This window comes from Muntiacus reevesi, chromosome 2 (genome assembly GCF_963930625.1).
Source record: "Muntiacus reevesi chromosome 2, mMunRee1.1, whole genome shotgun sequence".
Taxonomy (NCBI): domain Eukaryota; kingdom Metazoa; phylum Chordata; class Mammalia; order Artiodactyla; family Cervidae; genus Muntiacus; species Muntiacus reevesi.
This window is the reverse complement of record NC_089250.1, coordinates 280,005,976-280,135,636: the sequence shown is the minus strand read 5'-3', so window position 1 is coordinate 280,135,636 and position 129,661 is coordinate 280,005,976. Positions and strand designations below refer to the sequence as shown.

The following is a 129,661-nucleotide window of genomic DNA, read 5'->3' as shown; positions in this document are numbered from 1 at the left end:
CGCTCACGAAGGCGCAGGGTGTCCTCTCGAGGAGGTCTTGAAAGCCTGGGCAGGAACGTGAGCTTGGCAGGCTTCCATGCTCTGAAGAGGTGGAGAACGAGAAGGAACCTCAGCCTCCCGGGTTTCGGCACCAAAAATGTAGGGTAAGGGAGTTAAAGAGCACGAGGTTCAGAAGAAGAACGAGACCAGCACTTTACAGGAACAGATCACCTTTAATGAGGTGAGAAGGGGTGGCAGTCAGATCAGTGAGCTGCCACACTAACCCTAGAAAAGAGTGAGTATATGTAGGCAGATATGTGGAAAGCTACTGTCTTAAGGGGGCCTGTCCTTCTCTGAGGTTGTTCGGAGTAGTTATCTCTTAAACAGCTGGGTCAAGGAATTCTGGAGATCAGCCAGAGGCTGGGACTGCCTGGGAGCTGGGCATAATCAACCTTAGTGTCCATTTTTTTCTTCCGGTGAGAGAGTTGTTTGTTTTGCATAGAATGGTGAGGACTCGGATGGGAGTTTTAACTCCAGGCTATTTTGAGCCATGTAATTTTCCTTCAGTATAGGGTTGCCAAATCTATTTTCAAAAAAGGGGGGATGTACATCTTGGAGTGTTTTTTAAAAGCTTTATTTAGGTATAATTTACATGTAGTAAATTGTACATCTTTAAAGTGAAATATTGAGACTTTCCTGGTGGTACAGTGGATAAGAACCCACCTGCCAATTCAGGGGACACAGGTTCGATCCCTGGTCCAACAAGATTTCACAAGCCTTGAGGCAACTGAGCCTGTACACCACAACTACTATTTACTTGCCTTTATAATAGATGCCTTTACATTTTCTATAATTTATATGATGGAATCCTTAAGTGTTGCTTTTTATTCTGTAATTATTTTATGTGATGTTTTATTTGTAATATAGATGTTATATGAGTGGTTCATCACCCTCCTTTTTCTTGGTTCAATCCTCATTAGATATACTGCTATTTAACCATTCACTTGTTCATGACAAACCTAGACAGCATATTAAAAAGCAGAGACATTACTTTGCCAACAAAGGTCTGTTTAGTCAAAGCTATGGTTGTTTTTCCAGTAGTCATGTATGGATGTGAGAGTTGGACTATAAAGAAAGCTGAGTGCTGAAGAACTGATGCTTTTGAACTGTGGTGTTGGAGAAGACTCTTGAGAGTCCTTGGACTGCAAGGATATCAAACCAGTCCATCTTAAAGGAAATCAACCCTGAATATTCATTGGAAGGACTGATACCAAAACTCCAGTACTTCAGTCACCTGATGCGAAGAACTGACTCACTGGAAAAGACCCTGATGCTGGGAAAGATTGAAGGCAGGAGTAGAAGGGGACGACGGGAGATGAGATGGTTGGATGGCATCACTGACTCAATGGACATGAGTTTGAGCAGGCTCCGGACATTGGTGATGGACAGGGAAGCTTGGCATACTGCAGTCCATGGGGTCGCAAAGAGTCAGACACGACTGAGTGGTTGTAATGAACTGAGACATTCACTTGTTTTTGCACATTTTGGATATTTCCAGATTTTGACTGTAGAAAATAAATTGGTGCAAACATTTGTATACAGTTTTTATTAGGATATTTATTTCATTTATTTTTTGGCCAAAGAATATTGCTGTGTCTGAATCATGAGGCACGTGACTATTTAGCTTTTGAAGAAGCTAACAATTTGTGACCTAATAATTGTGTTTTTTTAACATTCTTTCCAGCACTGTATGAGGGTTCCAGCTTCTCCACATCCTAGTGAATACTTAATTTGGTCAGTTATTAATTTTAGCCCTTTTAGTAAGTTTATCATGCTGTCTCACTGTTTTGTTTTTCTGTAAGAATTCACGATTAGCATTTTCCCCCAGATGTTTGGTCTCTTTTTTCATTTGGTCTATCTTGTGAAATACCCACTTTTATCTTCTGCCTACTTTATGAACTTTGGCATTTTCATGTGTGTTTTTTTTTAACAAGTAGGACAAAGATGTACATCCAAAGAGTCATCCATTTTCACTTGTTGAATAATGTGATTGTTAAGATTTGCTTTCAGTGCTGGAAGAATGCGTCCTGAGTTTTTTCAGTTTTTATTATGCACAGTGTAATAGACACATGTACCATACATTTTTAAGATTAATATACCCTGGGAATTTCCTGACGGTATAGCAGTTAGGACTTTGCTCTTTCACTGTCTGAGGCTCAGGTTCAGACCCTAGTTGGGGAACTAAGATCTCACAAGCCTCATGCCACACTGCCCAAGCGGGGGAAAATAAAGATTAATCGGCTCCTAATATGTCGTTCATCAATTTCTGAAGTCCAGACTGAATAATAAACCCTTGCTTTGTAGTGTTTGCCCATTTTCCTGCTCCATTATGGGGGATGGTGGGTTGGAGCAGGACTGTTAGATGGATTAAGTGCCATCAGGCTGGAGAGTACATCTCAAAAGCCCAGTGTGGAGGGAAATAGGAGGGCAGGGGTCAGTCTCTCCAAGCCTGGGTCAGGCAGCCTGGGTTTGCAGCCTAGTTGTTGGGTTCACATCCTGGATCCCTTTGCCTTGACTCACAGAGAAATGACAGCCACCCACCCGCTACCCTCCCTGACCTCCTGGAAGCAGGGATAAGGAGATCCCGTCGCCTGGTCTGTAGAGGAGCTGAGGAGCCAGGCGCCCGTTCCCCGTTAGGAGGGTGCGGCAGTGCTGACACGTTGAGCCCAGCCACCCTGCGCTCCTCCCCACGCTCCCAGTCCAAGCTGATGCCGTGGAACCGCCTCAGGGCGGCCAGGGCTACAGGACACTGCGGTGTCCACGTGGGTTTTCCACCTGAGAATCTGCAGGTGGCTTATTGGAGCGCCTTCAGGCTCAGTTCCTGACTGGGATTTGCGGGCAAGTCTTCGTGAGAATCAATAAAGAGAGACCGGGACTTGACCATGCAGGGTCCACAGGTTCCATCCCTGGTAGAGGATCTGAGATCTCACGTGCTGCCGGGCAAGCCCACGCATTGCAACTGAAGGGCCCACGTGCTGCAACTAAGATCAGACACAGTCAAATACATGAAGCACCCCTGACTCAGAGACCCCGCGGGAGTGGATGGGAGTCTTGTCCCCGCTCCCTCGCTGGGTGCCCGCAGTAAATTCTGTACTTTCTCTCATCGCCACCAGGTGGCGCTAGGTCGGCTTTGTGGAGCCAGTGGACTAATTTAGCAGCACAAACACTTGGGTCATCCATTGCAGACGGATCCCACAGATTCTAGTGTGGCTCCTTTATGAAGAAGAACAGCCGCGTCTCCGTCCTTAGAGCTGGAATCGTCGTTTGCCAGCGACGCTCCCTGTGGAGCCTGGCCTTTTCTCTTGCTCCTGAAAGCCTCCTAGGGAGAGCGCTTGCCCGAGACTTGGCGCGTGCCCGAACCACATTACCCAGGATGCTCAGAGTGAAGGGCAGGACGGGTAGCGAATGAGAGATCCGGAAACGGGCCGCTTCCGCTGACGGGACACGCCGTTGGGGCGGGGCTTCTGGCCTCTTCCCTCAGGCGGCCGTTTCAACTGCTCTAGGCCTGTTCAGGTCCGGGGGCCTGTTAGCACCGGGCGATGGGACCGAGAACGTTCAATGGGAGGGGCGGTCGTCGCTGCACAGAGACGGGTCTGAGCTTCGGCGACGCCGCCCGGGGACCACCACCTCGCCCTCGTCTCCCCGCGGTTCCTGGCCCCGCTCCGCCCAGAGTCGCCGGCGGCGGCGGCGCTGAGGGAACAGCCTCAGGTAAACGTCGTCCTCCGGGCTCGCACCGCCCTCACCCCACCGGACGCGAAAGCCCCGAGTGCGAGGCTCCTGCTCACGCGCCCGCAGCCCAGGCCGCGGGCTCCAGGACGCTGAGGCGGTCGTGGGTGGAGCCCTGTGTGTGATGGACTGTGTGATGGCGCGTGGGACAGGGGGATGGGCGGAGGGACCCGCAGTTGCAGAGGCTTGCAGGCCGGACTGTGGCTGGAGGATTCAGGAAACCTGGATCCATCTGATGTCTCCAGGACCCAGACAATGAGAAGCGGAGTCATGCCCGGACTGTCAGGCTGAGGGTTGTATCTTTATTGTCGGGACCTAAGAAGGTGTGGGGAGAAGGACATGGCAACCCACTCCAGTATTCTTGCCTAGAGAATCCCATGGACAGAGGAGCCTGGTGGGCTGCTGTCCATGGGGTCGCACAGAGTCGGACACGACTGAAGCGACTTAACATGCATGCATGCATTGGAGAAGGAAATGGCAACCCACTCCAGTATTCTTCCCTGGAGAATCCCAGGGATGGAGGAGCCTGGTGGGCTGCCGTCGCACAGAGCCTGTGGGGTCGCACAGAGTCGACACGGCTGAAGCGACTTAGCAGCACCAGCAGGAAGGTGTGGAGAGTTTTGGACAAAAAGGGGAACAGGATTTACATTTGCTTTTAAACTGTTTCCCAAGGCTATTCAAAGGAAAAACAGATTTGAGGGGAGTGATGAGAACGCTGAGGCACTAGGAGGTTGAATCTTCGTTCACGGTCACACTGCTGGTAAGGAGTGACAAAGTGCACGGAGGCACAGAGGTCAGACGACCAAACTGAGGTCAGCTGGCTCGGGCTAGGCAAGGATGCGTGTGGGGTGGCATGAGCCTCAACCTTTCTGTCCCCACTGTTACATTTTTCTAAGGCCTGTCTCTTTCCACAGAGTCCCAAGGCTGCAGAAGTACTTATAGAACAAAACGGTTATGTAGAGGGTGTCTTAGCTCCTTTCTGGCTCTAACCCTCATTCAGATATTTTCAGTTTGTGGTGTCCGGGGACTGTTAGGTGCCGTTTTCCCAATCCTTGGCTCTGGGCACCCTTGAGAAACGCCATGCCCAGAGTCTTAAGTCCGTATTAGAGATTATATGGAGGTATTTCCATTTCTGGAAACCATCATAAAGTAGTGTGGAAAGTTAACCCAGGAGCTGGTACCGCCATGTGCAAATACTTAGTATTAAAATTAAGGTGAGAGTGTTGAGGAAGCACAGGTCTCCTTACCTGGTATGAACACAAGAAGAAATAGAGGATGAATACCTGAGAAATTGAGCATCTATTCTGGAGGTATTGGGTGGTTTCCATCAGAGGAGGGAGGTTATATTATCACGGTCTTAAAAAGTTATCTCTGACTGTATGTAGAGTGGAGAACAGACCGTGGGAGTGAGAGGAGTGAGGCAAATCCCGGTAGAGGGTACTGACATAGCCTAGGTGAGAGTTAAGGGGCCAGAGTTGTGGTTTAGTACATGAGGTTGATGGAGAAGGCAATGGCAACCCACTCCAGTACTCTTGCCTGAAAAAATCCCATAGACTGAGGAGCCTGGTGGGCTGCAGTCCATGGGGTCGCTAAGAGTCGGACACGACTGAGTGACTTCACTTTCACTTTCATGCACTGGAGAAGGAAATGGCAACCCACTCCAGTGTTCTTGCCTGGAGAATCCCAGGGACGGGGGAGCCTGGTGGGCTGCCGTCTATGGGGTGGCACAGGGTCAAACACGACTGAAGCGACTTGGCAGCGCAGAGCAGATGAGGTTGAAGTCTGGATGCATGTTCTGAAAGGGGCAACTAGGTTCTCTAGTTTGGATGGTGAGACGTGAAACAGAGAGATCAGAGATTACCCCAGGGTGTTTGGTCTTAGATCTGTAGGGATGGAAGCTGATAGTGTGAGTAATAATCACTGGGTTTATCAGAAGCTTTATTTTGACCATATTAAGAGTCTGAGGTATTTCAGGGACCAGTAAGTGGAGGCATCAAATTGGCAGCTGGACTCACAAACTGGGAAGTCGAAAGAGGGGTTCAAGTGGAGATATCCAAAATGTGGTAGCTACTATGTGGACCCAAGTGAGTGAGCTGTGGTCACATCTCGGAGGTATAATCTTCATGTTACAGTCCTAACGCTGTTCAGGGAGCAGGAAGTGGAGGATAGAGGCTGAGCACTGGGGCTCTTGCTTGAGTACCTGAGTGATGGTATTGGGTTTCTTGGTGGCTCAGATGGTAAAGAATCTGCAGTGCAGGAGACCTGGGTTTGACCCCTGGGTCAGGAAGATCCCCTGGAGAAGGGAATGGCAACCCACTCCAGTATCCTTGCCTGGAGAATTCCATGGACAGGAGCCTGGCAGGCTACAGTACATAGGGTTGCAGAGTCAGACACAACTGAATGACTATCGCTTTCACTTTTCAAATGCAGTTGAGAGAGGTATATGGCCATAAAGGTAGGGAGTGTCAGACATGAGAGCCTGCTAAGTGGCCAAGGCTTCCAAGAGAAAAGTAGAGATGAGTTGGATGCCAAGGCATAGCACTGATTGAGGCAGGATGACATGCAGACCAGAGTTGTTGCTTCTTCACTTCACTAGGGACTCAACAAGATTTTGTGAGGATTTTAATGGGGTCTGGAGTGATTCATTCGGCCTGGTGGATATGGACAGAGGCAAATACTGTCATTTGTGGTAATTAGTGGAATTGGGATGACTTGAATGAGGGTTAGCTGGACAGAGAAGGCTGTCATTGCTGAAGGACAGCGAGAGCTGCACAGAAATGGAAGAGGGCCATGGGCATCCAAGATTGACTGGTGGGTTTGTGTGGCTTAGTCTTAGGCAAGGAGCAGCCATGCAGGAAGAGAGGCCATAGAAGGCTTAGATGTTTCCACCCTCAATGGGCGCTGTGGGAGGTCTAAGCTAGTATTGAATCCTGTCTGAATTTGCTGAGCAAACCTGGGTGCTTTCTGCAAGGTTGTATTTTAAGACCTTAAATTGAGGACTTCCCTGGTGATCCAGTGGTTAAGAATCCACCTGCCAATGCAGGGGACACAGGTTCGACCCCTGGTCTGGGAAGATCTCACGTGCCACAAGGCACTAAGTGGGGCACCACAACTACTGAGCGCATGTTCCAGAGCCATGAGCTGCAGCTGCTGATCCCTTGTTCAGTTATACTTCTCCTGAGAGGAGGGGGCTCACCTCGATGAAGTTCAGGGACGCTTGTACCTTGATGCTGGGGAACCCTGAACTTAAAACCTCCCTGGGTGAGGTCCTCACACCTACCTCTGTGTCCAGAGGTATTCCCTACTCTCTTTTTTCACCCGAGAGCCTGGTCTGCCCTTCCTACATCAGAACCACGGACAAGGTGTCCTTCCCCAAGTCCCTAAGTAGGTGCTGGGGTTGGTTGGATAAGGTGTGTGCACCGCCCTCTTCTCTCCTTGAAAGCCCCAACTTCTGCTTCCATGAAGCCTCACAAAGAATGATTCAGGGTTAGCCATCTACTGGCCACTCTAATGGATTCTATTTTGCTTGCCCTCTGCCTGCCCTGGTGACTTTGTCCAGATCTAAAGCACTCTAGTACCCTAGATCCTAGTTCTCTCTCGTAGCTGACATTTCCTCACGCTTGCCCATGCCAGGATATGCCATCATTGACATGTTTACTAATTACGAGGACCATCGTCTTTTCTTGCAAGGCTCTCTGAAGTTTTCTGTAATGGTTTTCTTTCCTGTGTACTACTGTGCGCTGAGTTATTCTGGCCTAGTACTGGCTGCACTTTGTAACGCCTTTCTCTACGTAATTGCATCCCATGGTTGCCATGTGTATTTGCTCATCTCGGGAGTAGGATGGAGTGCATTCAGTGGTTCACAAATGACTGTTAATCCGGTCACAGCAAGATGCATCAGGAGGCTCCTGGTCTTAAATGGCATCTCGGGGAGGGCATGACATCCAGGCTGTGTTCAAATTATAGGAGAAGCGTACTGTGTTTGTTTAGTATTTTGTGCCAGTTCTAGCAGCCACACCTCATTCCTGGTGTTGCTTCCCCGTTCTTGACATTTTGATGGCTTGTCCACTCTGTCCTACTCTTACCTCCCCACCTCTCTGGACTCTCACCTGCTTTTCTCACTGCTCCTTCTGCAGTGCTCTCCAACGTTGACTTTTGCATATTGTGTCATGGGGTGTGCACCTATCTGAATAGTCCTTGAGCGCAGACTGTTCTCTTGCACTTGGACATTCTTGGTCCTGGACTTACCCTTCTCCTCTAGTGGTCATGCGTCACCAGCAAACAGGAGCCCTCTGGAAATTACTTGCAGATAAACTGGTTGTAGGCCCTGTTCTCCTCCAGATAGCCCATCCCATAGCTGTGTCCTTCACCTTGCGAGGCCTTCCCTGTTCTGTGCTCTTTATTTCCTAGTACAGCAAAGCGACCTGATCCTTAGCCTGCATCACCTCCCTGGTCCTGTAGACAAGCCCATGGACTTGAGTTTGTGTTCAGGTGGCCCTCTCCAACCATGTACTGTGTTATCTAGCATCATCATCAAGAGTGCATGATAGAAATGTACATGACTCTGCAATGTGAAGAGGCAACAGAAGTTTTCAGAAGGCAGATGGAAGAGCACAAAGCAGAAATACAATGGCACTATAAATTTTAAGTTTCATTACGTGTCTAAACACACATCCATTCTTCTGGATTCCACTAAATAGTATGAAGAACAGAGAGAGAGAGAATGTCTGACATCTAGGACCTGTCTTGATTTCAGCTCAGTAACATTTCCTCATTTTGCCAGGAGCAAATCCATATGGAGAAGATTCCAAGTCTGGGAAGCCACTCTAGATGGCTCATCATTTTCCTGCGTTCCCTTTTTATGGAGCCTGAATACAAGGTCACTGCATACATTTAGTAAATTATCTCTGACCAGGTGTGATCTTGGATCAGAGATAGAGAACAAACACATGGGGTAAAACAAAGGAAAGAGAAGAGGGACAGAGAGGGAAAATGAGAGAGATGAATTATGGTAGAAATGACACATAAATATCAGGAAGTGGCACAGTTCTGAAAACGAGAGACTGTTAGAGTTATATAGTTTGTGAACATGGGAAACACTATAATATTTTAGGTCAATTAATTCTTTAAGGTATAGAGAATGAGAAGCAGTTCATTAGAAAAAATAAGAAGCAAGCTATAAAGAGTGAAACTATGATCTAGACTTATGAAAATCCAGATTCTTAAATGGGAAGGTATGATAAATCTTCAACAATGAAAATTTTAAATGGACATAACTGAAAGTAAGTAACTGAGGGAAAATACATTTTCTAACACAATTGAAGTGAGATAGTTTTCAAAGGAGAATAATCAAAATAATCAAAATAGAAAATAATAAAGGTTTATTTTGCTAAGTCAACAAACTGTCTGCCCTGCTGTCAAGAGAATTGATAGAAGCAGTGTTTGCAAGTAGAGTGGATTCATAAAGAGAGGAAAGTTTCTTCAAAAACAGCAGCAACAGGAGCAGCCTGACACTGTTGTGTTCCATGTTGGGGTGTTACTATGACTCTATGAATCCCAGTCCATGTGGGCTGTAAAACTGGCACTCCCCCTCCATCAGGATATCTGAGGTTCTGTTACTGTACAGAAGAGAAGGCAGGGCTGTGCCCTGTGGATCTGAATGTGACTAGAACTCTCTCACACCTTCCTTCTAGAATTATGACCTTATATTCTAAAACTCTTCTTAGATTCATCGTCCACTTGGATGATAATATTGCACCTTCCTTTCCATGAATATGAGATGTCTCTTCCATTTATTTAGTTTTTCTTTGATATCTTTTATCAGAATTTGGTAGTTTTCTCCATATAGCTCTTGTATATGTTTTGTTAGATTTGTACCTGAGTATTTAAGTTTGGGCGATGCTAATGTAAGTGGTAATATATTTTAAATTTTAAATTCCATTCATTCACTGCTGGCATATAGCAACAACCTTGCTATAATTTCTTACTGGATCGAGGATTTTTGTTGTTGTTGATTCTTGCAAGTATTATACATAGAGACATTCTTATCACTTGTTTACAGAGACAGTTTTATTTCTTTCTTCCCAATCTATACCTTTTCGTTTTATTTTCTTGTCTTATTGAATTAGCTAGGACTTCCAGGACAATGCTGAAAAGCAATGAGTAGCAGGACATACTTGCCTTGTTCCTGATGTTCATGGAAAAGCTTTGAAATTCTCACAAGCAAGATTAAGCAGCACTTTGCTTCTAAGTATATCTGATCATCTCTGCTTTTGTTTATTTGAAATTAAATGCATCATTTTGAGTAAGGTCTTTATTTCACAACCTGATACTTATTATGCTATGTTTATTATGTCTATATATTATATTTTTGTAGATTTTCTTCAAATGTTGGGATTTTCTCAAATGTTTTTGCTGCATCTATGGTATGGTCATGTGATTTTTCTTCTTTTAGCCTGTTAATGTGATTGTTGTTGTTCAGTCGCTCAGTTGTGTCTGACTCTTTGCGGCCCCATGGACTGCAGCACGCCAGGCTGTCCATCACCATCTCCCAGAGCTTGCTCAAACTCATGTCCATCACATCGGTGATGCCATCCAATCATCCTGCCCTCTGTCGTCCCCTTCACCTACCTTCAGTCTTTCCCAGCATCAGGGTCTTTTCTAATGAGTCAGCTCTTTGCATCAGGTGGCCAAAGTTAATTTGTATTTGGATATTAAACTAGCCTTGCATACCTAGGATAATTCCACTTGGTTGTGGTGTATAATTCTTTTTACGCATTGTTGAATTTGCTTCTGTGCCCATGAGAGATATTGGTCCGTAGTTTCCTTGTAATGTCATTGTCTGGTTTTGGTATTAGAGTGATGTGGGCCTCATAGAATGAGTTAGGGAGTATTTCCTCTGTGGTTTTCATCTGGAAGAGATTGTAGGTAACTGGTATAATAACTTCCTTAAATATTTGGTAAAATTCACCAGTGAATCTCTCTGGGCCTGGTGCTTTCTGCTTTGGAAGGTTAGTAATTATTGATGCAGTTCTTCACTAGAAAGTAAGAATAGACAAGCTGAATAGGCCTGTGTCATTTAAAGAAACCAATTAATGCTGTAAAAGCATTTGAGAAAATCTAACACCCGTGATCTCCTGTGTTCCATTTCATTGGTTTCTATTCTAATTTTTATTTCTTTTTCTGTTTTAGATTTAATTTGCATTTATTTTTAGAGTTTTCTAGGATGGAAGTTCAGACTAATGATTTTGTATCTTTCTTCTTTTTATGCTGTAAATTTTCCTCTAGGCACTGCTTTCTCTGCAACCCACAAGTTTTGGTAAATTGTTTTCATTTAATTTCGAGCAGTTTGAAATTTGACTTGTGATTTCTCCTGACTCATAAGTATCCTTGAATTATTTAAAACTGTGTTTTTTCAGCTCCATATATTTTGGGATTTTCCAGCTATCTTTATCTTTTTTATTTCTACTTGAATTCCACTGTGGTCTGAGAGCAGACATTGTGTGATTTCTATTCCTTTAAGTTTGTTAAGGTATATTTTATAGCCCAGAAAATGTGGTAGTGAATGTTCCATGTGAGCTTGAGAAGAATATGCAATCTGCTCTTTTTGGATGAAGTAGTCTTGTAGATATTACTTATATTAAATTGATTGAAGGTGCTTTGAGTTTAAATATGTCCTTAACTGATTATCTGCCTGCTGGAGCTGTCCACTTCTGGTAGAGGGATGTTGAAGTCTCCCAAATATAATAATGGATTCATTTATTTCTGTTCATCTGGAGCTCTAGGTCCACTTTCACACTCACAAAGCACAGTTAATTTCCTTCTCATAGTTTCCCTCTGAATTCCTCTATATTCAAGCCACAACAGGAGATTGTCAAGTAGAGAATTTCTTCTCCCACTTCAGATCTGCCTGACTTCCACTTCTGTTTCAGCCAGAACAAGTCCTCTACTTTAAGAACTCATGTGATTACATTAGGCTAACCTGAATAATCTCTATTTCAAGTCAAACAATTAGCTACTTTCATTACATCTGCAAAGTTCTTTTATCCTGTAACATAACACACTCAGGGGAGTAGCTCCAGGGGTCAGAGCCACCGCCATCAAAACTCTGCAGCCATAGTCTCTCTTCCTAATTCACCTCTAGTATTTTATAGCACATCTCATATTTTTATCTCCTCAACCGTAAGTCTGAAGTTATTTTTATTTATATAAATCTACTCACAATTTATCCACAGTCTCAGCCATGGGATAGACATCCATGTATAATTGCAACTACCACTGTTTGGCACAAATTGACTTAAATTCCAGGTTTTCCGTGGTCAATACAGTGCTTAGATTAAGCAGTAGTTTGCTTCTAAGTACGTCTGATTATCTCTACGTTTGTCTATTTGAAATTAAGTGCATCATTTTGAGTAAAGTCTTTGTTTTGCTTATTTACTTTGATTTCATGGACTAATCTTTTGCTCTTCTTCTCATGATATTAACTTGGGGCTTACTCTCTGAGTCTGTGAAGAATTGATACTGATGCTGCCTTTGTGTATAGGTGTTACTTCTGCCCTCCTGACAGGGACCTCATTTGGACAGGCCTATCACAAAGCCTAATATCTACCCGGTATTCTACATGATGAATACTTGGGCAGTGATGCTTTAGATTTTCACACAAAGGCACACACATCCACAACAGCCAAGTTTATAACTGTACAGCATGGTTATTTACTCTTCAGTGTTCTGGTGTTCTGAGGTAGGAACTGTTGTGGAAACATAACTTTAAATAAAATGTCCTGCTAACCCAGAAAACTTCTTCACATAAAAGGAAGAGAAAGAAAACATTTTTCTTTATGTTGAAGAAGCGTTGAGGCAGAACGTGATACGCATTACAGGCGATCTAGTGAGGAGATTGTGAGGTCAGTAAGCAACCTCACCCTTGCAGTACCATGGGTTACATACACGTCCTTGAGATAAATGAGAACTAGTCTCCAGTAAGAGGATTTGACAGTACCAGTTCTCATATCATTCATGCTAAATTTACCTTGTAATCGGAGTGACCGTTGGTATTTGCTAAGTGTCTTTATCTAAAGGAAAAATACATTTCTTATACCTTTATGACAGGAGGTAGTTTTATAAATTAGAGCCAGGCACCTGCTGAAGTTAGGCTCCTGCTCTTCTACAGAAACTGGAAGATAAGGGCACTCTCTTACATAATGATTGAATTTAAAAGAGCAATCAATCTCTCAGGTCCCGGAGCAAAAGTTTTCCAGAATGCAAACCTGGCAAAAGGCTTATATAGCTTTTAAAATATATCGTAATGGGCAAAGGAAGAAAAGACAAGTTTTCTTAAGTAAATGCCTGAAGAAAAAGTGGGTGTGGTGATGAACCTCTCCTTTTTTGCCTCAGAGAATTTATTTATCTTTTTTTAAAATCTGTGTTTGCTGTTACAAAACTCACTGTTAATTTGAACTTTTAAGTTGATCTCCAAAAAATTTATTTGCATTGTCTGAGCATACTGGCTGGTTGAAGTTGCTTTCAAATGGAGAGGAAAACGTCCTAAAAGTTTACTGACTTCTGGAAGCTTTTGAAGACTGGAAGAACTGAAGGGATATCCAGCATTCTGTGTGGGTGTAAGTAAGATACAGCCAGGAAAGCATGTGACAACCTCTGACAGGTTTTGATGGAAACACCAAAGGAGAGAGATTTTCCAGAAGAGACATGATGTGTCACTGAGTGCTTATTCACGTAGGAGAAACGACGAGATTCCTTTAAAAATGCAATTAAAACAAATTGATTTTGTTAAAAATTATTTTTTAACCCTTTTAGTTTTAAGTATTAAATAAGTATTTTTAATATAAGTAATGTTTAGCAAAATTTGACAGCCATTAGCACCTAAAAGCAACATTCCAAGACCTACCTTTTCATGTAGTCTTTATTGTCCATATTTGATAATAACTTGCCATTTATTATAAGTAACATGGTGCAGTGGTAAAGAATCCACCTGCCAATGCAGGCGACACGGGTTCGATCCCTGGGTCAGGAAGATCCCCTGGATGCGGAAAGGGCAACCCACTCCAGTATTCTTGCCTGGGAAATCCCACGGACAGAGGAGCCTGGAGGGCTACAATCCATGGGGTTGCAAAGAGTCAGACACGACTGAGTGACTGAGCACACACAATTAACTTATAAACAATACCTGGTCATTGAAAAATAGTCTTACCTGTGGCAAAATGTATAATTCTTCAGCTCTGTGATGTCTGCTTCACTTAAAAGTGATTGAAAAAATTGTTTTGGTCTTTTTGTATTTAATCATGTAAAATGCTTTTTAATGTGTGCAGGTATGAAGCACATAACTTAATTATTTAAATATCATTTCAATCCAGAATATTTAGGTAATATGGTTGTCATTAGTGATAAATCTTGCTGAAATAAGTTACATTTATTGCCACTAATAAAACGTCATAGCAGCAATACCTCCCAGAATGAGTTTTTCTTTTCAACATTCTTTTATATTCCTATTGTAAATTAATACTGGATGGATTTCTTTTCCAAGATTTTAATTTGACGGCTCCCTATTATTTACAGACTCAAAGTTTTTAGTACTTGTTCAATGACTTTGAGATCTGTCCTGATTTCAGATCCTCAGGATTATCTCTTGTTCACTTATCACATTTTTCAAAAGCACAAATACTGTGTGAATTTTTTTATGCTTATGACAGTGCGGTGGTCTGGTGAGAAACCTCATCCTCTCCTGTTTGCACAATTCTACACGGTATTTATAGTGAGAAACTTGTGCTCACTTAACTATATGCAAATTAACAAATCAATCTCAAAACTCATTATTGCAGAGACTGAATATGATCTTTGGTATGATTCATTTTTAAAAATTGTTTTATTGATTCTATATCTTAATAGATGTAAAAGACATCAGAAAAAAATTAAGAAATTTCCTTCAGTTCTTGGATCTGACCATTCTCAATACACTTTGACCTCAGCCTCAATACTTCATCATAGGGATGAGCGCAGCTCATAGTGCTTCTGTCTATTCTCTATTCTTTGCACTCTGCCTACTCTCGGTGCCCCCTTTATCTTTTCCTCAATGCTGATATTGCATAATGACTTAAAGCATAAAGAAGAATCACATTTTGAAGACAATGTCTTAAGGATAATTATTCTGGTCACATGCTCAGCTTAATTGTATCTCTTCTCAGACATCACTGCTAAAACTTCTCTAAGATTTTCACAGTTTTAACCATCTACTGATACTTTTGCTGCGACATTTCAGACACAATCTCTGAATCACTACATAGTCATTAATAGCTTTCTGTAATTTGAATTTTATAACTTTTTCTCAGGTAGTAGCAGTTTGTCATGCAGAGCAGTCTCTGTAATCCGGGGGAAATGATAACAACTTCCAGTGATGAGATCATAGTTTCAGTTACTCCGTGCAGTTTGGGGTTCAGAACACCTTTTTCATACATGCTCCATCTGTGAACACCACACCTGTTAATCTGTATGAAATCTGCATGTCTTTCATTGTTCTGTTTTTTAGAAATAACTATCAGGCTATCCAAAAAGAAACTTAATGATAAAAATATTATATGCTTGCTAAATTAGACACAAAAACTTACTATGCTGTTAGAAGTATTTTCCGAAGTGACTGCAGAGATCCACCTTTGTACTCCTGCTGACCCATCTGGAGTGTTTTTTCTCTTCTTCCTGACCAAACATACAGAGACTGATCAAACTGATTCTAATACTTCATAGTGCATAGATTTAATTGCAACATGGGTAATGATTATTTTTCATTATTAGTTTATTTTTATTGAAGTATAGTTGTTTTACACCTGGAACTAATCCAGGTATATAACATAGTGATTCAATATTTTTATAGATTATACTCCATTTAAATTTATTAAAAACAAGGCTTCCCTGGTGGTCTAGTGATTAAGAATCCTGCCTGCCAATGCAGGGGACACGAGTTCGATCCCTGCTCTGGGAAGACCCCACATGCCACAGGGCAGCCAAGCCCTGTGCCATAGAACCTGTGCTCCACAACAAAAGAAGCCAGAGCAATGAGAAGCTCGAGCTCCACAACAAAGGGCAGCCCCTTCTCGCCTCAACTAGAGAAAGCCCACGCACAGCAGCAAAGACCCAACATGACCAAAAGTAAATAAATCTTTAAAAAGTTATTAAAATCAAAAGCTCTATTTTCCTGTGCTGTACAACATATCCTTGTTCTTATCCTTTTATACATAGTGGAACTGAGCAGGACCCTGTGGGACCTTCCTGGGAGAGACATCCCCAACCCTCATAGCCCCTGACTCCCCCCGCCCCACTGGGTGTGCTTGTGGGATCTCAGTTCCCTGAGCAGGGGTCGAACCCAGGCCCTGAGCCATGAGAGCATGGAGTCCCAACCCTTTGACTGCCAGGGAATCCCTGTCCTGACGCTTGTTTATGGAAAATTTTATCCTCCTCGGCTTACCCAGAATTCCACAAAGCAAAATGAGAGAAGTGCAAAGATGCAGAAACAAAGGAAGGCAGTCGAGTGTGACAGAATAATACTTTAGCCATAAAACAAAGTGAAGGACCTTTATAGTTCCTCCTCAGGGGCCATGGATAATATCCTGAGCTATATCCTTGAGCTATTTTGCAGTTACTAAAACCCCCACTAGGTGGAAGAAGGTAACTGCATGCTGACAACCAGCAGGTAACCTCCCAGACCAACTGGAGTTAGGAAACTGATAATTAAGATTCTGAAAATATCATCAACCAGAGAATTGTGCTCAGGCTGATCACACTTCCTGCCACCCTCTTCCTCATACTGTCATGAAAGTCACTGGGGACTTCAGGTCTTTTGAGCATGAGCTGCCTGTTCTTGCTAGTTCCTACAGTAAACCCTGTACTTACCTTTCACCACAAGGGAGTATCAGTGGCTTGGCTTTTCTGTGCATCAGGTGGCTGGCCCAAGTTTGGTTTGGTAACAGTGGTTTGTGTCTCTTAGGCCCGTAGCCCTATAGCAAAATATTGCCTCTCTCCCATGAAATGTTTATTAGCTTCTGCTACCAGCGGACACATTTTGTATCTGAAGGACTAGGAATGATATGTGTATTTGGCTGTGTATCCTCTGAGAACTTCAGAAATGATACATGTGTCCTCAGGCAGCATGATGAAGTTCACAGAAACTGAACTAACACATCTCCAATCTTGGGTGAATGTCTTCAGGCAACACAACACCCCCGAGAAGTCCTGGGATCTGCCCCTTTAAGAACGAACAAGAGGCTTCTAAATCCTTGGACGGGTGGACTCCATTTCCCAGCGCCCCTCGGGTCTAAACTTGTCAGGGTGCAAAGGGGTTGCGTGCGTTTCCCCAAGCGTGAGAACTACATTACCCAGAATGCTCTGCTGAGCAGCCTTGCTGAGCCAATGAAGGCTCAGAACCGAGGCGTTTCCGTGCGTGTCTCCTAGCGAGGGGCGGGACTTCTGGCGTCCTCCTCCGGGCGGTCATTTTGGCTGTTCGGGTGTGTTCATCCGGACAGAAGTTCTGGACCCGTGAGCCGGGGCCGACGGGACAGGACCGAGAAAGCGTCAAGAGGAGTGCCGCTGCACAGAAGCGAGTCTGAGGTTCGGCCGCAGCACCGCCCGAGATGATTCGCACCAGGGCCGGTTTAACACCCGCCGGCCCGCTCCCGGACCCACTCCGCCCAAAGGCCTGGATGGCTGCGGCCGCTCGGAGGGACCCGCCTCAGGTAAGCGCTTGTCCTCGGGCCCTTCCCGCCCTCACCCCACCAGACGCTAACGCCCGGAGTGCCCTCGTCCCCGCAGCCCAGTCCCCGTTGTCCGGGACGGTGAGGCGTTAGTGCACGTGCTCTTGTTTCTGACAGTGTTTGTGAATAAACTTAACATTTCAGTTTTCCGGTTTGGTCTTACTATCTGGGGTGTGATTAGATGAGCGAGAGGGATACAGGCCGAGGAACCGGCATGTACAAAGGCCTGGAGCTGCGACTGAGCTCTGGGGATTCGGGGGCGAGGAACAAAGTTTGGGGCGGAGTTACTCCTGGATTAGCGGGCTGAGGGCTCTGCGTATAGTCTCAGGATTCTAAGAGCTGTGGGAAATTTTAAACCAAACTACGTTAGGTTTTCAAAAGTCTTCCAAAAGCTGTTTAACAGCCTTTGAAGGAGCAGACCGAAGGAGGAGGATGAAGACGTTGGGGCATCAGGAGGTTGAATCTTTGTTCAAGCACGCAGAGCTAGTAAGGTGAGACACTGAGGCACAGAAGTTAGGCATTCAGCCCAAGGGCCAGGCGTGCGCTCATAGCGGCCCGTACCCCGTGAAACCTGACATTAATTATATTCATTCGTCTGTAGTCTGTCTCTTAAAAGATGACTGCAGAAACGTTTATGGAACCTGTGTAGTATGTGTAGTCTGTCCCAGACTGTTACTGTTCCCTTCCCCAACCCATATATTCTCTGTGTTGTGGTGCCTCGGGATTCTTTTTAATGCATTTATTTAGTTATTTATTTATGGCTGTGCTGGGTCTTCCTTGCTGCGCAGGCATTTCTCTAGCTGCCGTGAGTGGGGGCTACTCTTTGCTGAGGTGTATGGGCTTTTTCATTGTGGTGATTTCTCTTGTGGAGCATGAGTTCAGCAGCTGTGGCGCATTGTCTTAGTTACTCTCACAGCTTGTGAGTCTTCCCAGACCGGGGATCGAACCTGTGTCCACTGCTTTGGCAGGCAGATTCTTATACACTGCACCACCAGGTAATTTCCTGTCCTGGGATTCTTTAAGGACCTAAGCCCAGGTCCTGAGTCTACCAAGGGTTATATAGAGGTGTTTCCATTTCTGGCACCTAATGTAAATGGATGTGGAAATGTTATCCCAGTACCAGGATGTGAAGGTGCTTAGAGGTAGAGCTGAGGTGGGCTCATTAAGATCTCCTTTCCAGTAGGTGGGGAGTAGGAAGAAGAGGACAGAATTCAGGACTGGAACTGGTGCCTAAGCAATTGGGTGTCTGTTCTGGAGGTGATAGGAAGTTTGGATCAGAAGAGGGGAATAACCTTGCCTAGCTCCATTCATTTATTCATTCATTCACTTATTTTTGGGGGGATGCCTCTCATTGCAGTGGCTTCTTGTGGCAGAGCGTGGGCTCTGGGGCACGTGGGCGTCAGTACTTGGGGTACACGGGTTCGATAGTTGTGCCTCTGGGCCTAGCTGCTCCGCAGCATGTGGAATCCTCCTGAATCAGGGATTGAACCTGTGACTCCCGCATTGGCAGGCAGGTTCTTTAACACAACCACCAGGGAAGCCCTTACCTAGCCCTTAAAATCTCCACATGCCTGCACAGTGGAGAACAGATTGTGCGACTGCGGGAAGAGAAAGGAAAGCTAGTGTGGAGGCTCCTACAGTAGTCCACTTGAGGGCTTATGGAACGGAGTGGTAGCTTAGAAGTGGCTGGATTCTGGATATGTTTTTATTATGAGTTAACTGAATTTTCCAATGGGGAAGGAAAGTATCTTTTTCTGCATGGGTGGTTATAACAAAATACCGTAAACTAGATGACTTATAAACACCAAGAGTTTATTTCTAGAGGCTGGAAGTCCAAGATCAGGGTGCCTGCATGATCAGGTTCTGTGTCTGGTGAGGGCCTGCTTCCTGCTTCCTAGAAGCCATGTTCTGTGTCCTTAGGTGGTGATGAACAGAGAGGAGTAAGCCTTCCTGACTTTTATAAGGGTGTCAATGGCTTCTTTGTGGGCCCTACCTTCATGGCCTCATCTGATTTCCTCCCAAAGGTTCTTGCTCCTAATACCATAAAATTGGGAGGTTCTGTGTCAACTGTGAATTCTGGGGGGGCATAAACATTCACTCTCTAACAGTGAGAGAGTGAAACAGAGGATCAGAGATGAACCTAGGTTTTTTTTTTCTTTTTTTCACATGTTTATATGATTGACTTATATTAGTTTCAATTGTACAATATAATGATTAGATATTTTTATACAGTACAAAATGATGACGGGAAAATTCCGTTACTGTGTGTTACCGTACAGAGTTGCTACAATATTACTGACTATATTCCCTATGCTGTACTCAGGGGTCCCCAACCTATGGGCTGTGGACTGCTACCTCTTGTCAGATCTTCAGCATCATTAGATTAGAAATAAAGTGCACAATAAATGTAATGTGCATGAATCAGCCTGAAACCACACTGCTTACATCCTTTATAACTGGAAGTTTGTTTTGCAGTTACCATGAGGCTTCGTTTGTTTGTTTGCGTGTGATCTTTGCTGTGTGATGCGGGCTCATTGGATGTGGTGCAAAGAGTCTAGTTGTGGCGCTCGGGCTCCTGCGGAGCATGCAGGCTTCAAAAGTTGCTGCTCGCAGGCTTAGTTGCTCTGCAGCATGTGGGATCCTAGTTTCCCACCAAGGGGTCGAACCCGAGTGCCTTGCACTGCCAGGCAGGTTCTTTTTTTTTTTTTTTTTTAGTTGGAGGCTAATTACTTTACAATATTGTAGTGGTTTTTGTCATACACTGACATGAATCAGCCATGGATTTACATGTATTCCCCATCCTGATCCCCCCTCCTACCTCCCTCTCCATCCGATTCCTCTGGGTCTTCCCAGTGCACCAGGCCCGAGCACTTGTCTCATGCATCCAGCCTGGGCTGGTGATCTGTTTCACTCTAGATAATATACATGTTTTGATGCTGTTCTCTCAAAACATCCCACCCTCGCCTTCTCCCACAGAGTCCAAAAGTCTGTTCTGTACTTCTGTGTCTCTTTTTCTGTTTTGCATATAGGGTTATCTTTACCATCTTTCTAAATTCCATATATATGCGTTAGTATACTGTATTGGTCTTTATCTTTCTGGCTTACTTCACTCTGTATAATGGGCTCCAGTTTCATCCATCTCATTAGAACTGATTCAAATGATTTCTTTTTAATGGCTGAGTAATATTCCATGGTGTATATGTACCAGAGCTTCCTTATCCATTCGTCTGCTGATGGGCATCTAGGTTGCTTCCATGTCCTTGCCAGGCAGATTCTTAATCTTGGGCTGCCAGGGAAGTCGCTACCATGAGGTTTTTATGCATATATATATATATATATATACACATACATATAACATTAAAATATATGTTTTATATATATATATATTATTTTAAGTTGCTGGTTTCTTCAAGTCAAATGCGTTTCCAATACTCTTCATTTGTACTCTCCACTTCTCATAATTGCTGGTTTTGATACCGTATTTGTGTGCGGGTGATTTCCTACCTTGACTGTATGTTTGCCTTTACCAGTGAGCTTTCCCATTTGTAATTTTCTTGTTTCTAGCTGTGGCCTTTTCCTTCTAGAGGACTTCTTTTGGCATATGTGCTAAAGCTGATTTGGTGGTGCTGAGTTCTCTTAGCTTTTGCTTGTCTGTAAAGCTTCTGACTCTTGGTCGAAGCTAAACGAGAACCTTGCTAGGTAGAGTATTCTTGGTTGGAGGTTTTTAGCTTTTCTGCCTTGCAGAGTTTCTGCCGGAAAATCAGCTGACAACCTTATGAGAATTCCCTTGCATATACTTACTGATTTTCCCTTGTTGCTTTTTTTTCTTCTGGGCACACCGAGCAGCTCTTGGGTCTTAGTTTCCTGACTACAGATTAAACTTGGGCCACAGCGGAGAAAGATATGAGTCCTAACCACTGGACTGCCAGGGAATTCCCAAGTTCTGTATATTTTAGTGATGTATGTATGATTATATGTGCTGTCAAAAAATGCAGACTTGTACATTAGAGTACATTTTACAGTGTATACTATAGAAAATTAAGACAAATGCCAGAGACTTTTATTATTTTAAATAGGGTTGTCATGAAAGGACTCTAATAAAAAGACATTAGAACTGGTGGTCTAGTGGTTAAGAATCCATCTTCCAATGCAGGGGATGCAGCTTTAATCCCTGGTCAGGGAACCAAGATACCACATGCCCCGGGACAAGTATGCCCACGTGCCACAACCAGAGAGGCCTGCGTGCTGCAATGAATAGCGCACATACCTCGACTAAGACCTGATGCAGCCAAATAAAAAATATTGAAAAGAAAAAAAAGACATTAGACCAAGTGGTCAAGTGGCTAAGCTTCCGAGCTCTCAGTGCCAGGGGCCTCGTCAGGGAACTGTCAGGCAGATTACCTCACTAGTGCCGACCAGGAGATACCAGGTTGACTGATTTAAGGTTTGGTTTCTTTAGATTTGTATTTTAGATCAAAGCATAATTGATTAAAAACGTCGTGTTACTGTCAGGTGCACAGCAGAGCAGCTCCGTTATACGTGTGCATGCATCCACCGTTTTCAGATTCTACCCCATACATGTCATTACAGAATACTGAGGAGAGCTCCTGTGCTAGACAGTAGCTCCTTGTTGATCATCTGTTTTATTTATAGTGTGTGTGTGTGTGTGTGTGTGTCTGTGTGTGTGTCTGTGTGTCTGACTCTTTGTGACCCTGTGACTGTAGCCCACCAGGCTCCTCTGTCCATGGAATTTTCCAGGCAAGAATACCGGAGTGGGTTGCCATTCTGTTCTCCATTTATTTATAGTAGTGGATATGTTAATCCCAAACTCCGGATTTCTCTACCCCCCACCTCTCCCCTTTGATAACCATAATCCTTTTCAAAGTCTGAATCTGTTTCTATTTTGTAAATAAGTTTCTTTGTAACGATTTGTATCATCTTTTTAAGATTCTGTATATAAGTGATATCATATGACATTTGTCTTCACTTAGTATGATAATGTCTATTATTTCATTCTCTTTTATGGTTGAGTAATATTCTGTTATATATATGTCTGTGTCTGTGTGTGTGCGTGGTGTGTATCTGTGTGTATGCGCCACGTTTTCTTTATCCATTCCTCTGTCGATGGATATGTAAGTTGCTTCTATGCTTGGCTGTTGTAAATAGTGCTGCAGTGAACATTGGGGTGCATGGGTGCATGTATTTTTCTTGCTCGCTTTCTCTTCCTTCCTCCTTCCCATCCTCCCTTCCTCTCTCCATGGCTTGTAGGATTTCAGTTCCCTCCAGAATTGAAACAGGCCCAGAGCAGTAAAGCCCAGAATCCTCACCACCAGGCCACCTAAGGAACTTTCTTAAGTGGCATGTATCTTTTCAAATTACAGTTTTCTCCTGTTAATATGTCCAGGAGTGGGTTTTTTAAACAACTTTAAGGAGAATACATTTTGTGAAACAGAAGTAGTTTTCCCAAATTTACAGTCTTTAGATTTGACATCCACAATGTTAAGGCTGTTGGAGATATTTCATTTTTCCTGAACACAAACTACAGTTCAATTTTAGATGGATGCACTATCATCTCCTTGGTGTATCATAGCAGTTTGCAGCAGATGTTGTAATTCTTATTTGTAACTGAATCCTTATACCACAACCACCAATTAGGTGAGTGGAATTGGGTCCTACCGCAGTGACTGTAGGCACAGTTTCATGCGCTCGTCGTTGACTCCCTGGAGCATATGCTGGTTTAGAGAGAAAATTTTCAGAATCACTGGCTAGGGTCTCAGATAGGTTCTCTGCTCTTCAGAGATGTGAAGTCCTGGGTGGATCATCACTGCTCTAAGATGTCACCATTTCTCATTGACCAAAAAGATTCCACATGGAGATTTCCTTTTTAGCCTTACCACCTTCACTTAGTTGAGGAACGTTCAGAAAATCTAGGACATCTTCCCCTGAACTGCCTTAGTAATTGTAAATATTTCAGTACTTTGAGGTAAGAGAGCTCAGATCTGTCATTTAAAACTTCCAAAACCCTGATCAGCTGAACTCCTGTGCACGTGTTGTCCCTGGGCCAGCAGCCTTTTCCATTTCCTGTTATTTTCCTCTCCAGATTGCAGTTCTTGGCTCAGTCTCTTTATTAAACTTTCAGCAGGGCCAGCAAATCTTAATTGTTACTTCATTAAGTTCCCTGGTGTGATTTCCTCCTCTGTTGATATTCAGCTCCTGCCACCCACAGAAAGAGCAGAGCTCACCATGTGAAAACAGTCTGCTTCCTAACCTAAACAAATCAATTTAACTCGAATGCCAGCTAAGGGCCATGCCCCCATGCCTTAATTTGTCTGCGGACTGGTTCTTGATCAAATCTCATGACTGGTGACCTATTACTGCCCTCTCTTTCAGTCTCTTTTTAAACTAACATTATAAACACTTATTCCTTCTAAAAATAGTTTTTCCCTCTGTTAGTGATCCAGTGCATTTCTTGTTCTACTGTCTCTATCATCTTTTACAACTGAACTTTTATTTATTTTTAATATTTATTTTTCTGTGTCTGGTCTTAGTTTTGGCATGAAAACTCTCAGTTCCAGCATGTGGGATTCCGTTTCTGGATCAGGATTGAACCTGGACTCCCTGCATTGGGAACGTGTAGTCTTAACCACTGGACCGCCAGGACCCTAGAACTGAACTCTTAGAGCATTGTTTTTTTTCTCTCTCCTGATTACGTCGACTATATAGCTCTACTTTTTGAAGTTTTGTGTATTAGTCTCACAGCTTCATTGTCACTAACAAAGTCCTAAATTCAATGGTAACTTTTAAGATTTTGTTTAAATTTCCTCTCAGAAGATTTTGCCACAGTTGACATTTTTATTCTTTTTTTTATTTTTGAACTTTTTATTTTTGACTATGCTCGATCTTCATTGCTGCGGGCCTTCTCTAGTTGCGGTTCATGGACTTCTTGTTGCAGTGGCTTCTCTTGTTGTGGTGCACAGGCTTACACAGCCTGCCCAGCTGCAGTCCACGGGGTCGCAAAGAGTCGGACGTGACTGAAGGAGTTAACTGAGCACAGTATGATGATATCAGGAGAATCCTGTGTGCTGGTATCTGAACGTGACAGGTTTTGAGATATGATACACTTCAGAATAAAAGGGTAGCATATAGTAAATGGAAAACAAGCTCAACATGTTTCATTACTAATATAAAAATTTTGTAAGTAATATTACAGAATCTTAAAAAATCCTGGAAAAGTGGACACGGTAATAGGAAAAAAGAAAAAACCCACAAGAAGTCATCATGTAGCTACAAGTGAACTGACTCACAGCCAAAATCATTTTGTTTATAATCCTGCTCTATTTCCCTCAGCAATTGCTTATCTTAAGGCAAACTCCAAAAGCCTCTAAGTTTAAATAAGGGAATTCCCTGGTGGGCCAGTGGTTAGGACTCCATGATTTCACTGCTGAGGGTGTGGGTTCAGTCCCTGGTCAGGGAGCTATCCTGTAAGCCATGAGGTATGGCCAAAAAGAGAAAAAAAAAAATTAAGTGTCTGTTATAGGCTAGGACTTTTTTTGTTTGTTTAATTGTAGTATCTTTATCATATGTAACTATAAACAGTTTCTCCATATTATGCAGTACCAAACAGTCTTCCAATTTACCAGGGTATTTTATTTTATTTTCAGTATTTATGTTATTTCTCTATTTAGTTTTGGCTGTGACAGGCCTTAGTTGCAGCGTGTAGGCTGTTCATCACAGACTTTTCTTTAGATGTGGTGCAAGGGCTCAGTAGATGCGGCGCTTGGGCTTACTTCCCCTGTGGCATACAGGTTCTTAGTTTCCTCAAACCTAGGTTCCCTGTTTGGGGAGGCAGTCTTTTTCCTTTTTTTAAAGAAGGCATATTTTTAACTATTGGACCGCCAGGGAAGTCTCTAGATTTTTTTTTTTTTTTTTTTTTTTGCTTCACTGGGACTTGTGGCATGTGGAATCTAGTTCCTTGACTAGGGATCAAACCTGAGGCTCAAGCACAGAGTCTTGGCCACTGAACCACCAGGGAAGTCCTGCCAATGATGATTTTTGCCTGTACCATTAATGTAGGTGATGGTTCTACCCTCCGTTTTCCTTTTTTAGGTGGAATGTGTTTTTTACAAACAAGAAAGTTATTGGAGAAGAAGTTCAGATAGAAAAAGATGCAAAAATATCTTGTTTTTTATTTCTCCTTTCCCATGTGATGGTCCTTTGCCTTTCTCCAAAATGAGGTTTTGGGGGTTTTTTTCATAGTAGTAGTAACAGTCAATGTAAAGGAGTTTTACAGATTTACACTTTGTATATACAGTTGACCCTTAAACTGCAGGGGTTATGGGTGCCAACCCCCTACAGAATCACAAATTTACATATAACTTTTGATTCCCCCAAACATAATTACTAATAATCTACTGTTGACCAGCATATATATTCTATTTTATATGTATTTTATACTTATAGGTAGAAAAAAGAAAATGCTCTTGAGAAAATCAGAAGGAAATGAAAATACATTTACAGTATTGTACCATACTTATGCATGGCCACCAGGCATGTGAAAAGAGGCTCAACATTGTTAATCTTTCAGTTCAGTTCAGTTCAGTTGCTCACTCGTGTCCGACTCTTTGCGACCCCATGAATCGCAGCACGTCAGGCCTTCCTGTCCATCACCAACTCCCGGAGTTTACTCAAACTCATGCCCATCAAGTCGGTGATGCCATCCAGCCATCTCATCCTCTCTCATCCCCTTCTTCTGCCCCCAATCCCTCCCAGCATCAGGGTCTTTTCCAATGAGTCAACTCTTCACATGAGGTGGCCAAAGTATTGGAGTTTCAGCTTCAGCATCCGTCCTTCCAGTGAACACCCAGGACTGATCTCCTTTAGGATGGACTGGTTGGATCTCCTTGCAGTCCAAGGAACTCTCAAGAGTCTTCACCACAGTTCAAAAGCATCAATTTTTCGGTGCTCAGCTTTCTTCACAGTCCAACTCTCACATCCATTACATTACCACTGGAAAAACCATAGCCTTGACCAGACGGACCTTTATTGGCAAAGTTAATGTCTCTGCTTTTTAATATGCTATATAGGTTGGTCATAACTTTCCTTCCAAGGAGTAAGTGTCTTTTAATTTCATGGCTACAATCACCATCTACAGTGATTTTGGAGCCCCCAAAATAAAGACAAATGCAAATCAAAACCTCAGTGATATCACTTCACAGCTGTCAGATGGTTGTCATCAAAAATACCACAAATAACAAGGATGTGAAAAAAGAGAGAAAGCCCTCCTACACTATTAGCGGGAATGTAAATTGCTGCAGCCACTGTGAATAGGAATATGGAGGTTCCTTAAAAGAACTAAAACTAGAACTACCATAGGATTCAGCATTTCCAGCCCTGGGTATTTATTTAAAAAAAAAAAAAAAAACCACTGATTTGAAAAGATACATGCACCTCAATGTTCATAGCAGCATTATTTACAATAGCCAAGAAAAATATGGGAGGAACCTATGATGATCAACAGATGGATGAATAAAGATGTGGGATATCTATCTATAAATACATATATCTTCTATATATGTATTATATATACTGTGTGCATATATTTAATGGAATAGAATACTATGCAGCCATCAAAAGTATGAAAATTTTCCATATGCAACATGGGTGGACTTGGAGGATATTATGCTTAGGGAAACAATTCAAAGAGAAAGACAAACACTGTATGATATCACTTTTATGTGGAATCTAAACAAAGGAAACAAATTGGTGAAGATAAGAAAAAGAAATAGATTCACAATATAGAGAACAAACTAGTGGTTACTAGCGAGGAGAAGGGGTATGATAGAAGTAGCATACTTAGAGGTACAAACTACTAGGTGTAAAATAAGCTACAAGCGTATATTGTACACAGAGAGTATAGTCAGTATGTTATAACTGTAAATCAAGTGTAAACTTTAAAAAGTGTCAGTCTCTATGTTGTACACCTGAAACTTATATAATGTTGTAAATCAACTCTACCTTAATTTTAAAATAAGATGTGAAAAAATTCATATTTACAGGTATAATGATTCATGTGTTAATAATGAAGCAGCAATATGATTGGTCCATGGTAGCCTGGCTTATGCACTAATGAATGGTTGGTTATAAGAGTTTTTCCTGATTTTCATGTTTTATTCATGGTTATCCTTAAATTAAGGGTGAGCATGTACAAATTAAAGCATAGGAGTAAAAAATGGTAATAGATTCCTGGTCTAATTAATAAGATTTGCTGCAATGGATTTGAGAGTTTTTGTCGAAATATGTTAAAATGAATTAAGCTTAGTAAGAACTTTTTAGTTTGATATTGTTTTATTGTCATGACCAGTTTTGCCTCATTTACATTTTTATTTATGGATGCATTGGCTAATAGAGATGTATTCCTTCATGTGATCATTTATTTAGAAAACATTTTATCATGATATCCTTTTTAAGTGGTTATTTTGCTTATGTTGTGGTTGCTAGTTTTTGTCACAGACTATTCCGGTTCAAGAATGGGAACTATTTATAAAGATATGGCAATTCCTAACATTGAAAATGTCTGAATTGCCTTTTTTTGCAGCGGGTATTAAGACTAAAGGGATTATTCTGTTTTCTTCATTTCATTTTCTTTTTTAAATTTATTTGTAATTGGAGGATAATTGCTTTACAATATTGTGTTTGTTAGCAGCTTTGTAGTCAGGGGAGTCCTGATTATCAACCAGACTGCATTTGCACAACATGGTCAGAGGCTTTGGCGTAGTCAATAAAGCAGAGGTAGATGTTTTTCGGAACTCTTGTTTTTTCTATGATTCAACAGATGTTGGCAATTTGATCTCTGGTTCCTCTACCTTTTCTAAATCCATCTTGAACATCTGGAAGTTCTCATTCCACATACCGTTGAAGCCTGACTTGGAGAATTTTGAGCATTACTTTGTATTGTGTGAGCTGAGTGCAATTGTTCAGTAGTTTGAACATTCTTTGGCATTAACTTTCTTTGGGATTGGAATGAAAACTGACCTTTTCCAGTCTTGTGGCCACTGCTGAATTTTCTAAATTTGCTGGCATATTGAGTTCGACACTTTCACAGTATGATCTTTTAGGATTTGAAATAGCTCAACTGGAATTCCATCACTTCCACTAGCTTTGTTCGTACTGATGCTGCCTAAGACCCACTTGACTTCGAATTCCAGGACGTCTGGCTCTAGGTTGGTGATCACACCTTTGTGATTATCTCGGTCATGAAGATCTTTTTTGTATAGTTCTTCCGTATATTCTTGCCACCTCTTCTTAATATCTTCTGCTTCTGTTAGGTCCATACCATTTTTGTCCTTTATTGTGCCCATCTTTGCATGACATGTTCCCTTGGTATCTCTGGTTTTATTGGGGAGATCTCTAGTCTTTCCCATTCTGTTGTTTTCCTCTGTTGCTTTGCATTGATCGCTGAGGAAGGCTTTCTTATCTCTCCTTGCTATTCTTCGGAACTCTGCATTCAGTTGGAGTATCTTTCCTTTCCTCCTTTGCCTTTTGCTTCTTTTCTTTTCCCAGGTGTTTGTAAGGCCTCGTCAGACAACCGTTTTGCCTTTTTGCACTTCTTTTTCTTGAAGATGGTCTTGATCACTGCCTCTTGTACAGGGTCACGAACCTCCGTCCATAGTTCTTCAGACAGTCCGTCTACCAGATTTAATCCCTTGAATCTATTTGTCCCTTCCACTGTATAATCACAAGGGATTTGATTTAGGTCATACCTGAATGGTCTAGTGGTTTTCCCTACTTTCTTCAATTTAAATCTGAATTTGGCAATAAGGAGTTTATGATCTGAGCCACAGTCAGCTCCCGGTCTTGTTTTTGCTGACTGTATAGAGCTTCTCCATCTTCACCTGCAAAGAATATCATCAGTATGATTTTGGTATTGACCATCTGGTGATGTCCATGTGTAGAATCTTCTCTTGTGTTGTTGAAGAGAGTGTTTGCAATGACCAGTGCATTCTCTTGGCAAAACTCGGTTGGCCTTTGCCCTGCTTCATTTTGTACTCCAAGGCCAGCCTTGCCTGTTACTCCATGTATCTCTTGACTTCCTACTTTTGCATTCCAGTCCCCTATGGTGAAAAGGACATCTTTTTTTATTTTATTTTTTTTTTTAGTTTAACTTTTTTTTTTCATTTATTTTTATTCATTGGAGGCTAATTACTTTACAGTATTGTAGTGGTTTTTGCCGTATATTGACATGAATCAGCCATGGATTTACATGTGTTCCCCATCCCTATCCCCCCTCCCGCCTCCCTCTCCATCCCATCCCTCTGGGTCTTCCCAGTGCACCAGCCCTGAGCACCTGTCTCATGCATCCAGCCTGGGCTGGTGATCTGTTTCACCCTTCATAGTATACTTGTTTCAATGCTGTTCTCTCTGAACATCCCACCCTCGCCTTCTCCCACAGAGTCTAAAAGTCTGTTCTGTACATCTGTGTCTCTTTTTCTGTTTTGCATATAGGGTTATCGTTACCCTCTTTTTAAATTCCATATATATGCGTTAGAATGCTGTATTAGTCTTTATCTTTCTGACTTACTTCACTCTGTATAATGGGCTCCAGTTTCATCCAGCTTATTAGAACTGATTCAAAAAAATATGGAACGCTTCACGAATTTGCGTGTCATCCTTGCGCAGGGGCCATGCTAATCTTCTCTGTATCGTTCCAATTTTAGTATATGTGCTGCCGAAGCGAGCACTGATATTCTTAAATATATAGTAAGAATGTACGTATTCTTACTGTTGATATTCTGAATATGATATTCTTACTTGTAAGATTAGGTAAGAATATGTATTAGATATCCTTATTAAGATATCTATCTTAAGATATTCTGAGTATGGCATTCTTACTTTTTCTGGAATGTAAGATTATGACCTGAAGGCTCAGCAGGAGAGAAAATTTATTGATCATGCCCACAACCACAGGATGCAGCATGATTTATTTAGTCTCTCGGTGATAGATGCCAGGTTGATTATTGTTTGTTACTGTAAAACAGTCTATACCAAATAGCTTTGTTATTACAAAAGATTGCTCTTATTATTAAATTAAAGTGATTTGTTATGTGACCAAGTTATTTTTCTGGTATTAGAATTACCCACTCTCTTTCTTTGTCACCGGATTCCTCTGATTCAAATAAAATCAGTCTCTAACATACTTTCTAAATTGATGGAGTAGTTTCTACTAACTTTAATTTGGCTATTATCTTCACTCAGACTGAGTTGGGATCCTTGGAAATTCCTCACTCTTTTTAACTTTGTAATTCCAATTTGGGCGTGAGATGAGACGTCTTTGGATCACTTGGTCTTTGCTAACAAGTTGGTCTTTTCTCTAAAGGGATCATCTGGTTGCAGCTTTTGGATTGAATGAAACTGGATGTAAACACGGAAAGAATACGGGACTTTCTCCCAGCATGACTTGCCTCCTGAGTAGTCTTTAGGCCATTAAGCTTTGTCTGCATACCTCTTTGGGATCAAAGTCTTAGCTCCATCCACTGAGTACTCTGACTTCTGCTGTTTCCTAGATTGGATCCTGAAACTCCTGGTGTAGATTGATGTTCCTGTTAGCGTGGTGAGGAGCAGAAACAGAAATTTGGGGTGTGGGTATGTATGCATATCTTCCTGGGACTTTCCAGATAGACTGAGAGGAAGTATTGTCAGTGTCTGTGATATTGATGTAGTGTGTTTGGACCTTGTCATCTGGCCTAATGCCTCCATTGTCTTTGTTCTTTACAGGTACAAGCAGTAAGTCCAGTACGTTCTCAGCAGTAGACTTTCTTCTGGACCTGCCTATGAAGGCAGAGCCACATATACCATCCTGATCCTGGTAAGCTTGTTTGGCGTTTTTTTACTTACTCACTTCTGTCTTTGTCCTTTGGATGACTCTGATTGTAAACCCAAGCCACTGGCCGATGAAAACCTTTCTTGTGTCTTTATGTTTCTCAGTGTTTTCTCACTGTGTGCTGGTTATCAGTGACAGCTGTGTCTCTGTGTTCTGATTTGTCTGCTGGGTAGGGAGAACCTCTTTTTCCAAATATGGCATCTGGGCTCAGAAAGTTCCCTCTAGGATATTCAGTCATGTATTTAATAAACTTTCCTTTTATGTTTGTAATCTTGTGAACTATGCCAGTTAATCTGTTGGGAATTTTACATTCACTATTGAAAAACAGTTGAAGTGACTCAGTAGTTGTAGGCTACAAAAGAATCTGTTTCAGGAAGGGAGACCCCTTCCATGGCCTAAGAGTGGGCTCTTGTCTAACACTCAGAAATGAACTGTGTGAGGAGACACATGTGCGGGAGACTTCATTGGCAAGGGGCGCCCTGGCCGAGAGCAGGAGGGCAAGGGAACCCGGGGGGACTGCTCTGCCACATGGCTCACAGTCTCAGATGTTATGGTGATGGCATTAGCGTCTGGTGTGGCCCTGGCCAGTCATCTCGCCTGGCCCATTGCCTGACTCAGGGGTCTTCCTGGTGGCACGAGCATCTCTCAGCTGAGGTGGGTTCCAGTGAGAAGGTCTTTGAAGGGTTGGTCATCTCCTCCCTCTTTTGTCCTTCCCTAATTCTCCTGGTTAGTTTTCGGGTTAGTTTTGTCACGTTCCTTTTCAAGACTTCCTCTTGTGAGACAACTCAGGCAAGCAGGCCTGGCCAAGGCAGGTGGTTTTGGTCAGCAGTTCCCTAGCAAAAACTGTTGTGTAAATTATTCCTCCTAAAGGAGATCAGTCCTGGGTGTTCATTGGAAGGACTGATGTTGAAACTGAAACTCCAATACTTTGGCCACTTGATGCAAAGAGCTGACTCAATGAAAAGACCCTGATGCTGGGAAAGATTGAAGGCAGGAGGAGAAGGGGATGACAGAGGATGAGATGGTTGGATGGCATCACCGACTCAATGGACATGGGTTTGGGTGAACTCCGGGAGTTGGTGATGGACAGGAAGGCCTGACATGCTGCAGTTCATGGGGTCGCAAAGAGTCAGACACGACTGAGTGACTGAACTGAACTGAACTGAAATAGTTATTCAGAGATGTTGCTCTGAAGTTAAATAGCGTACAACTTTTTCAGATTTGGGGAGTTTGATGGTTGAAATCCCATGCTGCTTTGAATTTTTTTTAATGCCCCAGTTTTCTAATCATTAAGGAAAGAGGCCTGAATCTACTACATCATCTTTTTTTTTGGTAATTGGAGGGTGATCGCTGTACAGTGTCGTGATGGTTTCTGCTGTATAAGAAAGTGAATCAGCCATACGAATACATACATCCTCCCCACCCCCCCAGGTCATCATGGAGCACGGAGCTGAGCTCTCTGTGGCGTGCCGCAGGTTCCCACTAGCTCTCTGTTTTACACATGTAGTGTATTTATGTCAAATGTAATCTCCCAATTATCCTGTCTCTCCCCTTCCCCTCCGCTCATGTCCGTTCGTCCATTCTGTGACGGCATCTCTGTCTGTGCCCTGGCAGTAGGTTCACCTGTACCGTTTTTCCAGATTCCACATACTTAGGATAGTTGTCTTTCTGACTTCACTCAGTGTGACAGACTGTAGGTCCATCTACCTCTCTACAGGTGGTCCAGTCTTGTTCCTTTTTATGGCTAAGTAAATACTCCATTGTGTGCGTAAACACAACACCTTTATCCAGTTCATCTGTCGATGGACATCTACAGGTTGTTTCCATGTCCGGGATATTGTATATGTATGTATATATATGTTATGTATATATATATGTATATGTATGTATGTATCTTTTTGAATTAACATTTTTTTCAGCATATATGCCCAGGATTGCTGGGTCATAGTGGTAGTTCTATTTTTAGTTTTTCAAGGAACCTCCATGCTGTTCTCCATAGTGACTATATCAATTTACACTCCCACTAACAGTGCAAGAGGGTTCCCTTTTCTTCACATTCTCTCCAGCACTTACTGTTTGAGGATTTCTTGATGATGACCATTGTGATTGATGTGAGGTGATACCTCATTGTAGTTTTGATTTTCATTTCACTAATAATTAGTGATTTGGAGTATTTTTTCATGTGCCTCTTAGCCATCTGTATGTCTTCTTTCAAGAAATGTCTATTTAGTTCTTCTGCCCATTTGTTTGACTTTTAATATTGAGCTGCATGAGCTGTTTATATATTTTGGTTTGTTTTGTTTCTTCATGTTGGGTCATAGTTGCAGCACATGGGATCTTCATTGCATCATGCTGGATCTTTTGATGTGGCACACATGTCTAGTTGTGGCACGTGAGCTTAGTGGTTGTGGTACTGACTGGGCTTAGTTGCTCTGCAGCATGTGGGGTCTTAGTTCCCCAACTGAGGATTGAACCCACGTCCCCTCCATTGCAAGGCAGATTCTTAACCACTGAACCATCAGGGAAGTCCCTATTTGTGTATTTTGCAGACTAGTCCTTTGCTGCTTTGTTTGCAAGTATTTTCTCCCATTCTGAGGGATATCTTTTCTTGTTTGTGGCTTCCTTTACTGTGCAAAAGCTTGTAAATTTAATTTGGTCCCATTTATTTATTTTTTGTTTTTATTTTCATTACTGTGTGTGAGGTGCTTCAAAGAAGGTCTTGCTGTGATTTATGTCAAAGAGTGTTTTCCCTCAGTTTTCCTCTAAGAGTCTTTTAGAAGCTGGTATTACATTTTAGGTCTTTAATCCATTTTAAGTTTATTTTTTAATATTGTGTTAAGTGGTGTGTTCCTTGTCTTTTTTTAAGGTAGTGTTTTAATTTCATTCTGTCCAGTTTTCCCAGTCCTACTTATAGAAGAGACTTCTCTTTTCTCCAGTATATGTTCTTGCCTCCCTTGTCATAGACTAAGTGACCCATAGATGTGTGGATTTATCACTGGGCTTTCTTTCCTGTACCATTGATCTGTATTTCTGTTTTTGTTCCAGTGCCATACTGTGTTGGTTACTATAGCTTTGTAGTATAGTCTGAGGGTGGGGAGCCTGATGCTTAGAGCTCCATTTTTCTTTCTAGTTTGCATTAACTCTTGGGAGTCTTTTTGCTTCCCATACAAACTGTAAAATTTTTTATTCTAATTTTGTGGAAAATGCTGATTGCATTGAGTCTGTGGATTGCTTTGTGTACTTTAGTCATTTTCACAATATTGACTCTTCCCATCCAAGAACTTGATGTATCTCTCCATCTCTTTGTGTCATCTTTGATTTCTTTCATCAGTATTTTATAGATTTCTGAGTACAGGTCTTTTACCTCCTTAGGTGTGTTTATTCCTAGGTATTTTATTCTTTTTCTTCCTATTTTAAATGAGATTATTTCCTTAATTTCTCTTTCTGCTCTTTTGTTGTTAGTGCATAGGAATGCAAGAGCTTTCCATGCATTAATTTTGTATCCTGCAACTTTAAGATTCATTGATTAGCTCTAGTAGTTTTCTGGTTTCATCTGTAGGATTTTCTTTGTCTAGTACCTCATTTACAAATAGTGACACTTTTACTTCCTCTTTTCCAATTAGTATTTCTTTTATTTTTCTTTTTTGAGTGCTGTATCTAGGACTTGCAAATCTATGCTGAATAGCAGTGGTGAGAGTGGACATCATTACCTTGTTCCTTTTCTTAGCAGAACTACTTTCAGCTTTTCACCATTGAAAATGATGTTTGCTGTGGGTTTGCTTTATACAGCCTTTATTATGTTGAGGTAGATTCCTTCTGTGCCCATTTTCTGGAAAGGTTGTTGTTCTTTTTTTTTTCAATCATGACTGGGTGTTGAATTTTGTTAGAATATTTTTCTGCATCTACTGAGATGATCATCTGATTTTTAATTTATTAATATAGTGTATACATTGATTGATTTGTGTATCTTCTTTAGTTGCATCCCAGTTTTTCCTTGCATCCCTGGGATAAATCCCACTCAGTCAAGGTATATGATCCTTTAATGTCTTGTTGGATTCTGTTTGCTAGTATTTTGTTGAAGATTTTTGCATTTATGTTCATCAGTGATATTGTCTATAATTTTTTATATGTGGTATTCTTGTCTGGTTTTGGTATCAGGGTGATTACTTTCATAGGACAAGTTTGGGCGTATTCCCCTCTCTGCAATTTTTGTTTAGTTTGATAGAATTTACCTGTGAAGCCACCTAATCCTGGACTTTGTTGGAAGATTTTTAATTATACCTTCTATTTAATTACATGCAATTTGATATGTTTATATTCTCTAATTCTTCCTGGTTCAGTCTTGGAAAGTTATACCTTTCCAAGAATTTGTTCATTTCTTCATGCAGTGTCCGTTTTAATTTCTCTTTTTTCATGTCAAATTTTATTGATTTGAGTCCTCTCCTTCCCCCCCCCCCCCCGCCCCTTTTCTTTTTTGGTAAATCTGGCTAAAGGTTTATTGATTTTGTTTATCTTTTCAGACAGTCAGCCTTTAGTTTTATTAATCTTTGCAATTGTTTTCTTCACATATATGCTGTTGCTATTTCACATATTTCTGCCTTGGTCTTTATGATTTCTTTCTTTTTTTTTTTTTTTAAACTTTTGGCTGTAGTGGGTCTTCTTTACTGCACGAACTTTTTCTCTAGTTGTGGCAAGCAGGGGCTACTCTCTAGTTGCAGTGCATGAGCTTCTCATTGCTGTGGTTTCTTCTGTTGTGGACTGTGAGGCATGCAGGCTTCAGTAGTTGTGGCTTGCAGGCTCCTGACCATACAGGCTCAGCAGTTGTGGAACACAGCAGCATTGGGGGGGGGCGTCTTCCCATGTCTCTCGAATTGGCAGGCAGATTCTTTACCACTGAGCCACCTGGGAAGCCCCTATGATTTCTTTTTTTATACTGACTTGAGGGGGGTTGTTCTTTCTCTAGTTGCTTTAGGTGTGAAGTTCGACTGTTTTGAGGTATTTCTTCTTGTTTCTTGAATGAAGTTGAATCACTGAGACAGCATTGCCACTTATTAAAAAGGCAGACAGGACTTCCCTGGTGGCACAGTGGGTAAGAACCCACCTGCCAGTGCACGGGATGTGAGTTCCGTCTCTGCTACAGGAAAATCCCACACGCTGTTGGAGCCACTAAGCCCATGTACAGCAACAAGAGACGCCACTGCAATGAGAAACCCATGCAGAGCAACTAGAGAGTAGTCCCCGCTCTCTGCAACCAGGGAAAGCCCACACACAGCAGCAAAGACCTAACACAAGCAAGAATAAAAATTTAATTAAAAAAAATTCAGTAAGTAGCTAAAATACTGTTGTTGTTTACTCACTAAGTTGTGTCTGACTTGTTTGTGACCTCATAGACTGTAGCCCACCCAAGCTCCTCTCTCTCTGGGATTTCCCAGGCAAGAAAGCCATTTCCTTCTCCAGGGGATCTTCCCAACGTGGGGATCGAGCTCACATCTTCTGTATCTCCTGCACTACAGGCAGAGTCTGTACATACAGGTGGAGGAGTTTTAATTCACTGCTTTAATTCACTGTTTTATTTACTATTTAATTCAGTGTTTTATTCACTGCTGTGAGAACCACAGTGCCCAGAGGACTTTGAGCCAGCAAAGGCACATCAGCGTGGAACCAATGAAGGTCCAGGAGAGGGGCATTTCTGTGTGTGCCATCGTGTTGGGACAGGACTTCCAGCATCCTCCTAGTGGCGATCTGTTTCCTATTCAGAGGTTCCAGAACACTGGGTCAGTTCCAAGGTGACCCAGACTGAGAAGGAGACGTGAGCAAGAAAAATCATTGCACCTGCTTCACAGAGACAGATCTGAAGCACTAGGCTGCTCCACCCTCAGAGTCCGATGGCGGCGGCAGACCTGAGGGACCCGCATCAGGTAACCCTCACCCCACCAGACACTAAAGCCCAGAGTGTGGGGCACCTGCTCACATGCCTGCAGCCCTGGGATCCAGGATGGTGAGGCAGTCATAGGTGGGGCCCTGTATCTGACAGATAGTGATGGTGTGTGGGAGAGGGTGATGGGCAGAGGGAGCCTCAAGTATAGCGGCTTAGAGGTTGGACTGAGCTGGGAGCATTCAGGAAACCTGTTTCTTTAGGGAATAGTGAATTAATGAAATGGCACCTGGATTGGCAGGCTCAGGGGTTATTTCTTCATTCTGAAAACCCTGGGAACCATTGGAGAATTTCAACGAAGGAGAAACAGAAGTTTCCCAGGAGGTTCTTTAGATGAAAAACGAGCTTCAGAGGGTTGAAGCACAGGGAGACTGAGTCCTATGGCTGAGGACTGAATCTCACAGGGTTTAGGCAGCCGGAGGGCTCTCTGCTCCAGGGTGAGCAGAGCCGAACACATTAAGCTCCACCCTGGTTGCCTGTCTCCACTTCCTTACCTTGTCGTTCCCATGACAGCTGAAGCACTTTTGGAATCCTCACAGTAAGGGTAGGGTTCCCGGGGCTCACTGATTGTGCCCCTATCCATGTGGTGTCAGGGCCCTGGAGAAGCATCAGGGTGAGGCCGGAGGTTACTATGTAGAAGTGTTCCCAGTCCCAGAGATCATAAACTGAAGTGGTCACGGGCACACCTACCAGCATGTCCAGGACGCTTGAAGGGGAGGCCAGCCTGGCAATATTCAGGGAAATGTCAGTCTCCTTCTGATGAGAACAGAGCAGGGAGGTAGGACTCAGACCTGGAATATGGGTGTTGATTTTGGAGGTGGTAGGAACACGGGGAGGTTTGGATCATAAGATGGAGGTGACCTTACGTTACCCTGCCCAGCATGTTCCATCTTAGGTGGGAGGGTGAGAGGAGGCTGCCACACTAGTTCAGGTGAGATGTGTGTAAGACACAATTGTGGAGGTGAAGTTGTAGGATCTTTGTTCACTTGCTGAATCATATCCGACTCTTTGCAGCCCTGTGACTGCAGCATACCAAGCTTCCCTGTCCTTCACTGTCTCCTGGAGCTTGCTCAAACTCATGTCCATGGAGTCGGTGGTGCTGTCCAGCCATCTCACCTCTTTCACCCCCTTCTCCTGTTGCCTTTCCCAGCCTCAGGGTCTTTTCTAATGAGTTGACTTTTCACTGAAAAGGCCAAAGTGTTGGAGCTTCAGCATCAGTCCTTCCATTGAATATTCGGGACTGATTTCCTTTAGGATGGGCTGGTTTGATCTCCTTGCAGTCCAAGGGACTCTCAAGTCTTCAACACCAAAGTTTGAAAGCATCAATTCTCTGGCACTCAGCCTTCTTTATGGTCCAATTCTCAAATGACTACTGGAAAAACCACAGCTTTAGCTCTGTCTGTTGGCAAAGTGATGTCTCTCCTTTTGCGTACACTGCCCAGGTTTGTCATAGCTTTTCTTCCAAGGAGCAAGCAAGCATCTTTTGATTTCATGCCTGCAGTCTCTGTCTGCATTGATTTTGAAGTCCAAGAAAACAAAATCTGTTTCCATTGTTTCTCGATCTATTCGCCATAAAGTGATAGGACCAGATGCTATGATCTTTGTTTCTTGAATGTTGAGTTTTAAGCCACCTTTTTCACTCTCCTGTTTCACTTTCATCAAGAGGCTCTTCAGTTTCTCTTTGCTTTCTGCCATAAGGGTGGTATCATCTGCATATCTGAGGTTATTGATATTTCTCCCAGCAAGCTTGATTCCAGGTTGTGCGTCATCCAGCCCAGCATTTCGCATGATGTACTCTGCACATAAGTTAAATAAGCAGAGTGACAATATACAGCCTTGACTCCTTTCCCAGTTTTGTTCGTTTGTTTTTTTTAAAGTTTATTTGGCTGCATCTGGTCTTAGTTGGGGCACATGGGATCTTCGCTGTTGTAGTGCATGGGCTCCGGAGCACATGGGCTCAGGCTTAGTTGCTCCAAGGCATGTCGGCATATGGGATCTTAGTTCCCTGACCAGGGGTCAAACCTGCATCCTTTGCATTGAAAGGCAGATTCTTAACCTCTGGACTACCAGAGAAGTCCCCCTTTCCCAGTTTTGAACCAGTCCATTTTTCCATGTCCGGTTCTAACTGTTGCTGCTTAATCTGCATACAGATTTCTCAGGAGGCAGGTAAGGTGGTCTGGTATTCCCATCTCTTGAAGAATTTTCCAGTTTGTTGTGATCCACACAAAGGCATTAGCATAGTCCATGAAGCAGAAGTAGATTTTTTTTTTTTAATTCCCTTGTTTTTTTTCATGATTCAACGAATGTTGGCAATTTGATCTCTGGTTCCCCTGCCTTTTCTAAACCCAACTTGTACATCTGGAAGTTCTCAGTTCACATACAATCGTACAGTATCTGAATGTTCTTTGGCAGTACCTTTCTTTGGTATTGGAATGAAAACTGACCTTTTCCAGTCCTGTGGCCACTGCTGAGTTTTCCAAACAAATTTGCTGACATACTGAGTACAGCACTTTCACAGCATCGTCTTTAGGATTTGAAACAGCCCAGCTGGAATTTCATCACCTCCACTAGCTTTGTTCATAGTGATGCTTCCCTCAATGCTTCCACTTGACTTCACATTCCGGGATGTCTGGTTCTAGGTGAGTGATCACACCATCGTGGTTATCTGGGTCATTAAGATCTTTCTTGTATAGTTCTTCTGTGTATTCTTGCCACCTCTTCTTAATCTCTTCTGCTTCTGTTTGATCCATACTGTTTCTGTCCTTTATTGAGCCCATTTTTGCATGAAATGTTCCCTTGGTATCTCTAATTTTCTTGAAGAGATCTCTCTAGTCTTCCCCATTCTATTGTTTTCCTCTGTTTCTTTGAAGGTTTTCTTATCTCTCCTTGCTGTTTCTCTGGAGTTCTGCGTTCAGTAGGGTAAAATCTTTCCTTTCTCCTTTGCCTTTTGCTTCTTTTCTCAGCTATTTATTTGTAAGGCCTCCTCACAGATGACTTGTAAGGTTTTTGTCTTTACAGCTGAACATGGGGGTCTCCATTCACAGGACTGGAGCAGTCAGTGGAGGGAGTGGGAACAATTTCCAGTGAGGAGACCAGGAGTTTTGTTTTGGGCCATGTTTAAGAGCCTGACATGTTTCAGAAAATACAGAATGGAGGTTTCTATGTTTCAGAAAATATAGAAATCTGACACAGTTCAGCATTAGACCCACATAAGTGGTAACCACTGGGTGGAAGGAGCTCAGTGTCACATTTAGGAAAGGGAATTCTTGTCCTTGGTAATGTTACTCTCAGGTCAGAAAGAACAAGGTGAGTGTTAATTCTGTATCTCTTTCTGGGGCACATGGTTGGAGGAGGTGGCATTTGTGGGAGGAGGGGACAGTCTAACAAATGGCCAAGACTCCCAAGGGAATAGTGGACTGTGGTGAATGCAGAGGTCCAGGAGTAATTGGGGCAAAGGGACCCTGAGATTGGAGCTGCTCTTGTTCAACATTTTCTTGACTCACAAGAACTTTGTGGTGACCTTTCATGGAGCCTGGTGTATTTCACTCACTGCTACATGAGTTTAGAGGTGAATGGGGACATTCGTGCCCATGTAATGGGCAGAATTACATCCCCTGAAGTTTTTAAGTTGAAGTGTTAACTCCCAGGACCTCAGAATGGGACTGTATTTGGAGGTCGGATTTTTAAAGAGGTAGTTAAGTTAAAGTGAGATTACTAGCACAAACTACTAGCGTCTTTGTAATAAGAGGAAGTTAGGACTCAGGCAGAGGAAAGACCATGGAAACTCACATGGATAGTGCCAGTGAGTTTTAATCCTTAATAAGCCAAAGATTGAGACTGCAAGTGTTTGAATAAGGGCAGTAGGAAAGAGAAGGGCTCTGATAGTAGGGGACATCAGTGCATGCATGCTCAGTTGTGTCTGACTCACTGCGACCCCATCCACTGTAGACCACAAGGCTACTATGTCCTTGGGATTTCCCAGGCAATATTCCAGTCGGTAGCCATTCCCTTCTCTGGGGGATCTTACCAGACCAGGGGTCAAACCCATGTCTCCTGCACTGGCAGGCAGGTTCTTTACCATTGAGCCACCAGGGAACCCCAAAGGGACATAAAGTGCAAACAGATTGAGAAGAGGGCCATGGGGTATCTTAAGATCCACACATGGTTCTGGCGCCTGAGACCGAAGCACAGATCAGAGGCAGACAAGGGGGCCTGGATGTTAGGCTGCCTCAGGGGGCTGGGTCTTGCACAGGGCTGTAGCAGTAGGGGGTTCTCTTTATCAAGGCCTTTTAAGCTGTGTGGTGAGTCGCAGAGATGATTGGGACACCTGTGCCTGCAGATGAGATGTGCACGTGGAGAGGTAGTGGGAGCTGATGATTCCACATCCTCAGCATTGGACTGACAAGTACAGGTTGAGCCCATGTGATTGTACCTGGGAGGTACCCTCCGGGTTCCCTAGGGATGGGGCCCGACTGGCAGGGCTTAGGCACCCCCAGCGAGGCCTTGCACTTAGGTGATAACTATTGGCCCACTTGCCTTTTACAGCTGAGGATTGGATACAGTGATTCATGGGACCTGAAGAGAGAGTGATACTAGTGTCACCAGGTCCTGGGCAAATGTGGTCATTTGTGAGAGTCAGAAGGCCTGGGGTGGTCCACTACATGGGGCTGAGCTTTGAATGTGGCTTGGGTGAACAGAATAAAGTTGTGATGGCTGAGAGTGAAGCCCAGGAGTGGAGAGGGCCACGTGTGTCTGAGAGCAGACATGTTCTGAATGCAAAGTCTGAGGCAAGGACCTGCATCTAAGTAATGAGGCCTCCAGAGAAAGATCTGGGGCTGCTGCCGCTCAGGAAGTCATGAGAAGTCCCTGGGAGTATTTGAATCCTGTTTGAATTGGCAGAGTATACTGTGGATGTTTTTTGCCAGGTTGTGGTGTAAGCCTAAAATTAAAACCAGTGTTACTTACGTGCTGTGTTGTGAAACCATGAGGACTTCAGATGGCCTGAGTGCTGGTTCTTCTCACTCTGCTCCTACACATAAGGTCTCCTAAGCCCACCAGTATTCTTTCTCACAGGGATTAAGTGGACTTTCTGCTCATTCCTTCTCAGGTGGTTTCAGTTCCCTACCTGCCCCTGGAGGGTCGTTGTTCACTCTTTTCATTCATGTAGCCCGACTCTGGCTCTGTGTGTGTGGTTTCCTCCTCTCCCAGACTGAGTAGATGATTAGTAAATTGCTGTTGATCTCATCTGACCAACATTAGGTCTCCTCTGTTTGGTCATCTCTATAACCATAGGATGTGATGCCATCCTCCCCACTGGGATAAAGTAGGAGATGATTGAACTACCATAATTTATAGGGACGCCAGAGAGGCATTTACGCTGTGGGGTGGTCAGATGGTGCCCTGGGACCTGTGTGGCTGTGGTGTCTAGAGATGTGAGGGATGTACCATATTAAGAAGGATGTGCATTTGCAGAAGGAGTAAGTCTCAGGGCCCCAGTGTGAGACATACATGATTTATCCACAAGTTAGGGACAGTGCCTGACAGCTGTGCCATATCTTCTTGTCTATGTGCCTCCTCTTGATGACTTCTGGCCCCAGTGATCAGTGGGCCCTTTGGCAGACAGTGGTCTGGTTTCGTCTCCCCTGATTTGGAGAGAAGGTGGGCATGGGTAGATGTGTCGGTGAAGGGTTGTGGTCTTTGGGAGAGTTTGATTTCATCTTTCCCTCATCATGGCAGGGAAGTGTGACCTTTGAAGATGTGGTTGTGTACTTCTCCTGGGAGGAATGGGGTCTCCTGGATGAGAATCAGAGATGCCTGTACCACGATGTGATGCTGGAGAACTTTGCACTTGTGACCTCACTGGGTAAGGCCCTCACACCCACCCCAGTACCTTGTGCTCAACTCTGCTCACTTTAGACACAGATTCTGCCTCCTTTCCCTAAACGCCTGGCTAATCGGCACTAGGGTCAACAGGGCTGGACTAAGCTACCCCTTCATGAGCCTGCCACCTCTAACTGCTGCCAAAAAGTCCATCACTGTCACAGGCCGCTGTTCATAAGACTCACACATAGCACTGAAATGTCACTCAGCCAAGGCTCTCATGAAGGGTGTTGGCAGAGAACTTGAACTGGATGTTTGTTTCTATTCTGCACCCCTCCCCCTTACATCCTTTATCTTTATGAGGCCTTCCTAATTCTTAAGACTTTCAGAGCCCCAGTACTGCACATCAGCCTCATACTGAGAGCAATCCAATGGGCTGTCCTGAGTCTCACACAGAATTGTGTAGAGGCTGCCCCCTCCACCACAGACGACATGCATCTCACCCGCACGTCTGTGCTTTCAGGTTGTTGGTATGGAATGGAGGAGGCAGTGGCATTTTCTGTGGAGAGTGTTCCTGTAGAACAAACATCACGGGGCAAGACTGTAACTCCAGACCCATCCATTGAGAAGACTCAACCCTGTGAGGGGTGTGTCAGGGCCAGGAGAGACGGTCTACAGCTGCCTGAGCACCAAGGCCTGCATCCTGAGCAAAACTCACACCCCTGTGAGGAGTGTGAGAAGCAACCAGGGTTCAGCCCTGACCTCTACCCAGAGCCCAGCAATGAGAAGCCGTCCAGAAGGGACACAGACAAGGCATGTGTGAGAAGTTACAGATTCCACGTATCAGCAAAGCCCTTCACTTGTGAGGAAGTGAGCAAGGATTTCCTGGCTATGCTGAATCTCCTCCAGCATCAGGCCACACTCAAAGGGACAAAGCCACAGAGCAGCTTTCAGTGTGCAGAGCCCTTTCTTCATGGAGAAAGTCAGTACAAGTGCAGCGAGTATGAGAAACTGTTTAGCTGTGAATACACACTTTTTCAGGATCAGCAGATTCTCACTAGAAAAAACTACCAGGACTGTGATGACTGTGAGAAACCTTTTAACCAAAGTTCCCTCCTTATCGATTGCCAGAGACCTGATAACGCAGGAGCAAGGCCTTACGAGTGCAGCGAATGTGGGAAGTCCTTTAGCCAAAGCTACAGACTCATCCAGCACCACAGAAGTCACACTGCAGCTCGGCCTTATAAGTGCAACGAGTGTGGGAAAGCCTTCAGCTACAAATTAAGACTTGTGCAGCACCTACAGGTTCACAGTAAAGTGAGGCCTTACGAGTGTGGCGAGTGTGGGAAATCCTTCAGCTACAGCTCTACTCTCATTAAACACCAGAGAGTTCACACTGGAGCCAGGCCTTATAAGTGTGGTGAGTGTGGGAATTCCTTTAGCCAAAGCTCCAATCTCATTCAACACCAGAAGATCCACAGTGGGGCAAGGCCTTATAAATGCACTGAATGTGGAAAATCCTTCAGCTACAAATGCAAACTTGTGCAGCACCTGCGCATTCACACTGGAGAGAGGCCTTATGAGTGTGGGGAATGTGGGAAATCCTTTAGCCACAGCTCCACCCTCAATCAACACCAGAGAATTCACACTGGAGCCAGACCTTACAAGTGTGATGAGTGTGAGAAATCCTTCAGCCAAAAGTCCAATCTAATTCAGCACCGGAGAGTTCACACAGGAGAAAAGCCTTATGAATGTGGGGAATGTGGGAAATCCTTTAGTCAGAGCTCCCACATCATTCAACACAGAAAACTGCATACCAGATAACCTCACGAATGACTCAATGACTGTGAGAAAACCAGTCACAGCCAGTGTCTGTATTCAACAAGAAAATTATGCAGCAGATTTGGGAAAACCATCTTAAAGGTCTAAGCCCAACAGGGAACATGGGTTTCTTTGTCAAGGGCCATCTCCTAGAAGTTGAGCATTATACAGCTGAACATACACAGCAGAAACATTCCCTTTGAGTTTGTAGGTGGGTGGGAAGCTTTTAGGAGCCTTTCTGCATATTTCACTGCTGGCTCTGTTTCCTCAGTTATATCCCTTCTGGTTTCTGTGGCAGAAGCCTCTGCCCTACCAGCCAGTAGTTTCCAGGTTTCAACACTTTGTATCAGTCCTGGCAGTTTGATCAGGGGAGGGAGATGTCTCATCTCTGTCCCATTCTCTACAAAACAGTATGAATAATTTTCAGGTGTACCTCATATTCCTTCCCCTCTGACAAATTAGGGCTCAATCCAATTTTAGCAAAGTGTGGGTAACATTGACAGCAGTAGGTTTACCACCTTCCACTAGAGGCCCAGCTTGCATAGCTGCCAAAAGTCTCCTAGGAAAGAGAAAGAGCTTTTAGTAAAGGGCCCTAGTTTATGGCCTGGATGCAAAGAATTTGGTGGACCCAGAGGTCACCTGGTGCTTGTATGAGAAGCATAGAAATCAGTTCCCTTTTCCCCAGTATTGCACATAACGCTGAGCACTGTCGTGGAGAAGCTCCAGGTACTGCAAAAATCATGTGCCTTCAGCTCTCGAACTGGGTTTTCTGGTGTTACTTACTGAACGATTTCAAGGGTGAAGCCAGAATCTTACTTCACACAGAAATGCTGGATGTGGTTATATGCACTGGAGGAGGCTGTGGCAAGGAAAGGATGTGCCTGTTCTAAAGGCACCTCCACAAATGTCCCAGTGACTGTGGTGTGTTAGATGAGTGTGTTCACTCCCATTATGTGTTCTTCCTTTGAGGTCATTGTCAGAGCAAATAAAGCTTTGTTTATTCTCGTAGCCTCTGGACTTTTCACCCTAAGCATCATGCTGCACAGACAATAAGAGTAGACAAGGGGATGAATGGAGATGCTGGAGCCCAGGGATATAGCTTTTGTGACCAGCTTCCTGCTGACTCAAAAACAGTCTTTACCAGTATATTTTTTCCCTGATGGAGGGCCTGCCAGGGAAAGGCAGGTTTCCAAAGCTCTGGTTATGAAAAAAAGGAAAATTTCTACATAAAACAAATTTCTACAAAGTTTTATTGAAATATAATTGATTAAAATTGTACAATATGGTAGTTTACTTGTACACCCATAAAACTATTAAAAAACATATCTACAACAAATAGTTTACTTGTTCCCTTTCATTTTTTTTTAGCCACACTGCATAGCTTCTGGGATCTCTCAACTCAACCAGAGGTTGATCTGGGGCTGTGGCAGTGAAACACAGGATTCTAGCCTCTAGGCTACCAAGAAACTCATTTGTACTCTTTCCCTTCTGCCCTCACAGCTGCTGTTGATTTTACTCTTTCACAGTAAATTAGCTTGTTTTATAAAACTTTATGATTGGAATCATTAAACTGTTTACTTTTTCAAAGAGATTGTGCTTTCTTCCCCATGCATTTCACAACGTTGCTTGTGTAAGTAACTTCATTTCACAGCTGAGTATTCCTCTATAGACGTACCCCAGTTTGTTTACCCACCTAATTGCACATTGGCTTGTTCCCAGTTTTGGTTGTTACAAATAAAGCCTTATGTTAATACCGCTGGAAAAGAATGAGTGACGGGAGCTTCAGCTTACGGGCATTCTGCTTTCATCTAGCTCCACTAGGCCCACTATAATAGTGGACTGTAACACCTAACATCTCAGGACTAAGATAAAGAACCTTCATTGTTCCAAGTAACTTTCACACAAAATACAGTGCTGAGGTATCCCAAGCTGCTTGTAAAATACATCTTTAAAGCCTCTATGTTTCATAAGTTTCTTCCATCATTCCAATAGAATTTACCACATTCTAGATGTGGTTCATTTGGTCGCTCTGAAGCTGTTTAAACATACTGACTGCACCCAGTCCCCATGCTGGTAAGCTCGGTGTTTTGGAAGTTGCTGTTGACTCATCTGGTTTACTACCCCCCACTCAGCATAGCATAGAAAGCATTCACGTATTTGTATGTGCCCCAGAGTGAGAAGCCCTCCCTTCCAGTCTTCTGCACCCTAATACACCCTTGAGCTCTCTAAACCTACTCAGAACAAGTGAAAACCATGAAACCCTGGAGACCACCACCCTTGGAAACTAATAAAGGCAGAGCTTCAAGTCTGTGCTTCCTTCCTTTCCCTTCACACCTCACCGTGGCATGCCCCCAGGACACCCTCAACAGGCTCTCAGCAATGTCTTGCTCCCCAAGTTTCGGATCAGATTTTGTTGACGCGCTTCCTACAGTCCTAGCAAGAACCACAATACTGCGCCAGTGTTGGCCCTGGTGCAGGGGGATGGCAGCGGGACTCAGTGAAGTTAGAAGGTCTTTCAGTGAGTGCCTGGGGCGTCCCAGCTGAGAGCATCCATCACTGCTGCCAGTGGCTTGGACCTACAGCACATGGTGAGTGGGCCAAAAGGTTCACTCAGGTTTCTGCATAACATCTTCATAGCAAAACCTAAAGAATTTTTGTGCCAATTCAGTATTAGTAGCTCTTCAAAGGAGTAGGGGGAGAAAAAACCTGGTGTCATTTTCGTGTGGTATTAAAATGTACCTATGAGTTACTTCTCTACAATCACTGTAATTACAGTGTGCATGATGACTTGGATGATGTCCCTGCACAACATAATCACAGAAAAAGGCAAAACTTGTAATTTTTTGCCAGACAGTAAGTGCAACACCAAGGGAAAGAGAGTTGAGTGCTGATTTTGGCAAGACCTTTGAGGTCACTGTAGTAATAAGGTGGACTTCTTTATAATGAGAGTCCCGCCTAAGAATGGAAAAACTGCTTATGGACTCTATTGAAGTAATTTACTTGTTTGGGAAGTTGGACAACAAAATTAAGAAATAGTCCCTGGCACATCACAACAATTTGGGAAGGATACAGAAATAAGACAGAGCTTAACTCCAGCAAAGTACTTAAATGGGGAGGAAGGGGATTCAGGAAGAGGTAACTAAGCTTTTAAGTGGCCTGGGGACTGGCTTTCTTTAGCTGCACCAGGTGTCAGAGGCAGCACAGGGGCGATCTTTGCTGTGGCATGCAGCATGTGGGATCTTAGTTCCCTGACCAGATGTCAAACCTCTGCATTGGGAGCATGACATCTTAGCCAATGGACCACCGGGAAATCCCCCCTCAAAACTTAACTAACTTCCACAAGAGAAAAAAAAAAGCCAACTTAAAACCACCCAAAGCGGCAGTTTGAACATTAGAGCGTGCATTTGTTGGTTTTGAACACACCTGTTACAATCACCAGGCTTCCCAGGTTGCACTAGAGGTAAAGCACCCACCTGACAACAAAGGAGACGAGGGAGACGCAGGTTCAACCCCTGGGTCACGAAGGTCCCCTGTCGGCGGGCAGGGCAACCCACTGCAGGATCCCTGCCTGGAGAACCCCATGCACAGAGCAGACTGGTGTGCGGCACAGTCCATGAAGCTGCAAAGAATCAGACACAACTGAAGTGACTTAGCGCACGCGCACACACCAGTCACCACTGCGCCACACAGTCCAAGTGTGGTGCGCAGGAGACAGAAAAACAAGGAGGCCTTTGTGGTTAACAAGGGAGGGAGGATTCCGAGCTCATGACCTTGGGCGCCAGCTGCCTGCGTCCTACAGTCCGCTCCATGCGACTGTCCCTGCTGCTGCCGGCGGGCCTGGGAGGCCGGGCTGGCAGCTCCCAGCGCCGCCTGCCCAGGTCCGTTCCACGCTTCCAGGGAGCTGCTCCAGCCCATGGGACGTCCTCCCTGGACTCATTTGGCTTCTTGCACTTCCTCCTGCCACGAGGCTGGGTCCCTTCACACCTGGAGAGCCACAAGAAGCGGGAGGGATGGGTACTGGCCCCCTTCACCCTGTGACCTGGCCACCTTGGCCTTTCCTCACCGGATCTGCTGCGTTCCCGGCTGGCTGGCCTCCCCTGGGTCATGTCCTTCGGTGACCTCCTCTGTCATCATGACCTTGGTTTTTCTTCACAGTGACATCTTTGGATCACATGCATTGGCCCTGCTCTGTAGGGCCTCCTTTGTGACAATAAAGTCTGTGCAAACCCTGAGGTGGGGGGAAAAGGGTCAGGAAGACAAGGAATGAAGAAAAGAAACTAATAGGATGAAAATTTCCAAGGAGAAAGGGTAGTTTAGTGTAATAAATAGTGCAGGGGGTTGGGTTATAAGTTATATAAACTAAAAACAGGTAAAAACATACTCCAGTCTAGATGTGATGGAAGGGCAGGCATGAGATTTAGGGGATGAAAGGAGAGGAAACACCACTGTAACGTGTCTGAGGCCAGAGTACACTTGGGAAAGTCTCAGGGCAGTGCAGAGGTGTCGCCAGGCCGCAGATAAGACCCGGCCCCTTGTAAGGACCCAGGTGGGCGGGGGCACATCGCCAGGGTGGGGGGCACACCCCGTGCCCACGCGGTGAGTTGCTCTCCTCGTCAATGCACCAGCAGTCCCCTCGCCAAAAATCAAGACAAGTTTTGTCGGCGGAGGACCCCCTCACCGGCACATCCCCAGCGGATGCCGAGACAGATGCAAAGGGGCCCAGCTCTGAGCGGTCACCGGGTTTGAAAGCCGCGCACGTAGCACCGTCTCAGGAGCGAACCAAACAGCCCACTGGGTCCCGGGGGTCCCTGCCTCCCCCGAGACGCGGGGCCCAGGAGGCCCAGCGCTCGGAGTCGTGGCTGCGGGGGCGGAGTCCACAGACCGGGACCAGGAGTCTGCAGCCTCGCGCGCCCGGCTCGCCCCCGGCCTCCCAGCCAGGCCTGGCCCGGGTCCCACCTCCGGTCCCGGGAGGCCCTCTCCCGCTCCCTGCGGCGGCCGGAGCGGCTCCGGTGGAGGCTGGGCGATCGGCGGGGCAGCACCACACCCGGGCCGGGACCGAGGGGCAGGTGCCGGCCTCCGCCCCGAGAACCTGCCGGCACTACCTCCGGAGAGAGGAGGCCCACCGCCCAGCAACACCCGGCCGACCCCGCCTGCCCCGCGGGCAGAGACAGGACGGCCGCCGCGGTGAGCGCGCCGGACACTGCCTGGCCCACCAGCGGCCTGCGACAGGGGTGCTAACCCTTCCGCCTTGCAGGAAAGAAGGCCTGCAGAGACGGACGAGTATTTACAGGAGGAGAGAGCGCAGCGCGCCTGGATAAACGCCCCGCTCGACAGAGGGAGACGGAGTCTGAGCCGAACCCTCGCGGCAGTGGGCTTGCTTAATTGGGGCAGTTCTTCCGGGCTTCCTGCGGCGGATCGTTCTCATTTGCCTGGTTCACAGGTCGTCTTTAGTGCATCTCAGAATCCTGGGTGTGCGCGCTCCTCTTAGCCAAGATGGGCTGCAGCGAAGAGGCCGGTGCATAGCCTGGCATTAGTTAGCCTCACTCCCCTTTGACCTCGGAGGAGACTTTCTGGGCACATGCGGTCAGACAGGTCTCCCGAGCAGTGTGTGGTCTGGGCAGGGCCCAACCTCCTCCCTAAACTGTCCTGCTGTTCTCATCTGGCAGTTTCAGTCCACAGGGAATGCATCTCCAGTGCTTACCTGGGACCCATCTACCCCTGCCTCATGACCGCCGAACCACCCCCATCCCTTCCTGGTCCGTGGAAAAATTCTCTTCCATAGACCCGGTCCCTGCTGCCGCAGAGGCTGGGGACCACTACTGTAGAGGGAAGGGACGATGGAAAAGAGGCTGTCAGGTGCACCCGACAACCGGCACGGACGTCAACGGGAGGGACCCAGGCCCCGGGGTGGCAGGGGCACATCGCGGGCCCCCGGGACCCCTGGCCGCCCCCGGGCCCACCTCTGAGGGAGCCCTGGACCCTCAGGCGGGCTGCCCACAGTGGGGCCAGAGAGTTCCCAGGCTCCCGGAAGGGTTTAAATAAACCCCGCAGCAGGCAGCGTGCAGCCAGACGCTTCCAAGGGGGCTTCTCTGGTGGTCTAGTGGTGGAGTCTGCCTGCCAGTGCAGAGGACACACTTGGACTCCTTGTCCAGGAAGATTCCAAACACCACAGGGCAGCTACGCACAGTGAGGCACCAGCTACTGACCAGATGTGCTGCAGCTCCTAAAGCCCCCTTGCCTAGAGCTGGTGCTCTGCAACAAGAGAAGCCACCACAATGAGAAGCCCGCACTCTGGCATGAAGGGCAACGAAGGTCTATCATAGCCAAAAAGTAAAATAAAAATAAATAAATAGAGCCTTATTTAAAAAAAATATATATATAAGGATTCATAAAAAACAGTGAATTAATGGTTTCATTTGTGGGAAGGTGACGTTTGTTTACTTTGGCAGAGCCACATGGCTTGCAGGATCTTAGTTTCCCAACCAGAAATTGAATCCAGGTCTTCAGCAGTAAAAGCACCGCATCCTAACCACTGAACCACCAGGGATTTCCTGGATGAATGTTTGAATTCTATCATTTTGAGCAGAGGTCTTTTTTTTATGTTGTGCTGGTTTTCCTTGCTGCACACAAGTTTTCTCTAGTTGTAGTTTTCCACTTTAGAGGAAAAAAAATCCCAAGAGAAAAATGGGGGATCTAGGGTCAGGTGTGCATGCATGCTAAGTCACTAAGTCATGTCCAACTCTTTGCAACCTTACAGAATGTAACCCACCAGGCTCCTCTGTCCATGGGATTCTCCAGGCAAGAATACTGGAGTGGGTTGCCATGTCCTCCTTCAGGGGATCTTCCCAACCCAGGGATCGAACCTGTGTCTCCTGTGACTCCTGCATCACAGGCGGATTCTTTACCACTGAGCCACCAGAGAAGCCCAGGGTCAGGCACAGTGATTTTAAAATTTGACACCAGAAGTGTGACCCATAAAAAGAAATGCAGACACTGAAAGTTGTCAAAATTTAAAACCTAGGCTCTGAAACACCTTGTAAAGAGGATGAAAGGACCAAGGACAAAGGCCAGGAGAGAAAACATGTGCAAACCACATGTCAGATATGAATATGAAAAATTCCCAAAACATCATAGTATTATCTTAAAAAAAACCCAAATACAAAATAGATAAAACACACATAATGTATTTTACCCAAGAGAAGGAGATACAATTAAATGTCAAATAAGCATATGGAAAGCTATGAGGCATTTCCTGGGAATGCAAATGAAAATCATAGGGCTATATCTAGGCAGATCCCTCAGAACGCCTGAAACAAAATACAGAACAGTAGCAAAATGCTGAGGGGGTCAAGGGAAGATCCAATCATTCATCTTAGTGGTGATGTCAAGTGGTACAGCCACTGTGGAAAACAGTGGTGGTTACAAACACAAACAACAAAAAACCTTCCAAGTACCATACAATCCAGAAACTCAATCCCAGTCAAATTAAAATAGTGTAGCAGATGACTGACTCAGCAGGTCTACAATGTTCAAAACCTGCACATTCCAAAGAAAAGTCTGGCCTTGCTTGGCTCTCAGGAAGCCCTTGGAATACCTGATGAGTGTTCTTGTTTAGCGGAGGCTAATAACTTGCAGGGCCTTGGGCCGTGGACCATGGGATAGCAGTTTCGCCTGCAGGACGGAAGTCCATTGTGGGATCATGTGAGTTCTTCTAGGAAGTGAGGCATCAAATAGGAGGGTGGTCTGGAGGAGCTCCCCCAATCCCCCCCTGACGAATAGCGTTTATCATCCCAAAATATCTTGAACTTGCATGGCCTTAGCACCTCTTGTTCATCAGAGCGCCAAACTGGAAACATGGATTCCTTCAAGGAGTGAGTGGTTAAATAAATTAGTTGGTGGCAGGGTAGCTGTGAAGTCTAGTGGGCCTTAGGAAGCATTTCTAGGAACAAAGCTAGTGGAGGTGACGGAATCCCAGGTGAGCTATTGAAAATCCTGAAAGATGCTGCTGTTAAGTGCTATACTCAATAATGTCAGCCAAGAGCTGGACACAAGTTAGTGACTGAACAACAGCAACAAGGGGGTAGTTGAGGAACTAGAAGTGTTTGGAGATACAAATGGAGGGAAGAATGGACAGGACTGGGCAATGGCTTGTCTATGTCATGTGGAAATACAGGATAAGGGCACACTTCCAGAGTCTAGAACAGAGTCACTAGGTGACGAGTGGTGGAATCCATTCAGACACGGCACAGTCTGTGGCCCACCCAGGGTAAGAAAGAACAGGATTTTCGTGCTGGACCACTTTTAATGTCGTTTCTATGAAGCATCCAAGTCAGAAAACCAACCAGATGGTTGTATAGCTCATTCTGGAAGGAGATAAAATCTGGGGGTCATAATGCCTTAAAACAAACTAGATCACTAAGGTTTTTTTAAAATCATTTCAGTTATGGACTTTAAGGCCCAGGGTGGAGCACTTCAAGTTTTAACACTGAGGCGGTGGAGATGATGCTGGCAAGCAGTGCTATGGAGGAGCATCAAGAAAGGCAACAATGAAAGAAGTATCTAGCATCAGGAACCCAAGAAACCAAGGCTAGCAAGCCCCTCACCCCTACTGCTCTGAAGGAAACCAGGACATTTCACCCCTAAGTGTCCCCCACACTTTGGTACATCAAATTTTTTTGCTTGTTAGTTTTTAAAGATTATTTATATTTAAGGCTGTGCTGGGTCTTCGTTGCTGTGCGTGGGCTTTCTCCCATTGCAGTGAGCGTGGGCTGCTCTTCACTGGGGTCCTAGGCTTCTCACTGCGGCAGCTTATCTTGTTTGAGTGTGGGCTCTGGGCTCACCGGCTCTAGAGCACAGGCTCAGTGGCTGCAGCACATGGGCTGCGCGGCTCCGTGGCAAGTGGATCTTCCCACCAGGGGCCCCCCCACCTCCCCTGCATTGGCAGGCGGACTCGCTAACCGCTGGACCACCGGGGAAGCCCTGGCACAGCAATTATTTTGAATCCCAGGCAGCTGTGACGCAGCAGGTGCGAGGAGGACGCTCTCTCCTCTGTCTTCCTGAGGGCAGGAGATAAAGCTCCCATGTGCAACGCACCCTCCCTTTCCCCGGAGGAAGGCATTTTTAAACACCAGAGGCAGGAAACAGGGTTGTGAAACGGAGAACTGGGGGCTGAGCAGTCTGTGCTCAGTTTAACAAACCTTGTTAATCTCATCCCTATCTTCTGTTTCTTCACCAGGAAATACCCACAGCCCAAACCCCCTTTCCTTCTCAATTCTTCAAAAATTGATCCTTTGGCTAAGAGGTGTAGAAGCTTGCTGTTCTTGGCATATTTGGGTCTTTATTCTTTCATGAATGCTCCCATGGACACATAAACATTTAATAAAATATGTATGCCCTACTCCTGTTAATCTGCCTTTTGTCAGTTTCAACTTTGGGCCCAGCCACAGACACTAAGAGGGGAGGGAATTTTTCCTTCCGTACAGCTGTTAGGAAGTCCAGTTCAATGGCAGACGGCAAGTGAGCATTGTGATGTTCACCAAATAAGTCACTGGTGTCAATGGCAAGAGAGAACGGTGTTGGGAGCGATTTGGGGATGTTAGGTGAAGATACTGAAAGCGTGTACGTTGAAAGAAGTGTAAACAAAAGTTCAGCTCTGTATTGCGTTTTTTAAAGAGGAGTTTAGGTTCACAGTAAACTTTAGAATAGAGTCCAGAATGCCCCCTCCTCTGCCACTGCTGGTCCCTGCCTAACCCCACTCCCCACAAACAAGAGCCAGAGAGAGAGAAACAGAGCCTTCTCCTTTGCCGCTCTCCCACCAACATTCCACACCACTGAGTTGTCTGTAAGCATCAGAATTCACTTTTTAAAAATAGAAGCCTTCTCTCCTTTTTTTTTAAAAATTTATTCACTTGGCTGTGTTGGGTCTTACTTTTGGCATGTGGGATCTAGTTCCCCAACAAGGGATTAAACCTGGAACCTGGGGCTCCTGCATTGGGAGCATGGGATCTTAGTCACTGGACCATCAAGCAAAAATAGGGAAAGAGAAGGTTAGAAAAACATGGAGATTAGTTATAGATACTGGGACTCCAGCACATGGGTCAGACTCTAAGGGACTCTGAAAGATTTCTGAATGTGTATGGCTGACTTGATATGCAGGTCGTTTTGAATTTGCACTACCATCTAGCCACTTCTGGATGTCACACTCTCCCTCCTCCCCACTGAAGAGAGAAAGGAAGATGGATGAACATGACTGAACCCCACAAACGGCACCTCTGAATGAAGGTGGGTGCTCTCTTTGTGCCAAGTGTGACTCTGAGTTGTGATACCAGGGCGTTTTATGTTTTATTTTTTATTTTTATGCCGAGCTACACAGCTTGTGGGATCTCGTTCCTGAACAGGGATTGAACCTGGGCCCTGGTGGGGGAAATGTTGAAACCTAACCACTGAACCACCAAGGAATTCCCACTAGGGCTGTTTTAAAGATTGATTTAATAGTTTTAACACAAGGAGAATGTAAATGTACTTACTGCCACTTCTAAATAGCAAAATAATGTTATGTGATACATATTTTTAACAATTCAAAACAGCACCATCTCCCTGACTTGGACTAAGGGAGTTTCTGGGTCTGCTGGAGAGGGTCATAGGCAGTGTGGAAAACCAGGGGTCAGCAATTCAAAATATGTTCTTCTTCGTACGGTGAATAAAAATTATAAATGACAGTAGTTGTAGGTGCTACAATTTCAGAAGGAGAAGGCAGGGACTCGTTTGCGCATTTAAGAGCACAACAGGTTACGTGGCTTCCTGTAGAGAATCCTCCTGCCAGTACAGGAGCCACAGGACACTCGGGTTTGATCCCTGGGCCAGGAAGATTCCCTGGAGACGGAAACGGCAACTCACTCTAGTATTCTTGCCTGGGAAATTCCATGGACAGGAGTCTGTGGGGTCACAAAGAGCCTGACTCGACTGCGCATGCATGCACTGTAAAAGAACGGCCTGTTTTATAATTGGTGGCATCTTAGCTTTGGTTTAAAAAACAAAAAGACAGTTGAGCCAGTGCACAGTCTTACCAATTATTACATAACCTAAATTACTGCAAATGCTGGAGGGTCACGTTTCGGTGATTATGACAAAATACAATTAGTGGACTTGACCTAGTCTGAAGGCTCAAGAAAAGATACCTTGAGAAAAACTTACTATATATTGAGTGTTAGGCAGCGTATTCCAGTGAGAGAGAAAAGCTGGTATTGGGAAGTGAGTGAACATTCAGGAAAGATAGAGGGGCTGAGATAGAATGAAGAATGCTTCATGTTCAGACACTGAACTATGGAAATAGGATAATTTGTGGAAATAACTTAGTTGACCCATAAATTCAATGCATGTAATTTATAAATCTGAAATCATTAGAAACTAAATCTTAAGTCTTACTAAACTACAATACTGTGATTACACATTTTTAAACATGGTGATAAAATCAGCAAAAGGTAATTCCATTTGTCAAATAAAATTTTTAAATCAATTTAATTTGTTCAGAAAGTCAATATGACGAGCAACTTTAAAAATACATAATTTGTAAACATCTACATACATAAACAAATGTTTGAAGACTCTTGAAAGCAAATTCTCTTGAGTTTCCTGCTTCTTCTTATCTGGTAACCTGAAAGTCAAGGCCATTATTCAAAATCACATTTTAGTAATTTTTCCTTCAAAAATATCTTTCACTAAGAATTTATGTAGTAATATAAACAGACTGCCCAAAAAACACTGTAAACTGTAATTCAATAAAGGATAAATAAAGAGCCTAATCTTTGTAAAGCATTAGATTAATGGCAAAAATAAACAAAAATTAAAAAAAAAAAGATTAATGGTTATCTTTCTTTCATCCTAAGTTAGGACAATTTTTTTTTTCCAGATATCATCAACACGTCCTTTTCAAAAGTTTTCTTTTCCTTTCAACTGAGTTTTGTTAACCGACAAATATATTTCAAGTGAGGTCTAGCAGACTTTTTCAAATCATAGTTTGCAGCTCTTGGGTCAGTTAAAAGATGGGAGTGTCTGTATGTGCAGAGGGGAAGAATGATCTAGCAAACTTTTATTTTCCCACCTGGAATCTGAGAAGTCTGACAATGCCAGAGATTTGAACAACCAGACTGAACATCCATTCTCTAAGAATGTCTCCTCCACAAGAAACTGCAAATTCAAGACACACTGAAGCACTTCAGCCAACTCAGAACACTGTAGAGGAAAGCGAAAGAGTGGACGAGAGGGATACAAACAGGACAAAGAGGGACCGGGCTTAGATAGACTTCCTAGTGAGGACCCACACAGTCAAAGGCTTTGGCATATAGTCAATAAAGCAGAAACAGACATTCTTCTGGAACTCTCTTGCTTTTTCAATGATCCAGTGGATGTTGGCAATTTGGTCTCTGGTTCCTCTGCCTTTTCTAAAACCAGCTTGAACATCTGGAAGTTCACGGTTCACGTACTGCTGAAGCCTGGCTTGGAGAATTTTGAGCATTACTTTCCTACCGTGAGATGCGTGCAATTGTGCGGTAGTTTGAGCTTCAGAGAAACAAAAGCTCAGGGGAACCAATCATGGGGGAAAAACCCACACCTCTATTGACATTTTTATCTCCAAGAGTGATCTCAGCCAGGAGAAAGGAAAAGGAACCATATTCAACTAGTTCAAAGCATTTTGTTTTTTACACAAAGTGTGCTGAAAGAGAAACTTTTAAAGCAGAGCCTTAGGTTTTATCAGAGCCCAAGTGACCTGGGAGAAGGAAAATGCACAACTCCAGCCACCTTGTTCCACCTAATGCAGAGGAGAGGCTGAAAAGGCAAATATACTGAGATCTATGTTATGTGTCAATTTAAATTATTTTTTTAACTTAAAACTTTAAACCACAAACAAAACTTCCTATGTTTGGGAACTTTTAAGAAATCGTTCCTAAAAAAAAAAATAGAAATCATTCTTAAGGATCCCATAGGTTAATGAGGAAGTTATAATGCAAAAAGAAAAAGAAATATTGATAACTAATCATAGGACTATAGAACACTTCCCCTCTCCCCAGACCTTAAAATCACCTGTTGATTGTAGTTCCATTTACTGAGTACATGATACTTAGCTATTTAAGAAAAAAGTATAAGGCATAATGAAATTTTTTTTCAAAGTTTGAAGAGAAAAACAACAAAAAAAGTCTGGACAGAGCAAGTATCAGAATCAGACTCAAGACAAGTCAGACATATGGAATTATGAGACCAGGAATTTAAAACAATTTATATGTTTAGTGCTCTTCTGGATAAAGTAGATGAACAGACATGCAATATTAACTGCAATGGAAATTCTACCATAGAGCCAAGAAGAAACGATACAGATAAACAATTCTGTAACAAAAGTAAAGAATGCTTTCAATAAGCTTATTTGTAGACTGGATATAGTGAAGAAAAGATTCTGACTTGAGGGTATCTCAATAGAAACCACCAAAACTGGGGGTGGGACAAAAAAGAATACTCAACTGTAGGACAACTGCAAAAGCTGTAAATTATGAGTAATAGGAATAGAAAAAGATAAAGCAACAGAGAAAACTGAATCAGTAATTAATAACTTCCTAAAACAGAATACAACATACTATAATGGGTTCACTGGTGTATTCCAGTAAATGTTTAAGGAAGAAATTATGCAAATTCTTTCAGACGACAGAAACAAAAGGAATAATTTCTAACTCATTCTCAGAGACTAGCATTGCCATAACACCCAAACAAAAGATACCAGGAAATTTCAGACCATGAGCACTGATGCAAAAATTCTTCACAATGAGTACCATTGCACATCTATTAAAATCCAAACTATATATACACTGAAACACCAAATGCTGGTGAGGATGTGGAACAACAGGAATTCATTCATTCACTGCTGGTAAGAACAGTATGGCCACCTTGGAAGAAACATTGGCAGCTTCTTAGGAAACTAACATACTCTTACCAGCTATAGGACACCTCGGTATCTACCCAAAGGACTCTAAAACTTAGGTTCACACAAAAACCTGTACATAATTGTTTATAGTAGCTTTATTCATAATCGCCAAAATCTGGAAGCAACCAAGATGCCTCCATCAATAGGTGAATGGATAAATGGTGGTATATCCAGACAATGGAACATCATTCAGTTTTAAAAAGAAACACACTATCAAGCCACGATGGAGGAAACTTTTTGATTTGTTTTACGGAGGAAACTTAAATTGCATGTTAGTAAGTAAAAACAGCCATCTGAAAAAGCCATATACTGTATGATTCCAACTATATGGCATTCTGGGAAAGGCTAAACTATGGAGACGTAATAAAAGATCACTGGTTCCCAGGCAAAGTGGGGAGGGATGAATACACAGAATAGAGGAATTTTAGGGTAGTGAAACTACTCTATGTGATCCTATAGTGATGCACTGGTTATTGTTTAGAAACTAAGTTGTGTCCAATGCTTTGAAACCCCACGCCCTACCAGGCGCCTCTGTCCATAAAATTTCCCAGGCAAGAATACTGAGAGTGGGTTGCCATTTCCTCCTCTAGGGGATCTTCCCAACCCATGGATTGAACCCGTGTCTCCCATATTGGCAGGCGGATTCTTTACTACTAAGCCACCAATTATAAATTTGTTCAAATATATTCAAACTCAGAATATACATCACCCACAGTAAACCCTCATATGAACTATATAAACACTGGGTGATGAAAATGAATCAGCGTAGGTTCCTCAATTATAGCAAGACCACTCTGGTGGGGGATGTTGGTAATGGAGGTGATGCATATGCAGCAGCAGGACCCTTTCCTCTTAATTTTGTTATGAACCTAAACTGCTCTAAAAAATAAAAACTTTAAATAAAAAAGTCAAAACTGTGAATATGAAAAAACACAAAACACTGGACCAAGGGGTTACTAAGCCTGGGTTTAATTCCAAGCTCTAACGAGCTCTCCAAGTCACTCACTTCTCCTTTCTGGGCCCTAATTTACTTATCTGCTTAAGAAGGAAAGTGAGAATCATGATATCTATGGCTTTTTCCTGTTCTCATTTTTTATGTTAATGCTATTTTTTCTACTTTAAAGTTACAAATGACCTTGAAATCTATGTAGGATTTTGTGTATCAGATAAAATAAAATGGAATAATATGGCCACATAAACATGAAAAATGATAGCTATTAAAATAAAAACAATATCAGGAAGTGACAAGTTTGCTTATGTTTAAAATAACCATTTTGACATTTACATTCAGAGTTTCAAAACTCAGTTTCCTCCTGGCCTTTAAATTTATCCTTCTCACCACACAAAATTAACAGCACATACTCTACCCTTTGTAATGGCTGCTTTCACATATATCCAAAAATAGAAGACTACTAGGAAGTAATGTCTGTCATTATTTATCCTACACTACACAGCTTGCAGAATCTTAATTCCCCAACCAGGGATCAAACCCAGGCCCTATGTGGTGGAAGCATGGAGTCCTAACCACTGGATTGCCAAGGAATTCCCTATTTATCCTTTTATGGTTGTTCTTATTTTATCTATCCCTATGCATTTAGTGGTTTATTTTATTTATAATCACAGGCACCATGTCATTTCACACATAACCTCTTCAGGAGGTATTTCTAAAATGTAAAGATCCTTATATAATTCCAATAATTCTGTTGCATAAAATCAAAATATTTAAAATTATAAGTGCTGAATTGTGTCAGTTGCATTCATGTCAGTTGCAGTCTGGATATAAAATTTATCTTAGGCAATAAGTAGGTGTGTCTTGCAAGTTTTTTAACCTCTATGTACCACTCACCTTTTTTAAAAAAAATGCCGTGCTGAGAACTTTGGCCATAAACTGTTGTATTCAAGGTAAACTGATTAGTTCAGTTACTCTTAGTGGGCAGTGGGTAGGGTAAGTTCTCCTAGAGTAGAAGTAGCTATTGGAATTTCCTTGGAGGCTTTCTTTTGGCCAGGCCATGCAGCTTGTGGGAATCTTAGTTCCCCAACCAGGATTGAACACATACCCCCAGCAGTGGAAGTGCCGAATCTTAGCCAGTGGATGGCTAGGGAAATCCCCCACTTAGCATTTTCTTTTAATCATATTATTCACTTGCCATTTGTTCATGAGAATTTGCCATGATCCAGATTTGGCTTATTGAGTCTTTTGAACTGTTTAATATGTTGACCCTTCTTCTGTATCTCCTATACACCAACTATGCTCAACATTATGAAATATAAGGGAAATGAAACTAAAACCACAGTGCTCTAATGCTATATACATTTAATCAAAGAGTCAAATTTTTAAAAGCAAAGCATATTCACTTTAGCAAGGATATAAGAGAACTAGAACTCACACTGCAGGCAGGAATACAAAATTGAGCAATCATTTTAAAAGACAATTTGGTGTTTCTGGAAAAGTTATATATTCACCTACACTCTTATTCAGGTATTGCATTTTGAGGTATCAGCATGAGAGAAAGGAAATGATTCAATATGAAGAACTGTATCCAATTTCTATATTGCTTTTATTTGTAACAGCCAAAACTAGAAATAATATCCATAAACAGATGAATAAATAAATTGTGGTATAGTGATAGAACATAATTCTCAATAATATAAAAGAACTACTCATATAAGCACCACTGATGAATTGCAAAATAAACATGTCATATAAGGGTACCCAAAGGGAAAAAAAAAGACTAAATAGTTTATGATTTCAATTATATAAAATTCTAGAAAATGCAAACTAATCTGTTATAATGAAAAGCAAATTAATGGCTGCTTGGAGGACAAAGAGATTCAAGGTAAGTATGGGGAGACAGAAACTATCATGATTGTTTGATGGTTTCATGGACTTACATAAATGTAAAAAATCACCAAATTGTATAGTTTAAATAGAGACAGGATTTCCTCATTTAGAACATCAGGTTTGGCAACCATACTGACTCAATGGACAGGTTCAGTACTTGCCTCAGTGGCAGCAAAAACAGGTGAGCAATTTTTGTGAGCAATTTTTGAAGTGGAAACTTCATTCAACATGGATACTGGATGGGTCACAAATCTCACAGAGCTGACTAAGGAGCTCTCTCCTCTCTATCCTTGTTCTAAGGCACAACAATGGCCTTAGGTGAACAGCCCAGAAAGACCAGAGGAATCCACAAAACCTTTATATTATTTTCCTTGACAAGGCCCTAAGTTATACAGATAAAAGGTTTTGGAAGTCCTGAGAATTTCCATACCTGCTTATCCCCCAAAGCCATAGTGACTAAACACTTTGAGTGATCTTTTGAAAGAGGCACATTCTAATCAGTATGCTGCAGTCTCCGTCACTAACCCAGTGTTGCTATAACCCTAATATCAGTGATGTTACATCAAGGCACAGGGCTCCCCTGCAGAACTTGGGAACAGATTTCCTTCAGCAGTGCTGAGCAAGATGCAGCATCGCCTGTGAACAGGAGAACAAATTTATGTTGCTCTCAGAAGCACTGAGAGTAGTCACAGCAATCAGAAACAGCCCCATCCTCAGTTTGAACTCTGAACCTGAAAAATAGCATGGCATACAATTTATAAATTAGGACCACAAAGCCCTACAATTTTTTGTTGAAGGCTTTGAGCAGCAATACAACCTAGGCCACAATTGGAGAGGCATATTCTGCCATCATACTGTCTCCACTGAGACACACAACTTGGGATCCTCACCAGAGCATTTCATTTCTTCAGGCTAGCAAACCCAATTAACAACAAACCACCCCATACAGTGAAGGAACTCCTAAAGATAAATGGTGGCTTAAACAGTAAGACTTTTACTATTCTACAAACAAGAGCAAGGGGAGGCTGACTTTCCCGGTTTGATGTCTTGGAGGCTGGAAAATCCCATCACTAGAGTCTAATGAAACCAATAATATCTCTGAAAAGTGTAGCCCATCTTTTCAAGTCACCAGCAGAGTCCTTTAGGCCAAAACTGGGTAAGGTCCATGTCTTAACTCATGAAGGAGGGAAAAAAACTGGCAAAGACTTAAGTGCTCAAGCTGCTCATGAATCATCCCACAAATGGGTCAGCACTGGGCTTTCCTTCCCTAACACACTAGGCTGGGTGAATGCTGCACACAATAGAAATCTGCCTGGTGGTTAGGGGTGATATGATTTCTGCTACAGAACTGGCAGTGACATCAATCTGGCACGGGTTCTGGACAGGTTAAAAACTGCAACACAGCTCCCACATACCTGAAATTAAGTGGATGTTTGGATGAATGAGGTCCAAAACAGGCAAATGGCATCTTCATAAGGGCTCTCCTCCAGTGTTGCTGCACTCAACAAAGAAATCATATATACCTGCACACTGAAGGTAGTGCTCCCATTTGAAATTTGTGGTATCCAGTGAGATACGTTCTTCAGCTGAAGGCTTTCTCACATTTGCTGAACTTATAAGGCCTTTCTCCACTGAATTCTCTGGAGCATACTGAAGCTAGACTTAAGCTACACGATTTTCCATGTCTGCCATACTCACAAGGCATTCATCCAATGTGACATTATTCTGTTTTAGGAGCCTAAAGATTAATTTCCCACATGCAAATACGCACAAAGCGTTTCTCCGATGTAAACATTGTAGTGGTCACTGAAGCTGGACTTATGGGTAAACGATTTCCCAAACTCACTGCACTTACCAGGCCTTTAACAAGTGTGAACTCTTCGGTGTTTAATAAGGCTAGAGCTATGGCTAAAAGATTTCCCACATTCACTACACTCATAAGGCCTTTCTCCAGTATGAATTCTCCTGTGTTTAATGAGGCTGGAGTTTTGAGTAAAAGATTTCCCACATTCGCTACACTCATAAGGCCTTGATCCCGTGTGAACTCTCTGGTGTTTTAAGAGACTGGAGCTGTAAGTAAAGAATTTCCCACATTCACTGCACTCATAAGGCCTTTCTCCAGTGTGAACTCTCCGATGCTGCAGAAGTGCAGAGCTTTGGCTAAAAGATTTCCCACATTCGCTGCACTTGTAAGGCCTTTCTCCACTATGAACTCTACGGTGTTCAATGAGGCTAGAGTTTTGGGTAAAGGATTTTCCACATTCATTGCACTCATAGGGCCTTGATCCAGAGTGAACTCTCTGGTGTTTTATGAGACTGGAATGGTAGGTAAAGAATTTTCCACATTCACTGCACTCATAAGGCCTTTCTCCAGTGTGAACACTCCGGTGTTGAAGGAGTGCAGAGCTTTCGCTAAAGGATTTCCCACATTCACTACACTCATACGGCCTTTCTCCAGTATGAATTCTCCGATGTTTAATAAGGTTGGATTTGTTGCTAAATAATTTTCCACATTCATCACACTCGTGAGGTCTTGCTCCAGTGTGAACTCTCCGATGCTGAATGAGGCTAGAGCTCTGTCTAAAGGATTTCCCACATTCCCCACACTCATAAGGCTTTTCTCCTGTATGAACTCTCCAGTGGTCATTGAGGCTGTAGCTTTTGCTAAAAGATTTCCCACATTCACTACACGTGTAGCATTTTTCTCTAGTGGGGACTCTCTGGTGCTGAGAAAGTATATGTCTGCAACTGAAGTCTTCAGTGCATTCTCCAGGGCTGTAACGAGTTTTCCCCCTGTGAAAGGCTGCTCCACACTCAGTTCTCCTGTTTGACTTATCCCTGGTCTGTGTGGACTCCCCACAGGAAAGTGACTTCTCCAACACAAAAAATCTGCAGTTGTTCATAAATGAAGCTTTGCCCATCTTGCTTTTGAGGTATTTCTCTCCAATGTGCTGCTTGCGGTGCTGGTGTTTTACACTGAAATACAAGTGTTTCTCCCATGCCCCAATATCATACAGTTTCTGCTTCTGATGCTCAGTCAAGTGCAAAATGTCTCCCAAGTCCAGGTCACATAGCTCACAAAAATGGGCCTTCTGGGAGAACATGCCTGCTTTGGGAATCCTGACCTGTGACAGTCCATGTATAGAAATGTTCTGTTCAGAAGGTGCCTCTTCATCCTCTACTCCATGCCAACAACCTGAAAACAAGTAATGCTGGTGAAGTGCACACTGACTTTGGTAGGAGGGGGTAACTGCTACACAAGTTCAGGGTAATAAACCCAAGAATCTCTCCATGCGATTGTTTGCAGAAACAAAGAGTTGGTTCTGGTTGAGGATGGGGCTGCTTAGCACTACTGGGCTATCAAGATCAGAGAATGGGAGAGACCTTATGAGGTGAAAGGCACAACCATGTGGTGGACACAAAGCAGAGACAGGGTCTGCAATTCATTCCTCAACAACCAACTTTCAAAAGGAACTTGTCTTTTGGTAACACATGAACACTGTATAAAAAGGCTGTGTCACATACACACACTCAAAAGAATAAAAATTAAATAATAATTTTTAAAAAGCTGTGTCAAGACCCAAGAAAATACAACTGTATAGGGCACCTGGTGTTGCAGGACTATTTAAGAATGTGTGCACACCTCATGAAACAATACACAGAGCCCAATATGGAAAGCACTGTAGATGCAGTGGTAAGAAAAACAGGTGAGAGAGGAGTCCAGAAATGTGAGGTTAACCACAGGTTGGAAGTAACAGTATAAGTGACAAAAGAAATCATGAATCAGCAAAGTGTCAAGAAAGGGGAAGAAGGAAAGACACAAATGAAGTGTGGCCACTGGAATCAAAACTCTAGTCAAACACAATAGGTTTCTGTTGAAGTTTGAATACAGCACTGTCATCATGTCTCTTATGTGCTATTCGATGCAGGGCCAGGCTCCATCTGAGCCATCTTGCTTGATTCATATACATCCTGTGAAACTCTGTGGGCTCTCCAACCCGATTCCACCCTCTCAATGATCAAATACATGGCACTCTCATGACACAAGAACCAAGGAATTCAAAATCTATGATAAACCATAATGGAAAAGAATAATGAAAAGAATTTAAAAAAAAATAATAATAAGAGTGCAAGTCAACAGGAAGGCTAGTGTTGGATATGCTAAAGGAAGGAGAGCACAGTGCACAAATCTCAGCCCAACCAACCACAGCACCAACCCAGGGAACTGGGGAAGGAAGCAGTGTCCAGGGTCCTGATGTGAGGACAGAATGCTCCTGGGGAAAAAAAGGGCAGAGACAGTTCAAGGAACAGAGATGAGTTTGACAGTCTTACCCAAGGAGATTACAAGTGACAAGTTCTCCAGCATCACGCTGTGGTACAGGCATCTCTGAGCATCATCAAGGAGACCCCATTCCTCCCAGGAGAAGTACACAGCCACATCCTCAAAGGTCACACTGACCTGGCAAGATGAGGACAGATGAAATCATAAATAGCCCCCTTCTCAAGAACAACTATCCACTCCCCCCGCCCCAAAACATCCACCCCGTGCCCATCTTCCTCCCAAACTCTCCAATTCAGAGAAGAAATCAGGCCCTGGCACCACTAATGCCAATGTCTTCAAATGGTCCCACTTATCACTGGAACCAGTCATCTACAGGAAGAGGTGGGTAGGTAGGTATCAAAGTTGTTGACCTGGCATAGAGGGATCCACACACTCGTGCCCGGATATTTGACTTATGTGGCCCAGGTCACATAAGTCCCAATTCCAGGACCCTGGTGTCATCAAGGATATTCCCTTTTCGTATGCATAATCTGTGAGATTGGATCAAACAGCAACACGACTATAATCACCACCTCCTCACTGTCCCACACCCCAGACTTCTAGACTTGTGTATTTAGCTGCTCAATTAATGCCACCACCTAATGCTCTCAGAAACATCTCGGAAGTGTCTAATATCTCTGGAGAATATTACTCCTATTACCAATTTCCTCATCAGAGCTCCCATTATCATACCTGTTCAAAACAAAACAATCCGCAAGAAGTATACCTGAATCCTGTTTTACTCCCTCATCCTTCACATCAGAAAATACAACGTGGGACTTCTCTGGTGGTCCAGAGTCTAAGACTCCAAGCTCCCAATGCAGTGGACCGGGGGTAAAATCCCTCGTCAGGAAACTAGATCCCACAAGTCACAACTAAGAGTCTGCATGCTGCAACTAAAAATTCCTCGTGCCACAACTAAAATCCTGCACGCACAACGAAGACTCAAGACCTTTCATACCTGTTTATGATGGCTGTCAGAAACAAAAGTCCCTTCATATAACCCTGGCCGTGGGGTTTCTCCAAGGCTTCCAGATCCCAAACTGGGGACAAGGCAGCAAAAGCTCTCAAGAAACCACAATCCAGAGAACATGTGGCTGGCGGTCAGGGCCAGTGAGGAAATGGGACACCCTCCCAACAGCACCTGGCGTGCTGGCTCCCAAAAAAAGTGCCTCTGTAGCCGCAGGAAATGTGGAAATCTCCAACTCTTGAGGGATGAGTCTGTGGCGGGGTTTGATGGGCTCAGGCTTCCCGATACCCCTGCTTGGCCCTGAAGACTGGGACGCTGGTACCCATTCAGTCTCGGTGCCGCAGCGCTCGCTTCGCCCTTTAACAGGTGTCCCTCTGCCTGTCACCCTCTCCCACGCGCCATCACACTATCAGAAACAGCGTCCCACCCACGACAGCCTCACCGTCCTAGACCCTAGGTTTTTAATGTCTGGTGGGGTCAGGGCTCGGAGGACCAGCGTTTACCTGAAGCGGGTTCTTCGCCGCTGCCGCTGCCATCGGACTCTGGGGGCGGAGCGGGGCCAGGACAGGAGAGAGTAGACGGGTGCGGCGGTCCCGATCCGAGGCCTGGGATGGGGCACCCCGGGCGGCGGCGTCGAGCCTGAGCCCCGCCTCTGTGCAGCGGGGACAGAAACTCTCTCTCGGACTTCAATTCCGTCACCTCAGGATTGGCCCAGAATTCCCCAACCTTTCACACAGGTTAAACAAAACCGCGAGCAGCTAACATGGCCCCCAGGCGGAGGAAGCAGGAAGTTCCTCCCTCACGTTACGCGGCCTCCTCTTTCTAAGCTCTCATTGGGTAGTATTGCTGCCGCTCGACTCTGAGCATTGTGGGTAATGTAGTCCCCATAGATTCCCCAGAGAGCGGGAACTGGGCTTCTTGCAAAGGTGGCCAGGAGGGGAGTTTGGGAAGTGGCACATACAGGTGAGCTTCGCCCCCTGTTAAAGGGATCATGATTGCATTTCTGCCAAGTGCTCTCTGCAGCTGATCACCCAAGTGTTTGGAGACATGTTTCAGACTCGGTGAAGCTAAGCATGCTCCCAGAGGCCACAAATACTATTTTTTGGCGTCAACCAACCCCCGTCACGGAGAAGGCAATGGCACCCCACTCCAGTACCCTTGCCTGGAAAATCCCATGGACGGAGCCTGGTGGGCTGCAGTCCACGGGGTCGCTGAGTCAGACATGACTGAGCGACTTCACTTTCACTTTTCACTTTCACGCACTGGAGAAGGAAAGCAACCCACTCCAGGGTTCTTGCCTGGAGAACCCCAGGGACGTCGGAGCCTGGTGGGCTGCCGTCTATGGGGTCACACAGAGTCGGACACTACTGACGCGACTTAGCATTTGCAACCCACGTCAAGGCTACAGATAAAAATAAAAAGATTATTTGTAGAGTCTTTCAGACATAAAACATGCCCACTGTTAGCATGAGCTAATAAACTTTATTTCCACTCAAATGCATTGACCCCAAAGCATAAAGTCAGTTTCCAGTATATGTACATTTGATGAGGGACAAAATATTCCAGATTACCTTCTGTTCTGTCATGGGAGGAGAAGCGGGTGACAGAGGATAAGATGTTGGATGGCATCACCAACTTGATGCACATGAGTTTGAGCAAACTCTGGGAGATAGTGAAGGACAGGGAAGCCTGGCGTGCTGCAGTTCATGGGGTCGCAAAGAGTCAGGCAGGGCTTAGTGACTGAAGAAAAACAGCAACAAACTTCAGATTATGGTGGTAAAACTATTAGGGGGCAGGCAGGGGGTGGTGGAGTCTGTGCACTAGGTTTTTTGTATGAGTGCCTGGTTTGGGGCTTTACAAACACACTGAGGCAGGTAAGTGGCCTCAAAAGGAATGTGTCAGGGACAGGATAGTCTGGCAGATGGCTAGGCTTCCAAGGGGAGAATAGGCATTAGATGGATGTGTGAATGCAGAAACAAAAGATTATTGAAGCAAGATGTCGCTCAGACTGGGGCTGGTGCTTATTCACCATTTCAAGCACTTACCAGGATTCTGTGAGTGCGTAGGATCTGGGGTGCTTTTTTCAGCCTGGAGACTAAAGTCTAGGGCAAGCCTGGTTATTTATGAGAGTCATGAGGGCTGGAGTGTTCCATTAAATGGGATTGAACTTTCAGTGTGGGTTGGGTGAACAGAAGAAAGTTGTGATGGCTGAGAGTGCAGCCCAGGAGTGGAGAGGGTCACATGTGTCTGAGACCAGATGTGTTCTGAACGGCAAAGTCTGAGGCAAGGAACTGCCCGAGTAGTGAGGACTCCATAGAAAGATTTGGGGGTGCTGCAGCTCAGAATCATGAGACATCCCTGGAACTATTCAATCGTGTCTGAATTGGCAAAGCGCACTCAGGGTGTTTTTGCCAAGCTGTGGTATAAGGCCTAAAATTAAGGCTGGTATTACAGTGTGTGTTGTAAAACCACGAGGACCTCAAATGGCCTGAGTGCTGGTTCTCCTCACTCTGCTCTTGCACACAAGGTCTCCTAACCCAACAGTCTTCTTTCTCACGAGGATTAAGTGGAGTTCCTGCTCATCCCTTCTCAGTTCAGTTCAGTTCAGTCACTCAGTTGTGTCCAACCCTTTGCAACCCCATGAATCGCAGCACGCCAGGCCTCCCTGTCCATCACCAATTCCCGGAGTTTACTCAAATCCATGTCCATCGAGTTGGTGATGCCATCCAGCCATCTCATCCTCTGTCGTCCCCTTCTCCTCCTGCCCCCGATCCCTCCCAGCATCAGGGTCTTTTCCAATGAGTCAACTCTTTGCTTGAGGTGGCCAGACTACTGGAGTTTCAGCTTCAGCATCAGTCCTTCCAATGAACACCCAGGACTGATCTTTAGAATGGACTGGTTGGATCTCCTTGCAGTCCAAGGGACTCTCAAGAGTCTTCTCCAACACCATAGTTCAAAAGCATCAATTTTTTGGTGCTCAGCTTTCTTCACAGTCCAACTCATCCCTTCTCAGGCAGTTTCAATTCCCTGTCTTCCCTGGAGATACTCAGGTAGGCCAACAGCACCCTCCCATGGAATCAGGAGACATCCCTTCCTACCGACATTAAGGAAGCTGATCTCACTCTTCTGAGAGTGCAACTCCGATGTGGCCATGTGTGTGTGTGGTTTCCTCCACACTTGTTCATTACCAGAGAGTTCTCGCCAGAGAAAGATGTCACATGTGCAGTGAATGTGGGAGATCATTTAGCCAAAGTTCAAGCCTCATTAGACACTGGCAAAAAAGTGTTAAGAGTACAACCAACATGGGTGACCTTTTAGTCAAAGCTATAGCCTCAGTAACCACTGGAAAGTTCACACTGGAGAAGAACCTTATGAGTGTGGGGAATATGAGAAATTGTTTAGACAAAGATCCAACCTCATGAAACACCAGAGTTCACACTGGAGAAAAAGCCTTTTAAGTGCAGTGAATGTGGGAAATCTTTTAGCCAAACAGCAGTTTTGTTCTATATCGGAAAACTATACTGAAGCAACGTATGGGGGAATTGTTTAGTCAAAGATCCAACCTCCTGAAACACCAGAGGATTCACACAAGAGAAAGGTCCTATGAATGCAGTGAATGTGGAAAATCCTTTAGGGGAAGCTTCAGTGACTGTAAGAGTTCACACTGGAGAAAGACCTAAGTGTGACCAGTGTGAGAAATCCTTCAGCCAAAGCTCTAATCTCACTTGACACCAGAGAGTTCACACTGGAATGGGCCTTATTAGTGTGTTAAATGTGAGGAAGCCATAAGTCAAAGGACTTACCTGCTTGCTTACAAAACTCACACAGGAGAATCAACTCAGATGTGCAGAAAATGTTGTATTTCCTCCTTCAGTAAAATAACACTCAAGGCCTCTTCATCATCTGCCTGAACTGAACCTCCTACATCAACATAAATTCAGGGATGTGGGAGGTGCATAACACACCTTAACCTACGCAGTCCTTTTTTTTTGGCCACGCCATGGGGCCACTGGGATCTCAGTTCCCCAACCAGGGATCGAATACCTTCCCCCTGCTGTGGAAGTGTGGGGTCTGACTGCTGAGCCCCCAGGGAAGTCCCAGTTAACCTACCCAGTACCCTCGCCAGCTTTCTGTGGTATCAGCTCTGTAGAGATACGGAAGGCACTGAATCTCTACCACCCCGCAGGTGCCGACTGTGCATCACTCGCCCACCCCAGTATGTTGGGAACGGGAAATCGCAGTGTTCCCCCATTCCCCTGGGGACCTCCTGGGAGGCTGGAATACCCTTTTCTGATTAGTTGGGGCAGGGACTTGACACAGCTGTGATCCAAAGGACTCCATTTGAGTTCTGCTGGTGACTGAAAAGATGGAGTACCTTTTGGGGGGATATTGTTGGTTTCACATGACCCTCATGTTGGAATTTCCAGCCTCCAAAGCACGGACCCGGGAGCAGCCTGCCTGCAGTGTTCTGGTTTTCTGTTGTAACAAAGGCCTTATGGTTTCAGTCAGCTTTAATCTTGAGTGTTCTATTCACTTTATGGGGTAGTTTGAAAACAAGTAGATTCCGCCCAAATACATGAAACAGAATTCATGGGATGCCGACCCTTGTGTACCTCACGGGGGTGGTGGGAGGTGGAATGGTAGCAGTTCTCTTGGCAGTTTGGGCTTGCTTTGCCTTGCTTTGAGTCAGAATGCTAGAATTTTTTGTGACAGAGTATATCCTAAGGGGAGAGTGTGACAACCTCGAATACTTCTGGAAACAGCATAAAACTGTCTCTTCTTCACAGGAGACACTGCTCAGCAGTGGTGAGGGAAGTCTGTTCCCCGGGTCCTGGAGGGGAGCCATGTGCCCTGATGGCCACCATTCTGTATGTCTGGGAGTGAGTGTCACTGGTTGAAAGATTACAGGGGGAATGATAATCTTTCCAGGCGCAGAAAGCACAGGAGACTACAGCCGACTGGTTGGAATGTTCCTCTTTTAAAAGGGCATCCTCTGTGCTCCAGGTGCCACGGCTGTGAAGGATGAGGAGCTGCACAAATTCTCAGGGCCTTCAGAACTGTGTGTCTTGTGTAGCTGAGGGCCTCGTCAGAAAGTATCTGACGGTCTTAGGGATTCCCGTAGCTTCTCTGGGCTGTACACCCTAAGGCCACTGCTGCTCAGACAGGAAAACAAGGAGACGATGGAAGACCTCTTGTTCCCATGACATGGCTTTTGTGACCCAGCCTGCAGTCCCTCCTACTGACTCAGGTGTAAATGGTCTTCTCTGCTCACCAGTGTTTGCTACTGTTGAGGCAAGGTGCTGATCCCAGGGCATTACAAGGGATGTGGTGGTGTCAACAGAGGTTTGCTAAGCTTTATTTTTCTAAAACAGTAAGAATTTTTGTTTGTTAAAGCTTTTTAGGTATAGTTAATAGACAGTAGTGTCCATATTTGAACTGTACCATTTGATAAATTTTGACATTCATATAAACCCATGAAACCATCAAAAAATCATAATAATTAACCTATACATTACACAATATTTACCTCATGTCTTTTAATCATCTCTGTCTGCCCTCCCTGGCCTTCCAGGCAAACACTGATTTACTCTATAATAAAATATTCTGCATTTTCTATAACTTCTTATGAGTGGAGTTATATAAAGTGGTTAGTCTTCTTTCCCCTTGGTGTCCTCCTCATGCAGTGTGTTTATTTTGAGATTCATCAATGGTTCTGATGTGGGTAGTTCATTTTTTATGTTGTTGAGGAGTATGATACTCTGCGTATACCACTATTTGTTTATTCTTTTATTTGTTTTTGGATATATGAATAGTTTCTGTTTTTTAGCTCTATCAAACAAAATTGCTATAGACATCTCAGTACAATTCTCCAATATGGACGTATTTCATTTCTCTTGTCTAATACCTTGGAGTGTGATACCTGAGTTACAGGATAATAAATACATAACTTTTCAAGAAACATCACACTGTGACCTAGAAACTGTTTCCTTTCGTGTCTCTGTCGGCAGTGAGAGACTGGCTCTTGCCTGTCTTCACCAACAGTTGGGCATGGCTGGACTTTCACAGCTTTGGCCCTTTTAATAAATGTGCATAACAATATCTCACTGTAGTTTTAGTCCCACTTCCCTGATGTTTCATGATGTTAAGCATTTTTCTTTTGCTCATTTGCCACCTTTATGTCTATTAAAATGTTCATATACTTTGCCTGTTTTTAAAAAATGAGTTTTGGCTATTTTTGTTTTCATTGGCCAGTAAGAAGATAGTGAAACAATAAAGACTTATGTTGAAACTTCATTCATTCTTCTTTACTAAGGAGGAATTGTTTTTACTGTTCTGGAATACTGGAAGATATCTCCCCCAACTTTTTTTTTTGTACAATGACCTCATATAACTTACAGCTAATTTTAACTTTTATCTGAATTTTTAATATATTCTCCATTACTTTAAGTCAAAATATTCAACAATAAAATAAATAAAGGGAAGTTGTCTGGTGGCCCATGGTTAGGACTCTGGGCTTTCACTATTGTGACCCAGGATCAATCCTTGGTCAGGGAATTGAGATCCTGCAAGCTGCCCAGAAAAAACCCAAAAAAACAACAAAACAGAACAGAATCCAAACCAAAACAAAAAAAGAATCCCCAAACAGAAAGTCAAGCCATGATTTGTAATGTTGCGTGTTTCTCAGGTGTCCCTATGAAAAGAAGCAAGGGGGCCGTTATGGACTTAAGTGTATGCCCCACAATTCACATGCTGAAGTCTTAACATCCAGTATTGTAGGAGGAAGTAGAGTCTTAAAAGAGGTTAAATGAAAAAAAAAAAAAAAGGTTAAATGAAACCACTAGGGTGGAGCCTCATCCAGTGTGACTGGTGTCCATAAAGGAAAGATGAGGAAGGAAGGACAGACACACAGAGGGGAGACCGTGTGAAGACACAGGGCCAAGACTGCCATCTGCAGCCAAGGAGCGCCATCCCAGGGGAATCGCTGCTGTTAACTCCTTGACCTCAGACTTCTGGCCGCCATATCCGTGGGAAAATAAGCTCCTGTTTAGGCTTCCCACTTTCAGGCGCTTTGTCATGGCACCTTCCGCAAACTGTCAGAGGGGCCATCAGCACCCAGGAAGGAGGGGGTCTGAGGCACCCTGGGAGTAGGGAGGCTGAGGACACTCAGGGGAGGGGCTCCCCTGGGGTGAAGGAGGCCCGGAGGGAAGCTGGGGACCCCGCGTTAGACTCCCTGAGATGCTGGGCTGTGGGCTGGATTCTGGGATCCCCACCCCTCACAACAAGAGACTCTCCCTGTAAGTCCCGGCCCGTAGGAAGTGGGGAGAGGGAGCAGGCCTGCCTTGGGAGCTGCTGGAAGATGCTTAAAAGCTCCTGGGGTGGGGCGGGGGGTGGGGGGAGTGGGGGCAAGGGGAGCAGTGAAACTCCAGCGAGTTACTCACTGGGGTCACAGTTCAAAACTAAAGAAGAGATTCAGAGTTTCACACACTCGAAAGTCTGCTCGAGTTGGGGACCTCAAACAGGATTTGCAGAGAGCCTCCAAATGTGGGTTTCCCACGGGGGCACAGTCTCGTTCCTTACACTATCCTGCTCTCTCTGGGAAACGAATCACACTCCAGATGGTGGCATGAGACCTGGGGTCTCTGCCTGAACCAGGAACGTCCCACGTACTGTATCACTCACCATCATCTACATGAGTGCGTTATAAGGCTTCCCTGGTGGCTCAGCGGTTCCACCCCTGACCTGGGAGGATCCCACATGGCGCGGAGCAGCTGAGCCCCTGAGACACAAATACTGAGCCTGCACTCTAGAGCCCGGGAGCTGCAACGAGAGAAGCCAGCTCAATGGAAGCCTGTGCACCACAGTGAGAGAGCAGCCCCTGCTCACCGCAACCAGAGGGTGAAGAGCCATCACAGCCATAAGTAAATAATGAGGGAAAACCGAAAACATTGTAAAATTTAAAAAAAAGAAAAAATAAATAAATAAATAAATAAAATAAAAAAAGAAAAAAGGGTGCACTATGCAAATGTCCCTGGCTCTGCAATGTGAGGAGACAACATGCTGTTTCCAGAGGGCACCTGGCCGAGCAGAGAGAAAACAGGAACACAGTCTGAAATTGCACTACGAAGATTCAGTTTCATCACCATAACAAAACTTGAACAACTTTAACCTTGAGGAGTACACTAAATAATCAGAGAAACAGACATGGTCTGACTGACATTCAGGATCTTATCCTGAACTCAGTGAGAAACATTTCCTCATCACTTGCCAGAAATAAATCCACAGGAAGATTCTGAGTATAGGAACACACTCCAGATGGCACATCATTGTCCTATGTTCATTTTCGTGGACGTTTAACACAAGGTCAGTACACACATCTAAAAAATGATCTGTGACCAGACTATGGATCAGGGAGCTAGTGAGTAAATACACAGTACAAAGCAAGAGAGAGTGACCAAATGGACACATTACAATGGAAGAAGAGAGAGAACTGTGTTCGAAACCACAGGTAATGAAAAAGAAATGGAAGTGGCATAATTCTCCTAGTGTTACAGATGTGATTTTGAGTATGGAAAATTTACAAGAAGCTTACAAAATAATTTCTTCAAGCTATAGAAAGTGAGAAACAATTCATCAGAAAGAATGGAGGAGAGGGCGGAGCTATGAAGAGAAAGTAAAATCTAAAGTCAAGAAAATTCTAATTCAGAGACAGATAGGACAGTAGGAAACATCTTCAACAATGACAATTAAGACTGACATAACCACAGGTTGGGAATTGAATGGAAGTTCATTTTCTAACAAAATTGTAAAGATATACATTTCAAAAGAGAGGAATCATAATAAAATTCCAATGAAGGTTTGTTTTTCTAAGCTGGTAAGCATAGTCTGTCAGCCCTGACATCAAGAGAGTGGATAGGAGCAGTGTGTGAAAGCGGTGGACTCACGAAGAAAGTATTTTCAGAGTAGTGGCAGAAACCACAGCCTGGTACTGCCGTGTTCCATGCTGGGCGTTACTCTAAATCTCAGTCCATTTGGGCCATACGCCTGGCACCACCAACCTCATCAGGACATCTGAGGTTCAATTCCTGAAGCGACGGCGGGGCTACACGCTAGGGATCTGAATGTATGTGACCAGAACCCTCCTGCAACTTCCTTCTACAATCATGAGCTTATGTCCTAAAACTCTTCTTAGAGTCAGAGGACATGAATGATAACTAGTTAACAATCAGTTTTCTCCATTTAGGTTTCAGTCTTGCTTATTTCAATGGTTGCACCTACTGTGAAGAGTCAGGAACAAGCAGTGAGGTTTCCCCCTCACCCCAACCCCCCACAACCTAAAGGAGAATGTAGACTGTGAGTGGGTCACATATGACACTGGGCGTCCCCGTCACACGTCTGTCCCAGCAACCCGTGACTGCGGTGGTGTGAGCGCCTCCACGCATCTCACAGGCCCCTGGCATGCTTTACACGCACCCGAGTGTGTGGTCTGTGTCTGCCAGGCATCTTCTCTAACGTGGACGTGGTATGCACAGGTCTGGCTCCAGGCAGTGAGAAGCGTCAGCATTCCATACCTGACAGGCTGGTGTCCCCAGCCTGTTCATGGAGCAGCCTCAAGTTCTGCTGAGGTGTGTATCACACACCTGACCCACCGTGTTCCACAGACGCGTGCTGCAGATCTCTGAGCTGTGATGCAGCGTCACCAACTATGGTACCGTGTGGCGTACGAGGTGGAAGCAGAAGACACACCGTGCTTACTGGTTTGTCATCATCACAGAACTGTCCCTCTGGAAAAGACCTCAGGCAGTATCTACGGTGCCAATGCGGGAATGTGGGGGAAGGGTGAACAGCTTAAACAGAACAGAAAGTTGAGATATAACTGACATACATTATATTACTTTCAGGTGTACAATGTGATGATTAAATATTTGTATATGACGTCATTTTGTGAATTTAGTGAAATCCCACATTTTGTTGACTGAGATTCCAGTAGCAACTGGCCTAACTCTGGTGCATGTATTCATTAGTGAAGCTGAGTTAGTAGAAATTTCAAAAGCCTGCATCCCTTAACATTTAGTATCAAGAGGGATTATCCAGACTGTCTTTGATGATCCTGAAAAGAATTATGAGAAGATAATTGCTAGCCTTCAAACTGAAGCTGAAAAGGCTGATTTACAGTTAAAAGAGCTGTATGAAGACTGTGTACCAAACTATTAAAATTATGAGTTCTTATATTTTAGAAATGCATGCTGAAGAGGTTATACACTGACATATCTGGGATTATAAAGTAAATGTAACCCGCTAATCTACATGGAGATAAAGAACAATGAGAATGATACGTCATGATGAAGACTGGGAAAGTGTTCATGGGATTTCATAGCAGTCTTTTCTACTTATGGATACATGTGAAAAGAGCCATTACAAAAGGTAGAATATGTGTGTATAATTTTATACACATATAAAGATAAATGGAAAGATAAACAGAAATAGGCAGGAGAAAATCTGGTTTCAAGGATGCAAGCATGTATGGAAATATAGAAATATGTGTTTCATTTTTAAAAATTTATTTATTTAAATTGGATAATTACTTATCAGTATTGTGATGGGTTTTGCCATACATCAATACAAAGTGTACATTTTAAATATGTACAGTTCAAGCTAATCTTATATATATACATATATATATAGTTGTTCAGTCGCTAAGTCATATCCAACTTTGCGACTTCATGGACTGCAGCATGCCAGGGTCCTCTGTCTTCTACTATCTTCTGGATTTTGCTCAAACACACACACACACACGCCTATTTTGCCATGCCTTGCAGCTTGCAGCATCTTAATTCCCTGAGCAAACACTGAACCCAGGCCTACAGCATGGAATTGCCAAGTCCTAATCACTGCACTGCCAGGGAATTTCCAAAGTTAATTTAAATCAAACTGTTTTTAAAAAGCAAATATTTAAAACATGACACTTTCTAATCACTTGACACTTTTGTTATTATCTGTTTTTTGAGGTTATTTGTGGCTACTGTATCAGCATGTTGGAAATAATTAATAATGTGTTACTGAAATATCTTACCAACTTCATGTTCAGTGACACCATTTTGGCAGTTTGAAATTGACCATGACAATATTAAAAAAAAAAAAAAGATAAAGAAATTGACTATGACATGAATATTTACACCAGGGAAATTAACACAAAGACTACAAACCTAGGACTGATTTAATGTATTACTGAATATTTAGTCTTAAGAATGTAGTGGAGAATGTGTTAATGCTGATTAACTATAAAAGTATATAGTGCATGTGGACTTCAGGTTGTACACAGGGCAAAAAATTGAGGACAAATAGTTTCCTTTCAGTATTCAAAAACAACTGTACCATAAGATAGAGAAGTCACATTGCCGAAGAAAGAGTGGAATTCCAACATGTGTGTTTGTTGCTACACTGTCTTATTTGTTAAAATAATAAGTAAACACATAAAAAGAAAGTAATCAAAAGTTATAAGTAGTCTTTTTACCAAAGAAAATAAACAGAGGGCAAATAAATGCATGAAAAAATGCCCAACATCATGAATTCTTAGGAAAATGGAAATAAAACCAAAAAGCTACAACCACACACTCATTTTAAGGCCTAAAATTTTAAAAGATGAACTATATCAAGCCTTGGCTACGTTGAACAGGAACCGCAATTCTTATACACAGTCAGTAGAAAGACAAAAGGGAATGAACGCTTTAGATCAGAGATGGGCAGGTGTTAAAATGTTAAACATCTACCTACACAAGTAACAGTCTGGGAAATACAACATATTCTTACAAAGAACGAATGCAAGTATTTAAAGCAGTTTTATTTGTAATACCCCAAACCTGGAAATAACCCAATGTCCATACACAGATGAATGGATAAATAAGGTGGTTATCCAAAGAACAGAAGACTACTCAGCAATTAAAAAATAATTACTCATATAAGCATCATTGTTGAATCACAAGATAATCATGCAGTATGAAGTAAATCAGTTTTTAAAAAAAGGATATACATCTTATGATGCCTATTTAAAATTACAGAAATAACAAACTAACCTATTATAAAGGAAAATAAGTAAATGACTCAATGATTATCTGCAGGGCTGAGGAGAATAGGGAATGAAATTCCAAAAGGGCATGAGGTAAATATGTGAGAGTTAAAGTAACTTTCATGATTGTGAAGCGTAGCATTGATTGCAGGGGACCGAGCAAGGAGGGGGCTTCCCAGCTGTGATGATAGTTTCACAGCTTTACACAAATGTCAAAGTTGACCAAATCACACCCATTAGGTAAGTGCACTTTGTAGTATGTCAGTTATACAATCCAATGTTCAAGGGTTACCTTACCCTTTGCTAGATCTTCATAACGCCTTAAAAAGTGGTTCCAAGTAAAAGCCTGGATGTCCCACTTCTCCTGGTTACTTAGGTTGGGAACCCTGGATGGTCTCTACCACTTCTCCTTATGCCCTGGGAAGCAGCCTTGCCTCAGTGGCAGCAAATACTGGCAAGCAATGTCGCCACTTGAATCAACAGAACTGCTGGCTGGGTCACAAAAGACATAACCTTGGACTACGGGATTGCCCTTCTATCTTTGTTTTCCTACCAGTACAGCAGTGGCCTTGAGGGAACAGCACAGAGATGCTATGGAAGCCCACAAAGCTCACCTACAGGAAATGCAGTTACAGAGGTCCCAAGAATTTCTCACACGTTGATCCCACAGTATATGGTCACTGGAACATTTGTGGATGAACTTTCACAAGAGGCATGTTCTGTCTAATTTACTCCAGTCTTCTCAACCCCCTAATAATCTGGTGCTTCTGCACCAATGAGACCAGCCCCCTTTAAAATTGAGTTCCCCTGCCAAATTTATGGTTAACATCTCTACTCAAAATTGCATTCCTTTTCTTGTCCTGTCTCTGTTCCACTCAGGATTGAGGACTATCAAATAAAAGCAGGACCCCGTGGGTCCTCCTGGGCATAAAAGTTCCTCCATGTTCCTTGTTTGTTAGTATTGATAGAAAAAGGCTTTAGTTTCCAAGGCTTTCCCTGAGTTCCAAAGAACAGATTCAAGCAGCTCCTAATTAAGGAAGTGAGGGAATATAGAAACGAAGGAAAAGCAGTCAAGAAAGAAAAGTACTGACAGCTTAAACAACGCTGCCATTGCTGCCGTTTAGTCTCTAAGTCCTGTCTGACTCTTTCGCGACCCCATGGACTGTAGCCACTAGGCTCCGCTGTCCAGGAAGTTCTCCACTCAGGAATACTGGAGTGGGTTGCCATTTCCTCCTCCAGGGGACCTTCCTGACCCAGGGATCAAACCCACGTCTCCTGCTTGGCAGGTGGATTCTTTACCACTGAGCCCCCTGGGAAGCCCATCATAAACAACAGCTCAGCAATAAAACAGAGTCCTAGTTCCTCCTCAAGGGATACATAGAACAATCTGACACATACCTTTGAGCTGTTCTGTAGAAATGAAGACCCCCACCCAGGTGGAAGATGATGACTACATGCTGACCACAAGCACACAGACCCCAGCCTGGTTGAAATGAGCAGGTTGATGATTCAGAAAACTGGAACATCACCGTTAACTCAATACTAAACAATCAGAAGAAAGTTCATGAGCAGCAACACTCAAACCAGATGTTGCCTTTAAGAACTCTTCCCTGAAATCCACTGGGGAGTTCAGGTCTTTTGAACATTAGCTGCCTATTCTCCTTGCTTCTGTATATGCGTGCTCAGTCCCTTCAGTCATGTCTGCCTCTTTGCAACTCTATGGACTGTATCCCACCAGGCTCCTCTGTCCATGGTATTCTCCGGGCAGGAGAATCTCCAGCTCTAGGAGTTGAATCTGCGTCTCCTGCATTGCAGGTGGATTCTTTACCACTGAGCCCCCTGGGAAGCCCCCTCCTCGCTCAGTACCCTGCGATCAATGCTACGCTTCACTTCACCACAACCTGGAGTCAGCAGACTGGCTGGGCTACACCTGGGCAAGTGAACTTGAGTTTGGCTGAGTAACACCAATGACTCTACCTGATCCTTACAGTCTAACAATAAGTGACACCAGCCTATGAAAATTTGTATATCATGGCACAGAACCTGGGGAAAAGCCCCCCTCAGTGGGACTAGGAAGTATGTAAACAGGGGAATAAAATTGTCACGTTGCTCACAGAAGCACTGGGGGTCCTCAAAACAAAGGCTTCCTCTTTAGGGTGACTTCTGACCTCTCCAAAAATCCTGGCAGCAGTCCACCAATTAGGACCACAAGACCCTGCAGTCTTTCTTGCAAGGCCTTGGGGAGCAATGCAAATTAGACCACAGCTGGGCAAAGAGCTATTTATTTCCTGCCATAAGGTCCCAGAAAGCCCAGAAAGTTTGGGATTCCCACAAAATCTGTTCACTCCTACATTCTCATCTATCACAATTCTGCTTCCAAACCCCTGTGGATGAGAGAATAGACCTGCCAAAATTAAAGTTGCAAGAGCGGGCCTTTACAAAAGATCACAAACCAGAGCAATGTGCAGCAAGCAGTTCCCAGGTTAGTAAATTAGAACCTGGAAAAACTCATCACTAGTATGACATGAGAACAATCATGTCCCTGAAAAAGGTAGTTCTTCTTAGAAAGCTGAGTATAGGTCCTTTGAACCAAAACTGGGTCAGGTCCATTCCCTGGAAAATCAGACAGAAAGGAATGGAGATCTGGCTAAGGGTCTGGGCTATTTATAACTTCCTTAAGCAAATGTGAGAACACAGAGGTCAGTTTTCTTGAGACTGTTGGAGTGGTGACTGACGTAGAGAGGTGAAATGGCTTCAGTCAGAAACTGAGTGTGACATAAATCTAACAGCTCTGGGGAGGTTAGAAACTACAATGCATTTCCTTAAAGTTGCAGATGTAACTGAAAGTTATGTGGAATCTTGCATGATGTATGCTTGAATTAGAGAGGTTTAAATTCAGGTAAATGGCTCTCACACAGTCTCCTCCAGTGTTGTTATCCTGAGTGAGGAAATAAAACATTCCCTGAACATTTAAGACTTCTCTCCAGTGTGAACTCTCCGGTGTCTAAGGAGGTTAGATTTGCAGCTAAAGGATTTTTCACATTCACTGCACTCATAAGGTCTTTCTCCAGTGTGAACTCTCTGGTGTCTAAGGAGGCTAGATTTCCAGCTAAAGGATTTTTCACATTCACTGCACTCATAAGGCCTCTCACCAGTGTGACCTCTCTGGTGTTGAGTGAGAATATCACTTCGGCTAAAGGATTTTCCACATTTGTTACACTCATATGGCTTTTCTCCAGTATGGACTCTCTGATGTTGAATAAGGCTAGCATTTTGGCTAAAGGATTCTCCACATTCATTACACTCATGAGGCTTTTCTCCAGAATGAATTCTCTGGTGGTGAGTAAGGCCAGAGTGTTGTCTAAAACATTTTCTACATTCACTGCACTCATAAAGTCTTGTGCCAGAATGAATTCTCTGATGTTGAATGAGCTCAGTTTTTCGGGTAAAGGATTTTCCACATTCAGTGCACTCAAAAGGTCTTTCTCCAGTGTGAACTCTCTGATGTTCAATGAAGACAAATCTGCGACTAAAGGATTTTCCACAAACATTGCACTCATAAGGTCTTTCACCAGTATGAACACTCCGGTGACGAATGAGGTTAGACAATTTTCTAAAAGACTTTCCACATTCACTGCACACATAAGGCCTTTCTCCACTGTGAATTCTCTGGTGTTGAATGAGGTCATATTTGTAGCCAAAAGATTTCCCACATTCACTGCATTCATAAGGCCTTTCTCCAGTGTGAACTCTTTGGTGCCGGAAAAGGCTAGAGCTGTGTCTAAAAGTCTTCCCACATTTGGTGCATTCATGACGTCTTTCTTCAGTGTGAACTCTCTGGTGTTCAATGAGCTTGGATTTGTGGCTAAAGAATTTCCTACATTCACCACATTTAAAATGAATTCCTCCAGTAAGTTGTGTCTGTTGGTGAATGAGTTTGGATTTGTGACTGAAGATTTTTCTGCATTCACGAGTCCTTTCTCCAGTGTGAATTCTCTGGTGTTTTGTAAGACTAAAGTTGTGGGTAAATAATCTTCCACATTCTCTGCATCCAGAAGGCTTTGTACCACTGTGAATTCTCTGGTGTTTAACAAGGCCAGAGATTTGGCTAAAGAATTTCCCACATTCACCACACTCACCTGGCCTTTGTCCAGTGTGAATTTGCTGGTGCTGAATAAGTCTGTAGTTGCAGTTGAAGCCTTTACTACATTTGTTACAGTGATAAAGTCCTTCTTTAGAGCAGAGGTTTTGATCTTGAACAAGATTGTGGTTGTGGCTGTCAACTTTTTCACATTCACCCCACTTGTAATGACTTTTTTCAGTGTGAAAGGCCTGCTCACTCTTTCTGCCAGTCTGTGATTCCTCATTGTTGCTTGTGGCCTGGTGCTGGAGAAGGCCCAAGGTGGCTAGGCAGTCCTCCCCAACTTCCCTACTGGTGAAAGGCGTCCCTGACACCAAGAGGTTGCAGCTCCTCACAAATGAGACCCTCTCCACATCGCGTTCACAGGGCTTCTCTCCACCATCATCCCTCTGCTGCCAGTGAGAGTCTGCACTGGAACAGAAGTGTCTCAAACATGTACTAACCCAGCCTGCTTTCCTAAAAGAGTGTATCGTTCGGTGCTCAGCTTGGTGCAAAGCTTCTTTTAAAATGGGGACACACGTCTCACAGGGGAGGATCTTCCAGGTGGATAGACCTGCCTTAGAAACCCTGACCTGTGATTCTGCTTCTACAGATAACCTCTGCTCAGAAGGGGCCTCCTCATCTTCTGTTCCATGCCAACAACCTGAAAGCAGAAAAACGCTGAGGAAATGCATGCTGACTTTGGTGGGAGAGGAAAGACCCATTACAAAGGTGTGTGAGACACAACTGAGAATGAATCATGGGTTTGTTCTAAAAACAAGGGAGTTGGGGGCAAACTGAGGAAGTGTCTGCTTGGCAGCAGTGGGCAGCCTCTGAAGATCATAGAATAGGGGAGACCCCACCAGACAAAGGACACAGGGATGGGGTGCGCCACGTGGTGCGGAGGGAAGGTCTCCAACTCATTTCTCTGCCAGAAACCTTCTGCTGTGGGGAAGGCTGGTGTGTCCTGGCCTGGTAAAATCCAACGGGAACTGAGTAACTGGGGTTCAAGGACTGTTTAAGGATATACGCACACCTCGTGATACACGTACAGGTCAAGGTAGAAGAACACCGTAGAGGGAGCAGTGCAGAGTAACAGGTGATCCACGGAAACTACAAAGGTGAAGGTGGTGAGGAACCGCAGTCACAGATGAAATGGCAAGCCAGCGAAGTCTCAGGTATGGGGGAGGCAGAAGTGAGGCATGGCCAAAGGCACTACTGAACGCAGGGCAGGTTCCTGAGTGGACCTGAAAACAGCCGTGGTGTCACGTCCTCCCCCAGCTGCCATGCCCCAGGCCCAGGAGGCTCGCTGCTGAGACCATCTCACCATGTCTAGTCTGAAAGAAGCAGGATTCTCTCTGTACCCTCCACTGTGTAGCTACTCAGAACCTTAATACTGCAAGTCTTATTGAGTGGCCAGCACTGGCCTCAGGCAACTTGGCATTGACAGTATTCAGTAAAGAAAACATTACAAAGAACAACCGAGGAAAGAGTTCCAAGAACAGTGCATGGTTCATGTAAGTGATGACCATGACCTGGCACAAGCAGTCACAAAGAACTCTTAGCTAGGAGAAGGGGGAAGAATTGGAGGACAGAGATCTGGACACAGTCACTCCATCAGAGAGACGGCAAGCAGGATGGGATTCATTAGGTGGCCTTAGACTCCTGACTCCCAGACCCATCTCTGCACTTCTGGAGGCAACAGGTGCTGGGGGTGCTTGGGGAGTCCACTGCTCAGGGCACTACACACAGCTCAGCGCTGGCATCCACAGCACCACTGACAAGAAAGTGGAGGAAGTCAGCAGAGCCTGGTCCAGCTGTGGGAAAGGCAACGCTAATTCGGGGGAAAGGGGAAAACAGGACATCATCTCAGAACACGAGGCAGGGTGTGAAGGTCTTACCCAGGGATGCGACAAGTGCAAAGTTGTCCAGCATCACACTGTGGTACAGGCGTCTCTGAGCCTCATCCAGGAGCCGCCACTCCTCCCGGGAGAAGTCAATGGCCACATCCGTAAACTTCACACCCTGTCATAACGGAGACAGTGCGTTCCACCATCTGCTTCCCTCCTGGGACGCCAAGTTCACTGTGCCACGCTCCCCCTGCCCTGCCCCCCCCCACCCCCCCCACCACCAATTTACCCTCTGCTCACTCTACTTCCCAACAATGCAGAGGAGATATCAGGCCCTGATGCCATTAGAGTCACTCTCCTTATATTCTCACTGACACTGTATTTTCCCACTGACACTGTATTTTCCCACATCTACAGGCAGATGAGCAGACAGGTGACATCTGACCTCTGGGTCTGGGATGCAGGCCACATGACCTCTTGTCAATAAGGTGGGTGTAACGAACACAGGTTAGGGAGACAGGCTGGCCACAGGGAGGGTGTAATGATCTGACACTGGTCCTTCCTTTACCCTTATATCCCCACAACAGGTTCCTGGGGCCATTAGTTCACACTACCTCTTCATATGCACATCATTCTTTGTTTTTTTATTTTTATTATCAGTGTAGGAAACTTTATTATTCAAGATTCCAGGCTCCTGGCCCACCTTGCAAGCAGGATTTTTTTTTTCCTTTCTTTTTAAAAAATTTTTTAGTTAATTTATTTATTTTAATTGGAGGCTAACTACTTTACAGTATTGTAGTGGTTTTTGTCACACACTGACACGAATCAGCCATGGGTGTACATGCGTTCCCCATCCTGAATCTCCCTCCCACCTCCCTCCCCAGCACATCATTCTTTGAACCACACTTTGCTCCCGCAGCTGTATGCTGCAACTTCAAAGGTCACAAAGCCTTGCCATGATGGGGATAGTTCATTTCATGACCAGCTTTCTCCCTCGGATTCTAATTTCACTACCTTCCCTGTCCATCACCTGCTTAGCCTGTCCCTCCCCCATGATGGTGAAGATTTCCAAGCTGAGGTGGCACTGATACCCACTGTCTCATCATGGTCCTACTGATCACTGTGTCAACCCTAAACAACAGGCAGATGGGCAGATAGATGTCACCTAAGCTCTGGAGCTGGCACATGAAGCCACAACACCTCACTCTTTTCAGGCAATGCCCCCCGTGTTCCCCAGACACCACCAATCACAGGCTCTCACTCTTCGCTCTTAGGCCAATACCAAGGCCCTGGAGCCAGGAGTTCACGTTCACGCTCCACGTGTACAGTATTCCTCCCACCACACTCTCTCACAACTGTACTCCCACAGCAGCAGGGCCCTCCTGCTTCACACCATAGTCATCTCCTTGGCATCTCCATTCATAACTCAGCATATGTGATCTACACAATACTAGTCAAGTTCAAATACGATCAAGTTCTACCTGAGACAGTCAAGGCCGAACCGACAAAGGCAGCCTAGAGTCCTACTATGAAAGCCTCCTTCCTTGACTGTCCCTTGCTTCAAATTCATCTACTGAGAACCACATCTGATCTCAGATACCCATGGCTGCCTCCACTTGTACTGCATTTGATGAACCCTCGCCAGTCACAGCTTTCCTCTCACCACCTAACCCTCATCCAAGGCCCGACACCTGCCCTCTGCACCACCTGTGACTTTTCCAGAAGACTATTTGTGTCTCAGATCTGATCTGGTAGCCAGACTGGAACACCCCAAGTCCCACAAAGGATTACTTCAAAATCCTGCTGAGTTGGTAGAGCACCAGCTTCTCTGAAATACTGATGATGCCTCTGCATCCAGCTCACATCCACTGATCCCTCAGAGACCTTGGCTGTATGCCAAACCATTTGCCCTCACAACCCTCTCTGTGACCACCTCCCTCACCTGTGCAGTGACACCCACCTCCCATAACCAGGGGTTCAAGTTAAGAAACCCAGTCCTCAGACCCTCCCTCTTCTTCCTGGGCTATGATTACCTTTATCATCCTGACCAAGATTTCCTATAATAAAATGATCTACAACTCCTCCCTCGTCTACACATTCTCCCCTACCTTTTGGATAAGCCTGCACCCCAAACTCCTCCTCAGAGTTCCAGATGCCCACAAACTGTCCTCTGAAACATCTCATACCCTTAAGAAGCCAAGAATAAAACTTCTGATATCCCCAATGAAAATTACCATGACTATGGACTTCCCCATCTCAGTTGGTGGAGGCTTCAGATGCAAAAACCAAACTTTCACTTGACCCATGACTCCTACCTCTCGTCCTCTCAACCTCAAAATCAGAAAATCCAAGTTGCCATACCTAAAACACCAACCCAGAATCCAGCCACTTCTCCCACGGCCACCACCCTGGTCCAGCAACCAGCACCCTCACCCAGACTGTAGCAGTATCCTCCTCCTTGCCCTTCTGATGATACCCTGAGGCCAGTACTGTTCTCAATGCTGCAGCAACACACAGTGTGTTGCGGTCCAGGGCAGATCACCTCTCTCCACTGCTCCAAACCTCTCATTGCTCCCAACACCTTTAGAAAGGATTAGTCGCTCAGTAGTGTCCCACTCTTTGCGACCCCATGGACTATAGCCCACCAGGCTCCTCTGTCCATGGAATTCTCCCAGCAAAAATACTGGAGTAGGTTGCCATTACCTACTCAAGGGGATCTTCCCGACCCGGGGATCTTCCCGACCCGGGGATCTTCCCGACCCAGGGTTCCAATCCTGGGTCTTCTGCATTGCAGGCCAGATTTCTTTACCATCTGAGCCACCACCTCCAGAGGAGACATCCAATTCTCACAAGGCAGTTCCAGGACTACCTCCTGCTCCACTGCTCCCAGTCCCACGAGAAAAAAAAAATACCTGCAGGTCTCTGAACCATCTCTACCCCCGCCTCCAGGACTTTGTACTTTCTGGTATTTATGCCTAAGCTGGTACTTTCCTTATCTCCTTCGACTGGTTGCCAACAATGGAAACCACTCTATCTAACTCTAGGCCTGGAATGTGTTCATGGTCCCCAGGCCCAAGGCCTGGAAGAGTGGCAGAACAATACCAGGACGCTATTATTCCAGAGACCATAAGAGTGGGGTGAGGACTAAGGAAACTCTGAAATAAACTGCACAAACGACTATCACTCAGTGATTCCATGATATATAAATCTGTGGGAAAAGGGAGGTCATTTGAGAATTTGAGACAACCACGGCCAGCATCCTTGGCTCAGGACGCTTAGTACCCTTGGCGAGCCCAGGACCCAGATGAGCTCAAATGTCTGAGCCCCAACACTGTCTGTCAGTCACAAGCCTCCAGCCACGACCACCCCACTGTCCTGGACCCTGGAGCCTGGGCTGCGGGCACTCGGGGATTTACCGTCTGGTGTGGCGAGGGTGGTGGGAAGACGAACGTTTACCTGTGGTGGGTCCCTTAGCGTCGTCACCACTGCCATCGGACTCTGGATGGAGCAGAGTCTGTAAGGCGCAGAGATCTGGATCTCTTGACTGTTTTGGGTTGCCCCGAGGTACGCCGCCTGGTGGCTCAGCAGGTAAAGAATCTGGCCTGCAATGTGGGAACTTAAGAGACAGAATCCAATACTGCAAAAAAGAGTTACAAAATCTTTCCACTCTCCAAAGCCTGTTCCAACTGGCCCTCCCCTGGTTGCTCCCTTTCTTGGGACCATTACTGCTTATTATCTTACTCCTCTTACTTGGACCCTGTTTCTTCAATCTCTTTCAAAGGTTTCTCCAAGATCGGATTTGAGCCATCTTTCAAGACCAGGTCAAGACCATTCTTGGGAGCCTCACCTCGACACCAGAAAATGGGGACCCTGGGCCCTAGTACAATCCTCCGTTCCAGACCCAGAGCTGTCGCTCTGACCCAGCAGGAAGTAGCCAGAAAGACACGGCGCCCTTTCCCCCCATCTTTTTATGACTTCAGGGTCTGGAATGAAGGAGTTCTCGGGCCTGGAAGATATCGACCTCAAGGGCCCTCGCTGAACCAACTGACTTCGGGGATGACAAAACTGAACTTTAAGTCCCACCCCGATACTCCGGGCAGATTGAATCAGCCCGGGACCCTCCACCCCCTGGACCGCCCCCCACCCCCGCCCCGCCCCTGTTCATCCACAAACTGCCAGCTCAGCTAAAGAATACTCAGAATGCCCCACCTGACTAAATCTTCCCGTGTAGCTTCTGCAAAAGCTCCCCTTAAATATGAAGCCTCCCTGATCCCGCAAGTGCTCAGCCTGGTCGTTAGACCGACAGTCGCCCCTCCTTGCCTGAATAAAGTAACCTGTCTCCGTTGAGGTTGTCTTCCTTTCTTCGTTGCCTCGTCTTGAACTATACCTTACAGCCTGGGCTGCGGGCACTCGGGGACTCAGGCTGGTGTGGCGAGGGCGGTGACTGCTCGGAGGACGAACGTTTCCTTTACCTGTGGTGGGTCCCACAGCCTCGCCGCCGCCGCCGTCGGACTCTGGATGGAGCGGAGTCTGTCAGGCGCGGAGATCTGGATCTCTGCCTGTTTTGGGTCGCCCCGAGGTACGCCGCCTGGTGGCTCAGCTGGTAAAGAGTCCGGCCTGCAGTGGGGGAGACCTGGGTTCCATCCTCGGGTTGGGAAGATCCCCGGGAGAAGGGAACGGCTACCCACTCCAGTATTCTGGCCTGGAGCATTCCATGGGCTACAGAGCCCACGGGGTCGCAAAGAGTCAGACTCGACTGAACGGCTTTCACTTTCACGAGGTGTGCCGCCTCCAAATCTCGGGCCGGCCTCTGTGGAAGCCTCCGGCTCCTTCTCTTTTAGGACCCCTGGCTCTGAGCTGGCAGTCTGACCTGCGTGAGCGGTGCTTAGGCGCTTCAGTCGTGTCCGACTCTCTGCGACCCTACGGACCATGGCCCGCCAGGCTCCTCTGCCCATGGGACTCTCCAGGCAAGAATGCTGGAACGGGTTGTCATCTCCTTCTCCAAACCCGACCTCAAACAAGGCAAACCGACCGCCACAGGGAGGACGCCGGATGTCCCGCCCCCACGCCGAGCCCACGCAGGGAGATACTTCGGTCGTGGGCTGTAATTGGCTCAGCTCCGCCACCTGTCGGCGCATTGCCCTCTGGTTACTGTAGTTCCCGCAGCGGCGCCAGCTAGAGTTAGAGAACCCTGCCTGGCAGCCACCTAAGCGAGGAAGAGTTCACCGCAGCTCGGAGAAATATGGCCACTATTTTGTAAAAAGTTTAAATGAAGTTCACCCTATAAAAATATTGTCACGAGACTTCCCTGGCGGTCCAGTGGGTAAGACTCCATGCTTTCGCTGCAGGGGTCCTAAGTTTTGTAGGAGCTGTGTGTCTGCAGAAACTCCCAGACTTCCCCAGTGCCCGGTGGTTAAGAATCCGCCCTCAAATGCGGGGACGCGGATGCGATCCCTGGTTCTGGAAGATCCCACATGCAGCGGAGCAACTAAGCTTGGGTACCACAACTTCTGAGCCCGCACTGTAGAACCCGCTCACATAACTAGAGAAACAGAGTCGCAGCAAGGAAGACCTAGCACAGACAAAAACAACAAACTCCCCAAATGTGCCAATCTGCACTCACAGCAGTCTCCACCTCAGCCAAATGCACAGGAGGTGACCTTTGCATTGCTAAACTCTGCCTGTATCCACTGGGATTGGAGCTGGCTGGAGGCCCTGCAGCCTCTCTCTTTATGATTTCCCTGCCTGTATGGTGCCAAGTAGAGTCGGACAGGCAACTGGTTTGTCAAGGAGACGTGTCGACTGTGCATTTAACCTGCAAAACTCAACCATGTTGCCTAAGTAGAGGAGGGAGAGAAAAAGTCTTTTTTAGGAAAAACAATTTTATTTATCTTACTTGCTGATTCCAATAAACTGTACTCAAAGGTCAGGTATTAAAATCACACTAGGGTGAAACAGATCACCAGCCCAGGTTGGATGCATGAGACAAGTGCTCGGGGCTGGTGCACTGGGAAGACCCAAAGGGATCCGGTGGAGAGGGAGGTGGGAGGGGGATCGGGATGGGGAATACATGTAAATCCATGACTGACTCATGTCAATGTATGGCAAAAACCACTACAATATTGTAAAGTAATTAGCTTCCAACTAATAAAAATAAATGAAAAAAAAATCAGACTAGTCACAATACTAAGCATTTCGCAAGACGTGGACATCCAAGGTCTTTTATAATGCTAATGATGAGGTAATGGATAAAAATCAATTTGAAAATGTTTGCCTCCAAGAATCTGAGAAATACTTGTTTTTCCTTTACCCTTACACTGCTATCATACTCGACACTATTTTTTTCTTATTGAAGTATAGTTGATTTACCATATTATATTAGTTTCAGGTGTGATTCAATACAATGGTGATCCAATATTTTTATAGATTATACTTCATTTAAAGTTGTTACATTATAGTGGCTATATTTCCCTGTGCTGTACAATATATCCTGGTTGCTTATTTATTTTTCACATAGTAATTTGTCTCTGTGCATCTTTCCCCCTATCTTGTTCCTCCCTCTTCCCCTCTCCCCACTGATAAGAACATGTTTGCGGGGCTTCCCTGGTGGTCCAGTGGTTGAGAGCCTGCCTGCCAATGCCGGGGACACAGGTTCAGTCCCTGGTCCAGGAAGATCCCACATGCCGAGGGGCAGCTAATCCTGTATGCCACAGCGACTGAGCACACATCCTACAGAGTCTGTGCTTCACAACAGGAATGAGAAGGAATGCGGAGACCACACACTGCAACTGGTAGTCTCTGCTCGCCACAACTAGAGAAAGTCCGTGCAGCACCGGAGACCCCAGTGCAGCCAAAGATGAGTAAATAAAAAAAAAAAAGAACATGTTTGCTCTCTATAAGTCTGTTTCTTTTTTGTCATATACATTCTCTTAATTCAATTTTAGATTCCACACATGACTGATAGCAGAGTATCTTTCACTGATTTATTTCACTAAGCATAACACTCTCTAGGTCCATCCATATTGTTGCAAATAGCAGAAATTCATTCTTTTTATAGGCTCTGCAGGTAAAGAATGAGCCTGCAATTCAGGAGACACAGGAGACATGGGTTTGATCCCTGGGTCAGGAAGATCCCCTGGAGTAGAAAATGGCAACCCTGGGAAATCCCATGGACAGAGGAGCCTGGTGGGCTACAGTCCATGGAGTTGCAAAGAGTCTGACACAAATGTATACACCACAGGCTTCCTTGGTGCCTCAGCAGTAAAGAATCCACCTGCAATGCAGAAGATGTGGGTTCGATCCCTGGATCAGGATGATCCTCTGGTGAAGGAAATGCCAACCCACTCCAGTATTTTTGCCTGGAAAATCCCATGGACAGTGAAGGCTGGTGGGCTACGGTCCATGGGGCCGCGAAACATCTGATATGACTGAGTGACCAAACAACAACAAATATATCCCACGTCTTCTTTATCCATTTGTGTGTTGGTAGCACTTAGGAGGCTTCCATATCTTGGTTACTGTATACAGTGTTGCTATGAAAACTGGTGTGCCTGTATCCTTTTTTTTTTTTTTTTTAAATTTACTCTTATTTTTGGCTGTGCTGGGTCTTTGCTGCTTCTTGCAGGCTTTCTCTCATTGCAGAGAATGGGGTCTACCCTCTAGTTGAGGTGCCCAGGCTTCTCACTGTGGTGGCTTCTCTTGTTGCAGAGCACAGACTCCAGAGTGTCGGCTCAGTAATTGTGGTGCACCGGCTTAACTGCCCTGCGGCATGTGGGGTCTTCCCAAATCAGGAGTTGAACCAGTGTTCTTTGCATTGCAGGGCAGCTTCTTAACCACTAACCACCAGGGAAATCCCATGTCTTTTTCAAGTAACCACACTCAACACTTCTGACACCAGAAATGTGACTTTCTTTTTTTCTCACAACAACCAGTTCTCTGTGACACCACCTGGGCGTCTTTCTGACACTAACTGCACCTAGTGCAAATCCCTCAGGTTAAGAGCTCAGTCCCACAAGACTGGCTCCCACTTCAGAGGCCAGTTGCAAAGAGTGGTTCCCCATTACCCACAAGTTCTGTCCGATTTGGTTGCAAGTCAGTTTCCTCTGATCACCCTCCTTGAATTTGATCATTTGCTAGATCAGTTCCCAGAAGTCAAGGAAATGCTTACTTAACCAGTTTACTATATTGTAAGGGAAATGCCAAAGGATACAGATGAACTTTCAGATGAAGAGGTACAGAAAGATTGGGAAGGGTCTTTGAGCACAGAAGCTTCTATCCCTGTAGAGTTGGGACCTGCCACCCTCCTGGCACATGGATGTGTTCTTTAGCTGGGAAGAACTCCAAGTCCTGAACTTAAAAAAGCATAATCCATGATTAACTTAATCTCCAGTCCCTCTCCACTTCTAGAAGGATGGCGGGGTGGAGCTAAATGTTCCAAGTTTCTAATCATGGTTTGGTCTTTCCAGTGATGAGCCCCCATCCTGAAGCCATCCAGGAACCCACCAAGCATCATCTCACTAAGAGATGAAAAGACACTCCTTTCAACCTAGAAATTTCAAAGCATTAATTGCTTCTGTATCAGGAGCCAGAGTCCAAAACCAAAGAGCAGAACGTAACATGCTCCTTGTGTTTTTATCTCTTAGGAAAATACGAGAGTTTTCAGAGCTCTGGTCTGGGGAACTGGGCAGACTCCAATACACGTATTTTTGCTATGTTTCACAGCCCACCTCCCAGAGGTCTTTCCAAAGAAAAGCCTTCTTTAATACCAAGATTTTCAAGAATATTCACAGTAGCAAAACACCTGGAGACAGCCCAGGCAAGAAGATGGATAGGACTTCCCTGGTGGTCCAGTGGATAAGAAGCTGCCTGCCAATGCAGGGAACACGGGTTTGATCTCTGGTCCAAGAAGAGTTCACGTGCCAAGGGAAAACTGAAGCTGTACGCCACAACTACTGAGCCTGTGCTCTGGAGCCGGTGCTCCGCAACAAGAGAAGCCAACACAATGAGAAGCCTTTGCACCACAAGGAAAATGTTCCCGCTTAGTGAACTAGAGAAAGCCCATGTGCAGAAATGAAAACCCAGCACAACTAAAAAATAAATAATTTAAGAAAATAGTTAATCCTAAAAAAAAAAAAGTTCTTCTAAAGCTTGCCTTCAGAGATGGCAATGCTTTTCTTTTTTTTTTTTAAAGGAGGGCTCTACATTTATCTGGAGCATCTCCACACTATCCGCATCCAGGTAGTTCTCCCTTCTATGGAAGTATCAAGGGACTCAGAGAGATGTCAGATTTACCTATTCCAGAATTCAGGCATTTCTTTTTTTTTTTTTTTTTAATTCAGGCATTTCTATGTGGCACCTTCCAGTTTCTCAGTGAGACTGAACCCTAATTTCCTACTGGAAACCAGTTCACAACTGTATTCCAAGTAAGTGGCATATATGCCTTTGCCTTGGCGGTACACAGAACCCACTTTTTGCAAAGTGAACTTTCAAACTGATTCTACGAGTAAGCTCCCTCTACACCCATAAGCTCCATCTACTGGAAGAAATTAATGGAACACATTGGACTTCTCTGGCATTTGTTAATAAAACTGCATCCTGCAACTTTCAGTACCAGTCTTATTTAGGTCCAGTTCGCCTATCAAATTTTAAGCCACTGAATTTAAGAAATGATTATATATTTTTAAAATATAAAGGGTTCCTTTCTTCGGTTAGGCTTCTTTTCTGGGTTTCCATCTCTGCTCACCTTGTTTAGGTGCCTGTGGATGCACTAGAGGTAAAGGGTGTGAGTGGAGGACAGGGAGCAGGCAGGGAAAGTCTGAAGGGACCACTGCGAGCTAGCGTTTGTGTCCGGACTTGGAACTAACTGTCTTCTCACATGAGGCACATGTCTAAAGTTTAAAGAATAAACACCAATATAACACATCCATTCATTTGAGAGACATTATTGTTTATTTGAAATGTTCCAGACATTTGTCTAGGCAACCAAGGTACTTAAGTGAACAAAACTGAGAAATTCCCTGCCCTCCATAAACTTGCATTTTGGGAGGGTGAAACAAGAAATGGAAAATACAGTTAAAAAATTCTATTTAACATTTTTTTCTTTTCCTATTTTTTAATTTGTACTTTTTTTGGGTGGCATGGTGCAGCATTTGGGATCTTAGTTCCCTGACCAGGGATGGAACCCATGTCCTCTAGTGGAAGCACAGAGTCCAAACCACTGGACTGTCAGGAAAGCCCCCATTTTTTTCTTTTTTCTTTAATTATTTTTATAAAGTATAATCTAAATAGAGAAATACTATGGAAATCTACATCTTCACATACACATTTATACCCATTACATTGGGGCCGCAGCCAAGGAAGACTGATTCAGTGTGGAGCACGCTTGAGGGCAGTTTTCTGGTGAAACCTAAGATGGCGGTGGTAGGTGGAGGACTGGCGGAAGCGTCTCTGGCAGAGGGAACACTCGTAGGGCTTCTCTCCCGTGTGGGTTCTCTCATGAGCCCGAAGGTTGGTTTTGTGGGTGAAGGCCATTTCACATGCGCTGCACGCGAAGGGCTTCTCTCCTGTGTGAATCCTCTGATGCACATGGAGGTCTGATGCCTGGAAGAAGCCTTTGCCACACTCGGCACAAACACATGTCCTCTCATTATTGTGTCTTTTCTGGTGAACTCTGAACCGAGAGGAATGCCTGAAGGTCTTGGGACACCTCTCACATCTGTATACTTCTGGGGCTCTATGGGGCCTTTCCTGGTGTTCCCCACGTGCAGAAGTCCCCTCAGAGCTCTGACGGGTAGAAACAGGCTCAGGGGTGACCTGGTCTGCTTCCACCTCCATGAGGACATCTTGAGAAGAGGGTCCTTTCAGGAATCTGTCCTGAAGCCTGGAGGGGCCTGGGCCTGCTCCTCTTCTGGAGCTTCGTGGATTCTCCAGAGAAACACCTCCTTCTTCCAGCCTCGGACGGTTCTCTTCTTGGACAATGAGTAGGGAAGGTATTTGATTGCTTGGACCAGTAATGCTGTCACTTACTTGATGAGTTTTCACAGAAAATTTGCCATCATTTTCTTTATCTTCATTTTCTGTAGGGGGCGAAAAAGTGACTCAGTGAAGTTACCCCCAAGAAAGAGCCCACATGGGCCACCCCACTGGGATCTGGGCTCTGCCCACTCACTTTGTCCTGTTTCCAGGGACGTATCTTGAGGAGTCCAGGAGGTTGTCCCCGCATTCTCTCTTGTTGGGGTTCCCGTCGACAACTGTTTTGTGAAGTGAATGATGACTTGTCTTAAGGGCATATTCTCACAAAAGAGGGCTTCCTGTCCCTGCATGTGGACGTGGACCTGTGAACAAAGCCTGGTTACCATCTGTAATAACTCTTCTTTCTCTACTTCCAGGTAACTCCAACAGACTACTTATTCCTGACACTCCCACGCCCCTCACTCTGGGTCAGAACCCCTACTTACTAAGCCGGGTGTCTCCATGCCATCGTCCGTCAGATCCTCCATGAGCTTCTGCAGGTTTCTGCCACTTGCATTCCATTTCTCCTGTAAAGTGGACCTGTCACTGCAGTGCCCGCTGATCATAAACTGCTCCAGGACCAGACGAGAAATTATTTCATCCTTGCTGTGTTTTTCTGGCTGCAGCCATGAGTGAAATAAGTGATAGAGTCTTTGCAGTTCTTGTCTTGCACTTGAGTTATTGCTCTCTCGAAGTAAGTTGAGCTGAGAGCTGGGGAACTCAGGGATCCCCTCTTCTTCCTGGACGGCAGATCCTTGGGTGGGTGAATTTTCTGACCCAGGATCCCTCCTGGATGGTCCACCTTCAAAGGAGATTCTGCGGTCTGAAGCCATTCTTAACAAGAATTCTCAGAGAGCTGCAACTTGAGGGATTCAGTCTCCACTGACTTGTTTCTTGGGCAATCTCTTTCAACAACCGTTGGGTGTTTAAGGACTGCAAAGCTAGAGACAGAAGAAATATGTAGTTATCTACAACACTGTCATAGTTGAAACAAAAAAAAATCCAGGTTCAACTGAGTTCATGGACCAATTCTACTAGATATTTAGTGAGTAAACAAATGGAGAAAATGGCAACATTATGAGTAATCCCAGAAATGTAAAATAAAACTACAACAACAAGCTACAAAATCACTACCCCCCAGAAGCACTAGAATAAAATAGCTGTGGCATGGATTGGAGGACCTGGAACTCTCAATCGCCGCTGGTGAGACCTCACATTGGAAATGCTTTGATTAGTATGTGATAAATCTGTATTTATGCATTCCCTGTGACTCATCAGTTTTACTTCTCTACCTGTACTCAACAGAAAAATATATTCATGTGCATCACAGACATATACAAGAATGTTTATATCAACATAATTCATGATATTTCCATGCTGTAAATAATCTAAGTGTCCAGCATTAAATGGGACAGATTACAATTAATTGATGTCAAGGTACATTTGATAGACTGAGAAGAAATGAACTCCTCTATGCAACAACATAGAATAATCACAAAACACAGTGTTAAATGAAATAATCCAGGCACTAAACTATACATTCTGTTTCTTCTCATTCATGTTCATTGAAAAGCATTTAAGTATTATCAATGTTATTTAGGATGTTGGTTACATTTTTAGAAACACTGGTAGATCCTGGAATAGGTACTTATGGAGGACCCCATCCCAGTTTGCCTGGGACTAATGAGAGAGTTCCTGGGATGTTGAAGTTTCAGTTTTGGTGGGCGACAGTCTACCTCTTGATCTCAGAGGGAGTTATACAGGAATGTTTCTCTGTCAAAATCCACCAAGCTATATATATACATACTTTCACTTTTTCTTTTTTCGGTATATGCATTACATTTCAATAAAAACATTCAACTTAACTTAAAATAATAAGGAGGGGGTGGACTTCCCTGGTGGTACACTGCATAACAACCCCCCTGTCAATGCAGGGCACACAGTTTCGATCCATGGTCCAGGAATATTCTACATGCCACAGAGCCATGAAGCCCGGGTACCATGACTACTTAGCCTGCGTGCCGCAACTGCTGAAGCCTGTGAGCCTGGAGCCTGTCCTCCACAACAGAAGAACCCACTGCAATGAGAAGCCTGTGCACCACAACTAGAGAAAGCCCATGCAGAGCAACAACGACCCAGTGCAACCAAAAAATAAAAATAAAGAAGTAAATAGTTTTTAAAAAGAGTTAAACAGGAAATGGGGGACCTTCCTTCGTGGTCCAGTGACTAAGGCTCAACACTCTCAATGCAGGGTGTCTGGGTTCCATCCCTGCTCAGGGAACAAGATCCTCCTGCATACCACAACTCAGACCCAGTGTGGTCAAATAAAGAAAGCAAAATAAAAAAAAAAGAAAGAAAGAAAGCAAAATAATTATTTTAAAATAATAAATGAGTCTTAAATCATAATTGGAATTGACTGAACTGAATGAAGGCAATGATCTAGTATCAATACAAAGATATCCCTTCAGTCATAAGAAAACAAACTATTACAAAAAAAGGACAATAAAGTGAATGAAATAGGCAGGCTGGAATCCATACACATGATCATCTTGGGTTGGAAACTCCGACAGCAGACACAAGTCTGCAGATCCAGCCCAGATACACCCTGTGTCAGCTTGATGATACATTCCTTTAAAAATTTTCCCTTTAATTCCACCTCTTCTCTCTTTTTCTATCAACAATTACCCTTCCTTATGAAAAACATTTGTCTTTGCTTCACTGATATTATCAAAGTAATAATTTTATATTGATCTGTCTCTAATGCCTGTCCTTTTCCACTGGAGTGTAGGATTCAGAGGTGAAGCTTGCATTGCGCAATACTGGTTTGTAACTGTAAAGCATATGATCTGGGCAACCATAGGCAGAGGCTTCCCTGGTGGCTCAGAGGTAAAGAAACTGCCTGCCCAGCTGGAGACTCAAATTTGATCCCAGGGTCAAGAAGATCCTCTGGAGGAGGGCATGGCAACCCACTCCAATATTCTTGCCTGGGAAACTCCATGGAGAGAGGAGCCTGGCGAGCTATAGTCCATGGGGTCGCAAAGAGTCAGACAAGACTGAGTGACTAAACAACAAGAACCATAGGCACATCCCTTGGGATGTCAAACAAAAGATTTAATCCTCTTACTATATTATTGTTCTAATTGTGTTTTCTTTTATTTTTCTATACGATTAACATTTCAAACATTATTTATTTATTTTTTTGGTTCAGCCATGGGCCTTGGAGTCGAACCTATGCCTTCAGCAGTGAAATCGCAGAATCTTAACCACTGGACTACCAGGGAAGTCTCTGGATTTGTTTTTTTTTTTTTTTTAAGTAAATTCATGCTACAAGATTAGAAAGTGGGGGTGTTTGTTGGGATTGATATGTGGGCTTCCAAATACCTAATTAATTTCTGTTAACTGATATCATGCTTTGTGTCAACCTCACCTGGTGATCTGATCAGATTAGCCGCCCTGATCTCGTCAGTGAATGAGGCAGAGATGATTCTAGGAAAAACCCTACAGGAGAACACTGAACACATCTTTGCCCTCCCCCTAATCAGGACTTCTGGCTCAGTGAGAATTGCCAATGCAGAGACAGAAGAGATTTGGGTTTGATCCCTGAGTCGGGACGATCTGGAGAAGAAAATGGTAACCCACTCCAACATTCTTGCTCGGAGAATTCCACGGACAGAGGAACGTGGCGGGCTACAGACCACCAGGTCTCAAAAGAGTTGGACTGGACTCAGTGTGTCTAAACAGGAACAACAAGGATCCACTTATCACACCTATTCAGCCAACCTTTTTAAAACGCTCATCTGCTTAGGTCAGACTCCACAAATTCCCTCTATGGCTCCCTCTTGCTCTCAGTGAAAAGCACCGAGTCCTTCCTGATCCCACCAGGCTTTGCCTCTGCTTGTCCTCACCCCTCCCGCCCCATCTTAGGTGTAGTGGCTAGTTATCTACATCCATGTTCATTGGTTTCTATTGTTGTTGTTGTTGTTTTCTGGTGTAATACCCCTGGGACTCCGTATGAGTTCTCTTTTCTTTGGCCATGTGGCATGTGGGGTCTTAGTTCCCCAACCAGGGATCAAAGCCACACTCCATGCATTGGAAGCTCTGAGTCTTTACCCCTGGACGGCCAGACAAGTCCCAGGTGCTCTCTTGGTGGACTTCTCCAGACATACACAGACCACAAGGTCACATTTGCAGCCAGGCACTCAATTTCAACAAGCAAGGCTGCGGAGCAGCATTATGGCTAAGACTTGGAATTTGAAATTGTCATATTTAGACAAGAAATGAAATGTAATGATGTATGTTGATGTATGCTAACTAGAACTAGACTTATTGTAGTGATTTATTTTCCAATGCATGCAAATATCATGTCATATGTAGTACGTCTGAAACTAATACAATATATATGGCTATTATATCTCAAGAGAAAACAAAACAACTACCCTTCCCCCACCCCACATTGCCAGTGTTCTTAATTAGGAGCCCGGAATTTCCAAGCTGTGTGATCCCATGCATGATGCCATCAGGCCTCCATCCTTGTCATGGGGGCTCTGATCTCTAAGGACACCCAGTTCAGAATTGCCACAAGAACCAAAACAATTACTACATATGAAGCACATGGAGTATTCACTGGCACATGGTAAGCACAGAGTAAAAGTCCGCTAAGTAACCGACACACACCCTTTCACTTTCAGCCCCACCCTCACCTCAATTGGCCATGAACCTCCACGTCCATCCGGACCTCCAGGGGGCTTCCCTGGGGGTTCAGCAGTAGAGAATTTGCCTGCCAATACAAGAGACTTGGGTTTGATCTGAGTCATAAAGATCCCCTGGAGAAGGAAATGGCAACCCATTCTAGTATTCTTGCCTGGAGAACCCCACGGACAGAGGAACCTGGCAGGCTAGAGTCATGGGGTCGCAAAGAGTTGGACATGATTTAGTGACTGAAAAAAATTAAAAACCATGCCAGACACAGACTTTCCCAGGAGAAGTTGACTTCAGTTGGGCCAGATTTTGCACGGCCTGATCAGTGGTTCTGACAGACCATCCCCCATGCCCGTGAGGCATCCATGTCTTTGTATCTAGGAATTTTCTCCCCAGAGCTATGTGTACAAACACAGGAGTGCACACTCACACACACACATGAAATGGCAAATTTTCCTTTTGTTCAGGAAACTCACCTCCCCCAGAAGACTGAACTCCACGCTGGGTGACCCTGAGCTGAAGGCTGAGGACTCTTCCCTGTATGACGCCCCTTCTCATGAGTTCATCTGATGTGCCCACCCAAGGCTCCTCCCTTTTATAGGATCAAGGACAGTAATGCATTTAAAGGCCTGATTGGATAGTGTGCCTGTTGATGGGATCTCCATTGGAAGCTTCATTAGCGGCAGCTCTCAGGCTTCCCAGTAGTATTACATACCAGCCCTGGGCCTGGGGCAATAGGCCACAGCCAAGCACTTCTATTTCTGCAGTGAAATGTAACAACACTTGCATTGAAGTGGGGATAGAAAGTATAATCTCAGGTGTGTTCTGGTCAAGTTCTGTCATCGTTTTTGTTTAGTCTCCAAGTCGTGTCTGACTCTTTTGTGACCCCATGGACTGTACCCCACCAGGCTCTTCTGCTATGGGATTTCTCGGGCAAGAATACTGGAGTGGGTTGCCATTTCCTTCTCCAGGGGATCTTCCCAACCCAGAAATCGAACTCTGGTCTCCTGCATTGGAAGGCAAATTCTTTACCATTGAGCCACCTGGGAAGTCCCAAAGTTTTGTCACAAATGAGTCTTATACAAACTTAACACTTTCCAATTTTCCAAGATCTGTGGATTCCAAGTGAAGCAGAGAGTAAGGCTAATATTCCCTCCTTCTGGGAATTCCCTGCGGGTCCAGTAGTTAGGACTTGGCACTTTCACTGGTGAGGGCCACGAGAACTAAGATACAGCAAGCCGCGAGGCTGGGCCAAAACAAAAACAGAGACAAAGGAAAAGTCTCTCCTGTGCTGCTGAGTCCGAGGGTGCCCCTAGGATCCCAAAGAAAGTGTTCCTAGTCCAACAAAGGAATCACAGGGCTGGAAACCAAGATCATTTCGTGGGAAGGGAAATAGCAGTGCTTATGTTAGGTAAAGAAAGTGCACGATGTTTGATGGACTTGTGGGGAGGGAGGAGGGGGAAGGTGTTTACATAGCGACTGGCGGCGCCTGGTCTGAAAATCTGGTGGGGGTGTGTTGTGTACTCACTCGGGGGAAGGCGGGAGGAAGGGATTTCAGGAAAACCCAGCACTTCTGTTTCCTGACTAGTGGAGTGGGTGACGAGAGGAGAGTTAGGGAAGCAGACGGAGAGCTTTCTGAGAGAAGGGACTTTTGGAGTAGTCCTAATATTATCTGCTTTCAAGTTATATCCAGAATCTGTTACCCCTCCAGCGCCATTATCCCTCCCTCGGATTAATGAGGTCAGCCCCTGACTGACCTCTCCCATCAGTCTTTTTTGCTGTCAGGGAGTGGGGGGTGCTGTTATGTAGCTTGCAGGATGTTAGTTTCCCAGCCAGGGATAGAACCCAGGGTCATAGCAGGGAAAGCTGGGGTCCCAACCTCTGGACCTCCAGGGAATCCCCTCACGAGTCTTTCTATTCCTGAAGCAGTCATCAGAGGGACACTTTAAAAAAACATTTAAAAAAAATTGTTTTTCCACACCACGTGACATGCAGGATCTTAGTTCCCCAACCAGGGATCAATCCCGACCCCCTGCTCAGAGTCTTAACCTCTGGACTGCCAGGGATTAAGTCCGGATCTGTCGTTATTAATAAGTCCGGACATGTCCCTCGTCTGGGGAAGCTCCCAGTGGCTCAGACTGCCTCTTGTAAAGAACTTCTCCACTTCCCTTAGCCTCGCAGTTTCATATAATTCCATAAAAATGAATTATCAGCAGTGTGAAATTAACACGAAAACCAAGCCATACCAAATGCAAGCTCGTTTATGGCATCAGATTCAATGGACCTAAAATACCTGTCAACTCACCCTTAGCATTTGCACGCTGTTTCTGGGCTTGCCTCGCCCAGGCAGGAGCGTGTGGTGATACCACAGTGTAGAAATGGGCGTGCTGGCCCAGCTCTGGGGTCCTGGGCATCTCAGCCCCTCCTCTTGCCCCTTTGCTTCCTCCGTGCCACCCTCGTTGACGCTGCTGTTCCCAAACCCCAAGGCTTCACCCCCATCTTAGGCTTTTATCCCCTTTCCCTCTGCCTCTGGGAGAAGAACCCTGGAGTTCTCCTCGAATCCTCTCCAGGCCTTTTTTCTCAAACATCTGCTTCTCAGTGAGAACTGCCCTGGACCCGTTTTCTACAACTCAGCACCTCCCCACCCCCGCCCCAGTCTCTCTCTATTTACCCTCTCAGCTTTTTCTCCAGAGCCCTGATCTCCATCAAACTCTATATTCTCCTTACGTGCCTTGTCTATTGCCTGTCAGTCCCCATTGGTAGGAATTTTGTTTCTATTTTGTTTGGCTCTGTTATCTCCAGTGATTTACAGAGCATTTGGGATTTGGCAGGTCTCATTAATGATATGTCAGTTTGAAATGAATATTCCAGGTGTGAGAGAGTGTGGCCTGACCTACTGTGGCTGCTGCAGGAAAGGCAGAATCAGACTTACGGACTTGGTTTATGGAGTGGGAACCTCAAGACAGTTTGGGGTGTGGAAGAGATGGTCTTCTTGGGAGGGCTGCTGATCACATCTCAAAACTGCAGGGACAAACACAGCTGATAGCAACTAGCAGAGTCCTGTTGGGAACTGAGTCATCTCAGACTTGTCTTGATCAGAGTCCTATGCTGCGGGGAGGAGGAGTTAAAGCAGAGCAGTTTCTGGGGAACTTCCTGCTGGCCCAGTGGTTAAGAATCCACGTGTCAGTTCAAGGGACACAGGTTCCATCCCTGGTTGGGGTAGTAAGATTCCACATGTCCTGGAGCAACTAAGTCCACGGGCTGCAACTACTGAAGCCTGGGAGCTCAAGACCTGCGTGCCACAACTGAGACTCGAGGCAGCCAAATAAATAAAAAACATTTACAAAGAAAGAAAAGTGGCTTCATGCTCATTTCAGCAGCACATTTAATAAAATTGCAACAACACAGAGGTTAGCATGGCCCCTGCGCAAGGATGACATGCAAATTCGGGAAGCATTCCATATGTCGTGCCCTTCCTGTCCTGAAACCCTTTGCTAATTCACACACACACACACACACACACACACACACACACACAAGCGGTTTCAGCTACGTGGCGTTGGGACACTCAATGACTTCCTGTATAGACTGAGGAGACGTCACGCTGATGAGCAGTCCTGGCTTGTCAGGCCAGGCCCTCTCATCCCACAGACTTTGGGGATCACAGCTCAGAAGGTGCCTCTACAAAGAGATGAATCTGGTGGCCTATGGTGGTGAAAGCTGGACTCCCTTCCCTGCCCTGCCTAGTCATTCCACATGTGTGTGTCCTCCAAGGCTTCTGGCCTGAACTTGGTCTTTCCTCCACACACACACAGGGCAACTCATACATCCAGGGGGAAATAACTAGACATGGAAGAAGAATGGCAGCCTCACAAGTCATAGTAAGTAACATATGCTACACGGGATGAAGAACTGGAAGAAAAGCATAAGCAAATAAAATTAAGGGGGAAAAGCAAGCCAGGAGGTGAGGACAGCAAAAGCCATAGGAGCAAGAATATATGCTTTTTAGGAAAAATGTTGGTTATAGATAACATTGATAAAGGACAGAATAGAATACAGAGGAGGATGCATGTGTGTGTCCTCAGTCGCTCAGCTGTGTATGACCCCGTGGACTGCAGCCCACCAGGCTCCTTTGTCCATGAGATTTCCCAGGCAAGAATAGTGGAGTGGCTTGCCATTTCGTCCTCCAGGGGACCTTCCCTAAACCAGGGATCAAACCCACATCTCCTGTGTGTCCTACATTGGCCGGTGGATTCTTAACTGCTGCACCACCTGGGAAGCCCACATAGGACAGGGGTATTTATTTATTTATTTATTTATAGGGGTATTTAAAGAATGAATCAGTGAGTTCGATGATCAGACTGAAGATGACACCTAAAAGGCCAAGGGTAGGAGAATGAAATAGAAAGCATAAAAGAACAAAGTTTGTGATCCACCTGGGGGAAGGGATTTCCTCTGCTTTATGCCTCCAAAACAGTGGCTAACGCCTATTAACTAGTTGTGGTACTGAACCCGCCCTCTAAGCCCCCTAGAGAGCTGCAGCTGCTGAAGCTTGCTCACCCTAGAGCCTGTGCTCCACAAGAGAAACCACTGCAATAAGCTCGCACACCCCAACTGGAGTAGCCCCGCTCTCCACAGCTAGAGAAAGGCTGTGCACAGCAAGAAAGACACAGCACAGACAAAAATAGACATGTAAATAAATGCTAGTTGTGGGATACATAAAGAAAATGGAAGTAGATGCACCAAGATCTGGATCCCTCCCCCAGAGAGTGGAACATACGTGATGATCAGGCAGGAGACGGTGTGGGTGAGGGCGGGGTTCGGCAGTCTAAGCCAGGTGTGGACACGATCCTGAAGTTGCTGGACTCTCAAGCATGTGGGAGGAGGTGGCCGAAGTTCAGGGATGAGGCAGCTGATACCTGTGGGAGAGTCAGGGGACAAGAAGGTAGAGGCACAGGTGACCCGGCCGGGGGTACCATGAGGATGATACGTGAGGGCATGTGTACAAAGGCTGGTAGGAAAGGGGAAGAGGCCAGAAGGCAAGAAAGCTAGAGTCCTGGGAAGTCTCTGGAGGTCCAGTGGTCGGGACTCAGCTCTCACTGCTGAGGGAATGGGTTGAATTCCTGGTCAGGGAACTAAAATCTCACACACACACACACACACACACACACACACACACACACAGACACACACACATCTCTCTCTCTCACACACACACACACACACACTAAAATCTCTCTCTCACACACACACACACACACACACACACACACACAGACACACACACATCTCTCTCTCTCACACACACACACACTAAAATCTCTCACACACACACACACACACACACACACACACGGCAGACTCCTAATCAGCAAATGGTACAGCTCACTAAAATCTCCCTTTCACACACACACACACACACACACACACACACACACACACACACACGGCAAAGAGGGAATGGGTTGAATTCCTGGTCAGGGAACTAAAATCTCTCTTTCACACACACACACACACACTAAAATCTCACACACACACACACACACACACACACACACACACACACACGGCAGACTCCTAATCACACACACACACACACACACACACACACACACACACACACACGGCAGACTCCTAATCACTCTCACACACACACACACACACACACACACACACACACACACACGGCGAAGACTCCTAATCACACACACACACACACACACACACACACGGCAGACTCCTAATCACACACACACACACACACACACACACACACACACACACACACGGCAGACTCCTAATCACTCTCACACACACACACACACACACACACACACACACACACACACGGCGAAGACTCCTAATCACACACACACACACACACACACACACACGGCAGACTCCTAATCACACACACACACACACACACACACACACACACACACACACGGCAGACTCCTAATCACTCTCACACACACACACACACACACACACACACACACACACACACGGCGAAGACTCCTAATCACACACACACACACACACACACACACACACACACACACACGGCAAAGACTCCTAATCACACACACAGACACACACACACACACACACGTGCGCGTGCGCACACACACACACACACACACACACACACACACACGGCAAAGATTCCTAATCACACACACACACACACACACACACACACACACACACACACACACGGCAAAGACTCCTAATCATACACACACACACACACACACACACACACACGGCAAAGACTCCTAATCACTCACACACACACACACACACACACACACACGGCAAAGATTCCTAATCACACACACACACACACACACACACACACACACACACACACACGGCAAAGACTCCTAATCATACACACACACACACACACACACACACACACACACACACACACACGGCAAAGACTCCTAATCACACACACACACACACACACACACACACACACACACACACACACACGCGGCAAAGACTCCTAATCACTCACACACACACACACACACACACACGGCAGACTCCTAATCACACACACACACACACACACACACACACACACGGCAGACTCCTAATCAGCAAATGGCACAGCTCATTGAACTTGAGGGTGCGGCCGCGTTTCTCAGATCCCCCAATGTGTGAGTGCCCAGTTGTGTCTGACTCTTTGCAACCCCATGGACTGCAGCCTGCCAGGCCCCTCTGGCCGTGGGGTTTCCCAGGGTGCCACTGCCTCCTCCAAGGGCTCTGTCTGGCCTAGGGGTTGAACCCGCGTCTCCTGCGTTGGCAGGCGGACTCTTTACCACTGAGCCACCTGCGAAGCCTTCTGCCATCTCCCAGTGGCCCTCAGTCTGCCGCCACTGAGTCCAGCTCAGAGATTGTTACCAACGCAGCTTGTTGGATTTTCCTAATAAATAGAAATCAATAAAAAGCCAGATGAGAAATTCAGGCAAGGCTTTATTGGAACTTGCGCCACAGAACAACAGAGCAAGCACAGGGAGCAGAGGCCCTTGCTGGCTTCTGCAGGAGGGGCAAGCAGGTCCCTTAAACGCAGCGAGGGCAGGGGCAGATCAGGGGGTCTGCCCGCCCCTCTGTGGAGGTACCGTGTGCAGGGATCATGTGCAGTACTGCTTGTAATTTAGCTTTTGCTCCTAGCACGCAGGTACCTCAAAGGTGGCAGTTGGCTTTGGGCCTTTTTGTATTTTATTGTTTATAATTTGCCCCAACTGCCCACGCATGGAGTTATTTTTAGTCCCTTAAAGCTTCTTTGTATCTGCCATTCAAGGAGATGTTTGTCCATGTGCAAGCACCCTACTAAAGGGTTTCAGGTCCTACATCCCAGCCTGTCTCCAGGTGAGGAGCAAATCTTCACTTATGTCACCTGGGGTGGCCCCCCAGAACTGGGCAGCTGAGGGCCAGATCCCAGGCCTTCGTTTTCCCGTTAGATGTGAACATCCAACCTCAGCAGGCTTTTAGTCTATGGCAGTTGTGGATACACATGACGCACACATCCATACTTACTATAACGCTTTGAAACTGATGTTTCTTCCCCCTTGTGTCAGTAGTTCATTTCTTCATATTGATGGGGAGTACTCCACTGATAAATAGAACACTTTCTTAACCATCCATCTGTAGATGGATGTTTGTTTTTGCTACCTAGTTGTAGGCTTTGAAGAATAAAATTCCTGGAAATGTAAGAATTGCTGTTTAGTCACTAACTTACATCTGCCTCTTCTGCGACCCCATGGACTGTAGCCTGCCAGGCTCCTCTCCCTGGGATTCTCGAGGCAGATGGATTCTTTACCACTGAGCCACCAGGGAAGCCCAAATGTGCGAATACATACTGGAAAAGGAAATGGCAACCCACTCCAGTATTTTTGCCTGGGAAATCCTATGGACAGAGGAGCCTGGCAGGCTACATTTACGGGGTTGCCAAAGAGTTGGACATGACTGAGTGACTAAACAACACATATAACAGTAAAGTATTGACCTATAAAGACTGAATGGCATGTTCATTTGAGTTACATGAGGTATAGGGGCCTCAATGGACGGGATCAATGTATTGTAATCCACCATAAGATGCCAACCCTCCCAGGATACTTAACATCTATGGTGGTGTCTCAGATGTAAACAAAATTGGTTACTTCTCACTTTATGCTAATGAACCTCATTTTTATATAAAAGATAATTTTTTGTTATGTCTTCCAGATGATTTCTGGTCTTTTCTCATTTAATTGACCAAACTGTGTTACTTTTGTCTACTAATTCCTTTTGCTATTTTGTGCTTAAAGTTATTTGGAAAAGATCATGTAAACACAGATGAGGATAAATCTAACACAAATATTTTCCTTCCCATCTGTATAAGTATGAAATGAATCAATTATTGTTGTGAATCCTTTCAGTGACATTTGGATTCACTTACAGTGGCGTCTGTTTTCCCTCTCTGGATCTGACCTCCTGGCTGTCGGATTTATTTCCATCGTGCTATTTTTGCCCCTGCCAGAAGGTGGTAAAGAACTTGCCTGCCAATGCAGGAGACAGAAGAGTCGCAGGTTCAATCCAGATTGGGAAGACCCCGTGGAGAAAAGCACGGCAGCTGCCCACTTGCACGGAGAATTCCATGGACACAGGAACCTGGTGAGCTACAGCCCACAGGGTCACAAAGAATGAAGTGACTTAGCACACACAGATGCCTGCATACGGCTGCATGGTTGTAGCTTGTGAGACACGCCCTTCAAGACCCAGCCCTGAAACAGGCAACTATTTTCTTCCCAAAACATTAGCACTAATTATATTTGTGATTACAGTATTTACCAAATATAGACAATTGATATGTGAGAAAGAGAGAGATAGTCTTCAATAAATCCTAGTCTACATGCATTGGATAACTTCAGAAATTAGGGCCTAAAATTTGCTCCTCTGTTAAGTATGGGTGATAGTATTGAGAATGTCTAGAGCTAAAAACACTTTAAATGATAACTACGCTCCCTCTTGGTCGCTCAGACGGTAAAAGCATCTGCCTATAATGCAGGAGACCCGGGTTCAATCCCTGGGTCGGGAAGATCCCCTGGAGAAGAAAATGGCAACCTACTCCAGTATTCTTGCCTGGAAAATCCTATGGACAGGGGAGCCTGGTTGGCTACAGTCCGTGGGGTCACAGAGTCGGACACGACTGAGTGACTTCACTTTCACTTTCATGCTCCCTCTGATTGCTTTTAAATGTACTGAAATTCCCCAATCACTTTATAGAACTCCAATTATTCTGAATTATGGTGGATTACTCAGGGCTTTTCCCTCAACAAGAACATAGACACAAATTATCAAAGGATTCATACTGAAAACAGTATTTTTTTTTTTTTTTTAACAGCATGGCTTTGACTCCAAAATAAAACGCTAGAAAATTGCATCTCAACTTCTTTTCTGTTTTGCATCTCAACTTTTAATATGCATTTTCCTTTTTTGCCTGCACTGCACAGCATTCGGGATCTTAATTCCCCAACCAAAGATGGAACCTGTGTCCCCTGCAATGGAGGTGTGGAGCTCTAACCACTAGACAGCCAGGGAATTCCCAATAAGCATTCTTCCTGATCCCTTGTGTGAAAAATAATTTCAAAGTTTGGTTTTTTTGTTTTTTTCCCTCAACAATTGCCTGTACTTGAAATATCCTGCATGCTCTGCTTTTTCCTTCTTGAATAACTGAGATAGTGAACTGAATAATTTAACTGAGTGTCACTAATATTAACTGAATAAGTGTCACTAATATATCAGTAGATGGTCTTTTGTTTCCAATGAATACTTTGGTTTCAGGGGTGTTTTAAGTGTGTATCAAAACATCAAAATGTACATCTTAAACACATGCAGTATGTATGTTCAGTCAATTATACTTTCATGAAACAAATATTCAGAACTTCCTAATAATTTGACTGTTTTACTATTATCTGAGTCCTACAGATTATTGTAGTTCCTGGAATTAGAATGATGGATTTCTAGCAACTCTTCCCAACTTCATGTTCGGTGAAACCATATTGGCAGTTTGAAATTGGCCAAAGTGAGAGTATTTATATAAGGGAAATTGGAAAACACTACAAACCAAGGCTTAGTATGTTTTTGAAAGCCTAGGCTTAAGAATATATAAACAATGCAGATTATATAAGTATATGGTGAAGGTGGTAATTACATTGTACAGAATGCATAAAAATTAAGGAACAAAAATGAGCTGATTACTTGTTAATAAAAAGGTAAATAATCACAATATTAAAAAATAAAATGAGAAAAAAAATAAAACAAATATAGATATATACAGGTATTTCACCAAGAAGATATACAGATGGCAAATAAACACATTAAAAAAAATGTTCAACACCATGAATCCTTAAGATGTAACTAAAATTAGTGCTTCCTTACTAAAAGGGTAAATTCAAAAGACTGACCATATCAAGTACCAGCAAAAATGTGGAGGCATTTTACATAAACCTGGTGGGTATATAAAAGCAAACAATGATTTAAGGTCACCATTTAGCCATTTTGTAAGTTAAACATTCACCTATTCTGACTCAGGTATTATACTTTGAGTTATTAACACAAGACAAGTGAAAATACATATATACAAAAGTACACAAAACTGTTCTATCAACTTTACTTAGAATAGCCAAAACTGGAAGTAACCCAAATTCTCTTAACCAGACGAATGAATAAATAAATGGAATAACTATAGAAAAGATACCTAGTTCAGCAATAAAAAGAATTAACTATTTTTATATAAATAATTGAAGACTCTCAAAATAATTATGAACCATTAATAAAATCAGAAAAGATTAAACATTTTAAGAATAAAATCAGATATAATTCTAGAACACACAAAATAATCTATTGGAAGGTAAATCAATGATGGCTGAAACTTACATTATTGTGATTATGATGAGGTTTTCTTGGTTTACATATAAATTTTAAATAATTGCATACTTCAAATAGACACAGAATACTGCATGATGACTAGAATAAAAATTTATAAAATGGTTCAAAAGTAAAACATAGATATCCCACTCTTTTCAGAAAATCAGGCATGGCAATCCTATATTGCCTCTCTTTCCTGATGACCTTGGAGGTGCAGCCTTGCCTTAGTGGTAGCAAATACTGATGAGTAATAGATCCCTTCCCACCTGAGTTAACAGGAATGCTGGCTGGCCACAGAGCCACACTGTGGACTAAGGGTTCTCCTTTCTCTCTCTGTTTCTCTGCCTCTGTGGCAAGGGGCTTTGGCTGAACACCCCAGAGAGGATATAGGAGTCCAGAAAACCAATAGCTTATTTTCTTTGACAATGACCTCAGTCACAAAAGACACACGACTGGAGGTTGGGAATTTCTGGGCATCTGTGCACATTGATACTGCGCAATCACTGGAGCACCTGTTGATACAACTGGAGAAGGGGCACACTCCACCTACTTCACTGCAGTCTCCTCTGCTCCAGGGTACTTTACCAAGAGGGCTCCCCCCAGCCCTGCAGTCTTACAGTGGCACTATCTAGTGAACTCTGGGGATCAGGGATGTGGTTCTTTCATAGGTTAACTGCTAAGCATTATGTGATAGTCACTCTGAATAACAATTCATGTTCCCAGAAGTACTAGAGGTTGGCACAACTTCCTGGCTTCCCAGGGTGTTTTCTAAGCCCACAAAAAAATCCTGATACACAGTCCACAAGTCAGGACCCCAAAGCTCTGCAGTCTTTCCTAGGAGACTTTGGAGAACAATGTGCCAAAACCAGAAAGACAGCTATATGCTTCATTCATACTGACATGTGAGGCAAACAATGTACCTGACCCCCATGAAATCTGTGCCACCCTCAATGCTGGTATAGCCTAGCTGTCTTCAGATCACCTCACACAATGAATAGAACCCCCAGACCAAAGGGGGCTTAATATTAACGCCTTTATTATTGCAAAGTGCAAAGTAATATGAGGCATGCAGTTCCCAGTTTGGTTCCTCCAGTTCCTCCAGACTTAGAGGCTGAGAAAATCCAAGAGAAGTATCACTAGAAACTAACATGTCCCTGAAAATGCAGGCCTTTCTGTCAAGTCACCAACAGAATTCAGACTGGGTCCACTGGGCCCAAACTGAATGAGGTTCATGCCCTACTGTGGAAATGAGAAGGGAAAGAGGATGCCATAAGAGCTAAGACTACTCATTACTTCCATCCACAAAGGGGATGGGACAGAGGTCAGCTTATCTAAGCAGGTCGGGAGGTAATTTTGCACACTGTGGATCTGCCAGGTGATAGAGATGAAGTGAATTCTGCCATAGAACTGGCAGTGACATAAAGCTGGTGAGGGTCCTGAGAGGTAAGAAACTGTAACACAACTCCTAAGAGATTCTCACATACCTGGAACTTGAGGGGAATGCCCCTACTGAAGATTTTCTGATATATGAGTTTTAATTCAGGTAGATGGCTCCCTCACAACTTATTTCCTCCAGTGTAATTATACTAGACTGCATCTGCTGGCACATCTAAGGCCTTTCACCAGTGTGAAGTCTCTAGTATTGAATGAAGCCGTATTAGCAGCTAACAGATTGCCCACATTCACTGCACTCTTAAGATATTTTTCACTGTGAACTCTCTAATGCTGAATGAGGCTGGAACTTTGGCTAAAGGATTTTCCACTGTCCCCAGATTCACGAAATCTTTCTCCAGTGTGAATATTCAGGTGTTCATTGAGGTTAGATTTGCAATTAAAGATTTCCCACTTTCTTTTCTCTGATGAGGCCGTTCTCCAGTGTGACCTTTCCGGTGGTAAATGAGGCTAAATTTTCGGCTAAAAGATTTCCCACATTCATGACATTCATAAGGCCTCTCTCCAGTATGAATTCTCTGATGTTGAATGAGGATGGATCTTTGAGTAAAAGATTGTCCACATTCTGCACAATCATAAGGCCTTTCTCCAGAGTGAACTCTCAGGTGGTTAATGAGGTTAGATTTGCAGCTAAAGGATTTTGCACATTCCTGACACTTATAAGGCCTCTCTCCAGTGTGAACTCTCAGGTGGATAATGAGGTTAGATTTGCAGCTAAATGATTTCCCACATTCCCTACACTCATAAGGCCTTTCTCCTGTGTGGATTTTCTGATGTGAACTGAGGCTAGAGCTTTGTTTAAAGGATTTCCCACATTTACTGCACTCATAAGGTCTTTCTCCAGTATGAAGTCTCCTGTGATGAATGAGGGTGGAGCTTCGGCTAAAGGATTTTCCGCATTCACCACACTGATGAAGCCGTTCTCTACAGAGACCTTTCTGATGTTGAACAAAGCTGGATCTTTGACTGAAAGATTTTCCACATTCTTTGTACACATAAGGTTTTTCTCCAGTGTGAATTTTCCTGTGGGTCTTCAGGCTGTTGCTTCGGGTAAAGGATTTTCCACATTCATGGCATTCATAAGGCCTTTCTCCAGTGTGGACTTTCTGGTGCTGAATCAGATTCCACCGTCGGGTAGAGGTTTTTCCACATTTGCTGCACTCATAAAGCCCTTCTCTAGTGAGGACTCGTTGGTCCTCAACAAGTGTATCTGTGCAGTTGAGGGTTTTTTTGCCTTCTCCCCAGTTCCGATGCCTTTCCCCACCATGAAAGACAGCCTCACACTCATTATTGTTGTTTGGGTTCTCATTAGTGGGAGTGACCAGTTGATGGAAAAATCCCATGCTGGCTAAGTCGTTTCCCTCAGACAAAAAGGATTCCCCTGACACATGGGTTTCACAGCTCTTTATAATCAAGGGTGTGTCCACAGAAGTTATGATGGGTATCTCTCTAATGTGTTCTCCCTGATATTGCTGAAGGTTGGCAGAGATATAGAATCGATTCCCACACGTGTATGGTTTCTGCCCAAGATGTGCTTCCTGATGCTCAGACAAGTGAAAATTATCTCTCAAGACTGGGCCACACTTCTCAAAGGGCCGGTCCTTCTGGGGAGATGAATCTGCCTTGAGAGTCTTGATCTGTGACACTCCTTCTACAGAAACGCTTTTTTCAGAAGGGGCTCCCTTATCTTCTACTCCATGCCAACAGCCTGAAATTAAAGAAGTGATGGTGAAGTACACGTTAACCTTTCTGAGAAGGCATCACAAATGCAACTTGATAGATCAAAGAATCAGTCCATGAAACTGTTTTCAGGAAAAGGAAGTTGGGGTCACCTTAAGAAAGCAACTTCTGTGCACCACTCAGTCCCTAAGGTCAAACGGTGCAGGCCTCAATAGGCACAGGACACAAAGAAAGGCCCAGGGGGAAAGGCACGTGCTACAGATCATTCTCTGTCAATGGCCTTATTTTTTTTTGGCCATGACACTTGGCATGTGGGAGGCAGGGATTGAATCAGTGCCCCCTGCAGAGGAAGCACAGAGTCTTAACCACTGGACCACCAGGTAGGGCATGTCAATAGCTTTTAGCAGGATTATATCTGCTGATGACATGTGATGCTGTGCAGAAGTCTATTTCAGGTCCAGAAAAATCTGACTGGAACAGAGGTTAACAGCTGTTTAAGGATTATTAGATAGGTGCATACCTTTGTAGGAACACTACAAAGGGGGAAAGCGCTGAGGAGGGAAGAGTGTGAGGAATGAGTAAGGTAAGCAGTCCAGAAAGGTGGACAGTAGCTCTCAGCTGGAGTCAGAATAAAAACAACTAACAGAAATGACAAGTCAGTAAAGTGTCAAGAATGGAGAAGGAAAGATGGAGATGAGCTTGGCCACTGGCAATGGCACCAAAACAGAAGTAAAACAAGAGACATTCTTGATATGACTTCAACCAAGCCCTGAAGTCATGTCCTCTCCCATCTGCTATTCATCTGTGTCAGGTCCCCTCTGGGCCCATCTTGTGGAGAGTGGAGTCATATGCCTCCAGGGAAGCACAAAAGACTCTTCCTCTAGCCCCAGTTGAGCTACTGCATGAGAGCTGGATGATACAACTCCAAAGGGAAGGATAGGACAAGTCAGCAGCCAATACTAGCCCAGAAAACTCAGGACACAACAGATCACAGCAAACATATTTCAAATATTACAAATAGTACCTATGGACACAACAAAAGAGTGTCAGAGTAGTAAAGATGGCAGAGTAGTAGGATGCAGGAGTAAGTAAGCAGGAAGATGGCAGAGTAGCAAAACCAGGTGTTTTCCCACCTGGACAACAACTACAGTGGTAGAATCAGTCTGATGTAACCACTTTGTAACGCAAAATTGCTTTAATTTATGTCATTTGGAGCTCTTACTATTACTCTGATATTTTAAAAAAAGACACACAAAGACACTAAAAGAAACCTACAGGGGAATATATTTGATGATTATCAGTGCAAAATTAATCAATAAAATACTAGCAAACTGTATTCAGCAGCATAATAAAAAGATGTTTGCCACAAACAACTGGGATTTATATCTAGAATGCCAGGATGATTCAACATACAAAGTTTGATCAATGTAATATATCACTTTAACAGAAAGGAAAAAAATGTTATCACCTCAGTCAACGTACAAAACACACCTGACAAAATTCAACACCATTTTATGATGAAAATACTCAACTATGAAACTATGACTAGAAGGAAACTAGCTTAACATAATGGAAGCAAAAAATTAAAAACCCACAGCAAACATTAAACTCGATAGTAAAAGACTGAAAACTATTTTTCCAAGATCACAAATAAGAAAAGAATGCCAGCTTCCAACACTACTATTCAACATACTGTTAGAAATTCTATACAGACCAATTAGGCAAGAAAGACAAAAGTCACCCAAAAGAGAAAAGAAGGAAGTAAGAATCATCACATCTCATGAAATCTTAAAAATTCCACCACAAAACTGTTATAATAAATCAAGTTAGCAAAGAAAGAGAATATAAAATGGAAAAAAAAATCGGTTATATTTCTATACACTAACAATCAACAGAAAACTAAGAAAACAATTCCCAGATAAAAGTATTTGTCAAAAGAACAAATTACCAAATTTAACCAAGGAAGTAAGATTTGTTCATTAAAAATTACAAAACATAGCTAAAAGAATTACAGACAGTAAATGGAAAAACTTCTATGCTCATGGATTGGAACACTTAATATTGAAGATGTCAAAACTATCCAAAAAAACCCCCCAAAATCAAACTAACCACAACATCTACATGTTCAATGCAATTCTATAAAAAATCCAGTGAGAATTTCTGTGGTAATAGAAAATTCATCCTAAAATTCATATGGAATCTCAAGAGACACGAAACAGCCAAAACAAACTTGAAAAAGAACAAAGTTGAAGGAGTCACATGTCTAAATATCAAATACCACTGTAAAGCTACAGTAATCAAAACAGCATGATACTGGAATCCAGGCAGACATATAAACCAATCAGAGAATAAAGAGCTCAAAAATAAGCTTGCTCATGTAAGTTCAAACAGTTTTCAAAAAGAAGGCCAATACCATTCAAAAAGGAAAAACAGACTTTTCAACACATGATGCCGGGAAAACTGAATATCCACATGCATAAGAATGCAGTTGCATGGTACATAAATTAACTCAAAATGGATCAAAAATCTAAACTTAACAGCAACAACCACAAAACTCTTAAAAGAAAACATAATGGAAAAGTATCAAGACAACTGCATTTGGCAATGATTTCTTGGATATGACATCAAAGGCACAAGCAACAAAAGAAAAACAAACTGGACTTCATCAAAATGAAAAATTTTGGTACATCAAAGGATGCCATGAACATAAGAATGAGGCAACTGACAGAATGGGAGAAAATATTTGCAAATCACATTCCAATGAAGGGTTAACACTCAATATATAGAGAGAATTCCTAAATTCAACAACAAAAATCAATCAACTTGATTCAAAAATTCTCAAAAGATTTTTTGAAGAGACATTTCTCCAAAGAAGATAAATAGACAATAAACACATGAAAAGATGCTCAACATCATTAGTCGTTAGAGAAATGCAAATCAAAACACAATGAGATACCACTTCACACTAATTATAATGGTTATTACTCAAAAAAACAGAAAAGAAGTATATGCAAGAAGAGGAGAAATTGGTACCTTTGTGCAGCTGCTATGGAAAACACTATGGTGATTTTTCAAAAAATTAAAAAAAAAACAACAACTATCACAGATACAGAAATACTGGTTGTGGGTATATACCTAAAAGAATTGAAGCAAGGACAGTAAAAGAAATCTGCACACCCATGTCATAACACCATGATTCACGAGAAACAAAAGGCAGACGCACCCAACTGTCCACAGATGGAATACTGAGTAAACAAAATCTGTACATACAATATTATTTAGTCATAAAAAGGAAGGAAATTCTGACACATGCTACAACACAGATAAACCTTTAACATATTATGCTAAGTAAGCCAAACATCAAAGGAGAACTACTCTCTGATTCCACCTACATGAGACACTCAGTCAAATTCATAGATACAGAAAGTAGAATGGTGGCTGTCAATGGATGGTAGGAGTTACTGATTAATGGGTATCGAGTTTATGCTGGATGATGAAAAAGTTCTATGGATGCAGGACTGTGATGGCTGCACAATGAGAATGCGCTAAATGCCATTTAGTCCATTAGGCAAATGCTTTGTATATTTCGCGACAACAAAAATAAAGTAAAAAAAAACATAACCAAAGGATCTGTAAGTAGTACTTAGATTTGTCTAAGCAGTGACTATGTAAGTGACTACACTTCCAGCACAGTCAGAAACAAATGTGAGCTATAGGAAGAAGGGTGCTATACTAGGGTGCTATGGTGCTAGAGAGTCACCCAGTGAGGCAGAGGGCAAGACATGGGGGTCCATTAGGCTGACAAAACAACAGTGATACCAAACCCTTCCCTAGGAGGCTTTGGGGCAGTAGGTGCTGTGGTGATACAGATGAGAAGGAGGCGAGCTCTCAGCCCAGCCCCTGTAAACACAGCAGAAATCCAGGCAACTAGGGACGCACCTGCCCCTGGAGAAAAGAGATGCACAGAGCTTGGCCCAGGGCACAGGGGCAGGTGGAAGAGCTTACCCAGTGAGGATGTAAGTGCAAAGTTCTCCAGCATCACATCGTGGTACAGGCATCTCTGAGCCTCATCAAGGAGAGCCCATTCCTCCCAGGAGAAGTACACAGCCACATCCTCAAAGGTCACACTGCCCTGCCAGGATACAGATAGAAGAGATCATCAGCTGCCTCACTCCTGAAGACCCACAATCCACCTCCTCGCACATCTACCCCATCTCCATCTTCCTCCTAAGAGCTCAGAAAAGATTCTGGACCTTGGTGCCATAGCTGTCTGCTTTCTCCTCACTCTCCCACTAACCGCTCTGTTCACGCTGCTGTCCACTCTGCAACCAGTGGAGCCTGTGAAGACCCAGAAGAAATCACCTCCCTGATTGATCAGATTAGTTGTCTGATCCACACCTCCCACTGCCTCCAGAACAGATGCCCGACTTCACAGGCAGCCATTCCAGGTCTGACTGCTGCTCCCCACAGCCAGTTTACTCTCGCCAGGAAGGAAGGAGACCTGCAATTCCCTGAAGCAGCTTAGTCTCACCTCCAAGCACTTCCTGTTTCTGTGACAAGCTTCCACATCTCTTTCCATTGGTGGCCTGAAATGGGAACCCTTTCATATAACACTTAAGACTGGACTCAGGACTGAGCTAGGATTCTCCAAGGTCTGCACACCCAAGGGCTGGGGAAATGCTAGGTGACAAGTTTCAATAACAACCCTAATTTGGAGAAAATTAGAGGGCTTCCCTAGTGGCTCAGACAGTAAAGAATCTGCCTCTGATGCGGGAGATCTGGTTTCGATCCCCGTGTCGGGAAGATCCCCTGGAGAAGGGAATGGCAACCCACTCCGGTATTCTTGCCTGGAGAATTCCATGGACAGAGGAGCCTGGCGGGTTACAGTCCATGGGATCGCAAAGGGCTCGACACGATTGAGCGACTAACGCAGTGTTGCGACCAATGAGGGTAACCTCCACTTACCCGATTAGGTTCCAAAAGCGCCTCCGCAGCCATGGAAACCTGTGGGAAGAGGTAGGTCTTAGAGGGACGCGACCCTGGCAATTTTCCAGGGGCTCAGGCCCTCCCTGCACACCTGGCGGCGCCCGAACCCAGCACCTGGGGCCGAGCATCTAACCTCTGTACTGACTTCCAGCCGCTGTGGGTCCCGCTCCCTGCAGACCTCAAATGGGCTCCAGCGTTCCCGGTCCTCCCGCCTCAGTGCGACCTTCAAGCCTCTGCACCTGGGGGTCCCTCAGCCTGTCACCCTCTCCCATGCGCCATCACACTGTCTGTCAGACACAGGGCCCAGCCAAGAGCACCTCACCGCCGGTGTCCCGGGGCCGGGGCTGCGGGCACGTGAGGAGGCTTCCCACACTCGGAGCTTCGGTGTCCGGCGGGTCGAGGGCGGCGCGGGCCCGAAGGACAGCGTTTACCTGAAGCAGGTCGCTCAGGGCAACGCCGCTACGCAGCCGCTGGGCCTGGTAAATCCTGGCCCGGACGGACCCGGCAGCAGCGTCTCCAGGCCGCCCCGCAGGCGGCGACGTGCCCGACCAGTCACTGGGTCCAAAGCCTCTTCTCGCGCCTTCTCTGTTACTTCAAGCCTGACTTTACGCACTCGGCCTTAGGACCCAGATAACAACCGAAAAGACCGCAGCGAAGACACCGGAAGTCCCGCCTCACATGTCACAGAAATGCTGAAATTCTGAGCGTTCATTGGGTAATCGTAGCTGCCTCTCAACGCCTGGCTTTCTGGGTAATGGAGTTCCCGCTGCTACACAGGCCGGCAGGAGGGGCGTGTTTGCTTGAATGCCTGGAAAGGCATCAAGCAATCTTCAGGGCTGCAGAGAACAGACCTCCCCGTTTTTCTAGGTCGGGGGTAGGCTTCGCTTCCTCTTAAAGGGGCGAAGGCCAATTTCTGCGGAGTCCGAAGTGCATTTCGAAAGCCTTAATGAGATCAATAGTGATCTTTAAGTGCTTAGATAATTTAGAGTCCATGTAGTCGACTCTAGTGAACATACAGTAGTAGATGCAAGAGTCCTTGAAATACACGCAGACTGAGGAGTTTAAGTAATTTTGTGAGCTTTAGCGAGTTTTGGCCGGGACTTTAAAGGAAAAAAAAAAATCGCTTGGACCATAGTAGACAAAATAGAGGAGGCTTATTGGACATCTCTGAGGAAGGTGGACACGATGGGACCCGGGCCTCTCCTTCTTGTTAGTCAATGTGCAGAACTCTGAGAAACACCGTCTGATCCATAAAACATTAAATTATTTTAGCTGAAAAACATAACACTGTTTTACACAGGCACATAATTTTTTTGTAGTAAACAGTTGACAGTCATGTACGAAATGCCACATGAGCTATTTTCTGTTAAAAATCTATTAGAGAGGGCTTCCCAGAAGCCCTCTTCAGTGGTAAAAAAATGTCCTCCTGTCAATGCAGGACACATCGGCTCAATCTGTGGTTCAGGAAGACCAATGCTGGAAGAGCAACTAACCCTGTGCGCCACAACTATTGAGTCTCTGCTCTAAAGCCCAGGATTGAGTGCACTCACTGCAACGACTGAAGCCTGAGCGCCCTAGAGCTGGTGTGCAGCAACAGGAAAAGCCGCTGCAATGAGAAGCCCCTGCACTGCTATGAAGAGTACCCCGCTCCCTTGATGCAGTTAGAGAAAAGCCTGGGCAGCAACGAAGACCCAGCACACCCAAAAATTTGAAAAAGATGCTTGCTCCTTGGAAGAAAAGTTATGACAAACTTAGTGTATTAAAAAGCAGAGAAATCACTTTGCCAACAAAGGTCCATATAGTCAAAACTATAGTTTTCCACTGGTCATGTACAGATGTGAGAGTTGAACCATAAAGAAAGCTGAATGCCTAAGAATTGATGCTTCCGAACTATGGTGCTTGAAAAGACTCTCGAGAGTCCCTTGGACTGCAAGGAAATCAAACGAGTCAGTCCTAAAGAAAATCAACCCTGAATATTCATTGGAAGGACTGATGCTGAATCTGAAGCTCCAACACTTTGGCCACCTGATTCGAAGAGCCGACTCATTGGAAAAGACCCTGATGCTGGGAAAGAATGAAAACCAAAGGAGAAGGGAGCAACAGAGAATGAGATGGCTGAATGTCATCACTGAATGGACATGAGTTTGAGCAAACTGTGGGAGATAGTGAAGGACAGTGAAGCCTGGCTTGCTGCAGTCCATGGCGTCACAAAGAGTTGGACACAACTTAGCGACTGAATGACAACAATAAAAAGAGAACGTACTTAAAAAAAGAATCTATTAGAGGAACATGTGTGGGTTGCAGATTAAGTGAGAAGGCTGTGTGCAGCTATTTAAATTTGCAGCTCATGATTCATTTATGTGATTTATTACACTTTGTGCATGCTTAGTCACTTCTGACTCTTTCCCACCCTTTGGACTGTAGCCTGCTAGGCTCCTCTGTCCATGGAATTTTTCAGGCAAGAATACTGGAATGGGTTGCCATTTCCCTTTCCACAGAATTTTCCTGACCCAGGGATCAAATCTGCATCTCCAATATCTCCTGCATTGCAGGCAGATTCTTTACCAGCTGAGCCAATGGGGAACCCCGATTTCTGATTAACCACCCTGATTACTCATTTATTCCATAATCCCCCCAAATTGAATATATGATTATTTCCTTGGCCTGAATGTGACAAATATTATAGCCTTGCAGTGATGATAGAATTTTACAAATACTTTGTTAAAGACTCCGCTTAACACACGTCCCCAGCCAAAAACAAAACACAAAACCAGCTGTGCGCTTATAAACACCACCATCACACAGACCTCAGGAGTCTACGCAGTAGATTTACCTTCTCCATTTTAAAACTCACCAGGGCCTATGTCCTGAAGTTTTTAGAAGGTAGGTTATGGGGGTGTGTTTAATGAGGATAAAGTGAGAGAAATTCAGACAATATAGCTGAGAAGAGAGAAGATGACAGGCTTCCTGAATGAGGTGGAATAGCATGATGACATGTCTCTGGTTCCCTTAGCAAACATCTTTTTCTGTTTGAATATGTTTGTGCCTGTCTGTCTATCTATCTACCTACCATCTATGTATTTAAAATTTACATATATTAGGGAGCCCAACAATCTTGGCATCACTGAAGGTACTGATCATTCTGGCCCCTAAAGTCCTGCAGTACCTCGGAAGTAATAATGACTCATCATTTCTCCTGATCATAGAGGTCAATAAGAAATTTAGTGTCTCTGTTCACAGAGAGTTGGGGTAAGTTGTCTATAGTCTATCTAATAGCCTTCGGAACAGTTACCTGATTTTGTAATACATGCTTTCTAAGAACCTGAAACTTATCTGAAATTAAGAGCTACTTAAAAACTTGGATTTATTTCAAGGACAGTGACTGTTGATATAGAGTATGTTCAAGTGGGCAAATGGGACATATACATCTAAGATAAAGGCTTGGGATTCCATGATCTCAGCTCCTTGTTGGGAAGTGATTATCACTCCACCTGTAATTGCAGTAACAGTGACTGCAAAGAGAATAGAAGTTATCTGTGACAAACATTTGGACTTCTGTAAAGCACTGAAAGAGAATCACTAAAAATGACTAATACAGATATCCACCAAAAGTGGCAGGAACAGATGTGGGAGAATAATTCCAGTGGGATGTGAGGAAAGGACCCTGAGATTTAACAGCAAGAGAGGGGAGCCCATCAAAACTTCAATCCAGGGACTTACCTGATGGTTCAGCAGCTAAGAAGTGGCCCAGGTTAGATACCTGATCAGAAAACTAGATCCCACATGCCACAACTAAGACCCCATGCGGTCAAATATATATATATATATATATATATATATATATATATATATATACACACACTGCTGCTGCTGCTGCTAAGTCGCTTTAGTCGTGTCCGACTCTGTGCAACCCCATAGATGACAGTCCACCAGGCTCCCCCGTCCCTGGGATTCTCCAGGCAAGAACACTGGAGTGGGGTGCCATTTCCTTCTCCAGTGCATGAAAGTGAAAAGTGAAAGTGAAGTCGCTCAGTCGTGTCCGACTCTCTGCAACCCCATGGACTGCAGCCTACCAGGCTCCTCTGTCCATGGGATTTTCCAGGTAAGAGTACTGGAGTGGGGTGCCATTGCCTTCTCTGTATATATACACAAATATATATATAAATCTGAAAAATAAGAATCAATTCAGGATTCCTTATGAGTCTGAAGCCTTTGTTTTAACATATGATTCCTCCTCACAGGTACTCATTTTTCATAAATGTTTTTAATATGTAATTTCAATTCATACATACATGTCAATGTACAGACATACACATGCAAACATACAAAACTAACACATATATTTTTATTTTAAAACTCACCAATGCATGTGTATATATGAATGTGTATGATTACATGTATATAAGTCAAAGTGTTAGTCCCTCAGTCATATCTGACTCTCTGTGACCCCATAAACTGTAGTCCACCCACTCCTCTTTCCCAGGCAAGAATACTGGAGTGGGTAGCCATTCTCTTCTCCAGAGTATCCTCTCAACCCAGGGATCGAACCCAGGTCTCCCTCATTGCAGGCAGATTCTTTTCCATCTGAGCCATGAGTGAAGCCCATAGATGTGTATATATATGTTTTTCTTTCTCTCACTCAGAAAAAGAAAGATAACCTCACTTAACGTTCTGCCACTCTTTACTGAACAGTATCAGTACATTCTGGGCATGCATTGATAGAGAGAACTCGGCACAAACACATCCACAGCTGACAAGTGTCCCATCAAGAAGATACACCATAATTAACCCAATCAATTTCCCATTGATTGAAACAATTATATATTTTCCTCATGTTATTTTTTCTTGTTATCGACAAAGTCATGTGATGTAACGTGCAGCGCGCTGAGTATAATTAATAACAACGTATTGGGCCTCCCTGGGGGCAGAGTGGTAAAGCCCCTGCCTGCCAATGCAGGGGGCTGGGGTTCGATCCCTGGTCCAGGAAGACTCGTCATGCTGCCAAGCCTTTGCACCACAACCACTGAAACCCGTGCTCCGAAACAACAGAAGCCACCGCAGTGAGAAACCTGTGCACCGAAACTAGAGAGCCCCTGCTCACTGCAACTAGAGAAAGTCCATGTAAAGCAACGACGATCCAGTGCAGCCAAAAAAAAAAAGTATTGTGTATTTGAAAGTGCTTAGAGAGTAGACCTTAAAATTTCTTATTACAAGGAAAAAATTGTGGGGACTTCTTTGGTGGTCCAGCGGTTAAGACTCTGCACTCCCAATGAAGGAGCCTGGGCTGGATCCCTGGTTAAGGAACTAGATCCCACAGGCTGCAACCAAGAGTTGGAATGCTGTAACTAAAGATCACACATGTCACAAGTAAGACCTGACGCAGCCAAATAAATAAATGAATAAAAAAAGGAAAAAATTGTAAACATGTACCGTGATATACATTAACTAGACATATCGTGATCATTGTGCAATATATTCAAATATAAAAAATCACAAGCTGAAATCAAGACTACTGGGAGAAATATCAACAACCTCAGACATGCAAATGCTATCACTTCAATGGCAGAAACTGAAGAGGAACTAAAGAGCCTCTTGATGAGGGTGAAAGAGGAAAGTGAAAAAGCTGGATTGAAACTCAACATTGAAAAAAACTAAGATCATGGATGGCATCAGTCCCATCACTTCATGGCAAACAGAAGGGGAAGAAGTGGAAGCAGTGACCAATTTTATTTTCTTCGGATCCAAAATCACTGTGGATGGTGACTGCCACCATGAAATTAAAAGATGCTTGCTCGCTAGAAGAAAAGCTATGACAAACCAAGACAGCATATTAAAAAAGCAGAGATATCATTTTGCCAACAAAGGCCCTTATAGTCAAAGCTATGGTTTTTCCAGGAGTCACATACAGATGTGAGAGCTGGACCATAAAGAAGGCTGAGGGCTGAAGAACTGATGCTTTCAATTTGTGGTGCTGGAGAAGACTCTTAAGAATCCCTAGGACTGCCAGGAGATCAAACTAGTCAATCCTAAAGGAAATCAACCCTGAATATTCATTGGAAGGACTGATGCTGAAGCTGAAGCTCCAACACTTTGGCCACCTGATGCCAAGAGGTGACTGACTGGAAAAAACCCTCATGTTGATAAAGACTGAAGGCAAAAGGAGAAGAGGTGGCAGAGGATGAGATGGTTAGATAGCATCACCAAACTCAATGAACATGGATTTGAGCAACTCTGGGAGACAGTGGAAGACAGAGGAGCCTGGCATGCTGCAGTCCATGAGATCGCAAAGAGCTGGACACAACTTGGCGACTGAACGACAACAATGACACATCTGGAATACATAAATCTCTAGAGAAAGAATGCAGATTGGTGGTTGCTGGGGGTAGGGTGGGGGTGAGAGTAATTGAGAGAAACTGTTTAATGGGTAAGAGGTTTTACTTTGGAGTGACGGATGTGTTTTGAACTGTGTAGAGGTGGTTGTGGCACCATATCGTGCATGCACCTAATGCCACTGAATCTGAAACCAAGTGGGACTCTGGGGCTCCCAGACACGGAGGCCTTTCTGTCCCCCATTTCCTGTAGGCAAGACTCCAGCCATTATGAGGTTCACTGAGTTCCAAACGGTGGTTCCAAACAGTTGCTAATAAGGGAGAAGCAGCCAAGATTGAAGGCAGCTGAAGAGGGTGGCCAGGGATAAGATGATTAGATGGCATCACTGACTCAGTGGACATGAGTTTGAGCAAACTCTGGGAGATAGTGAAGGACAGCAGAGCCTGGCATGCTGCAGTCCATGGAGTCACAGAGAGCTGGACAGAACTTAGTGACTGAAAAACAACAGCCAAGAAATCACCTGAGGCAAGATTAAGGGGATCAGAGAAGCTCATCAAGATTAGGAGAAGGGAGAGTCAGGGAGGTGGGATGGACGTGTATACATGTATTTAAAATGGAGAACCAACAAGGACCTACTGTAGCACAGGGAACTCTGCTCCATGTTGTGAGGAAGCCTGGATGGGAGGGGAGTTTGGGGGAGAGTGGGTACATGTATATGAATGACTAAGTCCCTTAACTGTTCACCTGAAACTGTCACACCATTGTTAATTGGCTATCAGTTCAGTTCAGTCGCTCAGTCGTGTCCGACTCTGCAACCCCATGGACTGCAGCACGCCAGGCTTCCCTGTCCATCACCAACTCCCGGAGGAGTTTGCTCAAAACTCATGTCCGTAGAGTCAGTGATGCCATCCAACCATCTCATCCTCTGTCGTCCCCTTCTCCTCCTGCCTCCAATCTTTCCCAGTATCAGGGTCTTTTCCAATGAGTCATTAAAATATTTATATGGGATCTAAAAAATGTACTGATGAATGTATTTTCAGGGCAGGAATAGAGAAGCAGATGCAGAAAACAGACTTGTGGACACAGCAGGGGAAGGAGAGGGTGGGAGAAATTGAGAGAGAGCTGAAACATATACATTATCAGATGTAAAACGGATAGCCACTGGGAAGTTGCTGTATAAGACAGGGAGCTCAGCCCGGTGCTTCATGACAGCCTAGAGGGTGAGGTGGGATCGGGGGTGGTGGGAGGCTCAAGGAGGGGATATATGTATACTTATGGCTGATCCAAGTCCTTGTAGGGCAGAAACCAACACAACATTGTAAAGCCATTATCCTCCAATTAAAAAAAAATTAGAAGATCCTACCACCTGAGACCCTGCCCACACCCTAGTTTTGTCAAAGACCCCAACTTGACTCACTGTTGGAAGAACCCTCATCAAGTTCTCTGGGGTTGAGACACAGAGTTTTTCGAGAAAGAAGCCTATCCTTTTCTAATTCACCCAGAACTCTGTCTCCAGGATTTGTTTTGACACCTGTTTATTTGTTAATTTGGTAACAAAGTGTTTATTTTAGAAAGGTTAACTTAATATTATGTGAATTTTACCTTGATAAGTTACCAAAAAGAAATTAGGAGATGCCTTGTGGTAACCTGTATGCCTCTTTTGTTCTCAGAAATGTGATAATCTGGTAACATTCGTGTGTGCTTGGGTGCTAAGTGGCTCAGTCATGTTGGGCTCTTTGTGACCCCGTGGACTATAGCCCGCCAGGCCCCTCTGTCCAGGGGATTCTCCAGGCAACAATACTGGAGTGGGTTGCCATTTCCTTTCCCAGGGGATCAAACCCATGTCTCCTACTTCTCCTGCAGCCAAGCAGGTCTTTATCATTAGTGCCACAGTAACTCACTGACTATTAAAGTAATTTCATCGAGATGATCTTTCTTCCTCTGGTTTGCAACTTGAACAACTGGGCTGATTTCCTTCACTTATCTTGCGGTGCTGGGTAGTGAACCCATTTGAATTTGCAAATCCTAAAATTTTGAAAAAATTATTTAATCTTAAAAAAGATTTTTTTTATATTGGGTTCACTTGAGCTTCTCTAGTGGCTCAGACCATAAAGAATCTGCCTGCAATGCAGGAGGGTTCCACCTCTGGGTTGGGAAGATCCCCTGGAGAAGGAAATGGCAACCTACTCCAGTATGCTTGCCTGGGGAATTCCATGGATAGAGAAGCCTGGCAGGCTACACTTCAACAGGGTTGCAAAAGAGTCAGACATGACTGAGTGACTCAGCATATATATATAAGTACGTCTGGAACAATCCTACTTATTTATTTTTTGGCCACATCACACGGATCTTAGTTCCCCAATTATGCATTGAACCCATACTCCCTGTGGTGGAAGCCCGGAGCCCTAACCTCTGGACCACAGGGGATTTTCCCTACGAATCCTGCATTTTGAAAAGCAATGAAAAATATGAAGTAAACAACTCTTTCAACATTCAAAAAATGAAGGTCATGGCATCTGGTCCTGTCACTTCATGGTAAATAGATGAGGAAACAATGGAAACAGTGATAGACTATATTTTCTTGGGCTCCAAAATCACTGCAGATGGTGACTGCAGCCATGGAATTAAAAGACACATGCTGCTTGGAAGAAAAGCAATGCCCAATCTAGACAGCATATTAAAAAGCAGAGACATTACTTTGCCAACAATGGTCCATCTAGTCATAGCTATGGTTTTCCCAGTAGTCATGTATGGATATGGTAGTTGGACCATAAAGAAAGCTGAGCGGCGAAGAGTTGATGCTTTTGAACTGTGGTGGTGAAGACTCTTGAGAGTCCCTTGGACTGCAAGGAGATCCAACGAGTCCATCCTAAAGGAAATCAGTCCTGAATATTCATTGGAAGGACTGATGCTGAAGCTGAAGCTCTAATACTTTGCCCACCTTATGCGAAGAACTGACTCACTGGAAAAGACCCTGATGCCGGGAATGACTGAAGGCAGGAGGAAAAGGGGATGACCGAGGATGAGGTGGTTGGATGGCATCACTGACTCTATGCACATGAGTTTGAGCAAGCTCCAGGAGTTGGTGATGGACAGGGAAGCCTGGTGTGCTCCAGTCCATGGGGTCGCAAAGAGTCGGACACAACTGAGCAACTCAACTGAAATGAACTCAAACAACTCTTACATGATAGAAACTAAAAGCAAATGAAGTGTATTTTTCTTGAGTGAAGATACATTCTTCAATCAAAAGAGCACTATTTTTTATTAAAGATATGCTTTTCAAACATTCTCTAATTAATATTTTCAAATATATATGACATTACATACAATAGAATAATATGACCCAGGCTCAACAGCTGATTATCAGTGCAAGAACATCAAACCTGTCCATATAAGATGGTCCTCTCTATTTCTCCTGAATTATTTCACAGCAAATGCCAAAGGTATAATTTCATGCACACACAATTCAGTA

General features: G+C 44.4%; 4 protein-coding genes and 2 non-coding genes across 13 annotated transcripts; 2 read left to right on the top strand and 4 right to left on the bottom strand.

Annotated features, from left to right (window-relative positions):
- Positions 1-17,248: 17,248 nt before the first annotated feature.
- LOC136161837 (zinc finger protein 154-like) lies at positions 17,249-46,562 on the top strand. Its single transcript, XM_065926953.1, has 5 exons — positions 17,249-17,501; positions 31,290-31,380; positions 36,985-37,313; positions 43,067-43,193; positions 43,674-46,562. Exons 3-5 carry the CDS (start codon positions 37,281-37,283, stop codon positions 44,972-44,974), a joined length of 1,461 nt encoding a protein of 486 aa, XP_065783025.1. The 5' UTR covers positions 17,249-17,501; positions 31,290-31,380; positions 36,985-37,280; the 3' UTR covers positions 44,975-46,562.
- Positions 30,150-30,256, bottom strand: LOC136161983 (U6 spliceosomal RNA). Its single transcript, XR_010661836.1, has one exon. It is a non-coding gene; the product is annotated as a U6 spliceosomal RNA (small nuclear RNA).
- A 16,944-nt stretch (positions 46,563-63,506) lies between the features above and the next one.
- On the bottom strand, positions 63,507-90,152 carry LOC136161835 (zinc finger protein 154-like). Of its 8 annotated transcripts, none has more exons than XM_065926946.1 (6): positions 89,978-90,152; positions 89,580-89,826; positions 88,564-88,723; positions 85,159-85,282; positions 82,115-83,921; positions 63,507-63,726 (listed from the first exon to the last, which is right to left on the bottom strand). In XM_065926946.1, exons 1-6 carry the CDS (start codon positions 90,060-90,062, stop codon positions 63,645-63,647), a joined length of 2,505 nt encoding a protein of 834 aa, XP_065783018.1. In that variant the 5' UTR covers positions 90,063-90,152; the 3' UTR covers positions 63,507-63,644. The 8 variants fall into 8 exon arrangements, 6 of the variants coding, with proteins under 6 accessions (XP_065783018.1, XP_065783020.1, XP_065783021.1 ...); XM_065926948.1 differs by having other exon boundaries at positions 89,580-89,724; XM_065926949.1 differs by having other exon boundaries at positions 88,564-88,709; positions 89,580-89,724.
- Positions 90,153-95,472: 5,320 nt separating this feature from the next.
- On the bottom strand, positions 95,473-96,950 carry LOC136161834 (zinc finger and SCAN domain-containing protein 4-like). Its single transcript, XM_065926945.1, has 3 exons — positions 96,564-96,950; positions 96,275-96,440; positions 95,473-96,182 (listed from the first exon to the last, which is right to left on the bottom strand). The coding sequence occupies exons 1-3, from the start codon at positions 96,948-96,950 to the stop codon at positions 95,473-95,475; spliced, it is 1,263 nt and encodes a 420-aa protein (XP_065783017.1).
- Positions 96,951-104,179: 7,229 nt separating this feature from the next.
- On the top strand, positions 104,180-104,283 carry LOC136162138 (U6 spliceosomal RNA). The gene has a single exon (XR_010661979.1). It is a non-coding gene; the product is annotated as a U6 spliceosomal RNA (small nuclear RNA).
- A 3,584-nt stretch (positions 104,284-107,867) lies between these two features.
- Positions 107,868-120,480, bottom strand: LOC136161833 (zinc finger protein 211-like). The gene is given in 5 exon segments (XM_065926944.1): positions 107,868-113,579; positions 113,582-114,901; positions 118,879-119,005; positions 119,839-119,877; positions 120,182-120,480. Coding segments are annotated over 4 exon segments (1,599 nt in total). The 5' UTR covers positions 119,872-119,877; positions 120,182-120,480; the 3' UTR covers positions 107,868-113,460.
- Positions 120,481-129,661: the final 9,181 nt, after the last annotated feature.

Bases quoted from the DNA above. Each gene is read 5' to 3' on its own strand.
- LOC136161837 (XM_065926953.1), top strand. From the start codon at position 37,281: ATGGCGGCGGCAGACCTGAGGGACCCGCATCAG. The intron at 37,314-43,066 runs GTAACCCTCACC...TCATCATGGCAG, and splicing joins ACCTGAGGGACCCGCATCAG to GGAAGTGTGACCTTTGAAGA. The intron at 43,194-43,673 runs GTAAGGCCCTCA...CTGTGCTTTCAG, and splicing joins TGCACTTGTGACCTCACTGG to GTTGTTGGTATGGAATGGAG.
- LOC136161834 (XM_065926945.1), bottom strand. From the start codon at position 96,950: ATGGCTTCAGACCGCAGAATCTCCTTTGAAGGTGGACCATCCAGGAGG. The intron at 96,441-96,563 runs GTAAGTAGGGGT...CTTTGTTCACAG, and splicing joins GCATGGAGACACCCGGCTTA to GTCCACGTCCACATGCAGGG. The intron at 96,183-96,274 runs GTGAGTGGGCAG...CGCCCCCTACAG, and splicing joins GTCCCTGGAAACAGGACAAA to AAAATGAAGATAAAGAAAAT.
- LOC136161835 (XM_065926946.1), bottom strand. From the start codon at position 90,062: ATGGGCAGAGGAGCCTGGCGGGCCATGGTCCGTAGGGTCGCAGAGAGT. The intron at 89,827-89,977 runs GTCAGACTGCCA...TGGGCTCTGTAG, and splicing joins CCTAAGCACCGCTCACGCAG to CCCATGGAATGCTCCAGGCC. The intron at 85,283-88,563 runs GTAAACGTTCGT...CCGTTATGACAG, and splicing joins CGCTAAGGGACCCACCACAG to GGTGTGAAGTTTACGGATGT.